The sequence below is a fragment of the Leptosomus discolor genome, chromosome 2, assembly GCF_034619465.1.
Source record: "Leptosomus discolor isolate bLepDis1 chromosome 2, bLepDis1.hap2, whole genome shotgun sequence".
NCBI classification, from domain to species: domain Eukaryota; kingdom Metazoa; phylum Chordata; class Aves; order Leptosomiformes; family Leptosomidae; genus Leptosomus; species Leptosomus discolor.
This window is the reverse complement of record NC_141392.1, coordinates 27,500,751-27,622,646: the sequence shown is the minus strand read 5'-3', so window position 1 is coordinate 27,622,646 and position 121,896 is coordinate 27,500,751. Positions and strand designations below refer to the sequence as shown.

The 121,896-nt window shown below is 38.9% G+C and overlaps 5 protein-coding genes across 8 annotated transcripts in view; 1 reads left to right on the top strand and 4 right to left on the bottom strand.

Annotated features, from left to right (window-relative positions):
* Positions 1-251: 251 nt before the first annotated feature.
* LOC104348216 (protocadherin Fat 4) lies at positions 252-42,672 on the bottom strand. Its single transcript, XM_086460383.1, has 44 exons — positions 42,603-42,672; positions 40,606-40,677; positions 37,826-37,983; positions 36,708-36,752; positions 36,222-36,320; positions 35,792-35,881; positions 34,962-35,072; positions 34,139-34,255; positions 32,993-33,083; positions 32,336-32,448; positions 31,898-32,071; positions 31,308-31,436; positions 30,889-31,044; positions 29,697-29,877; positions 28,576-28,709; positions 26,647-27,591; positions 25,747-25,872; positions 25,354-25,611; positions 24,944-25,042; positions 24,666-24,838; positions 23,413-23,561; positions 22,204-22,511; positions 21,304-21,573; positions 19,959-20,096; positions 19,114-19,330; positions 17,964-18,122; positions 17,328-17,479; positions 16,045-16,213; positions 14,927-15,135; positions 13,292-13,471; positions 12,472-12,691; positions 10,807-10,943; positions 9,996-10,139; positions 7,911-8,155; positions 7,656-7,765; positions 6,813-6,947; positions 6,149-6,285; positions 5,310-5,507; positions 4,876-4,970; positions 3,367-3,522; positions 2,356-2,553; positions 1,435-1,560; positions 829-1,033; positions 252-431 (listed from the first exon to the last, which is right to left on the bottom strand). The coding sequence occupies exons 1-44, from the start codon at positions 42,670-42,672 to the stop codon at positions 252-254; spliced, it is 7,578 nt and encodes a 2,525-aa protein (XP_086316509.1).
* Positions 42,673-47,862: 5,190 nt separating this feature from the next.
* On the bottom strand, positions 47,863-67,970 carry SANBR (SANT and BTB domain regulator of CSR). Of its 3 annotated transcripts, none has more exons than XM_086460807.1 (20): positions 67,821-67,970; positions 65,754-65,940; positions 62,411-62,504; positions 61,105-61,343; positions 60,195-60,253; positions 59,220-59,380; positions 58,260-58,346; positions 58,038-58,148; positions 55,925-56,048; positions 55,583-55,735; positions 55,202-55,347; positions 54,729-54,828; positions 53,593-53,625; positions 51,924-52,023; positions 50,877-50,971; positions 50,740-50,768; positions 50,569-50,642; positions 49,413-49,501; positions 48,993-49,046; positions 47,863-48,076 (listed from the first exon to the last, which is right to left on the bottom strand). In XM_086460807.1, the coding sequence occupies exons 1-20, from the start codon at positions 67,968-67,970 to the stop codon at positions 47,939-47,941; spliced, it is 2,223 nt and encodes a 740-aa protein (XP_086316933.1). In that variant the 3' UTR covers positions 47,863-47,938. The 3 variants fall into 3 exon arrangements, with proteins under 3 accessions (XP_086316933.1, XP_086316934.1, XP_009950991.1); XM_086460808.1 differs by having other exon boundaries at positions 47,989-48,076; positions 48,955-49,046; XM_009952689.2 differs by having other exon boundaries at positions 47,989-48,076; positions 48,955-49,046; positions 50,877-50,968.
* A 6,828-nt stretch (positions 67,971-74,798) lies between these two features.
* Positions 74,799-81,531, bottom strand: PEX13 (peroxisomal biogenesis factor 13). The gene is made up of 4 exons (XM_086460806.1): positions 81,458-81,531; positions 78,639-79,336; positions 78,072-78,197; positions 74,799-77,556 (listed from the first exon to the last, which is right to left on the bottom strand). Exons 1-4 carry the CDS (start codon positions 81,529-81,531, stop codon positions 77,261-77,263), a joined length of 1,194 nt encoding a protein of 397 aa, XP_086316932.1. The 3' UTR covers positions 74,799-77,260.
* A 220-nt stretch (positions 81,532-81,751) lies between these two features.
* Positions 81,752-114,803, top strand: PUS10 (pseudouridine synthase 10). 2 transcript variants are annotated; one of them, XM_086460805.1, is made up of 18 exons: positions 81,752-81,785; positions 83,794-83,930; positions 85,469-85,735; positions 87,349-87,435; positions 93,858-93,892; positions 96,327-96,438; positions 98,146-98,207; positions 100,554-100,599; positions 103,384-103,448; positions 104,536-104,621; positions 107,494-107,619; positions 109,333-109,389; positions 110,311-110,387; positions 110,480-110,535; positions 110,661-110,778; positions 111,919-112,061; positions 112,695-112,794; positions 114,425-114,803. In XM_086460805.1, exons 2-18 carry the CDS (start codon positions 83,805-83,807, stop codon positions 114,461-114,463), a joined length of 1,602 nt encoding a protein of 533 aa, XP_086316931.1. In that variant the 5' UTR covers positions 81,752-81,785; positions 83,794-83,804; the 3' UTR covers positions 114,464-114,803. The 2 variants fall into 2 exon arrangements, with proteins under 2 accessions (XP_086316931.1, XP_009957588.1); XM_009959286.2 differs by lacking the exon at positions 81,752-81,785 and having other exon boundaries at positions 83,793-83,930.
* Positions 114,804-119,338: 4,535 nt separating this feature from the next.
* Positions 119,339-121,896, bottom strand: part of REL (REL proto-oncogene, NF-kB subunit) — a 24,399-nt gene continuing 21,841 nt past the window's right edge. Inside the window, exons 5-9 of the mRNA XM_086460804.1 lie at positions 121,801-121,896; positions 121,278-121,490; positions 120,876-120,944; positions 120,691-120,765; positions 119,339-120,129 (exon numbers count right to left, since the gene is read on the bottom strand). The exon at positions 121,801-121,896 is cut by the window's right edge and continues 9 nt beyond it. Coding sequence (XP_086316930.1) covers positions 119,339-120,129; positions 120,691-120,765; positions 120,876-120,944; positions 121,278-121,490; positions 121,801-121,896 — 1,244 coding nt within the window. The remainder of the gene's footprint in view (positions 120,130-120,690; positions 120,766-120,875; positions 120,945-121,277; positions 121,491-121,800) is intronic.

Below are 121,896 nucleotides of genomic sequence, written 5' to 3'. Positions count from 1 at the left end.
GAATCGGTTTTATTCTCTTGCCGTTTTACACGTGCCATAAGAAGTTAAATGCACTTTTAGGAAAGCAGCCTTGCATTGCAACCGTTCTGCAGCCCTTCCAGCCTACTGCTTGTTTGCTTCCTTGTCTGCCTCTTACAGCACAAACACGAGGAGCAGGAATTAAAATCTGGATAGCGTTCCCATATTCTTGTTGCACATTTATTTCTGTACTGTCCCAATGAATGTCACTGTGGTTTTCCTAAAAGTTTTCTTCACCGTGGTGAAAAAAATACATCGCTGTCATCAGGCTCATCATCTTCAGGCTCTGCATCCAAAATAATTGCCACTTCAGAAAATTTTACTCCTTTTATTTCTTTTTCAGGGGCGTGTGTTGTGGCATCAGGTGCCAAGGGAAGAGCTGACTCTTGATTTGTACCTGTCAGAAGGCAGCCCTGCAAGAAAACATAAGTAATACAGATGAGGCAGGAAACTACAAATGGTAGAGTGTGGACAACCTCTAAGCAGTAGAAGTTCTATAACTTGAAGGTTACAAGGAAAGCCTCATTTTCAAGGCTGACAAGTTTTAGGAGCAGCACATGAGAACCCCTTACTGTACAGATGCTGTAAACGATGGAAGAGAGTCACCGTTCTCTGGGTTACAAAGGCCTCCTCGTCCTAAACAGGGACAAAACACAGCTCCTCCTCAAAGATTTTCATTACTTCATGTAAGACTTTTTTTTTTTTTAGTTCTGTCACAAATTTACTTTTTTTTGGATAATTCTTCGCGTTATTTGATGAATAATAATAAAACATCTTTCACTCCATTCTTTGCAATTTAAAAGCTAATACCTGTTTTGTTGTGAATTCTGCAGTGGGCTGGGCATCTACAGTTCTAGGTCTAGTGGCTTTTTCAGATGCTACATTTTCTTCATGTTGACTGTTGCAATCTAGCGTCTCAAGGTAATCGCATTTTTCATCAGCCTGAAGTACGCCTTTGACAGCATCACCTCCTTTGGTGTGTTTCATGTTGCTAAAAGCTATTGTTTCAGTTTTCCTGAAAGAGAGTTAAGAGAATTTCTAACACCCCGAGATTGCAAATAGTTATGTGACAAATTCTTAGCCCCTCTCAAACTGACAGCAGCATGTACACTGATCTCAAAATTACTGGGGTTTTACCCCAGGGGAATGTGAAGTAACTTCTTGTATCCTGAAGGGTTTTTTCTGCATAAGGCTTAACAGTTTGCTAAAAAGTAGGAATTTGCCTAATTAAAAGGATTAAAAGGTATTCTCTTCCTTCCAGCATAGAGTTTTTAACTTATAATTTAAGCATTCTTAAAAATCGACCTATAGACTAGTGAAAGATACAAGGAAAATCCTATTTTACCAGAATAAACTAGAACCACATCTTTTGATATGCTATTTTGTATAAATTTGTGATAGCAGCATTCTACTTACACATTATTCATGTGTTCTAGTTTCCCCAAACTTTTCAGACTTCCATTTTTGTCAGTTGCACACAGATTATCAATTCCCTCCATAATTTCAGCTCGCTTCTTAATCAAATACTGTTGCTTATACTTTCTGAAAATGAAAAGCACATTAAAATAAAATTGTTAATTCTTTTTGAAGATTTGCTTTACAGTTGTTTTAAAAGCAGAACATGAAGCATTTGTGTCGTAAGTTTAATACACAACATTTATTTTCAGTATTATTCTGGGGATTAGTTTGGAGTATTTCATAGAATCACAGAATCATTTTGGTTGGAAAAGACCTTTAAGATCATCAGGTCCAACCACTATCCTAACACTACCAAGCCCGCCACCAAACCACGTCCCTAAGCGCCACATCTCTACATCTTTTGAACACCTCCAGGGATGGCAACTCCACCACCTCCCAGGGCAGCCTGTTCCAATGCCTGACCACTCTTTCCTATTTTTCTGTAACGGTAACAGGGTAAATACCCGCTGCCTTCCTGGAAATTTATTTGTTTTCCTCTACTACGTGGTCCTGCTGCCACTGAAGTTAGCAGCGAAACCTCCCTTGATTAGAGAAGACGACTTATGTGGATATATTAATACAGTGACTCGTGCTCTCCTTCACAGTTGAAATTTCTGCTATCCACATTACTCTGTTTTTAAAACCATTTGTTTCTGCTGTTGCTATGTGACAAACACAAGAAGAAACCACCTGTCAGTTACACGTAGTATGTCTAGTACATACAGTACACCACCAGGCATTTTGATTTATAGCAAGCCTTAGGCAATACTCCATGCAAATACCAGTGATTTGTCAGGTAAGTAGTTTTCGAGTTGGCATTTAAAGTAAACTTGTTAGTTGTAAGTCTAAATTATATTGTTAAAGTAAAACTATTTGTACCTTTTCCTTTTTATAGTAAGAAGTACATATGCCAGGAAGGCTATGAGGGCGCAGGCTAGGAGAACACTGAGCACGATTGTCGCAATGAGTTCAGGGGTTGCTGAGTCTGCAGGAGCCTCTTCTATGGCAGCAGTAACAGATGTTGAAAATATTTCCTCCAGTTCTGTCTCAATATTACTCTTCTGCTCCCTAAGTTTTCTGAAGATAGAAGAGCAAAATGCTGATGATTTATCAGACCTTCACTTTGGTTTGAAGAGTAGTGAAAGAAAATAACAAAATGCCACTCCCTGGTCCACCCAGACCTTTTCAGATGATTCAGACTTGTCACATCTTTCATTCAGGAAAAACTCAGTTTTCTAGTTACCATCCCTGGTGCTTACGGACTAAAATGCTGCAAAGCTTGGAAAATTGAGCCTGAGAGGTCAGTACCCTCTAAATCCAGATCATGGCAGATGCATATGGTCCTACAGACACCTATAGCGCGTTCCCCAGAGGAAGAGGTTCATCTGTGCGGAGTGCTCCCTGTGACCACAGGCTCCATTAGGAATACTGGCCACAAACCATTACTAGTTTAAGAGGCATTGAGTCTAGAAATCGTGCGTTTAGATAGCAGCTGCCCTTCATAGAATGTTTGTAAGAATGTGTGTTCATAACACTGTCGTGTCATGAAACAAATGTAAAATACACCTAAAGTGCAAGTTTTTAAATCAGCATTCTCAATTTTGAAGTGAAGTCAATATCTATTTTAATTCTATTATTTCTGCTTCAGTTTTCTATAAAACTGACTTTTAAACTAAACAGCCTTATTCGTGTTTTTGACAAGCTCTGAAAATTACCTTTCGATAAATAATGAAAGCTTTCTGAATTCTAAAAGTTCCATTTAAGCCTTGAGGTAAGTCTCAGATAAAATTTTATCTAAACCTGTCCAGTCCAAGGCACTCACAATTTTAAGGGAAACAAAACCTAGCTGCATCGCTCTGACACCCAGAAGACACACTTTGCCATACAGACCTTTTTACATCTTCTGCAGGTACTTCCAGGTTTGCCTCATCAAAAGCAATGATTTTTAAATAGGTTATGTCAGTGCTGCTTCTTGCTTTTCCCTCAAACTCATTGGAATAAGCATCAATGATGTATACATTCCACGCAAGTTTATCTTCCAGGACCCTGCCAGCATATTAAGAAAACATTTTAAAATAACTGGGCAATGACAAATATTTTACTCTGGAAATTAAAGGGTAGAAAAGTAGTATTTAATGCAACGTTTTGCAGATATTTAGTATTTTAACCTAAGCAGGTAAAAAAGTAGGATTATCATCAGCAAAGGAATTAAGCTATTTGCCTAATATCGTGGAGTGATTGAGTAACAGAGGGGAAAAAAATCCAGTCCTTGTCTCTGATTGGTAAGCAAAGATACTTTTCGTTAGTGGATGCTGTATAGCTTTTGTACGTAGCCTGAAAATTCTTAGATAAGTGCCATTAGCATAACTGAGCAATTAATTAGAGAAAGGAAGGGTTAACAAATCCTTACAACTAGATTTCATAACCAATACTGCATAGCATATCATGTATTTTAGTCATGCTTCTCAAACAACATATGGCTTATTTTATGCTTGAGATGCTTTTTTTGTAAATATAGGCAGTGATAACCATAAAGTATTATTAAAGAGTAAAGGTGAGGAGGAGGAAAATTCAGTCCCATAATCCTCACTGTTTTCTCCTCCTTTTTCACAGAGAGATTTTCATGCTGGATTGGACCATTGGCCCAGTTAATCCATCATTCTGATAGCAGTCAGTACCAGCTGCTCCAAAGAAAGCAGCAGAGCAGCTCTATGGTTTCCATTTAATTTTTACCAAGAAGAAACGTGTGCCATAACAGTGTCAACATCACAAACTCATTTTTCCAACTTTCAAAGTGATTTCCCCTCAAAAGCACAGGACTCAATATTTCTAATGTAAAGATATGGTTATGTATAATGAAATAAAAGATCTTGTGTCTTCATTAACATGCAAAAAAAGCCAAAATATGTTTTTTATTTTAATCTGGCCATCCGCACATCACTAGCTAATCTGCTAGCACCGTAGGGCTGAGACCTCCTTGAGAAGCTGTGCTGCTGTTCCACAGGGGAGGTCTTTCACCTGTAGCAAAAGCGGGTTTGGTTTGTGGCTTCTATCCTATCCATCTCCACACTTGTATCTTGGGCCTGCTGTCCATGAAAACCTTTATCCTAGGCTGTTAAAAATCACAGAAACATTGAGGTGGGAAGAGACCTCTCGGAATCATCTAGTCCGATGACCTCTGACATTCGTCAGCTCAGGCCAAAATCTTACCAGGTAATAACTGGTGGATTCCTGTGAATTCCCTCAAATTATTCCGAACTACATGAAGTTGAAGGCCTAGCTTTTCATGGGCACTGACTGTATCACCTCCCCTGTAGGCTGTCAGACCCCTGTCTCAAAGGGACTCAACTTTGTCATTAGATATTACATCAGAATAAAGCTTCACACTTTCAAAAATACCTTTTTACTTCAGCAATGTTTCTTTCAACAACATTGATCTTCTGATTAAGTACCACCACCACAAGGTTGTTACTGGAACTGGAATCAACAGTTACCTAATAAATAAAACACATATAAGGATTTCTAAAGCATTTGTACCTGTCTTAGACTGACTAAAGAAAAAAAAAAAAAAGAAGAAGAAAAAAACCCCTCTGATATAAAATAATTGAAATAATTGTCCTCTAAGAGTCAGTCTTCATGCCATATTTTTGTATGTCAATGGAAATGGCAACCTCATAATTCTGGCCTGAAAATGTGTCGTAAAAACTGGTGTATCTGACAGTCTCACCATATGGTGTTAAGTAATCTTTTTTGTCGTTACCAAACTAACCCTTCTTGTATACAGAGTTTTGACATGGAAGCAAATCAGGGCTATAAATAGCAATCTTCCTTACATTGACTGTTGTCCGGGCTGTGAGTCTTCTTGTGCCTTGGTCTGCAGCTTGGACTTCCAGATAAAATGTTCCAGCCTTTCCTGCTACAGAAACTGTAAAAATCTGCCCTGTATTTTCATCGATGTCAAACTCACTCATTTGATTATTCACTAAGCTGTACAGCAGAAGTCCATTGTCTCCTGAATCTGGATCTGTGGCCTGGGTTTAAAAAAAGGTGATTTGTGAAACTCAGCTTGTGGCTTTTGGGCTGCACATTGCTCGTCAATCACTAAACTCTGCAGTTTCTGTTTGTAAGACTGGAGTGTTCTAGGATAGTGCTGTCGTATTTTTCACTTTGCACTAAACAAAGTGGGGCACAAACTCTCAGATCAAGGGTATAAAAGGAGACATACATTTACCATAATGTCTGGAGGATTCTACAGCTGCAAGCGTAAAAGGAGCAGGCTATAACTGAGGGATAACACCAGACTTAGAAAAGGATGAGAACTGCTCTGCTTTGTAATTAATTTCCCTTTTGGGTCTGATAGATAACGAAGTTATCTCGTTATGGTGCCAAAGAGAGAACAGCATTCTGTGCAATATGTAATCCGTAACAACAGCATGAGTCGGAACAGACTGTATAGCTCTTCTGACAGACCCACTGGTAGGACAGGTATGGACCAGTTCCCTAGACACCCCATCCTTCACCAGTGTTATGTTAAACCTGGATGACGGGCAGAATGTGTCTCAAGCTTTCAAGAACACTTTTAACAGCTCCTTTAACCCAGTTTAACTGTGGAAGAAGTCCAAATCTTTCAAAAGATTTCTGTCCTCATGAAGAGCACAGAAAGATACTCCACCTGAACTAAAATAACTGGGTACTTGTACGGCACAGAGTTCGGTATCCGGGCAGAGTAGGCATTTTTCAAAAATGTGGGCTCTTCATTTACATCCTGCACTGAGATTGTCAGCATTGCCACGTTTTGAGCAAACAGGCCTGTTAAACAAAGACAAATTAACTGCAACAACAAACACCAGCAAAGCACAGCTTCCAAAGGCTGGGTCAGCCTGAGGCTTTGCAGCAGTATCTCTGCTGCATGTGAGGAAGAGGGAGAAGAAAGGGAACACAGCAGCAATGTACCCAGAGGAGCCCTATCTCCCTCCTCCTAGGGCTTCAGTAGGAGCAGGCAGTTCAAGGCAAAAGGTGACAGCACTGCTCCTCTCAGCCCTCTCCAGCTCGCTGTGCTGTACCAGGCAAGGGACAGGCAGGTTCCTCCAGTTCCTGCTAAGGATTCCAATGCCCAGCTATTATATTCTTTTCTGAGACCACGGTAGGGCCCTGTGAGGGTTTGCACCCTTGGAGGAAGGCTGCTGGCTTTTCTCTGCGCAGCCTTGGCCTTCAGCTTTTCACCTGTTGTATCAGACTTTTAAAAGCCTCGTGATTCCTGTATTTGGTTGCAAACACAGAAGATGTGTTCGTTGCCACTGATTTAAGCTGGAATGACCTCCAAAGCAAAAAGTTACCTGAACGCTGGACTTCTGCAGCAAATAAGACATTTTCATTTGCTTCAATTAAAATCACATACTGAGAAACTTCCTCGTAGTTCAAATTAATTGCTGTTCTCAGCTGACCACTTTTCGGATCCAATCTAAAATGACCTGAAAGGAAAAACATGCATCTTTGTTGTTACAGCTACTGTTTCACTTGTACCCCTCCCACCTCCTGTGTCTTAGTTGCTCTCAGGATGTTTCCATGTGTCCTCTGCTCTTAAGAACATGAAACACAATGCTTCCACTGGCTGAGCAGCAAAGGCATCCCAGCTGGGGCCCTATCCCAGACCAAACAGGCCTTAAACGTGTAAAGGAGGAACATACTTGGAAAACAGGATTGCAGCTTCTTGTTGCACAACTCCTTTTTCACCGATTTCAAAATTTTCTCTCAATTTCTAGTTATTTCCTTTTTTGTGCGCGAAAGGGAGTCGCAGCACAGCTGCAAAAGCGAATGGAGGGGAGGTGCCCTGGCATAGGTGCAAGTTCAAGGAAATGATAGACTAAAAATGATTGGCAGGGAGGAAGCTACTAACAACGGCTTTCTATTTTCGCTCCCTCAGCCTGCAAATTATCCTAACTTAAGACTACAGGAACCCATTTTCTAGCAAGTTACTGCCCCCTCTTTAGCCAGATTAACAAAGTCCATGCTGAAGAGCTCTAAAAAATTCTTTGTGTCCTTTCTTCTTTTAAAAAAAGGACAGAATTTTTTATCCTTGCTCTCCATGTCCTCATTTACATACAGGTACATCTACCACACAAAAGACAGGTTATTCTGTTATCTTAGCTATTTTAACTCATAAGGGAAATAGTACCCACCTTTTTCATTTCCAGATACAATTGTATAACCAATTGGTTTTCCTGAAGTTTCAACCACAGTAAAAGCGTAAATTAAATAATCCACTCCTGTGTTTTCCGAAATGGAAATGCTAATATAGAAAATAAATGATAAAACATAGTGTTACATTTCCCAGCAGTTGTTGCATTGGCAAGCTTTGAGATATAAGTGTTTACTGTGTTTTCCACTACCTGAGGAATATGTACCAGTTATATAAGTTAATATGAAAGCCTCACCTGATTTCGTTCTCATTAAACTGAGGAGCAAATGGACGGTTGTCAAACACATTAAGAGTAATCAGAGCAGTGTCATTTAAAGACGGAAAGCCCTTGTCCTTAGCCATCACTGTTAAATGGATCTCTCCAGATCTAGACAGGTTTCCAGTTGTAATTATTTTCCCCTCACTCATATCTTCTATCAGGAAGAATGGGCTGAAGTTTTGATCAGGGAGGATGTAGTACTCAATAAGGCCATTTTGTCCCTGCCATGAAAGGAACACAACTTCATGTAACTGTTGCTTGCAGGACCACATTATTTCAGTGCCCCAAGTCCAATAGTACAGACTCACCGGAATCTCAATATTTCCATGCTTAAATGGATAGAATGCCAAAGGCATTTTAAATAACTAGAAAGAATCACGCTCGGAGCTACTTTGTGCTTAAGCTGTAACACACGAGGAGCAGTGGAGAAAAGAGCCAACAGGCAGAGCCTCCCATTCCCCCCGCCCCCCCCTCCCCCCCCCCCCCCTTAATTCTGATGTTCAAAGATCCAAAAAAATTCCCATGGCAATACTGAAGAACTACATGCACTGGGAGTACATTTTGAAGCATAGGACAAACACTAAAACAAGAGATCTGATGATCTTTAAATGTCTCTAGCAAATTTATTTCAAGAATGGTGAATTTATTTCGAGAATAAAAACTTGGGGTTAGCTATGGTAGGATGGGTGCTGATAAAAACACAAAGCAGAAGAAAATGCACAAGCAGTTGCCCACTTACACAGTAAAAATGTGAAAAAAAAAATTCTCTAATGAAATTAAGTCAATGACACATGTAGAGGGGGGCAGTCTGAGTAGTGAGAGTGATCTAAAGGTGTGATGTCAATAATAATAAGCCAAAGTCACTTGGATCCTTTCCACACCTCGAGGAGAAGCACAGCCTCCCCACTGCTGTGAGGGTAAGCCCTATTCCTGCCTGCCACAGGAGGGTTTGGCACATTTTACTCTATGCACATTACTTTCCTGGGACAAGCCATTTTGACAAACCCTTAGGATTTGCTCTATTGCACTTGGATCTGTATTTCTGAAAAGCATTGTATTCTGTTCTTCTATGGCTCTGCAGCAGCAGGATCAAACCCTACCATGAACATCTGTTGCCACTAAGTAATCTGTAGACTTACAATTATTTCAGGAACAGGGAGGAACAGAGACAAAGACTAACAACTTCAGTGCTGGACTTGGCCCTAGCATCCTGAAAAGGTGGCACAACAGGAAGGATGAGTGGCACTCTACACGGCAGAGGACCAGACCTATTGTCTGAAGGATGAGTTTCATTAGGGTCCCAATGCATATCTCAGAGTCCACCAACTTTTGTAAACAACTTCACTTTTTATAAAAAAAAAAAAAAAATCATTGAGATGGATGATTTTAAAAGGTGCCATTAGATTATTTGCAGCAAAATACCACAGCTGCAGCTATTTTAACCAAAATGATGCAAGACGAAATAGGAAGGCACCTGCTACACCTACTTACTTGTCACTTCTAGATGTTTCATCTTTTAAATGACATAATTAGTAGTGATGTTGTCATGGTGATCTGGTTGATTACTGGACATCTCTGCCAGTGCTTGGATACTACTTGATGGGTGCAGTACAGATATACTGAAAAAAAATTACTTTAAAGAATGGGGACAGAGAGAATTGGCTGGGATACCACAAGGCAGAGATGTTTGGTAAGTAGACATTTCCATGCTCAAGTCAACTATATAATGTTTAGCTTTTAGAGATTCTTCTATTTCAGAAGTTCAAATAACTTCACAGACACTAAATTACTTCAGTCCTTGTATACTTCCAAAAGACCAGTACAACTCCGTATAATAAGGGGAAAAATTAAGGCAAATACAGCTGAAGAAACACGCCCAAAGACAGGGAGTACATCAGTGTCAAGGCAGAAACATCAAAAGTTCTCATTTCCAATTCCCAGTGCTGTTAGTCAATCAGAATTCAGTTTCTGCTACATTTGGTATTTCATGCCTAGAGAACGGAGAAAAATGTATTTGGACTGCAGCTTAAAGCGGTGTCAAAATCAAACACGCGTAGTTACCTGATCTTTGTCGGTAGCGCTCACAGTTATGACAAGAGCACCTACAGGATTAATCATGTTTATGGAAGCGGAATAGGAATTCTGAGCAAATACTGGAGCATTATCATTCACATCAATCACTAGAACAGTGACATGAGTAGTTGCCTATAAAACAAAATGGTTTCATGCATTTTAGGGTATTTAGAGTCTTTAGAGATTTTTTTTTGTTATTTGCATATGCAACAAAGTATAAATTTGACTTTGAAAATGCCGTAGTGAAATACTGTAAGTTTAATTTTGTGAAGTAAACATCAGAGATCACTACAGGATTTTAGTACAAGAGGGGCAGGAATTCAACGTTGCAGTAGGATTCTACTTCTTGAAAGGTGTCTGAATGAGTAAGAACAGGTTGTGTTTAGGAGGCCAGCATGTCCTACTGCTGCTATTCTGTTAAATAAGTGTGTAATATCTTTTCAAGTAAAAGAAATACAGCAGAACTGGAACAATTTGCTGAAAATTACTTTTTCTCCCATGAAAAATTATCAGGGCACTTACAGCACTAACAGCAGCAGGCAAGAATTCCAGTTCCCCAGCACAGGTTAGTGTGCAAACAATTCAGGGTCAAATTCTACCATGCATGATTTTGAAGTATTTCAACTAATTATGTAGTATAATACTACTCAGCATGGACGAAGGTCACAAAAGTCTGACCCTAAACATGATTAGGTGACTAATTTGTTTCACACAATAAATGTCTTTGATCGATCTCCCTCCCACTAGTTCAAAATCCACTCTGAATGAGTCGCTGTTCATTACAATAACGGTCTTTTACCTGATGGAAAGGGGCAGATTTATTGTTGACTGCATTCACTGTGAGGTTGTATTTATTCATGGTTTCATAGTCCGGAGAGGTCTTTATCTTAATGTTGCCATGTATTTCATCTATTTCAAATATATTTCCTCCACCACCTGAGATACATTTATAAAGAAGCATTATCAATTAATACATCTTAGAGCACATAATTAACTATGCTTTTAAATTATATGTTTACTTGTGTCTTGAGCTCCTTAGAACATTTTTTTAAATATCATATAGATAACGTAGAAGAAAAACAGAAAATATTTTGAGTGGGTGAGCATTTGAAATATGGGTCAGAATGGGTTAACAGGTTTGCATATACATCTGCCACACTCAAAAAGCAGTGGTGCTTGAGGCACACAAATGATGAGGAAGAGCACATTGGAGTTCTGGCGTGAATCTCTGGAAGCAAGTTCCTCTAAGCCTGTGCAACTCTTAGAGGAGATTAGAGGTGTTCCCAGGCACTTTTACAGTCCTGACCTGCATGTTCAGTCGCATGTTTGCTGGTTGCAACGGTCATGAAGCACTGTAACAAGACAGTGCTCCTGCCAAGATCTCTAAGAGGAGATGTCACTGAATTTATTCTGTCTCTAATGAAGGTGGACTGAGTGGCACACAGATCTAAAGAGAAATCCGTCTGACTTCCAAAAGACCTGGCAGTGACTTTCATGGTTCTGGCCACCTTTGTCCAAAGCAGCCTCAAAGTCTGAGTGCATATTGGAAATAAAAGACTCCAAAAACATATAAACTGTATACACATTGCTGTTGATGGTCCATACAACAAAAACAACTAGTTCAACTCCTGCAGGCTTTGGTCCAGAGGGGTCTAAAGCTCCACCTCTGTCAGATTTAAAGGCAGTGGCAAAATGGGCGCTCTTCTTAACTGTAATGCCATCAGCTACCACAGTTAAATGTGACAGGAAGCACAAATCAGAGCTCCTAGTCACTGCAGTTCACAAGCTGGTGCATTAATGTAAAATGAAATTGAAGGCACTCTATATTCACAGTCTGGGCAGAGATCTGAGGTAGCAGAGTAGGTGACCTGCTGTCTGTTGTGGCACTTCTGCTGCAGAGGTAAAGGTGTCCAAAAGGGTGAAGAATACAGCTCTCCAGCAGCCCCCAATAGTGAAGCAGGTCCCTGACACACTTGCGATACCATTTACGTCTGCTCCTTGTAAGCTGTGAAATGCTCACAGTCCATAACCTAAGGAGCGGCTTAATTTAGCAGTGTTTAACACTTGGCACAGGCACAACGGGTTCTACAAGGCAGGGATGAATTAGGCCCTAGACCTCACTCAGGAAAGCTACGGGCATCTTTTTCTGTCAAAATTATTCCCGCTGATTACAACTACAGCAGTCGAGTATCTAAAGATTTTTTTAAAAAGCTGATTTTTAGCAGAATTAAAAGAATGATTAAAAGCACAACAATTTGTAGTTTCTGCGAAAGAAGTTCCTAGTCAATCAGTTTGAAATTTGTATAACCATAAATTAGTAAAATACCAAACTAGGTCAAAGCTAACCTTCGTGGCTTATGTGGAAAGGGGTTAGGAGATAACACACATAATGCTATTTATGCTTCTAACAGTACAGACAACACAGTGACAGTTGTTCCACTGCAGTGAGAGAATTTCTTGTTACCTGTAAGGCTATATAGAACAAAGGCATTGTCTCCAGTGTCTCTGTCCGTTGCTGTGATTTTTCCAACTATGAATCCCACAGGCGCATTTTCATTCACACTGAATTCAGTCACTGGATCAAAGAGAGGTGACCAGTCATTAACATCAACGATCTTTATGACAACTGTGCAGTAACCTCGTTTCTTCTCAGGGATTCCATCATCTTCAGCATATATCACAACCTGTAAGTCACACAATTACTGGTAATGAGAAATCATACAAATAGGTACTTACATAGGATTAAAAAAATATTTTGGTGAATTTTAAACTTTGGAGTATTCTTAGAAATGTAAAGTGAATTCTGCATTCCCCTCAAAATTATTACTGAAAGCTTAAGTAGTATTGGATCAAAGTCTTTTTCTGTAGAACGAACAAATTCACCAATATTTTTGGTTGAAGCAAAACAAGATCATGAAAGATGCCCAGCAGTGGCAGCAACAATAAAGAAAATTAACCAAGAATTGTATCTGAAAGATCTCAGTCCAGTACAGATTCAAGCAAACAGACAGCACTTAATACTTGAGCTTTTCTTGTGAACTGTTAGTTATTCATGTGCTGAAGTGTTGACAGTTTGTAGGACAGGTAAACAATAAGCCTTGCTTGAATTTCATTGTAATCTAAAGGCTTTAATAATGCATCACATCTTGAGATGCTCATATTCTAAAACAACGCATAAAGTGTTCAAGCAATGCCAAGCTAAACAAAACCAAAAGTGCCATCTCTTAACCAAGGGAAAGTTGAAGTGTTCTCAGTAACGAGGACTTAAGAAATCTAAAGCAAACCTGATACTCTGTAGGTTCCTCTTCATAATCAAAGGAGGCAGTGGAATAAAGAATTCCAGTTGCTTCATCTATCCGGAATTTTAGTCTGTCTCCACTAAGAATACCATATGTTAGCAAACCATTTCTACCCGTATCATTATCCTGAGCTTTCAGCTGGATGATCTGAGTAGCAGGTAAATTCTGTGGATGAAGAACAGATTGAGGCAGTCAGAGAGTGGTTAGCTGCAATTTCTTAAATTATGTGAAGGGGGGGGGGGGCAATTAACAGTTACTGCATACACTTACAATAGCATAGATATTTTAAAATCAAACTATACAATTCGTTCAGCACAGTAGGAAAATTTCTTGTTTTCCCTAATTTACAGAAAAGAACTATTTCCTCCCCCATGCCTCTACCTACAGCAGCAATCTTTGGGAAGAAAAATCACCATCATTTCAAAAAGGCCAAATGTTAACCTCAAGCATCTGACTTGCTGTTGAGGAATTATTCATGTTGAACAGTCTCTACACCTGTGAAACTCAATGGATGTTGTCAACTTCAAAATCATGTTTCTTTCTGAACACTATTTGGCTAATAATTACTCTTTTCAAAATAAGTAATCTACTTCTTCCTTTTTAAAAATATCGTTTGCATCAAGATTGACAGTAAATATCAGCATTTCACTTGCACAGCCATTTGAGACCTGATCTGAAGTTATTTGATCCAACAGGGCATCCAGCAATTCTTACTGGGTAAATATTTCATGTTGAAATCAATTTTTGAGGTTGGGAAATGTGATTCTAACTCTGCTCCATTAAACTAACTGGGAACATTAAAAATAGGTGTAATAATTAAACCTATATTTAACTCAATCTTAGAAATGGACTAGATTTTAAATCAGTTGTACCTGATAAAGACAATGTGTGTGAATCAACTGGGAATCTCAAAGGCAAGGTACGCGCTACATAAAATGTAAACATGATCAATGTAATTCCTTTTTAAAAAGTAGCTAGCAGATTAAAGCATGAAAAGTGTTGTTTGAAAACTGAAGAATGAGATGTGGAGCTAGATGCTTTTGCATAATTAAATGCTGTGGCTTCTTTTGTCGGCTATCGTAAGGTAACAGCCACAGACTGAAATCTGGCTTGCTTTCTGCTGCCGATTACTTTGTGCCAGGAAGAATCACAACAGATTGTACATGAGCAAGAGGAGAAGTGTTGCTAAATCAGAGACTTTTGCCTGCTACTTCTCTGTATGATGCTCCCTTACAAAAGGCTGAGTGAGAGTCTATGAGGTGCCCAGCACATCCACTAGATTTCAAATGCACAAGAATATTCTCTGTGTACAAATATGCAAAAGGGAGTGGCTGTTTTTCCTTCATGGAGCCCCTTATTTGCAAAAGATTCACTTTTCCTTCAATATGTCCACACTTCTAGACCATTCTCTTCATGTATTGTGATTTTCAGCTTGAAATAAACCTTAAAACATGATATGGCAGAAGAGAATGGCAACCCTGTCTGGTGCCAGAATGTTTACTTGTATGCTTACCAAAAGATCATCATCATAATTATTATTATTGTCATCATTATTATTGTTATTTTTATTATCATCATAATAATTATTATTGTGATTCAGTCTGGAGGCCATTTTCTTACCTCTTCCAATCTTTCTTCTAGTAAAGAGTATGGGAAAACTGGAGGGAAATCATTTTCGTCAATAACTTCCACATTCACAAAAGCTTCATTAAATATGCTGGCATGAGATGAATCTGTTGCCCGCACACTGAAAATTACTGGAAAATCTTCCGGTTTCAAGTTCTTTCTTGTTCTTATGACACCAGTGAATGAATCGATAGTGAAATACCCTATTTAAGAAAAATAGAAATTATTCTGTTTATGATTTTATTAGTTAAACCTGAAGATATGACCCCTTCAATGCAAACTGTACATTGTGTATATCGTATGTTACAGTAGTCTTCAAAGAACAAAAGAAAATTCAACACGGATTTATGAGAATGTCAGATATATCCAGGGCTGTAATTAACAAAACCAAATAATTGAAAAGGTCCACTGGGAACCAAAGGGGAGAAGTTCACTCCACCACTCTCCAGTCAGGAGGTCTTCGCATTCCTCTGAAACAGTCAGTTTGTCCCTGTTTCAGTCAGAAATTATTTTATTTCCTATGAAGTCCTGTTCTTGCTGAAGATGAGGAATTCTGCAAATAACTTTAGGGAGATCACAACTTCAAACAAAACACTTTACAAAAAAGAAATATAAAGCATGCGTGTTTGATGATTCAATAAAACCAGCTCTATGTTTAGTAAAAAAAGATGTGTGACATGTGACAAAGCACTGATCTACTTGATCCCATGTAAACTTACTCTATGCATTCGCATTTGTTAAGAAAATGTTGCTGAGTTAGTTTTTCTACCAGCAGTCTTTATGCTGAATTAAGTATTCTTTCGCCAGTCACTGTAACTTTATGCCTGATCAGGTACCACCTGGTCTTCCTGTAGCAGACATAAAAAAGCATACAGCTGGTGCAGTCAGCTCTGTATCATGTAGCTCTAGGTAATCCGACAGAAATTCAATCATGTGCCCACACCTGATCCATACCAAATTTGTACATCTGGTAAATACACATCCAGTATTAATGTCTGTAGAACTGAGATAAAAGCAGAAGGAGAGAGAAGAAACAATCCAAAAGCTAAGTGCTCTGCAGGGCTAGTTGTTTAACACACCCTCTTCCTTGCCATTTCACATAAAGAGCTTACCCTTTTCATCTCCGGGGACAATACTGTATACCACAGGGACCTTATACGACACGCTGATCTGTACAACAAATGTATTTGGCAGCGTCTTCTCACTCAGAGGGGCAGGCTGATACACCGCTTCAGAGAACACTGGGAATGAGATGTCGATGGGAGCTATCATCACTGACACCTGCAGAGAAAAGGACAGGACCCCAGAGGGTATGTTTTCAGGTTTAGCAGACTTTTCTATTGAGGTATGCAATGGCAGAAGTCCAGAACTTTGTCAGTAAGAAAAAGCCTATGATTGCTGCATGCTGAGTTTGACACATGAGTGCCTTGAAGGCAGCAAAGGTTAGTGAAAAATTGCCAGCAATCTCATCAGCTTAGGTTCACTTGTACACTTTCCTAAATATAGAGAGGGATTCTGTTTCATCAGGTACAGCACATCTCAAGTGACTTGTCTTGCTAAACAGCTCTCAGAGAGGGGTACTGTATTTGCAACAAATTCTTCCACTGGAGAATGTATGACCAGAGCAGGAGCTTGTAAATACAGTATTTTAAAATTATTATAACTTACTTTATATATGAAAAAAAAGGAGACAGGCAGTGAATAAATAACACTTACTGCTTCACAAAAATAAAGGTAATTTATTTCTAAATGATGCCAGACAGCTGCTGTCCCATACTTTGAAGAATGATGGCTCATAAGTCTATATTTTAAGGTTCTGTTGAGTATAATTTTCTACATATCTTTATCCATATACGTTTCCAGTCTTTTTTTTTAATTCTGCTAATCTGTGATATTTAATGGCAAAAGATCATCAGCCAGTTATAAGCACTGTGTAAAAAAAAAAATTCTTTTATCATATTTACATTTCTCAGTCTTCAATTTAGAATTTTTTTTTTTCTTGTATTATAGGAAAATAAACAGGAGCATCTTATTTGCCATCTCCTGCTCATTCTTTCACATACTTCCATTACATGCCCTCTGTCCCACGCTTTGACCTTGCACAGAAGCCTCCGCTCCTCTAAGCTTCCTCCCTCACAGTCTAGAGCTTTTTCTTTCTTTTTGGAAGTGGAGTGATCAAAACAAAGACAGGTGGTGTGCCAGCAATTGCTATAGCGGCATAACTTTGTTAATTATCTTGTATCTTGTTCCTGAAACAGAAGTGGGACTGACATTCTGCTTCCCATTTTGCATCCTCACTAATACTTATTTCCTGGTGTAGTTTCACTTAGTTTAGAATAAAACAAATCAGGAGAATAAACTACACAAGTAGATGCTAAGGTAAAAATTTTAGTACCTTTACAGAAGTTGAAAGAGGTGGCAGACCTGAATCCATAGCAGTGACTGTCAAGGAGTAATACAGGGGAACAGTCTGTTTGGATAAATCTCTTGTTAACGTGAGTACTCCTGTGTTAGTGGAAAGATTAAAGAGGCCTTCTGAGTTTCCACCTGAAGACAGAAAAACAAGTGTTGGAGATGTTCAACACAGCCAGCAGACACAAGTGACTGAATTACATGCTCAGGATTTAAGAGACACAGGTTGAAATCCTAATCTGTATGCTTGATTTGGAGCAAGACACCTGGCTTCTCTTGATTCTGTGTCTGTGTCACAGAATCATTTGGGCTGGAAGGGCCCTTGTGAAGCCTCTAGTCCAACCTCTTGTCTCAAAACAGGGTCATGAATAAAATCAGAGCAGGTTGCTCAAGGCTTTGATCTATCAGTTGCTGAAAACCTGCAAGGACAGCCTCTCTGGGCAACCTGTTCCAGTACTTAGTTAGCCCCACAGAGGATTTTTGTTCCCCTTATATCCAGTCAGAGCCTGCCATTTCAATCTATGGCTATTGTATCTCATTCTTCTGTCATGCAGCTTAGTTTATCAGTGTGCAAGTATCCCAGTAATAAACACCTATAAGATTTTTTTCTCTAACATACCTGAAATACTGTAGAAAATGCCTTCATCATAACCCTTGCTTTCATCTGTTGCATTGATATCTACTACCAGTGTGCCAGCTGTGGAATTGTCTGGAAGGATCTGGTAATACGAGGGCTTGTCAAATACGGGTCCTTCTTCGTTAACATCTTCCACGGTAACTAAGAAGAGAAGGTCCATGTCTGAGTGTAAAAATTAGTTTCACCTCAACAGTTACAAGCTATTCCTTCAGTTAATATAAACAAGCATAGCTCCTCTGAATTGAGATGGAGCTCTTTCAATTTAAACCAGATGGTAACCTTGTTTTCAAAATGCTTGCCTTCAAGGATTAAATTATTTACTGGTCAAGCAATAGTTTCCCACAATGTCTGCACTTCGGGCTAGCATGCCTTCTCTACTATCTGTCATGAATAATATCATCTTATTGTTTTGTTGGGCTCCCTCCTGTATCCATATTCATCTGGCATCTCTAATCTTTGGCTTAGATTGCAAGCCCTGTGAGACAGGATTGCTCAGTTTTATATTTGTACATGACCTGGTACAATGGGGTCATGGCCCACCACTAGTGAAGCTGGCTGTACAGTGACGTAAATAACACAGAAGAGGAAGTAATAAACTAACCAATACTTCCAGTCCTATGGATCAAAAGTAGGGTTGGCCAAGAACTAGGATACCAATTTCACAGAGATATTTTATGTTGTGCTAGGGAAAAAAGATATAATTTTTTTTTAAAAGGAAAAAACCAACAGCAACCAAGTACTGTTATTTTAACAACACTAAAAATCGCCCACATTTTTTATCACCCTAGAAGCAGGCTTTCTGCAAACAATCAGAAAAACAACTGAATTATATTTTTGGAAAACTTTTCAATCAAGAAGTCAATAGGTACTCAAAAAATGCCATAGAATAATTTGTGAATAGATTGAAGTAAGTAATGTCAGTTTGTGTGAAAAATCTTAATTTCTGATGAACTAAACATTTTTTGAGAAAAATTTCATCTGGCTATAGTGAAAACGTCACATCATCATTCTGATAATTTACTTTAGCAGACCGTATTACTACTGAAGGCTATCTTTGTATCTCATAATTACACATGCTGAAATATTCCCTAAGGGAAATTAAGGTAAATTTTCCGTGGTAAACTAGAGCTACCTGTAATGTTTGCTGTGTCCTGAAGATACGGCTCTCCAGGATTGAAAGCCTTCAGGATAAATGTATACTGGGAATGACTTTCATAGTCCAGAGGCTGAAGAGTTGTAATATTTCCAGAAAGTTCACCAACATGAAATGAAGAAGTCTCTCCAATTATGGTGTAATGAATAATGGCATTGTAGCCTGTATCTTCATCCGTGGCTGCTGCACTCAAAATCTAAATGATAAAAACAAACCAACAGAACAAAACCACCAGGTTTAGAGCAGAATGAGGTCAGTGGCAAAACATACAGACAAGATTGGTATTTAATTGTATAGTGTTTATTGACTGAATAGCTCGTATGGCCATCAATTGCATTGCTAGAATAGTGACACAGCATATAGCAGGGCTGGTCACAGATGTTACAGATTCTTAGTAGTACCTCTTTCCCTTGATTCCTGTAAACCATTAATTCACAGCTGCAAGGCTGATATGGAGTCAGAAATGGACACACTGGGAGAAGACAGAAAACCTTAAGAACGGGAGGATGCTGGATATATGCACAACATCTACAGCATCTTTAAAACATGTTGCCTGTAGGTCCTCTGAAAACTAGATCCGTGCAGCATGGCATCACTGCTGGGGACAAGAGGGAAAGGGGAAGCAGCACAAAGAGAGCTTTAGGAAAGGTCAGTGGGATAGGCACTCCACTGTCATATAAAAGGAACATGCTGTGTGATTTTACAGACTCCAACAAGTAAAAAAATACGTTCACCAATGTACAGTCATCATAGATTACTACCATTTACAAGTTTTCATAAGGAAAACAACGGTAGAACAGCCCATTTATTCTTACGCCACATACCACATGTGGAGGCTCATTCTCTTTTACAGTCACTGAGTACGATTTCTGGGGGAGCACTGGTGGGTTATCATTCACATCTTCTACAGTGATGCTTAGAGCTAAGCTTGCAGATTGCGATGGTTTGCCAGAATCACTGGCCTGTGAAGAAATAATTTGTGATTAATTGCACAACTACATTGATACAAACTTATTTTACCAGTTCAATTTTGTTTCAAAAATGGTGAAACTTTGTCCCAGAAGACTTTCTGCTGGACAGGTTATCACCCAACGACATTACTCTAGCCCTGTACTTGATCAGATGTTGCATGTCTTACTGCAGCTGGTATCCTCACCATATCACATGCTCTGCCTCATTTCTTCAAATTATTCAAAAGCTCAAGCCTGGATCCAGATCAAATGTCACATGATCAGATGTGTCACTAATCAAGATAAACCCATGGTACACAGATTCATGTCTGTGATTTGGCATTTCAAAGAATAAGGAAATCCCTTGCATTTTGAGGGTTTGAAGTGTCTACAAAGCAAGCTGTGAAGACTAGCTAGCACGTGGCAAATTCACAGTCAGTTTTACGTTGCATGAACATCCACCACAGAGATATTCTATCTATAGGTACGCATGCACAAATTTCAATTAGTCTTAAAACGTGTTCACTTTTATTATTTCTAAAATTTTCAGAAGACACTGTTCCAATTTTAGTATGTTTCCTTATTGTCCTGAATGCTTTCCACAAGTTTCTTGACCTGTTAAATTACTTGTTAGCAATAAAGATAATCTTAAAAATTTATTTGTACTTGATTCCCAGTGCTGGAACAGTTCTTTGTATGCACAATAATTTAACTGATTGATAGCAGTAAAAAGCAATGAAATCAGTTAGAATAAATAGATACCCACGTGGACATTGGATGAAACTTGATGTTTTCTCTTGTTTTGTAACTTGGAAATCTATATTTCAGGTATTTTAAAAAGGTCTAAGTACATATATTTTGAAAAATGAAAAAAAATAAGGGAAAGGCACAAACAATATGGACTGACAAAGCAGTAAATGCAATACAGCAGTATGGGGGCTGCATGATCTATAATGGACTCGGGAATGCTCTGCAGATTTCACAGTAAGCTCTTATGTGACCATGACCTTTAAGATCTGATGCTCACACATGTCATTTTTTCATTAATACCAATTTACACAGCAGAAAACAAAGCTCTGTGTGCAAAACATAAACAGTCAAAATTCATTAATGAATTCTAATGGTGTTCATTACAATGAAGTGTTTGTCATGTGATGATTCAGTATTTTCTTTTTTAGGTTGAGAATTTTGTGAACTTGCATTAAATTTGTCAACTTACTATTATTTTCAATTCATAGCTGTCCATCACCTCTCTGTCTAATGATTTTTTTGTCATCAGCTTGCCAGTGGAACTGTTAATATGGAACAATCCAGCAAAATCGTCTTGCAGAGAGTAGCTTATAAGCGCATTAACTCCTATATCCAGATCAGTAGCAGAAAATACACCCAAGTCTAGACTGGCTGCGTTCTCAGGAGCTGATAGGTTAGTTTGAATCAATGTCGAGAAAACTGGAGGATTGTCGTTGATGTCATTAACTCTCACAGTTACCTGTATTTAAAAAAAAAAAAAAAAAAACACAAAAAAAATAAACACCACACACCCCAAAACAACAAACAAAGAGAGATACATAGTTGAGCTGCAGAAACAGTATCCAAAGGAGAATTTTTTTTTCATTTTAGTCTACAGAAGCCTATAGGAAAAAACACACACACAAAAAAAAACCCAAAACAAAGGGATATATAACAACTTCAGCATTTTCCAGCATTTGAGTATTTTCACGACTTCAGCATCTCAGTATTTTTATTTTTTTTATTCTCCACTGCTGAAAGTGAGATATATACTCTAATTGGAAGAAATAAGCTGGGGCTTTCTGGCTCATCTGCCTCATGCATTTGACAGAACTATGCACAGAATCAGTTTCAGTATTAATCACTCTCTCTGGTTATGGATTGTTCACAGAGGAACTCCCAGGAAGTGATACAATTTGTGAAGCTGATAATATTTAAAAATGGTATTATCTCCTTAGAAAAAAAAAAAGAAATTAAACAAAAGGCTCTCAAAATCCTCATGCTTGCATAACAGATGACACTTACCTGGATCTTGCTTGATTTTTAATATATTTTAAAAAGCATTTTATATTCCTTTTTAAAAAATATTTTAAAATGCAATATACTGTACCAAAGCAACAGCTGTATTGGGTGGCACCACAGAATCAACAGCTTCTACAATGATACTGTATACGTCATTGTCTTCTCGATCCAGCATGGCCAGAGCCACAATGTCTCCTTGGTCACCAACAGAGAACTTGTCCGTATGAGATTTCAGAGAATACACTATTTGTACAGCTATGCTTCCAGTCAGAGCCTTCACAGAGCCAACAGCAGTCCCTGACGGTTCATTTTCTTGAATGCTGAACTCGTAGCTGGAGCTATCAAAAGCCAGTCCAAAGCTAGTGTCATTTACCAGCAAGTAGAGAGTAACAGAGGCTAACAAGAGAAAACAAATTAAAATAGTGAGGTTGCTGCTAAAATGATCAACATCTGTGCTCTATTTCCCTAAATTTTTGAGGAACTAATAGAAAATGACAGAAACTGGCATGTAGGAAAGAGGAATAAGGAAGAATAAAAACTATAGTAATAAGGACTAATACGTGACACACAAAACATGATGCCTTTTATACTTAACTAATGTTCCAGAATAGCCCCACTTCACTGATCACAGAAGTGCTGCTTCAATATGATAGAAGAGCAAGGATCACCAGTTTGAAGCCAATAGAATATGCAGGTGTTTTCCACTCCTTAAAAATCTTATGCTAAACTGCTTTGTAACAAAAGAGAAGGGATATTTATAAAACCACGAGTGCAAATTCTGTCATGGCTGCTCACCCTATTTTAAGAAAATCCGTTGTTTCTTCTGTTCATGATAAATCAAAGCTGACCCCTAAAAATACGTGAAAAAGCTGCAAAATAGTGTGACTGAATATTTTTTGAAAGAGCAGAAGCTTGCTTGAAGGTTATTTGCCAGTTTCTAATGTGTTTAAATGTTTCTAATTCTAAGAAAATAAAAGAAAACTAAAAGAGGAACATACATTATCAATATTATTTTAATACATCTTTTTAGAGTGGCTTCTGCTACAAAGTCCCGGGTTTTGTACCATAAGCACCACTGCAAGAAATACAAAAAAATTTATTTCTACCCAGGATTACTAAATCAAGCTTTCTGTTAATATGATCACCTGGGAGGAAATCAAAGGGTAAAAAGCAAATATTCATCATTGCTGAAAGTTCACACAGATTCTAGCCGTAATTCACTTCGACTCAACAGTGATGGGATTAATTTGCATGTCAGGGGGCGGGGGGGGTGGGGTGGTGAAAAGACAACACTTACCGTTGGATGTAAGCTGAGGAACTCCATGATCAGTAGCAATAACTACCAGTGTAACAACTGTGTCAGCTGTGATATGATCCAAGTTACTGCTGAGTGTGATTTCTCCAGTGCAGTTATTCATATGGAAATCATCAGAATGGTTCATGAGGCTGATTAAAGAGAAATCAGTAAAACATTAATATTAATGACCTTAGAAGTACCATCTACTTGCTGTTACTTCTGTAACAAGCACTCGACAGACAGTATCTTCCTATTTATAAAGAATGGCTAAGCAACAGGTTTTAATTGCTGTGTCATTAGGCTAAATATATTGGACTTTTTATTTCCAAGTATGTCTTCCATCACAAAAAAAAGACAGCATTCATGCCTTCAGTTCCCATTATACCCTAAGCCTTTGATCTTCCCATGAATAGAAGGCAGATGCTGCGTACTCGGCAATGTAAAAAATTCCAGGTGACATTCATCTGAAGACTGCAGACCTGCTAATTCCTAGTATTCTGCAAACTGCTCACAAGAAAAAGTAATGTGTTTAAGGTAGAATGCTATCCCATAGCTAAAAATACTGGTTTTCAACACACTAGTTTTAAACAGCTACAGTTTACTGACTCATTCATCTGTCCTTCTCAATCTATACTTTTCATGTCAAGGTATCCTGATATTTTCCATGATATATGGCTCATAAAAATCTCTCTTGATTAATGTTTTCATGCATAGTGCATTATGAAAGTTAGTAATTCTTGATCTTCTCCTCCCAGCAAACAGAAGATGTGTGAAGAGATAATCATTCTCAGAGATTCATTTAACTTCCTACTCAAACTCTAACATATTATTCAGAATTTCAGGAATTCAAACAAGTCTTGGCTTTCGGTTCTTGTTGCTAAGTTTATCATTTGATTGCATTCTCTTTCTTACGGCATAATCATGATTTGATAAGCTCTAAAACACAGAGTAATGACTTTTTTTCCTAAGTTTAAAAATCGTTACATTCTACTTGTAAAATCATAGAATGACAAAATGGTTTGGGTTGGAAGGGATGTTAAAGATCAACTAGTTACACCTGGCATGGGCAGGGACACCTTTTCCACTAGACCAGGCTGCTCCAAGCCCCATCCAGCCTGGCCTTGAACACTGCCAGGGAGGGGGCAGCCACAGCTTTTATGAAGGTCTATGACCAATAAAAATACTTTATGAGAAATAAAAAAACCCTTCTGTTTCTTTAACAAAAGATACTTACTAACCTCACGGAAATTTACCTGTATGAAATAACAGCATTGTTCCCAGTGTCAAGGTCAGTAGCAGACACAGATAGTACAGACACTCCTTCCTTTGCTGTTGCTACACGTACATTGGCAGAGTATTGTGCATTCGTAAACTGAGGAGGGTTATCATTCACATCTAATACTTGAATGCTGACATATGTGAAATTCTGGCATGTGACAGGAGAAAACCATGATTCAGAAAATGAACAGACACTTACATTTATGAATAAAAGGGCAGTGCAAATAAAGGAGAATGTGTTCCTCTCTATTACCTGCCTTTGAGGTACTCCGTTATCAGATGCCACCACCAGCAGGTCATACTTCTCTTTAGTTTCTCGGTCTACATAGCCAGTAACCAAAACGGTTCCATCCTACAGAAGGTAATACAGTTCAATGTATGGATCGTTTTGATAACTCTTGTACATCGAGTTCTCAAAAGAGATGAGTGATGAAATCTTGTTTTCCTTTGGACAAATATAGTTCAGTTTCCAAGCAACATCTGACCAGTATGTCTTAGTTTTTGGACATCGACTTGTATTTCCAAACTACAGAGCACCTGCTGGTTTTGATGTGTACTAGAATGGTTACTGCCTACTCTTTTTATGTGATGTATCTTAGTATGTCAAGTAACTTCATAACAAGCAGTATCCAAATATTGTTTTCAGCATATCCAAATCCTTACCTGTAGGATGCTATATGGATTATCCCCATCCTCAGCTGATAAGTAATAAGTAATCCGTGCATTCTCTCCCTCATCCAAATCAGTAGCAGTCACATGTCCAACTCTAGCAGAAGCACCCAACATGTAATCTCCTTCCAGAATCACAAAACCATATGGTTGCATCTGAAACTCGGGGTTATTATCATTGACATCCAGAACAGTGATGTGGAACAAGGCACTTGAATTAAGCCCATTCATTTCGGTATCAACTGCCCATACCTGCCAAAGAAAGAAACAAAAATGGAATTTTAGTCAACTGTATTGCTGTTGTAACCATCTGATGAAGATAAAAGAAGGTTTCAAGGGAATGTAGTAGAAATAAGCCAAAGCTGCAGAGTCTATCCTCAAAGTTACTTGTAAAGTGAATCCGGATGTAGTCTCCCTGTCCAGTTCTGTGTCATTCCTTAATGAAAGTATTCCAGGCATATCCACAGTAAATGAAGTACTATTATGAATAAAATGTCCCTGAGAAAAGCCAGCCTAAAAAGTAAACATAGTTAAGATTAAAATTATTAATATTTAAGTTAAAAAAATAATCTTGTCAATACCTGACATTTCTGTAGGACTTCTCATTACAGAAGTACAAGTGCTGTGCAAGGTTTAATAAATGCAATCTTACACCCTGAGCTATCGGAATAACGGACCGCTTTGGCAAACAGAAGCTGGGTCAGGTGGAAGACTCTGTGGGCTTCCCTATTTGGGTCCTACACATTCCCTCCCTAAAACTCTCTAAGACCAATCCCCATGATGCGAGGAGCAGAAACACACAGTTCAGTGGGGTCTGAACTGGGAGAAGCATTTATTCTTCTTTAAAACTAACATGAGCAAGAATATTATAGCAAATCATAAATCTCTTCCTCCAAAATAGCTCCCCAGTGCTGAACTTAGAGAACAGATTTTTAAAATTTTTTTTTGTTATCTGGTGTGACATACATGCATTCATCTCACATGCATGTGCACAGAAACAACCAACTTCTTCTATCCTGGATTACATATGCATAGGGAAAGAGGATCTCCCTAGCTTCTCTGATCGGGTCAGTAAACTATTTTGTACAATGTCTTCACTTCCTTGGTTAAGGAAGTTTCATTGCTGGCTCCATAGAAAGCAAGATGAAGTTTTTATGACCCAAGATGTACTTACTGCCAACCACTTAAGAAACCTCCTTTTGCCCATCTACTACTACGGCTTTTGCAGATTAATAGAGAAAACCATGTTATTTTTATTTATCAGGATGAGATTAATTTGGTACCTACCTCGTCCTTGTCAGTAACACTGAATGTGTAGATAGGACTACCCTTTTGTAGGTTTTCAAACACAAATATATCATAAGCTGCCCGATTAAATTCTGGTGGGTTATCGTTGACATCTAGTACATGCACAACAACACGCGTTGTAGCCCTGAGACTCGGCTGCCCTCCATCTGATGCCTCCACTTCTACTTCAAATTGCTTTATGGTTTCATAATCCAACTGCTGGCTCAGGCTGACCTGGCCCGTGGTCAAATTGACGAGAAACACCGGTGAGGAGGTCGGAGGTTGCTGGCTAACAATTCTGTATTTCACCAGGGCATTGGCCCCAGCATCCAAATCAGTAGCAGATACTGTCAGAAGTGCCCTTCCAAGCACTTCGTCTTCAGGGACACTCACTTCATATCTACTTGATGAGAAGGCTGGAGGGTTGTCATTCACATCGTCAATGACGATTGTGAAATTAAGAGCTGTAGACAACGCAGGTTGGCCTTGGTCACTGGCAATCACTGTTACGTTATAGAAGCCTTGTTTTTCTCTGTCCAGTTCCTTTTCCAGCAAAATTATTCCTGAGGTGTTAATATCCATTTTTCCTTCTCCACCTTTCAAAGTATAAACCACAATTCCATTAAAGCCCTCATCCACATCTGTAGCTGACACACTGGTAATACTAGTTCCAGCTGGTGTGTTCTCCAGAATGTTGATGGTGGTGCTGGTTATATCAAACACAGGACTGTTATCATTGACATCTGTAACTTTGATAAACACTGTAGCATAGTCAGTAGCATTTCCATCTGACAAGGAAATATTTAGGATGTAATTATTCTGGGATTCATAGTCCAGTTCGGTTTTTGTTGAGATGATTCCATCGACGTCAATGTCAAATGTGGCAGATTCTGTCAGTACTTTAAATGTAACTGGTATATGGGGATTTAAAGACTCATACTCTACCTGTGTAAGATACAGCATATTATTCATAAATTAATTAAAACAAATAAACCACTGTCTAAAAAAAATTACGGATTTAACTATGTCCAAACTCATTTTACTATTTTTATTCATTAAAAGAACTAAAAATCAAACCACAGTATACACAAAAATACACCTGGAGAGGACTGCCTTCTATTGGAACATCACTAATACAGAAATGTGAAGACATTTACATAATAAAAATAATAGATTGCACTTTAACTTTTGGTTCTGCCTTTATACAGAAAAAGGTGAAAAATTAATTAACTCAGGAAGTCAATGAATCAAAACACTAAAATGCGTTATCTTCTCACTGCTTTGGTATCAGACCTCCCATCTGTCTTCAGAACTGCATCTAAGAAGGAGCTATCTCAGTGCATTCTGGTGGCCTGCTTGTCTGAGCATTTTTTGATCAGAGCCCTTTTTGGAAATGCCTTTATGACAGTTCTCTGACGGGAAGTCTCCATTTCCAAACCATGTCACAAGGTTTTAGATTTATCACCCACAGATGAGTGAATACTGCCTATTCAAGCCTTTGGGCCACTGTAGGCTTTGGAGAATGTCCAAAGTCAACAAAGGGCTAAGCATGAAGGTTTACTTTCTTAAGCAGTTCTGGAGTTTATTTTGTTTGGTTTAGGGGTGGGTTTTTTTTTTTTTGGGGGGGGGGGGGGGGGCGGCGGGGGCAGGGCGGGTGTGTGATGTGTGTATGTGTGTGTTGTTTTTGTGATGTTAAATGGTAGCAGATGCTGTTTAAAGATTTCCAATGGAAGGAATAGGCTTCGAGGGCAATAGGCTTTACCTGAGGGATGTAGTCAGCACATAGTGTACATGAAGCTTGATACACAGAACACACAGTATCTAGCTATGCATAACTCAGGGGGATATAGACATTTAGAGCACATACATTACAGGATTTTCTTATAGCTGTCATGTCCTATAGATGCGATAGAATAAAGTTGTTCTTACTCTTGCTACTTCAACAGGACTGACTAGCTCTTCTTCCACAGACACATTATATATTTTCTGAATAAACTGTGGTCTGGAGTCTCCAACTGCAAAGATTTGTACTGGCACTGATGAACTTCTTGGAATCATCCCACCTGCAAGCAACAGAAAAGAGTCTCACAGTAGATGCACAATATACCTTTTGCCTAAAAAAAACCCCAAATATACTTTTCCACTGGTACTGATTTTCTTTTTTTTTAATCCTTACGGCTACTATTAGGGTACTGCTGAGAGGTCCTAACCAAGGTCAGAGTTTCATGTATTGGGTATTACACTTACAATACATGAACCTGAATACATACAACAGTATTAGCACAGACAGACAGAAAAAGGATGGACTGATGAATCTCTTTTGTAACCCTATTCCCCCAATACTCATTTTATCCATGCAGCCATGAAGACACAGAGCTCATTGACCAAATCAGGGGAAAAACACTTCATATGCTCATGCTACCAGGAGTGGGATGCCATTCCTAGGTTACATTTTTCTCTGTCCTTATTCAGGTCATAAATGTTCGCCAAGTTCTCTGTTATTCTTTTAAAGCAAAAAAACCCTCAGTAAGTATGACTAAGGAAATGGCATTTGTGCTAGTCATACCCAAAATGGCTTCGGCATCTCCATTTTAGTTTTTCAATACCCACATGGATGTGCAAACAAGGACCAGTTACTCATCACGTTTTACTTTCATTTTACTCCCTCTTGACAGATGACTGAGATATAAATTCCTAGCTTATGCCTGAATCTCTGTATTCTATGCTGTACAACATCAGTCAATAATTAAGTTAAAGGAAGGTGTGAGATGGATGTTATTTTGCACGTTCTTCCCATAGCTGTAAAGAAAACCTAGATTTGATGTAACACCATCAGCAGGAAGCAGAGTTTTACCAGAAATGCAGCAATTATTTTGGATGAATGAGACTGCTTTCTTCTTATCTTCAACAAACAAGAGTAAATAAAAATATACGGTATTTTAAAAATAAAGTCTAGGAACCCATTTTGATAGCATTCCTTCAAGTGAAAACCAAACCAAAACCCATCACCAAGAATAGCCATGTTGACCTGTACTAAATTATTGTCTTACCATCAATAGCTGTTACCCACAAGACAAAATTCTTAAGCTGGTTGACTCCTAATGGGATTACTGTTTTTAAACTCATTTGTCCTGTGGATGTATCTAATTCAAAGTATCCATCTTCATTACCACCAGCTAAGATAAAGCTTATCTCTCCATTTATACCATCATCCGGATCATCAGCAGCAACCTGATGGAGGGGGAAAAAAATGAAAAATAATTTTACTCTAGTTTCTGATGCTGTTAAAGTAACACAGAATTGCTTATTCTCATGTACTTTGCAGAGAAAATCATTCAGGTAGCAGATAATTAGGAATTCATTATGAGGGTTTTTTTCCTCTCATTTGCAGCAAATACTAGGTCTGGATAATTTCACATATATAAAAAAATCAGATAAATATAGCCACAGTAAAGTTCAATTATACCTTTAACTGACTGACTGTCTGCTTCCTATATAATTCCTGGGTTAAACCTCTGTAAGAATGTTTGCTCTTTGATGCACATACAGTATCATTCCAGCAGCAAGAGTGAAATCCTGCCCCTGTGGAACTCAGGTAAATGACATCAAATCTGTAGCTCAAAAAGCTTGTTTCACAGTAATTCCAAAAATCACTGGAGGTAGATTGTTCAAGACATTACATCTGGAGTCATTAAATTAGTACACCTGGGTATAAGTTTTGATAGTGACTCCCTATATATCTCAGCTCCTGAAGTGATTTTTATCTTGGTTTCCTGTTTTATTTGGTTAACTGTTTTATTATCTTACAAAAATATATTGTATCTAAAAATTATCCACAATGCTTCAGTATTTAGCAGCCTTTCAAAATTTTTTATGATTATTTCAATTTCTGGACTCTAACAACATTCAGTTTTCATTAAACACCTCACAACAACTAAACCCAAGAATCTTATTTTCTGTCTTGTGTTTATGAAACTCAGGATGGTGCACAGCGTCTAAGATCAAGAATAAAAATACTTTATCATTAGTTCCCTGACCTGGGATATGATTAGAGCATCCAGGACACTGCAGTTATGGAATATCAACAGGTATAAGGTTTTAAATGAAAGGTGCATTGTTTCTGAACTCAGAGGAGTTCAGAAAAGATCCCCTATTCAACAGGATCACTACGCAAGCTTAAGCAAGGATTCGTCCATACTTTCAACTCATTAAAATGTCATTTGTACTTAATAATTTTAGTACCTGAAGAATGGACATTCCTGCAGTCATGTTGATGAAAATATCTTGCTTATACGGCGTGCCTCTAAAGCTTGGGCTGTTGTCATTTTCATCTAGCAACAATATGTTGATTGTAGAGTGTGTCTCATTGTAAGGTGACAAATGATCTCTAGCAGTGACCTTTAAAAACGATGCAGTAGAATTATTGCTTTGTTCAAATGCGCGTTCTGTAAGTAGTAAGGAGGATGAACAACAATTACAAGCTGACTAAACTGCATCACTAGTGGTATTTCCTTCCAGATAGCTTTAATGTGAAAGTCTGGATTTGATTCTTCAAATAAGCTGCTGATCCATATCAGAGAGTTAGCTTCTTGTCAGGACAGATCAGGTATCTCCCATTTGCCTTGGGTGGCTTTGCAAAGGAATAGGCTTATTTTTAATACCTGTAGGTGAATAGATGGTATTCTTTCCCTATCCAACAGCGTGGAGTTCCTTACAGTTAGGATCCCAGCTTGACTTAGCTGGAAGGGACTGTCAGCTGGAGTGAGAATGAACATTCCCTGGAAGCCTCCCTGAAAACAGTAAAGATATTTGTTGTTAAATAGGACAATCTCTGAGCTAGCCCCTTAGGATGTTTTCTTCTTATTTTCCAGGTGGGGAACATTTAATTTTCTGGTTTAATTGAGGTAACGGTTCCAAAGAAAACGGAGAGGAGCAAACAACATGGAAGAAATACATCATGAAGACTGACGGTGACTTGCAGCTTTTTGTCCATTTTGCACTTCTGCACTTTCATATTTGGGACCTTAAGGAAACCAGAGGAGTTTCAGAAACAGCCAAAATTTTTTTCTTTGGCTGCAGTACTCTACCCTTTAAGGAAGAGAAATTAAGTTTGTTTTGCTTAAGCATATTTAGGCAGTCAGAAAAAAAAAAGGCTACAGCACTATTCACTATACCTGTATAACACAAATGCATTTCATGTTATTTCGTAAGTGCAGTATTTGTAGCAACCATAATGACATTGTCAATTTACCTCATCTTCGTCAGTAACTGTTACTTGGAGAACTTCCATCCCATTTGGGAAATTTTCTAGAATTGAGACATTGTAACTTGATTGTGACAATACTGGATGATTGTCATTCACATCTTCAATAGTAACCACAACTATTGCATCAGCTGTTTTGAAAACGTTGTCTTGCTGAGTTGCCTAGAAAACAGTTTGTAGCTGTAAATTCCATACCCTGATAACAGTGAGCTGTTCCAGCTTAACACAAAGACGTGACATGACTGCATATATTCAGTGAATGAACTTTTCCTTTATTTTGCATTTTAAATGGCTGGTTGGAACATTGATACCTACTGCCCTTTAACATTATTATGAGAAACGCTACTAACAGCAACATGGATTGACATATTATTTTATGAACTCAACACTCAGTATTCATACACCGAACTCTAAAACAATAACTACCTGAATGCCCACGACAAGATATGGGCATTGTTCTCTGTCGACTGCAGTCTTTACTTCCAACACTCCAGTGTCTGCATTGATTAAAAAGGTGCTGCTGTAGTCCAGGGGTTTCACTGAAATGCAACAAATTGCAATGGGTTAAGGAGAATGAACCAGAACAGTAAGTCTGATCTGTCCTTTTTATGACTGTTATCTTCTCAGCCATAGCAAAAATGAACAGACATCCCAGCTAAAAGGCTTTTTTTCATACACTCTATCCTCAAAACAATTCTTAGGAAATTCAAGGGTATCAAATTAAGCATCTCATGAGCTTTTAGCAACTTTTTCAGGAGGAGGAAAAGCTCCTGATGGAATCGATCTCTCTAGGTGGTCCTGAATGGAAATCCTTTGATCAAATGGAAGCCTCTAAACTGACTTACACTTTGAATCAGGAATTGTTTATTGGAGGGAGGTTAAGAACACCTAAACATTTTTAAAACAGTTGGATCCTGCTATAATGACTGAAATTAAGCCAATTTAGCTTTCAGAGCAGCCCTGTAGTGAAGATGTATGCAGTAAGACATCTGACTCTACATTGCACTTCCTTATCATTCTTTTCAGTAATACAGATGTTATAAATCACTTTGTGAGTGACTAGAAGAAAATAAAGGCTCTTACCTAGTTTGATGCTGTAAAGTATTTTTTCATTTATACCTGTGTCTCCATCTTTAGCCAGTATCTTCTCTGGAAGAATAGCCAGAGGACCCAACTAGAAAACAGATACTAACTTGTTTAACTTGAAAAAAAGATACACATAAACTTAAAATTGTTCATTAAGTCAGTCACAATTTTGATTAAAGAAACAAGAAACGTGTGTTTAAACTGGGATCCAGAAAAAATTCTCTCTGCCATACATGCTTTACAAAGGAAGATGATGGCTTCATGAATACACTGTGCTTGAGAAACTCTAGACTATGAAGCAGTAGTCACTGATGGAATTCATGTTAAGAACATTGAATATTTCAGTTCCATTCCTCTCCTGGAAAACAATACATGAGTCTACACTGCAACCCTAATTTATTTAAAAGAAAAAAAAAAAACAAAACATTTTAGAAGATCTAAAATGATTCCTTTCAGGCAAGTAAAGATGATCTTCTAACAAAAAGGACACCAAAGGTGTAACACCAGAGGTATATGTGGTTTAAAATATGTTAACATAAAGATAATGATAAAGAAATAGAGATAATAAAGAATACGATTAACTATTTAATTACACTGGTAATACTATACCGAGGGGGTTTTTTGGTCAATACATACAGAAGCCTGAGTTAAACAAATACATTCCCACCCAGAAATTTCTACCCTATACAGAAAAAAAAAAATAAATTACAATATCACATAAACTAGTTTACCATTCAGATTCTTGTTTTGCTTACCTGATTATAATGAAGTATGAAGGAATCACACTATTTAAAACTGAAACCAGACAGCTAACTCCAGGACTGATGGGCAGTCAACTACTCTCCCAAGTTTACAGTAAAAGCCCTGTTACAACACCTGTTTTGTTTTGGTTTTCCTTTTCTTTTTTAGTTCCAAACACAGAGAATTTGTTTCTGTAGCAGAAAGTTTTATGCTGCATATAACATGTGGCCTGTTTACTCAATACTTGGGGGTCAACAGTTGACAACCTTATGACTCATCAGCTAGCACAAAACAAAGCAGCCCTCCATCTTAAGCTGCTCAATGAAGAATCCTTGAAAGAAAGGAATCCAGTGGACAGGAATAACCTATTTACATTTGCAGCAGTCAGTGAAAATCTTTTACCTGGTTTTCACTGATTTTCCCATTGTACACTGATTGACTGAAATAGGGGTTCAACGTATCATAATCCTGTACTGTAATTAGTAACGATGCAGTATCACTGTTGTTTCCAATTTTTTCCTGCATCCCAAGAAAAGGAAGAAAATAAGAATCATTGTAATGACAGAGCCATTCATCAGTGGAAAATACAGCAGAATATTATTATATGTGCTTCATAGTGTCTAAATATTTTTAAACCTGAGAACCCTGTCAGATTTTTTCATTTCTAGAAAACCAGTTCTAGGAATAATACTATCAAAAAGTAATTGTTCTTAATAATGAATTTTTATATCAGGAAGGTCTTACACAGTAGCACGTAGAATGTAGTAATAATACATTTGCTGCAGCTGTACTACTTGCTAGGTAAATGTGGCAAAATTACCTTTTTTTTTAGTTCTAAAAGGAATTGAAGGCAAATATATATTCAAATCTCAAAAAAGACATACAGAAAGACTGCAGGTGGTAAGATGCAACAAAAATAGGATAAACCCGCCAGAATAAATAGGCGAATGTGTGTTAGACTAGTGGGAAATAAATACGTACAATACACATACTTAGAGACACACACACAGAAAGAAACTTGGGCTAGTATTTGGGGGGGACTTAAACAATGGCTCAAATATTAAGAATGTGCTACTTCTATGCAGTATAAGCCAAAATGCAGACAAAACTTTTGGCTTGGAAACTCCCCAAGTTGCAAATTTGTAGAAACTGGGATGTTATAATAAAGGAAGTATCATTGTAGAACTATTGTGTTTCTCATTCTTCTTTCAAATTTACATCATACCTTTGCTTGGACTGTTAAATTGAAAAGGTTGACCTTGTTGTAGTCCAATGCTTTATTCACCATGATGTTTCCATCTCCTTCCCTTATATGAAAGTAATCAGAGTTTGGACCCTATTAAATGAATAAATCACATATTTTAAGTGATTAACAATGAAATATATTTTCTTTTCTCTTGACACCTTTATTATTGGACTACTTTTCATAAAGGACCAGGAATGTCTCAAACACCACCACTGGAAAGGAAAATGCAGAGCTCTTCAACACATATTATTGCCTTTCCCATCAGTGTCATTAGATTTTCTATCTGATTTATTTTATCCTATGGTGAATAACTAAAGCAGATCAGATGACTGGCATCAGCTTCCCTTCACCAGCTATAAAAGCAGTAGAGACAGCAAGCTTAGATGTGAAGATCTCCACTGAAGATATCTAAAGTCAGTTGAAACACTCTTACTTCAGGTGGCTTACATATATACCTTACTTATACACAGGACTCATGATCAACAGCAAATCAAATACAGACTTTAAAAAGAGGGAAAACTGTTTCACTTCTGCTTCTAAAAAGGACCACTGAGTTCCTTAGCTGTAGCTGAAGATTGCCACAAAACATTTCACAAACGCTAAGAAACAAAATTCAGGGCTCACTGCACGCTAGGCTGATCCTCTGGTATGAATTCTAATTTGAAATGGTCTTTTTGATGCTAGCTTTTTGCAGACTTGTTATCTTAACCACACAGTGCAAGACAGTGTACTCTGATCAGGTCCCAGGCTGTATTTTGTGTTAAATGTAGACTGGTGTTCACAGTGTCTGACAAACAAAGGGCACTTACCGAAAGACTGTAAGTAATGAGGCTCCACAAAGGTGAAAAATCTTTATCCACAGCTTCCACTTTTATAACTGTGAAATTGATTGCAGATACCTAGAGGAAATAAAGATCAAATGCTCAGTCCCAAGCCCCTTTTGGTATCCTTCCTAGCTTCTGTCAGGAAAGCTGTGCCACCTCCTTAGCATATGCAAATTACTTCGAATTTCCATTTTAGGTTGGATAGATGAATGTTTTGTCTTCACCCCATGCCTCCACCTGTATATGCAGCCCAGTTGTTCTTTTCCACACCCACAGGAAGCTGTAGAAAAGTCCCTTAAGATTGCATATAATGATTTAATATCAGCGTGGTCACATTAGAAGCTCATGTGTTTTGGCCCCAAAAAGTAATTTAAAAATATCAAAAGAAAAAATATTAATATTTGTCCCAACTCACCTCTGATACTGAAGTGCTATAGTGAGTTTGTAGAAATTGCGGTGAATTGTCATTTACATCTTCTAAGGCTAAGATCCGTGCATTCTCCATCTCGTTAACCTTTGTAATGGAAGCAAAAGACACGTTAGAAATTACAGCAGTGAGGTAGCAGCATACTGCTAACATTCGATTTCATCATATAAAATGAGATCTTCAAAGAGACACCCCTTCAGTTCTAAAAACTGTGATGACAGAGTTAGACTACCATTTCTATTAATGGAGTAGAAAGTTGGCGAAAATATTTTAAAATTAACTTTTTAAAGTATACCTTAGGTTTTCTGTGAACAAAAACTCTGTTTCCAACAGGCACATTTGACAAATATATCTTCTACAAGATGTTCCTAGCTTAGTGCACCATATCTTTAAATGAAATAGTATTTCAGAAAACGATATTTTGCATTAAACTTAGACAAAAAATACAGTTGATAAAACATGTATTTTACTTACTGTTCCAATCCTTTGGCAAACAACAGCATAAAAGAGATGGTCACTCTAAAAATTAACGAATAAGCAAAAAAATAATACACTCTATAAACTCTATGACCATATTAGGATATGATTGTAAAAGAATGCTTATGTCAAAATGATACAAAACAAGTTCTGGTACTGGAATCCTCAGGTGTACTGTACCAAAACACACTCTTATAATATATAACGAAGTCATTACAGATTATTAATTGTAATGTTTATTTGGCTGCCTTTCAACTACTGCTGGTATCCACTCACTTGGATCCCACCATCCCTGTACCTGACTGTTCTCCCTGATAGAAGATTGACAGACAATAGGACAATATGTGTAAGAAGCATAAAAAGTGTTTAACCCATTTAGAAACCATCCAAATGAGAAATGCAAATGTAAAAGTTGTAAGTACGTTTTCATCAATTAGAAGTCTTGATTGTAACTGTGGTTTTAAAAATATGTATGGTTCAATTCTGCCGAGTACAGTGCTACTCTGAAATAGTATATGTATAAAAAATAGCCTCCACTCACTCTGCAGAACTACACCATATTTCATATTCAGAGGCAACTTCAGCCAGGAAAAACATTAATATTGCTTTATAGGTTCCAGAGCAAGAATGGCCTAGAGAAGGACCTATCCTTTTGTGCAGCAACCAAGAGAGGCCAACGGATTTATTCATGTGTGAAGTTAAACATTTGTATAAACATTCATATGATTAAGGATTGCCTTCTACCTAATTATATCTGATCAATCTCACTTTGATCAAGTAATTCATGTTACTGAGAGATGAGTTTTAAGAAAGTGACACCTATCATAATTGCATATTTACAACCTTCATTACAAGTGACAATACGTGATTAGGAAAAACCCGTCTGACTGCCAGATGCCAGATAAATTTACCATTATAGGAAACTGAAGACATTTAACAGACATTACTGAGAGGTAGATACTGAAGTCTATCCTGCTCTTTCTGATGAGACTTTTTTGAAATACCAGCCTGTATTGTGAGAGAATGAACAACTAAAACTTATGTCTTAGTGCTACTTGTTTTCACCTGTCAAGAAAACCTTTATATCTAGGTTTTACATGCAGTGAAAAGAATACCTGGATAGAATCAACATCCAGTGGCTTACGAGTCCTCACTGTCGCATTAGATGCAGAATTATATACCAGCTCCACATATGGTAAGTGTTCAGGGAACAGATACTCTCTTAATTGCAAATTTACATTGGGTGGGATATTTGTAATCCATTCTATATCACCTGTAAGAGAAAGTATAACAAATTACATTGCTATATGTAAAAGAAATCCACAGGTTCATTCCATATGTACTGACAAGTAGATTCCTGGCTACCTTTGGTTACAATTTATGTTATCCCACCATTTTCTGGAAATAGCTTTATGCTGTAAAACTTTGTTCACATTTACTGTGACAATGTAATCCAATTGTAATAAAATTCAGGGAATGTAATCAAAATCAGTGACAGGCTAGTCAGAGCTGCACGGGACGAGTTTTAGTATTTTACAAACACAAGAGAATTTCATATCTCTTAGTTGAATCTATCAAGCAGTTAGAAGCCAGTGTGAATCTGGATTCAGGCTTGTGCTTTTCTAAATTTTGATTTTGGTACAGAATGGTAAGTGTACAGCCCCTCCTTTAATCTGTTGCTATATGTACAGAACACCGAAAAATAAAACAATGCAACCTTTGAATCAATTTGAACGTGATTTTTTTACAACCATACATTTAGGAACTATTGTCTTGAACATATTAAAACTTGTTGTCATTATCATGGTTCATATTAGACTCATTATCATTTCAGTAACGAGTGTATTACTTGATTAAACACCAAATCTGTGTTTGAACGTCCATTTGAAATGTATCCTTCTAAACCATCCAGTGTCACGCTACTGGCAGTTTTATTAAACAGATTAAACTTACCTTACTCATATTATCAAGATATTTGTGTTTATGAAATCGTACTTATCTTATGGAACACGTTATCTGGATTGCAAACCCATAATACCCTCTCCCCCCCCAAATCCTTCCTGAACATCCCAAATATTTTCCATAATCTTCAGGAAACGTGCCAGCTGTGTTTGTTTCTTGCTCCACTGTTTTTGTACTCCATTACTACTAATTTAGGCTGTAACAGTCCCATCTGTAATCTCCACATACAGACTTGTGGTCTTGGTCTCTTAAGCGCCTAAAGGAAGGGGACATTGTCTTCTTCCGGCAGCAGGGAGTGTCTGGAATGCTGTCAGCTACCAGCCCAAAGATACCGGACTATAATTGCATGTAAGGAGAAAGTCCAGCCAGAGGGCAGTAAGCACAGAACAACTGGGCTGTGTCTCAGGGGCACAGCGCAGTGTGCTATCACACCGTTGTGTGCAGTGTTGAAACTCTTGAAAGAAAACATTCTAGGAAAACAATATCTTTGCCTGTCGATATATTGTCTAATCCTCCATCCAGAGTTGGATACATTCAGACAAGAAGTATCAAGCCGCTGACTCGGAAATAATATTCCATCCAGCAGAGAGAGACTAACAAAAAGGAAGTGCTAGGAAAAATTGAACTGGTTATCCCTCTTGCTTATTTATTACAGGTATGTCAGCAGGTACACTCATACATATGATGCATACAGAGGGCCAGACTTCTTGCTAGCTGCTTAAAAATTAAACAGAGAGGAATCAAGGTGAAAGGTAATACTTTTCCTTTCAATCTCCATGCAGGAGTCGTACACAGCAGCCATGCTCATACAGCTTTGAAAGAAATGTTTGAACAGTGACTAGAAAAAAGCACTGCTACCTATCATTCCTGTTTTCTGCATCTTCCTGAAAGCCAGAAGCAAAGAAGATTGCCTGTGGACAGTCAGCATGGGCCAGGCTCATGCTTCCATGAGATCTTAAGAGTTATGACATATTCTGAAGGGAACGCTTTGGCTATAACCTAACGCTTTGCCTTGTGAGATTGCTGTAGATCCGTTCGGCAAGTCAAGTCCTGACTGCAGAGCTGCCTCTAATAGACAGTGTGGTCACAGACAACAGCCCTACCCTTTAGCTAACAACAGTGACCTCTCTGGTTAGTGGTGGGAGGAAGGGAGGATGGAGTAATCCTCTGTACTCCATTTGCAATGTAAATACGAAAAAAAAAAAAAAAAAGTACCATCTACTCCTCTTCTACACTGTGCTCTCGTACAGTCACTGTACTTCCTCCAGTGTGGGATTTTATCTCCAAAGCACAGTCATACTTTACCAGCTAGGCTAAGGAAGCATAGAAAATGTGGTGATGTTAACCTTGTCAAGTTGCAAAAATTAAATAATCATCAGAATAATACAGAGTGGGCTACACTAACAAACAAAACTAGAATATAAAGTGCAAACACAGAGTGGCTGTCATTGATCCTGTAATTCCCTGTACTGCAAGACTGCTTTTTCCTCTGCACCCCATCTGCTCTCCCTATTGCCCCAACAAAACAAAACAATCAGCTTTCAATGAGGCTCCGGTCTGAAGCAGAGCAGAACTCCAGAAGCAGAGCAGGGCTGCGATGGCAGTGGTTTCTTCTAGGAGGGAAGGAATAGATCAGCTCTTGTGGGCTGACTGCACAAGGCAAACTGTAAACATGAATTTTTCTGTACTTGTTTCCTTTCCATTTGCCTGCTCTGTTCAGACAGTGAGATCTTTGGATCAGGGAATTTTGGGTTTTATATTTATTTATTCTACTAAGGAGTATGCCATGTAGGCAACTGCTACATCTAGCCACGGAGACTATTGTAAATCAACTAATAATACAGATTAATCACAAAATACACCATGTGAAGCATTAAAGTACTATGCACATTAGGGAGCAAACTAGAACTCTAGGATAGAATCATTATTTTACCTGTATATTCATCCAAAAAGCCTGACAGCGTGAGTGGGTTGGGTGTTGTGTCACAATTTATACTTGTGGTTTCTAAAAAGAAAAGGAAAAGTCACGTACAAATGACACAGGGACAATTTCCAGAAATAGTACAAGGTAAAAAAAGCTTGTACTATATAAAACCAGATGCACACGCTAGTTCAAATTAAGCTGAAAGGCATTTATCATGGTAGCACTTTGACATAATTTTCAGGGTTTAAAACATTACAATACTACACGGAGTAGGTAAACATTGGTGTCTTGGACTCAACTTATCCTTGTCTCAAAAAATTCTACAATGAAGGACTTCATAACTTAAAAAGCAGCTATCAAAAAAGAATGTGGAAGTGTCTAGCTACAGAATTGTCCTTCCTTTGTACCCTGACTGGACTGAAACTTGGGCTTTATTGCCTGACAATAATGAATCACTCCCTGCTAATTTCCTGCTGCAACATTTGTGGAAATCATAACCAAAACTACTTTTGTACCCTGGCCTTGCAAATGTTTTTTACTCCTAAGAAAACTGTAAACGAAAAGCTATTCACCACTGAAATGTTAGCAAGAATCCAAGAGCTTGGCGTAAAGGCATATTGCCAGATATACCTGAAATATATTTTCCTTAAAATTTTATAGATGTTGGCACTTTTGAGGAGTAGTTTTTCTCCTGAGAAGTGGCTTTAAGTGGTTTGTTGTACCTCAGTGACCTCTCTCTACACTTTCTCTGTGTGATAAAAAGTGACAAGACTTTTTTCCTAGATCTGCAAATTATACACACAGCAATCCACAAGATTTTTTCCTCCTTCCCTGACCAGAGCTACTCAGCAAAGCTGCCATAGTGCAACCTATGATCTTATGGATACCTGTGCAACTTTTGTGGTCTTATGCAGGTTTGCACCAACGCTAAGTGTCCCCACTCTTCTCCTTGCCACTCTTACCATATACTCAAAGCGATAGCTGGTAAAAGAAGCAGCGGGTTATTTTTGCCTGGCTAGGCAGATACCTTCATATTTGCACCTCTCTGCAGGATCTCCTTTTAAAGTGAGCAGTGGACAGATTTCTACACAAGTAACAAACTCTACAGAATGCTTCCACAGTCAGCAGCTGCTTGTTATGGGTCTAATTCGATGCCTTCATCTCTGAATATTCAAAAGCCTACTTTGGAAAGCAAGGCTTCAGACTGCTGAAAAAGATCAAAAAACTGGAAGCTTGGAAGTGGTTGGAACGTTATGTCACAGTTGGATAAAAGAAATTCAATAATTAAATAAAAACTCTTGTTGCTTTTTTCACAACGAAAAAAATTCCTTCAGCCATTCCTGGTGATTCTCTGGAGCTATCAGAAACAAAGGAAATACACTTGAGCATTTTCACTGTTGTGAAAATTCTCTAGGAAGACTGAAGGAACAAAATTATATTAAGAGCTCAAGTCTGGGCACACAGATACTGTCTCTACTCCCGGATTCAGCTAACAGACGGCAGAGGTTTCACTTTCTGGAAGCCCTCTCCTCCACACACCAAAGAAAACTTTTAATGGAGTCCTTACCACTACAAGGAACGCCAGATGTAAAAGTGTTAACTACTCCAAGCTAATTTGACAGAATAACAGCAGCAAGGAATTCAACTGATCCCAACTTCAAAACTATACATCCTCAGACTTAGTTTCAGCCTAGGTATTTTAGTTGATGTCCACTGCAGATATAAAATAAACAAACCTGTAAACCTCTAAGAGAACTTGTAAAAACCCACTATACAAACAAGAGAAGTGTTTTTCAACTTGTAATCACTAAGCCCCTGAAAGTCCACAGACCACTTCCACGGGCACCAAGATTGCTTGTTTAGATATTGTTATTTTATCAGTCAACAGAGCAATTTCTTTCAAACTTCTAGGATTGTGATTTATATGAATATAAATATAATTTTGTCCAATTTCAATAAAAGCAGGAACAGACTCACAAGCATTTATAAAAATAAACACTACTTACTTTGTGCATCAAGACAGAGGAACGTAACGCAACTGACCAAAGCAAAAACCAGAGATCTAGAAAGCGCCATGAGCACTGCAGAAAAAATATCCTACCGAAGGTAAAAACAGGTGGTTGTTTCTCATATACAATACTTGTAAAGAATCATGTCATTTGCCATATCATAAGTTAGTTATCTTGACAAATGCTGCAGTAAGAACAAGGCAAAAGACTGGAATAAGCCTTTGAGAGCAATTCACAAACTATATAACATGCTTACCATCATCAGCTTGTGAGATCAAAGTCCCTTTTGGGCAATAAAAATAAACCAACAAGGAAATACAACTTTTTGTGTTACAGGACAAATAACAAAGTCTATTTTTATTTTAATATTCAACATAGAGATGAGAATAAATAAATTAGCAAGATGTCCTGACCGATATGAGAGAAACCTACATATTCCCTGGGAAGGAAAACTAACTGGGGTGTCAAAAGGCAAAGGGACCAGCATTGCCCCTTTTGATCTCACAGTGATTGCAGAGTATCCTCTCATAATCTCTGTTCCACAAGGAATAAGTACAGAATTCCTGTTGTGAAAACAGTAGTTACTATTTGATGCGAAGAAAGCAGGCACCTATGAAGCGTGCGTAGTGTTTTACAGATAGTATACATTGAAAATAGGTTTAGCAGCAGTTAAAACATTTTACTCCAATGAAGTTTCCTCAAAAAAAAAAAAAAACAACCCACCAACCAAACACTAAAAGCTTGCAGAGAACTTTCAAAGATTACAAATGATACAGCTAATCATGCAGCTTGTTTCAATCATTTGGAGGTAAATATACCTTTAATTCAAAGGAGCAACTGATTACACAGTAAGGAAACTGCTGCCAGACCAAGGTCTTTTCATGTTTGTGCTAGCGTGTTTTGTCACCATGGATACTAAAGTAATTGCTATAATTTGAATGAAAATGCAAAATATAATGAAATTGCATATAACAACTAAAAATAAAATTATCATTGTGCTTTCCTAAACTTAAATAATTGAAATGGAAATGTGGGAGCAATTCAAGTGGAAGCAATTAAAAAATATTAAAATAAGTTCAATCATGGGCACTATCTCCTTTGAACAGAGGCCATAACCAGCCATGATTATGCATTCAGTGGCATTATTACTAAAGCAAATCTCAGGCAGTTGTTTTTCCTCCCCTGACCACTTGCTCCCTGCGTCCAAGACGGCCAGGCCTTAGCAAGTTTACGTGACAAAACACAGAAAACAGATCTGTGCACAAAATACCTCCTGGGAAGGAAAAAAAAACAGGAAGAGAAGTTTCCTGATCTTGTTCACTGAACAGCATCACATACCTTTGTGCTATCACAGCCAGGCCAGAGACTACGTAAGCTGGTATGTGCATCAAAAAGTTCTTCTAGCAACCAATCCTCTTGACTGCTGGAAACACTTATGCGCTGGAATCTTAATCCACTGATGAAGATCTATTTTTGGATATTTCAAATCATAGTGAAGGCAAAGCAGCTTCAAAGTTTTCTGGAAGCTCTGTTAGCAAAAGGCATCCCAGAGAGCTGGAAGCTCAGTGATGAGAAGTGGCATGAGACCTTAGAGGATAAGACTCCAGAAAGATCTCCCTCATTATCTGTAGGGAGGCAGCCTAGAAGCTGAAGGAGGTGGGCCGTTAGCGTACACAAACCCAGTGCAAAACCAAATGCAAATTAAAAGGTCACCTACAGGTAGGCGTAGAATGAAATCTGCTGCTCGGATGCAGCGCAATGCTGTAACCTGTGCTCTTTAATATGCTGCAACTGTTTAGCTGAGAGGGTCCTAGCCCAAAGCTGCCATGCAGGATACTTCCTTCCTGCTTGGCTGTTGTTCTTGGGGATCAGCACACCAAGCCCAAAGAGAAGCATCATGACAGTCTCAGCCATTGCCACCTGTGTCCCATAACAGAATCGGGCCCAGAACACCATGAACCAGAATACATCAGCGCAGCATCCAGCTATGTCACTGAGGACAATATTGCTTGCTGAGCACACAGGGCACAACACTGGAAAACAGCAGGACACACACTTCTCCCACACCAGACTGACAAGCGACAGGCATCTACTAATGGGTGTGTGGGAGTGCACAGTCCTCCCCAAACGGAGGATACTGCGCACTTGCAACAGCAGCAACACCTATGAAATCAGCATTCAAAGCCCTTGTGATTCCCACAGCAGAGGAGCTCACGCAGTCCTGTGCAACCTTCTGTCAGTTGCTGTAGCCTTCAGACTGGCTGATGGTTCCATCAGCCTGCACCATCATGATGCTCAAAGACAGGACAAGACAGTAACCTCAGGGACACAGCCATTCTGTGCTGTCACTTGGCCTCAAGCCTGGAAAAGCCTTTGGCTGGCTTTATTTATAGATGTAGCCAATAGGGGATTCAAGAGTAAGTCTATTCCTGTAGTAAGATAAATTTAACATGAGAGCAGTCTGCTTTACTTCCTAATTATTAAAAACTAGAGAAGAAACTCAGAACACAGAGGTATTGTTCGTACAGATTAGATTTCACTGAGAACAGCTGCAAGAGGAACGTCTTCAGTATACGCCTACATATACTGCTCTCTTGGATGTCAATAACAACTGAAGTTTTCACATTTGCCTAGAGTCGAGAGGGAGGTGCCTAAATGGAAGCAGGGAACTTCACGTTATTGCTCGAGCAAGCATTTGGTGCACAGGAGCAGCTTCCCAACACAATACAGTATGTCTGTACACTCAATAGGAACAAGAAACAACGTTTTTAAAAAAATCAATTCCCTTCTGGCAGAGAAGTGTCCTCTCAGTCACATCAAATATGCCCATGCTATTCATAGTTCTATGTTTACAGACTGGGGCAACCATATGTCCACATTTCTCCTAACACGTCGTCTTTTTCTCTTGGAGCCGTTACTGAATTTAAAATTCTGGACCTTTCTCCAAGATTTCTGGACATCAAGCAAACAGGCACAGCTCCACAGTACAGCAAGTTAAACACACATGTGACAGTAGGATGTACACTGTAGCCTTCCCAGTATACCAACTGCACATATACAGGACATCCATATAGCAATTTCTAGAAAGAGAATCATGGAAAATAATCCTATTCATAGATTTAATGGACTGTTTAAATGGCACGATCAGCACTGTGGCAGTAGAAGGTAAAGTTAAACATGTTTTTTAACATCGCTTCGTTTGACATTTTGCATACTTGGGTCATTTGTAGGGCAGCTCACTCATGAACATTCAATCCAGCTTCAAAATCAATGCAAATAAAAATTCTTTTAAGCTCTTGTAGATTTGGAGTAGCTCTGCATTCAACAATATCCTGTTCTTGACAGATAAAAAGCCTTTACCATGATGCTGCAATTTAATCACAAACACACATGCATGACTGAGACCAAACAACATTTACGCACTTAGTTCTTACAAGTATCTATAAAAAACTCACACACTTCTTAAATTAATAACATTTATTTCCATTAAACCAAGGCAAATTTTCAAAATTAATACAAGATAAAAATTCAGCGTGGTTGGTAAGGGGTAAAAAGATAGACTGCACGTGATGTATGTTAGTTTTATAGCTCAAAAATATTTTTGAATAAAACAATACTGGCACGTAGAACTGGCACTTTCCCACAGAACAAAACCAGCAGAATTCTCCCTTCTCTTCTAGTCAGTAGTTCTATGAAAACTAAGCACACATGCATGCAGCCTGCAACTTTCATAGCAAAGTTTACTATGGGAATTTGGAACAACCCTCTATCAGAAGTCACAAAATTGTAGCAAAATGCTTATTCTACTGCATTTTCATACCCAGTGGATTTTATAATACTTCCTCTTTCAACAAACAATCAGTTTTCCAATGTTTACTGTAAGTGCTTAAAACGGCATTACTACCTGCAAGAGGCCTGAGGCACTAATAAAGCCTTATTTATTTGATACAGATTAAAGCACTCCAGCAAAGTTAGCACTCCTGCCCGAAATCAAGGCCACTGAAATCCATGGTTTTGCCTGTTCATTTCATTTGGCTCCAAATTTGCTATAGCATTGGACAAAACACACAATAAAGAACATTCATTTTTAATTGTTTCAATAGAAATCTTCCACCTTGAAAGCAGTATTTTCAAGTATTGCTATCCTAGTCTTCTAACACCTACTGAAAATCCTCAAGAAACAAGACAAACAAAAAAGCCTGAATGGAGAGAAAAGTGCATTTAAGCAACGACCTCCCTCTCCTTACCCCACCCCACCCTCCCAGGATCTTGTTGACTTAATTCCAAACTCACAATTTATTGTACAGACGTGGCCTGGAATAAGCTTTCCCTGAGCGCTCTTTCTACCTGTTTCAAAAAGTCAGAATGTGTTTACTTGAATTCAGCCATTATTATTGCCATTTTCTTTGCTAATATGCAACATGTTTTCTAGGCAAGTTACTTCATTTTGGTAGCCCTGGATTTTACATGTAGACAAACTTCTATTGCTCCAAATACAGAACTTGAAAGTGCATCTGACTTCTAAACAGTATTATTCAGGCAGGTTTCAGAAAGTAACTAGACCCAAAAGATCTACATGCACAAATCTTCATAATGATACATCTCCATTGAAAGATGCAGAATTAATGGCATATCTGCTCAGAAATTTAGTGGCATAGCATCACTAAGAGATAGAACTGCTTTGCATCCTAAGGTGTGGATATTAGAAGGAAAAAAAACACTGTGTTGTGTAAGAGGAGTCAGATAAGGAATGGGAATGAGTATTGATTTCACATACAAGCAAAGCAAGTGTTCCACATGCAAGATGCAATACTGCATCATCATGGCATTTATATAATCTTTGGAGGTCTAGTCTCTACCTGCTACCTACCTTCACACGAACAGGAGTTGTGTGATATACAGAAGGAAGCCTCAGAACTGCATTAAAATTTTGCTTAAACTAGTCTAAGTCACAGGTATTGTCACAGACGTTAAATGCAAATCCCCAGAGGACTGACCTAAAATGTTCCATCAAATACTACACAATATAAATACACTAGGCGACGTGTTAATGCTGCTGACTGTATTCAGAATTCAGTAGTCTTGCTTTTTCCTTTTCAGTATTTCTAGCATACTAAAAGGCATATTTATGTCTTCCCCCATAAATAAAGTTAGTCTGATAATTTAACTTTGTAGATTTATAAAATATTTTCTATGCAACTTAACACAATAGCCTAAAAAAGCAATTAAATTTAAGAAATCGTATATTTACAATTAAAATAAGTACAGACCTTATTGGATTTGCATTCATTTATCGCACAAAATAATTTACAAGGCTTAAAGTAATAAATAAGTCACTGGAAAGCTTTTGGAGACGTGCATTCTCCGTATGTCAGAGTGCAGTACAGTTTCAGGAAGCAGTAACGAATTCTGGCTAAAGTTTTTTCATGAGTCCTTATGTTGGACGGCCTTGACCGAAACGGGATTTTGACCTGGATTAAGAACACAGAAGAAACATTATTACTGCTAGAATTTTAAATTAACGTCCAGTCAGCTCTCTAGTACAGTATTTTTTTGAAATTACGTCCATGTTAAATGTCCTCAGAGAAGGAGAGGGGAAAAAACACCCCCTCACTCTCACAATCTATTACTGAGAGTTGCCTTTCTGCTAGCATACCTGTACCCATAAACTACATACTCATACGAAGGTACACAGCTGAAAGAACTGTGATGTCAAATACTTTATTTTGAAATCACTAATTATACAGAAAGTCATACGCATTTTTTTTTGACAGAAATAAGATCTGTGAGAAATTCCTTTGACAACATACTTGAAGCTTCCAGCCCATCCCTTAAAAGTTGGTCAGCAACTCCACCATAAGCTTCAGCTCAAGAGGCTCACCTGCTGGCCAATTATGACCAGTTCTAGGCTCTACAACTGCACACAGTGCCAGCTTCTCAGTTCATTTTAGTTTATCCATTTAAGGTGTAGAAGACCAATATGCAGTAATGTAGGTTTTTGGTGTGTGGGGTATTTGGTTTTGTTTTTGGAAGGAAGCCAAAGAATAGGCTAAAGAACCTTGGGTAACACTCTTCCAGTTACCATTATTTCACAGAATATTTTATTTGAGCAGCAGCCATCCTTCCAACATAGATGTTATAAAGCAATTCTTCCAGCATGGGAACAAGAGTTTCATTCTCTTTGCTCTAGGTTAATTTGACAAATGAAGCTTTCACATCATATATGGCTAACCTGCTGGAAGGGATGCTGATGCAAAAGTGTATTAAACGAGGCATGGCTTTCTTTAAACAAAACCCACCCATCCCCGAAATCCACATTCTGCTTTTTTCTTTTATTTTAATATCTTACCTGGCATTCTTCTCGGCACTGTTTTGTCGTGCACTGACCTGTGCTGAGGCCTTTATCTGAGCTTCGAGTCTAGAATAAATGCCTCCTGCATACTGGAACCCAGAGAAAAAAATAAATCTAGTTTTGACATTATTCCAATTTAATCAGTGATTCTTCATAAAAATCACTAATATTCAGTAGAACCTATGGCATTCTTTGTTTCATTATCACAACCCAGTACTGAAACCTTTTAAACCCATCCTATTTTCCATGCCCAGTTTTTAAAGGCAGTGAATTTTAAATATAATTTTAAACTATTTTCCACATAAAAATCATGCTTGGAACAAAACGAAGATTGATAAAATTCAATTCTTTAGCTTAAGTATTGAATAGATGGTATTTGCATTTGTTTTACGTATTTTTGTTACCAAGGCTCGCTTCAGTTCTTAAACACTACATTGTGACAGGACAAATCTTACTTCTTTGCTGTCTTTTGACTTGACTCGATCAAGGTCTCCCAGTCTCATTTTTATTAAGTGCCCTGTAATCTCAGACATTCTTCTTTGATCTGTCAGAAATAAGAAGAAACACTTAGAACAGACATTTTCCCATTTTCCTTGCTTCTGAATACAAAGACAGAAGAATTAGATGCACACTTTAGTGGTGTTCTATTTGTAAAAGTAGCTTTCTTTTCAGCTCATGTAAAAATCCTGAGCAACCAAGATCCTAGATCCTGATGCATGATGTAGCTTCAGTAGCATTCTTGGCAGATACCAGAATCAGCCTGAGGCATTACTTTGAGATCAAAACCTATGGGAACGGTTTTGAGGTAGAGGTTTTCCAAACAGCAATAAACGCACCAAAGAGTCTCAGGAGATATTAAAAAAGGTAGAACAAACGAATAGAATTCTGAATATTTTTAGTCAGAAAGACTGGAAAAGAGATAGAAGTGAGCGTTTATCTCTGTTTATCTGCAGACTACAAATGGCACAGGGATGCAGGAAAAATTATTCACATACTTACACAGTTATCAGATGACATAACTATAATCTTGGTAGGTTATGTGCTGACATTTCAAGCAAACAACATAAACCACGGTAACGTATGCTTATAATGCATTTTTTTCTTTTTCTTCTCTAGACTTTGAAGTCCTTTCCAGCATTTTCCAAGACAGTAGGCCAAATGCTACCTATTTATTTTTCAATCTGCGTGCAAGACTACAATGTTTAGTTTTATACGGTGTTTTTTTCTTTCCATTTTCCTACCACAAACATTTTTTTCTCCTGTAGAATAGATGAGACTGCTAATGAATGCAAATCAAACCCTAAAGTAACATTTTCAAAAGGAGCTACTAGCTGTATGAATATTTTTGTACAGTTTGCAAGAGTCGAAGATTGCTGTGTGGTTTGGATACAGCTAATTAATAATGATCAGCCTAGTCAAAACCTGTTCTTTTCCAAATGAGAAGCAACTATAAAAAACCCCTCCTCAGATTGCTGTATCTGAGGTTAAATTCAACCTAAATGTTTCTGTAATTGGCTGTATTTGAAGGAAAGTTGCCATTTCTTATATGAAAGAATAATTTTCTTTGCATAATATTAACTTTATGAAAGCTAAACTCATGCAAGGACAGACCATCTTCTCTTTGAGCATCTTGGTTGAATCTTAGTGACCTGGAGGCATCCCATTTGTTCTGCTGCATACTCACACTGGTTAGAAAAGAAAGATGCACACCATGTTATTAGTAACAGTTTACAAAGAGGGATATACTAGAACATGTTCTCAAGGACTTTGAGAATTACTTACATGAATGGAGATGCATCTCGGGAACTTGACTATCAAAAGAAAGATAACACACATTAAGTATGTTTTAAGATAAAGTCCAAAACTTAAGAGAATTCCTCATTATTCAACACAACCAGGCTTCACAGCTATGATTTTACCTTATCAGATGGCTTCTCCTTTTTATGAACACTAGGTGAAGAAACAATTTTCTTTGGGTGCTTGTAGGATTTCTTTAATTTCTCCTTTCTACCTGCTAATTGAAGAAATAGCTATTCATACCATCACAGATACTTGGAATTTTTCAGCTACACAGCTACGAAAATTTTTTCCCTCCATTCCTTTATAAATAGAGTAAATGAACAGGCTACAGGCATGCTAATACACACAGAGTACTCAAACGGAACCCAAGTACATATTTAAAGAGCAGAGTGATTATACTTAACAGCACAACTTCTCTGTTGTAAAATTAAAAGTGCACACACAAGCTACATCTTTGACCATACTAATTCAATCCACAAGCTTGAGAGCGATACCAAACAAGTTTAAGTTCAAACTACAATATTTATATTTTTTTTTTTTTTTAAAAACAAACTGGTACACTCCAATTCCTTTGAGTAAAGACAAATAGAACAAAGAACTGCCCCTGTTCAAATGACTCATTAGTATGGTGGAACAGAGAAGCTGCTTTTTGGCTTTCCACGTTCTTAAACCCCCTCCTTACCATACAAAAAAACCCACCAAAAAACCCCAAAAATCCTTTTAGATCCTATAGAGATTATCTTCATTGCAGACACAATTCCAGCCACATTCACCAGTCATTCCACTATGTAACCAGAAGAATATTCTGCTAAAAAAACACATGCAAAACCACAGTCGTGTAGCTACTGCCTTTTCTTCCAACATTTATCTAAACAAAACCTCATAAAAGTCATTTGACAGTATTTCCTGCAAAATACGCCCTTGATCAACTGTGAGGACATCTCAGACATGAATAGTTGCATCTTTCCTCATTTGCCAGTGATTTTTGACGGCAGTGAGCAGTTGGGTAATTTGTACCTAAACAGAGAAAAACTAGAAATAAAATTCAAGTAATATTAGTTTTTATTTTTAAAATGCCTGATGTTTAAAATTTGCTTACAGAATAATTCTGCTGCCTTAAATCCCTGTCTCTAAATTCCAGGGAGGATGACTGTAGAGACTTGTACCTGGTTTCCTGCATACTTCTTCTTCATCCCCCACTTCATCCTCAGTGACCTCTGAGCCAGTGGTATAATCCTCCTCTTCAGATAACAATGACTGCTGTTTCTAATCAACAGGAGGAGAGTGACACAGACTTAAGTGAGGTTTAATTCCTATTAAATGATACATTAAATCTGTCTTGAAGGAGCTGACTTCAAACATAGCTCCATATCTTAGTGCCGTAACTGCATGCACAGTTAGGTCCGAAAACATGATTCTCAAATTTTTGCTTATAATGTTTTGATAAATATTTTAATTTATGTTTCTTCCAAGTGGTCAAACATTGTAAGAGGTTGCCCAGAGAGGCTGTAAAATCTCCATCTTCAGAGATACTCAAGATTTGACTGGCTATGACCCTGAGCAAAGTGGTACAGCTTTGAAGTTGAATCTAACCTTGAAGTTGGCCCTGCTTTGAGAGTGGGAGGAAATATGCAAAATGACCACCAGATCCCTTCCAACCTGTATTATTGTATGATTCAGTGTTTAATAGCTAACGTATTGCTGGCTATATTATTTTTCTAATTAATAAGAAAGCTTATGTTATGGTAGCGAATGTCTGAGCTAACCACATAATCACAGGAAACTACAGGTTTACTAACGGTTCTATCAAGGCTTGCTGCATCTTGCAAACTGCCTAAAATTGCTGAGATACTGAGTAATGGAACATCACAAAGCATGTGCATTGCAGTGCACTACAAATAGATACAGATTATGTACACCAGAGCTATCTGCATTAATAATTTATTGCAAGTTGGTCTGGAGTATCTGGTTGGCTGGGTTTGATGGGGTTTTTTTGGTGAACTCACCCTAATACCTAAAAGTTTTGTGTTTTTTCTTTCTCTGTTGTACATCATCCTAAACTATGGGCTCCAATATTGCAACAGATGGGCTCACAGTGAACAGTTCCTAACTGATCAGCACAGAATAATGAAAATATTAAGTAATACGATGTTCACCTTGTTCAAATACACACATGTATCTTTTAAAGTAAGTGATAATGAATGCCTAGTAATCCATGAGAAATGATGAAGCTTATGTGGACTGCAAGTTCAAAAAGTTTAGGAACCATGCTTTTGCAAGAACAGTCTTACTATAGGATACTAGGAACACGGGACTGCAACACAAATCCTCAAGAGCGACACAGGTAAACTGCTGCTCTCTAGCATTTACATACAAAAATAGTAAATGCTGCTGAAAGAACAACTCCCCATTCTCTACATTGGGCAAGGGTCTCAACTCTGATAAAAGCTTTTTGCAATGAAGCAGCAGCATAAAGAAGACAGAAGCATCTCAGACAAGCCATCAAAAGGACAGACACTCAAAAACTCTGATTTATGTTTCTGTCAGCCTAACAAACTATTAAGAACTGATGCATGCCATGCTGGTCTAGTGTTTGTTGTCATTTACAAAAAAACACTTAAAAGGAATTTTAAATTTTTATTCATGCCAAAGCAGTACTTCACACACATTTTACACTTTCTTGTAAGAAGTGTTGCTATACTGCAACCTCCAAATTAAAGCAAGACAATATATTTTCCACCAAATTAATCAGAAAGCAAGACAGAAATCAAAGCTAGCTCTCTGCCAGTGCAGAAAAGCAAATATTTAAAGTTATGAACAAAATATTTTACTAACCAGCTGTAGAGTCCAGTTCTTCAGAGAAAGAAACTGTAGTCACAGAAAGAGATAGAAATGCATGTAAGTTAAAGAACTAATAATAATTAGAATAAAAAAAAAGTGAGTGGAATTCTAAAAATAGGAGTGGTATGTTATAGTACAGCAATCTACACTGGTAACTCCTAAAAGGCCTACTCCCATCTATAACTATAAATTTTGGTGGAATGACTAACCTCAAACAGGTGGTAAACCACTGACTGATGAAATGCAGTGAATTCAGAGCCATGTTTCAACATGCCTAACCTTAGCACTAGAAATATTTGCAGCTGATTTTAATCAAAAAAGCAGTCTAGGACAGGGGGGCAGTTATGCACCAGACTGTTGTGGAGTTTAACTTTAATAGCCCCCCACATTTGTTGCAGGATAGCTTCTGATACTCTATTTGAAATTCTCATGGAATTCAAGCATTGTTGAGTCACCAGAAGTTCCATGATGGGTGCAGAACTTCAAAAAAAAAAATTTATCTTTGCATGAAAGCTCTCTTTAAACCAGAGACAGTATTATAAACAGTCTCTTTAAACTTGCCTTAGAAAGTATCTCCGTTGATCTGAAACACACATAGTAACATACCTGTATCATAGTTCTGGAAAGTAAAATCTTTCACATCTTGGGGAAAAGAACAAAACAAACCAAACAAAAAAAAACCTAATCAAAACAGAACCCCGTTACTGTTCTTCACTTATGGACTTGCAAAAGTCATGTGGACATACCCAGATATATCAGCAGACAAAACAAAGGCAGCAATTATCTAAATATTTACCATGTGATGAGTTTTAAAGCATGACTGGATCCTTAAATGTCACCAATTTAAGAGTGGGGTGGAAAGCACAGACATATGGAGAATTGCATCTGCTATACAGAAATATTTCTAACAGACATGGTAAAAGTTTTGCCTTTTCACCAAGCAGATCTTTTGCAGCTATGCTAGCCTATGCTATTTTGCAATGCTCAGCAGTGTATGTCTTCCTCCAACACTGCATGTTTTTTCTTTTTATTAAAAGTTATCTAATGAATTCTTCAAAGTACCCTCGTAAGAATCCTCATTATCAGAAAAAAGGGAGGAAAACAAAAAACCCAAAAACTTTGGCACTCACAGCATTGATTTCTCCAGTTTTGGGACCCCACGGCGTATTTGGTTCTACAAGCACATCACATTCAATGCCTTTTTCATCACAGAGCCCAATACCAGAATCACTTAAAGAGAAAGATGTGAAACTAAAATAAATTTTTCTATGTCACAACTTTAGAATCAGTGTGTCTCTACTCATCACATATCAACAGAGAAGACAGACCTCCAAGTCAGCCGCACAACGTTTTGGTAACAATCCATTAAAATATAAAGACAGGAGTGAATGGTTATGAAGGATGAATGACTAAATGTCTGCTTGAAATGTGAAAGGAAAAAGTACTGGTTCTTCTCTGTCCAATTTCCAATTAAACAATCAAAAATAAGTTACCTTTAAAAAGTCCTATATCCCATTTTAAAATGGGAGAGAAATCAAATATAACATACGCATGTGTTAAGTGTTGAAGCTGTGATTTCAGTAATGCAATACAATGTTCTTACCTATTCTCATCCTTAGTGAAAGGAACAACAATGACATCTCTATGATGAAGCAGATCATTCAATATTTTAGTAGTTTGAGATGGCAAAGCATCCCCATCTTCATTTCCTGAAGGTAATTCAATCTCATGATCCCTCACTTTGCAGCCCTGCAATACATATACACAAAAGATCAAATACTTGAGTTGATGGGAAGAACTGATTTTAGTTAGTACAATAACAAAAGTTCAACTTTTAAACTCTTGCGTGCCAAGGTCTTAGCCTGCTTCTGGGATATTGCAACAATTTACAATTCTTATTCTGGAAAAGACCTCTTTTCATAACACACTGTTGCCCCGCTGCCATGTGTTATGCTCTTTTAAAAGTAAGCTAATATTGAAGTACCTTTGGGAGTGTTGTAGGATCAAATCGAAGTACTTTTTGATTACAACAGGGATATACTCCTGTCCCAGTTGAGCCCAGAGCACTTGCTACACCTGGATAAAGAACTGGCTGCGAATGGTACTGGCAATGGGAGAAATCTGTACACAGGAAAGACTGCAGTAAAACAAAAAGAGAGGTAGTGAGAAGTGAGATTGATCACTTCTGGAAGTCAAAATTTTGCACTATAAAGAACGTCTACCAAGTTTTATGGACATATATTTTCCAAACTGCTTTAATCCCTGCCTTGCCCCCCAAAAGTCACCCACAAGTCATCTACAGACAAACAAGTAAAAATACACTAACTTGGTTACATCTTGAGCAGGTCAACCAATTGACAGTCCCCCAAAGACGCCAATAAACATCCCGCCAAGATTTCAGTTCCTCATGAAGGCCAATTAAGTACTCATGGACTTCCCAGGTTTTGTCTCTGAAAAAGCAAAAACTTAGGTTGCATACAGAGTCCTCTGTTTTGATCCTGCCACCAGAAAGGTGAGGTGGAGAAGGAACAGAACACCACATGCTCCACTGGTGAAAAGCCTACAAAAGAATTTAGAACAGGAAGGATACAATGTGGGACAATCGTTATTAAATTCTGACCACGACAGAAGAGCCTGTATTCTTTCACAAAGTCCTAAACTTACCAATAACAAAGAATTACAGCTTGATTCATCTCAAGCTCTATATATTGCAAACTTATAAACTAAGATAAATATTAAGCCTTTTGGAAATCAGTAGAACCATAAAACAGCAGAAAACCAATATAGAGTAGAAGAAATCAAAATATACGCATGCAAACAAGTTCATCATATTGCAGTTTTCCGTATTTAAAGTAACATGTTGTGCAACAGAAGCGAAGTACTGCCATCCTATTTATTTTAAAAGCCAACATGTTTCTGTGTATCTGCAACACAACAGCAATTACTCAGTTAAGAATTAAAGTTTGAAAATATAAGACCATACCTCCCTGATGAATATATGTATCTGAGACTTCTAGTCTTAACAATACAGACTTTGTTCCTTTCTAGTGATGACACATGCCTCTTCGGAACTCGAAAAAAGAATATGCAACTTGCACTGGTGCATGTTGTCTTCAGAAAGAGTAGATACCGTTTTCCCACAATTTTAAGCCCTGGCCTGAACCGCTTTTTATTATACATACATCTAACCTAAACTAAGGGAGCAGTACTTCCAACTGGAAGTTAGTTTTAGGCACCACTAGAGGACCAATAAACATAAACCTATTTTTAAATCATTAAAAGTAGGCTTGTATTAGCTCATAAGCCTGAATTCATTAGTGCTCAGCATCACTTCACCTAAGGGACAGTAAATGGATTCTGTGTACAAAAGCAGTTACCAGTACCACAAGGCAAATAACTAGAACCTAAATAATCCTCGGAGTAACTTTAAAACCCCGCACATTTATATGCTAGGAATTGCATAGCAGCTACATACAGTCAGCTTAAGTGAAGTAATACAATTAATGAATTTTACATGGCTAATCACCAGTGATCCTAATAGGTCAGGACAGGGTCACAAGATTCGGTTCTATTTAGGCTGTTAGGCAGAACTTAATCCACACTTTGGAATTACTGGTGGAAGGTAACACTAAATGTGTGTTACCCTGGGAGCTGATACTGAACTGTGTTTTGGTTGGTCTGAATGAAATAGATCTGATGATAAAGGTTTCCCATTACTAATTTCCCACCATCTTCCTAAAGGGGGCATGTGGGGAGGGAAGGAACTGCAGCTAATCACACACTGATCTGCATTAAAAAGAGAATACAGCTGTTCACAAACATGGATCAAACAGAATTGAATTAAACATTCGTACCAAACGAATCAGGCACGCATACAGAATAAGTTCTGGAAGCTCGTCTGACAAATACTTTAGAACAGAAAAACAACCGGCAAAGTTTATTTATAGTAGTCTTTACGCAGGCTGAGTATTTGATTTGCCAGGTTAAAGTCAGTCTAGAAAATACTCGTTAGCATTTCTTTGCTGGCAGAAGCGGATCTATCATTCAATAACAAACCTGGTAGAAACGCAGCCTTCAATTTAATTTGCCACCAACTACACGTATCTCAAAACTCTGCGATGAAAGAATTAGCTGAGTATTTTCTATTTAAGGCAGTAGAACCCAAAATAGCTCTCCCAGTAATCGTGTCTGCAGCTTTTCCATTTCCATTCAGCAGCGGCACTGCCGAATGAACTTCAGAAGTACAACATCATAATTGCCCTATAGGGTTTTTTTGCTAGGTAATATAAGAAGTTGAGATGTTTCATACTGCTCTTCACATACATATGACTTAATTTTGCAATGTGAGTATCTGTTAATCCCTAAACATGTAGTATTTTGCAAGATCATCCAAAATCATATAGGTGAAGAAACATTTTTAATATATATATATGCACTACCTTATATGAATATAGACAATATTCCCATGTTGATCTATGTTGATTTTTCCTGGTACGCAAGGAATTCTTCTTTCAGTTTCTTTAGTTAGCAGCTTTTTACATAAACAGCATCTAGATTATAAAAAAGAAAAAAAGAAAGAAAGAAAGTACTAGAGTAAAAGCAGGACTTCAAAATGCAGGGACTGTCCTTGCAACTGAAGTAGTAATATAAAAAGATGATACCTGTATAATGTTGCTGCATTTCCTCGAGAATCTGGATTTAGATACTCCGGATCAAACAGTCTCTCAATCTTCTTGCAGAAAAGTTTACTATTAATGATAGCAACACAAGTTATCCATCAGAAAAAAACTGAAAACTGTTTTATGTATAGCAAGACTATACATAAATGATAAGCAAAGTCACCATATTTCTCGCAGAATCTAGCTTTTAATGTGATTTTCTTTTCAATTAATCTGTACAGATAACCGGTTCCTGATCTGGTCAACTCTTATTTTTACACAGATGTGAGCAAAGAGACCCCTTAATTTTTTTCTCTTTATTACATTGCTTGCCAATAAAAACTGCCACCTTCTTCCTTGACTAAAAGACTTTACTTCTGTGAAATTACACTTAACTTCAATATGTCTTCATCCCTACTGATTAAAATCCTTTCTTACTTTCACCTTGCTTGTCTGTCAGTCTGCCGTCCAATAATTGCCCCTTACCTTAATAGCGACTAAGCTGGAATCCTTATGTATGAAACAGCATTCCATCACAACTCTTCAGCCTTCCAGCCACCCTAATTTCTATGTCTAAACATCAGAATTCACAGGATGCTGAATCCAAACCATTCTCTATGAATTAGGAGCATGTCATCCCATAAAAGGTTCCTTACCCTAATCCTGACCCCCATGTGAGAATTCACGAATAATTTGTCCATGCCACACTTCTAGTGTGGCCTTTCCTTTTGCTTATTTCCTATAAAAAGCTCTTTCCTTTTGCCCATAATATTAATAAGAAATTCTGAAGTCACTTAATGATATTCTGTATTAAGGATGCATTGTAAGAGAATATAAATTGTTTGTATATATATATCTATATATATATCTCACTTCAAATCCCACAGTGTCTCAGCTGTTCTGAAAAAAATGATCCAAAAGCCTGACAGCACTTCAGTAATGTATTACAGGGTAAAAAGTTACCTTTTAAATTTATCTCTTTTGTCCTTCAGCTCTTCCACTTCATTGTGCGTGAAGAGATCAGCAATGTGCGTAACAAGATTAGCATTGATACAATTCATGTTACACGGCGTGGCTACAATAGCATTCATATTTTTGTGACAATAATGAATACATTTTTCTACCTAGGAAAACCAGAAATATTAAAAATAGCATTAAGGAATTCTAGACAAAGCTATCTCAAAAGACGTACTACTTGCTTCAAGATTTTTATTTTTTAAACTGTGACATTTTGGAAAACTATTTCAGTTCAACTTAAAAACAAAAACCAAGTCTCAGATTTGTCTAAGGGAGACTCTGAATTAACATGACCCTGAATTAGTTTAAGTTCTCCTCCAAAAGGTTTCTACAGACCAAAAAACAACTCCACAAATGTTGCGTCTTCAACAAGCGGTACCTTCCAATTACTTGTAAAAAGAGAACCACAGTACACGTCACACATAGTATTGCCTGGACTGTGACTTAAACAACTACATTGACTGTGCATTTAATTGTGGGTCACCCCACTGACAGAACTTTTGACAAACGTTTTAGCAAACAAGTCAGTATATATTACCTATACAGAACTGGAGAACCAGATCCTAAACTGCAGAAGTGTCAATTGTGTAAACAGGATATAAACCAAATGTATTCACTGATTTAATAACCTTTTTTTGATAAAACCTATCAGAAGCGAGTTACTGATGTAGATCAGTCAACAGAAGGCAAATCCAAGATCCTACTATCACATTTAGAAATAACCTCCTCTGTAAGTTTTCTTGCATTGAGATTCTGCAAATATTAGACTACTATACTGAATAAGAAAGGTGGTAAAAATTTCAAAATGTTCTCATTGCATCATCTGTCTATGTAACAGCCAAAGCATAACAAACAAGCTGTTAGACAATTAGTAATTAACTGTGTCCTTATGGCAGAGAATCTTTCTTTCTTATTACTTACTAATGAATCCATCTTCAAAAACTCAGAAGAAATAAGAATTGATATCACATTTGATGGTTCTAAAAGGCAACAAAACAAAAAGGGTTTTTTTTACATCAATTCTTTTGATAATTTCATAACACATCCCTCCCTCTGCATATTTAGTGTCTGTTTTAAGTATTATTTTACCAATCAACCTGTCATTCCATCTTCCAATACGTAGAGCATCTTCCATCTTAAGAAACAAAGTTTTGGTTTGTCATTTAGGTGGCCAGAGTATAACTATAACAAACTGTAATTTATAAAAACTGGAAAATGTGGCTTCATAGGGATACAGTGCCTAAACAATTACACAACAAGGTCAACTTCCATCTGTAGCCATCATACCCAACTGAGATTTTGCTTCACCTCTGCACTGCAAGTTCTCTTGGTTTATATTTTTTTAAAAATAATAGCAAAGATTCATAAAAAGATTAAAAACTTGCCTCAAATTCATAAAGGCAAAAGTTCTTCTAGCATTGTATCAGATTGCATTGAAGTTTTAGAAAATATTGCAATTGTACTGATGAGGAGCAAAGGGGAAACAAAACAAAACCAAACAATCATCAGTATTTTAAAACTACCACTCTGTTCTTGTTCAGTAGAAGTCTGAAGAATCTTAATTAAAAACACCAGATCCCAAAATATATTAGACCTTTTTCACTGCTTCAACTATCACGATGTTTCCTTAAACCTGTCAGTGTTGACAATCAGAGGCATCTGCTATAATGACTAGAGGATTTCTGTTGCAACACTTTTCTAATAAATGGCAAGCTTCAGTGCAACAGTCAGAAACAAAGAGAGCGAGGCTGAACTGTACCAAAACCATTAATCTTCCATCAGTACAGAACATAATGAACCTACAACAAATGATCTACACACGTTCTTTTACCTAAAGTGGGCATTTCATTAGCTTCAGAATCTTTAGTGTTCCTTTTAACGTATCTTATCAACCAGTCAAAGATGTGAACGTCACAGTGCACTGAAATGTCCACCTCTTCCCAGCGCTGGGCATCCACTGACAGATATTCAGCAAAGTATTTCATTTCTGAAATCAAAAGGTCTCGAGGACACACAAAATCTTCTTTGAGGTTTTTTGCTTCATCACACACATGGATCACCATATTTGGCCTCAAAAGAAAAACAAGCCACATACCAAATCAGGACCGTAAGCCAATTAGAACACCAAAACAAAAAAGAGCTCATCTCCAAATCTGGATCACACATTGCAACACCAATGTCACTAACAGGTCTTTATTAATAGAAAGAAAACAAATTAGTACAAACTATTAATAGAAACTACTGTCAGACAGCATCATCAGGTAAAGAACACAGATGAATATCCTCTGTCACATAATCAGTGCAGTTTAATTGTTCAGTTAAGGGACCAAAGACAGAAAATTTCTAGCTCCAGGCCCCACTTCTGCCACCACTTTATATGGGATACTATCTGAATTACATAGTAAATTTATGTTGTTCTCCCTTTTAAATTTTCTTGAAAAAATAGGCAGATACATATGCTTAAGTTACTGAGGCACCAAGGACAATAACAGCATACAATAGCAATTTTCATCTGTGGAAAATAAAATTGTTTTATTGTATACTAAAATGTCTATTTCTTAAGAAAAGGTCAGAGCTAGTATCAGTAAATGCTGTCTCTACAGAACAATGGTTATCATTAGGTTTCAGCAAACACATTACTCTATGTGTACTTGTATAGTACGGAAAACAGGGACGTGATAGTACAAAACACAGCGACATGCACAGCTATTTGAATGTGTAGTAAAACTTTTCATTTGCACTTTTCATTTACGGCTGGCTTTTCCTACTTTTACATAGGACAAATCTATGCTCACAGAACTTTTTTTTTTTTTTTTAATTAAAATGTTGTTTAGCATCCATCTTGTTTCATTCCTTTTTAAAATCAGATTATGTTTCCTATTCTCACCACAGCAGCAACCAATTACTTGGAGGAACACTATGGACAGATTCATAAATAAGCTACCCCTACTGCACATAAGAAACTCCCAAACCAGCCCCTAGTATTTCTACACCAATGTAAGGTTTCAAAATCTCTTACAGAATTTATTAGGATGTTCCTGGCTGTTTTCTTTTAGATAGTAGAAAAGTACAAGCAATTTAGACATCTTTCTGTCAGTTCTATAACCCCTAGATAAAACACACAAAGATCTTCTTACCCCTGGCTCTCATCAGTGCTTTCTCCACCTTTATGCACAGGCCCTTTCTCAGATTCCGAAGAACAATTTCTTGTGGAGGTTGTGCTGGGCCTTCCTTAAATGTAAGGAAAAAAGCCTGCATTAGAACAAAAATGCCTGACCTTTTCAATCCTCTCAGCATCTTGGAAATGCAATTGAAGTACAGCTCTCATGGTGGAGCAATGTTACACAACTAGCAACAAATCTGCTACCATGAGGGCACCTAGAAAATCCAAATTCCTGCTCTGAATGCCATGCACTGGAAACTCAGACCAACAGCCTTGCTGGGTTGTACTGACACTTGGCTGCAAACCCAGATCGGTTCTGTCTCAATATAGAGCAGCAAGATTCACACAGAGTCTTCAGCATTTCCTTCTGGGAACACAATCTATTCCTTCAGCTCTCCTTGTCTGGTTTGTGGGATGTGGGTCTTAGGACTCTGTCACATCAAAACTTCAGTTTTCAGGGCCCTTTTCTGCCATGACACAACAACTTGAGACTAACTCTGCTTCTTATCCATAATGTGTTAGGTTTGGAAATAAGTTGCTTCCAAACAGAAGCGCAGAAGTCTTTTAAGACGTGTTTTTGCTAAGTTTCTCAAACACGTGGCTTAAAGCAGCAGACGACATAAAACAATGCCCAAAGGAAACAGAATGCAGAAAAATGAAATTTGTCTAGTCCTAGAGCTACATCCAGTAGCTTATTCCAGGAAAAAAGGACAGCTGCACTTTAGTTCACAAATGTATGACAAGCAGTGGAACCTGGACACAAAACCCAGTGAAGTCCAGGAGGTCTAGGCATCAAATCCAGTGAGCTCTGGGTCAAGAGTTAAGACAATACCAGCATTCAGACATTGAATAACTTTTCTGACTAATGAATGGATCGCTGCAATCTGAAATTTCAATAATCTTGCTTATAAGTCAGAAAGATCATTAACTTTTTTTAAATAATGGACGGACACATATCTGTCTTCCACTGATGAAAACCCCTAAGGTCATGATTTTCCATGATTACTCCCTACTCTCAGATTTCTAGGAAAAGAGTCCCAGAAGCATCTTGTCCCTCTCATGTAATGTAAGAGGCTGTACTCTTCTGGAGAAGACTTCATCTTATGGCTAAATCACTATAGCAGACTGACGCCAAAGATGATCTGGAAGCTCTATACAGTTCGGAACACAGTAGTTAGGCCCTTCAGGAGAGCAAAGGTATTACACCAGACCAGAAGAAACAAAACTTTCTCCAAAGATACAGCGTAAGGCCTGGCACAGTTAAGCTTTAGTAAGGCCATAATAGAGGGAACACAGTTAATAAAAGGGGAAGATTTACTAGACAGAACCTAGTAAAACCTTGGAAGGGGCTGGGTCAGCCATAGTCTTCAGGGCAACCATTCCACCACAAGCAGATGACCCATGCTAGTATTAAAACAGCCATGACAGGAGTCCTAGATTTTGAATGCAAGGTAAGGTATTTTAAAGAAAGGCCTTGTGGAAAAAAATTACATGGAAGAGTTCTGTCTGCAAATATTAAGAAGTTTATTTTGAACACAGTGAAGTTATTAATTAAAGAAAAGGAAATAATGCTGACAAGAATGTGCAACACAGCCAAATTAACGGGGATGCCTGAACTTCACCATACATTTCTTCTTATCTCCCCCGCCCAAGCTTACAGATTGTTTGACTTCTGAAAGTTAGTAATAAATACTTTGGATAAAAGGCTATCCTATATGCTTGTTTACCGCCATAATACGCATTCAGAGGGACTTAACAGCAGTTTGCCTCATAATTAGCAAGTTATAAATGAGCTTTTATAACTCAGCCAAACCTGGAATGCAGCTCAAAATGAATCTGGTCTAATTCCTTTTTCTTGCTGTTACTCATGTCTACAAACATATCCAAACAGACCCAAAATTCTTGATCCTAACAATAAGCAGATGTGAATAAATCCACTAGGAAGTAATTCATTAGACAAAAACCATTTACAAATAGGCTTTTCTCAAAACCCCAATTCTGAAATATACAAGTATCTCACAAATATTAAGAAGGTGAGTTCACTCAAGCCTGTGAGAAAAATTATCCTAATTTCATATCAACAATTAATACGTAAGCAGGAAAAATTATTTACCCAAAGCTGCAAAGAAAACAGAAAAAAAAAAATCTCAGGCTAGGATCTCGTTGTAGGAAACATCAGGGTACTTAACTGCATTAATACTCCTTACATGTATTACATTGTTAAAAAGAAAACATGCACTAATTGTCTAAAGAGTTCTATAAGCAGAGTTAGCTTGTTAACTGCCTACTTGGAAGCTACTAATCTTATAAGTAAACACCTGTGGTTGTAAGAAGCATTTATTCCACATCATGCATGTACCAAGTACGTAATTGAAAGCTGATTGGAGGCATTTTCAGTCTAGATGCTCCATATACAGTTTTCAAATAGCATCTCTTGATTAGAGTTATTAAAAACATTTCATTCGTTCTCCAGCAAAGGTCAAACAGCTGGTTTTCTTCTGCAAAGATAACAAAGTGTTATCACAAAAGTGACTAGAAAGCTGCAGCACTGTGAAGGACATCATGCCACACATTTACCAAGCCCTACAAGGCGCTGAAAACATCTCAGTCCACAATGAAAATCAGAGAATAACCATCACACAGTTAGTTACAACTACTTACAGAAGTACTTAAGGAAATGTTAACAGCAATTAATTGTGCTGTGATTGAAATATGACTATTAGGACTAGTCCCCTTCTGCCAAATCATTACTAGGACACATAATTGACTAAGACATGTTTTATGTCATTGCAAGACTGTCTTGCATCAAAAAGTAGCTACACTATGCTCCAAATCCTATGTAGCCATCTTGTCATCAAGCAGCATGGCAAACACAGGGCTTTTAACTGGGAAAGAAGGGTCTGACCTCAAGGGATCACCTTCTCAGCTTTCTGCAGCTTTTCTACACAAAACTTCCCAGTTATTTTAATAATACAGCTTAATGTGATTGCAAATGGCTGTAAGTTTAACTGTAAAATGCTGGATATACAATAGGAGAGAATAACTTCTCTCCCCACCAAAAACGCTAAACAGAGGATTCAGTATAAGGATTTCTGCCTTATGGAAGGACAAACTATTAAAAAATACCCAAACAAACATCGATTCTTAATCTAAACTAACTGAAAGCAACTTCATGTATGCCTTATATTTATACTTAACTTTCTTTTTCAAAGATGAACAACAACTATTCCTGGGTAGACTTACCGCTCAGGACAGAAAAGCATGCACATACTGATTATAGTCAAAGCCAATATATTTCAGAATGACTGAAAACATACCAGTTATAGTAATGGAATCCTGCCCAATAGCAGGCTCCTGAAACTCTGTCTGCGTATCGAGCAAGGAAGATTTGATGTACGTAGCTAAAGTTTCCACAGGACTCCCACCAGCAGCCATCAGGGGATTATACTGGTTGTCAACAGGTGAACTTCCACTGCTTTTTAGTTCATCAAACCTTTTTGCACACTGTCACAAGATTAAATGATAGGACAATGAAGCAGTAGCTTTCAGTACATTTTTAATAACTATAATTTGAGACATATACTGTATTTTGTATGTTTTGCATGTGAACAGTTACTACAATGTTAAACTCATAATGCTTCCTATTTAGTTAGTGGTATCAGGAAAGTACATAAATATAAAGTATGACTGACCATAATTAAATACTCTAACAGAAAGAGAAGAAGTAAGATAGAACCTGTCTCAACCTTTGTTTCCTTAAATCCTGTGATTTTAAGCCCAATCTTCAAAAGGGAAAGTTATGGGGAGAGCTTAAATTCTTACTTTATAACTAGTTCTTTTACCATAAACATTGTCAATTATTAAAAGTAGCTATAGTAATAGCTTCATAATTATTATTCTTTTACTTTATGACTTCCATTCTGATTTGGGCAAAAGTGATTGGTGATTTCCACTGCAGCTCTGTTAACTTTCCATTCCTTGTTTTGATGAACTAGAAAGTCTTTCCATTTTGTAAATTTGTACTGATACAATGACAATAATGGGTTTGGTTCAGCAGAATCCTACACATTTGTAACTTACACATACAAGCAGATCTACTTAATTCTACAGGTGATCCTCCTGTGACACATCTTGTCAGGCTCCATTCAAAGAGCTGGTTTTATTTATCTATTTTGGACTGAGCTAACTGATATTGCTGCATGCCACCTGCCCCTTGGGGAGCGGTGCACACAGTGACAACCTTCTGATGCTAATGTAGTGTCTCAAATTTGTAACGGTGCCAGTCTACTATATACAACAGACACACAAAATCACAGGTATACCATTACTTAATTGCCTTAAACAGGGACTCCACATATTTGAGACACTTTGTTCTTTTAAAACAGAGTAATCCGACATCTGCTAATCAATCATATTATCTTAATTATTATAAGGAGAGAGATCACCGACACTTTCATAATTATTTGCTTAATGTGCACAGTACTGTCTGCAAATTGAAAGATAAACCGTAGAGACCCCACCAAAGCGCTTTGCCAAGCACTTGAAAGGCAGTAACACTCCACAGAAGATTCCACTCCCAGTCATTCACTTTTATGTTCTAAATACAAGGTTACAGTGATGCCTGGTAGCAATGCTATACATGTGAGCTGACACATTTGATTAAGTTTGCAAGAAAATAAAGACCACTGGCTTGTTTTCTTCCAGCTTTACTGAATCACAAAGAGATTCTCCTCTCTTAGCTTACTTCCCCTCAGAAAAGAAAAATTCACAATTATTATTAAAAAAATGAAAGCATTTCACCACGAAATTCAACAATCCAGAAAGATTAAGTATATGGAGGTACTAGGTTCTTCCAACTCCATTCCAACCGAAAAAAGAAAAATCCACATCATGTAGGACCAAGCAAGAGACAACTGCACTCTTAATGACCTGATAAAGATCTGTAACTCATACTTCCTTAGAATTGTAATGACAAGCACAGAAAGTTACCAAGCTTGCTAGTAAGTATACTACAATCTACCTAAGGTTAGCGTGTACTGACATCCTTTCCATGAAAATCTTTGCCACGTAATTTGAAATATGTTAGCATAACTACCTTTTCTTAATCCACTTTTTAATTTTTACTTTCATTAATTTTTGTTCTTATTCTGTATCAGTTCTAATGAATAAAATGTATTTCTCAGTTTTAACGGTCAGGTTTTGTAGATACAAAAATACTTCTTTTTCAATCTAGTGCTCATTTAACATTTTCAGTTCTTTAGGTATAAATTACTTCAGAAAAAAAAAAAATCCCTTAACTTCAATTCCCCTCCCTCCCCCAAAGATGTTTCCTTCTTCACAGAGTACTGCTTGAAGTCTACAAATTCTTTTATTAGTAAATTCACCTCTTTGGATGTATATCCTGGAACTAGCCTTGCCACGCTGTCCCAGTTGATAGGCTGAGGAACACCAATTAGGGAACACAGGATCATATCCAAAACCATTTGATTGTTGTCATATGGGAAGTTATTGTTTTCTGAAAATCCACGACTCATCTTTGGCTATTTAAGCCTAGAAGAGAAAATATTATTAGTAAGTCTCACTGCAGGGTTTGCTAAAGCTTGGTCTACTTAACTGCAGCACTCCATAAACTGATATGGGAAATGTTTACCACAGCATTACAGTCAAATACTAATGCTTTATTTGACAAAATTTACATATTCATATTTGCATCCTCAAACCCCTCTGGAGGGGGTGAGGAGAAGCAGATGTGCAAAACACACAAAAACTAACTCAACAGCAGGAGGCACTACCCACTATTCCTTTGAGTTGTCTGTTTCCAGGAGGGATTCACACCACTGAGCTCTCCAATAAAAAAAAAAAGGCCTCCCGCAATCACGGAATAAACAGCCTAAGCTAGAGGGACATTTCAATTTAAATTTACTTACATTCAAATATACTTGGCTGTTACCCCAAACTTTCTACTGCTCAACTTTAGTCTCCAGCTCTGCCTATTTATTTCGCACACCTGACTTAAACTATATAGGAGGCAACCCAGGGCATCCAGCTAAGAGCCATCGATAATCAGAGGCAGGAAACATGAACACCTGGATGTCTTTCAGCAATCATCCTGACGACCTGACTTTTGAGTTCTCCTAAGACACTCTTAACTCCTGATTAGCTGGAATTATCAGGGCCAAAAACCCTTCAGCTTCACACTGAACACCAGAACAAAGCATATAAGGACAGCAGTGAACACATTAAAAAAAAAAAAAGCAGTTCTCCCAATTCGAAAAATGTGTTGTATTTAGGGTGTTTTTTCAAGGAAATTTTATGTATAGCAGCAGGGAACACAGTAAAAGTTTAAAGTGCTGTTCTAGCATATGCTGGGAGAAAACTGTGGGCATTAATCAAGACTTTCATATTCAAGTAACACATGGCCAAAGAGCTTAGTCAGGACTCATATTTGGAAAGCACTTCAGACCATTTCCGAAGTGCCTTAAACAGATCCCATAAATAACAAGAGTCACATACAGAAGCTTGACTTATAAAGCAAGGATTAGAGAGAATTTCAGTGAAAATACACTTAGATGGTAGTAGATTTAACTGACCACTTGTTACTAAAAGTACACTACACGAAGTTTCTTTTGCATCACCCTCTTTCTAGAAGAACAGATGCTTAAAATATACAAAATAGCACTGACTTTCTTTCTGACTCTGGAAGCTATTCCAGCACTTCTTTTTGTTTGTTTTGTTGGTGAAAACAGAAATCACAATAGCAGGTAACTGTAAGCTTTCATCCTTTCAAAAGAGCAGCTGAATGAAACCACCAGAGAGAAAAAAAAAAAACAAACACAGAACCCACCAAGATAATTCTTAGGTTTCATAAATTCACAGTTCCAAAAAAAAAAAAAAAAAAAAAAGGCACAAACAAAAGACAGAAAAGTCCAGCAGAAAAATTCATACCATTGTAGCAATTCTCTCTAAATGAAATCTATTGCAGGGAGTGCCAAATATCCAGTGTTAAAGGACAAAGGTCCTTCACAGACAATACAAGCCCAAACTTTGCAGCTAAGATAGATGCCGCTGTGAGGTAAAGGTAGATCAGTCCCTGCAGGCATCGAGTCCTTAGCCCTCACCCTGATAACACTATCAAGAGGCGTCACTGTGGTAATTCTATGATGGAGACTTCTCACTGTCAGTGCACAGACAGATGTCAGTATCAGTTATATTTAAGCCAGTGAATATCTACCCTATCTGCTGTTATGAAAAGAAATAACCGTACCAGAACAGGTCACCACCAGTGGCAAACCTGAGTGGTTATAAAATACGTAGCCAACTTCTTGTGCTACCTTGTACACATGTAGCACCTGGTTTAAAAATATGCTTGAACGAGATAAGCAAATGATGGAGTATTAGAACCCTCTGGTCTTGCACCATAAAATACGCTTAATGAAAGTAAAACTACTAGCAATGTCAATATTCCATAAATCACCATTTTAAGGACTAGTGCTACAGTACGATTATACTGGGTAATCAAAGAAAGAAAGAAAGAAAAGTAGTTATTTTGCAACAGTTAGAGTCTATCATTTAAAGGAAAAAATTTTGAGTACTTTGCTGGTAACAAGTTGATGTACACATCAGCACTGTAGACCACAAAGCAACCGACCATAAAGGGATGACAGGTAGTCTAAAATGTAATGACACGTTCAGAGAGGATGAAACCTTTGTCTCTCAAATATTTTTTATTTGCTTATTCTGTACATTAAAACACAGTTTTATATATGCTTATTACTGCAGAGACAAATGAAGGAACACACTGAACTACAAGCATACAGAAGTCTTTTTTTATTTCTATTCCAGAAAGGGCATAGGACTCCTCTTTGTGCCTTTATACATGATATTTAACATTTGACTTTTTGTCCTTTAGGAAATCCTATCAGAAGCATAAAGACACACACAAGATTCTGTCCCGTACAAGAACGGTGCGCTCCATAACAAGAGGAACATAAAGCCTGCAATAAATCATACTGTTAAGAGAAAGAAGGCAACTTCTACAGATTGTCTCCAGTTTGTTACCACAAGCAAAGCTCAAGTTAACCTTTTCCTCCACGATGGAAATCGGAGGGAAAAAAGTTTCAGTATTATTTACTTCTGACCAACTCATTTGATATGCACAATATGGAAAGATATGTGACAACAGAATTTTTATTAATACTTAGAATTCTAAATTAAGTGGTGTAAAGAATTCCCAACACTTTAATTTTCATAAAACTGGTATGACTTAAATAGTCAATTCATTATGCACTGCTTCATTTAAGACCGAATTTATTTTTTTTTATTTAAAGGAAAGTATCAATCTAAAAATGAAGAATTACTGTCCCCTTGCACGTGCATAACCTGCAAGAAGGTAAAGATGGTGGGATGGGCATGAGGTTTCCTGCCGAACCCCTAAATGCAACGAAGTGATGGTGCAGAATGGTGGCGAGAAATAACAGCAACTTTGACTGCAGTTTCCCCACACGCTAATCAAAACAAAAATTAAAATACGGCATTTAAACACAAAAACAAAAGCTGATCCCAGTTTTCAGGGCAAGATCCTACAAGTGTAAGCTGCCTCCTCATGCAATACGGTCCTGGCGGGACCCGCCCTTAGCAGCGGGGGCCTCCGCCCGCCACCCCAGTCCTCTCCGACGCAGAAGACCCCACAGCTGCCGTGCACCCCTCCCCGGTTAGAGGCACGGAGGGGCTGGAGGGCGGGAGGGAGGGCAGGGTAGGGCAGGGGTTACCTGGCGGGCTCCCAGGCGAGGGGTTGGCGAGCGCGGGGCAAAGCGGCGCGGCGGGACGGGCAACGGCTCCTCCTCAAGGCGCAACGGCCGCCGGGGCAGGCGGCGGGACGGCGGCGCCGCTCCCCTGAGGAGACGAGGGGGGCGCCTGGCGGAGCGGAGCCCGGGCGCGGCTGCTCCCGCCGAGGAGCTCCGCAGAGCCACCCCGGGGCTCCTCAGCGCGGCGGGACCCGTCCCCACCTGCCGTGCCCCAAGCGCGGGAGACGGGCGCCCTCACACGCCGGCGCCGCCCGGCCCCACCCTCTCGGGGAGGGGGAGCGCACGGGCGGGGAGCGCCGAGAGAGGGGGCGACAGCCGCCAATCGGCGCCGGGCTGCTGACGGGACCCCGCCCCCTCCCGCCGGGGAAAACCAATAGGATGGCCGGGAGGGGCGGGGGAATGCGGCCGCGCGGGCAGTGGGGGAGCCCCGGCGCGCGCCGTGTTGCGGCGGCGCCCCGGCGGCCCCGCCTTGTCGCAGTGCAGCGGCGGCGGCAGCGCCCCCTCGCGCCCCGCGTCCGGTAGCCTAGCAACGCACCGCCCCGGGCGGGACCGGCTCTCCCCGCCTCCGCGCGACGGAGCCGTGACGCCAGACTGCGCCTCCGCGTCGTCACGAAACAGTGACGCAGCCCGGCCTCCGCCCGCGCTTCAGTCCCGACGGATTGGGGCGGGGTGGGAGGGAAGTGTTACATCACGCGCAGCGTCAACGCCTCGCGCTTAAGACCACAAATGATGTCACGCCAACCTCTCCCTAGCTCAGCACGACGTCACACCGACCCGTCCCCACTGCTGCCCGCACCCACCCCCAGCCCACCCTTTTGGAGCAGCACCCCAGCACACCACAGGAGTAACTCAGATGCCTTTTTTTTTTGGTAAAAATCCACGATTACAGTCCCGCAGGCAAAAACGGCCACGTGAAGGGAAAACCTGGGCAGCCCGAGGATGGAAAGTTGGTACCACCTGTCACAATAACACATCAGATACAGGATGTAGTCTCACGATGTAAGCACAGCAAATGGATTAAGGAAGAACACGTGTTAAAACACTCTAGTAAGACTGCATTGTACCCACAAAAAGACGCTGACCACAGCTAAGAAGCCTCAAGTTTTTCCCCAGTTTTCAGCTGATCTAAATATCTGATACACTTGTAAGTATAAAAGCAGCAACCCAACACCTAACTTCCAGCTATTTCCATGGAACAGCCCACCCACGGGGAGCCGTTCAAGGCTCCACTCAAACCAGACAGTTATTCTGCAAAGGGTCAGATGATCCCAATCCCACATCTGCTACTGCACCAAATCTTCCCAAACATTCTAAAATCGGGACAGGAAGCCATCTGTGCCTAAGGACCAGCCCAGATCGCCTTTTCCTATGTGCAACACATAATAATCCTCCTCGATCCCACTCTTCTTTCTGCCTCTGGCTAAACCCCACTGTATCATGTCACGTAACTTCTGTTCCTCTGTGGTATTTTGGCAGGAATCACAGAGATAGTCATGGCCACACGGATATTAACATTTTTCTTCCAAAAAACCCCCACCCATAACCTCTGAAGTGATACAATGACAGAGAACGCAAAAAAAAAAAAGCACAGAAAAGTTCAGAAAAACAACTGCACTGATCTGTATCTATCTGTATATGAAATCCAAACTCTTCAAGTCAGTATGAAAGCTTCGCTTGGGTTTCAAAGCAGAGAACACTCCTGATTTCATACCGGCTCACAGCAATCCGTTGGGTAAACTAATGTGCAATATTGCTGTATTATTAGGACATTAAGTTAATCACACTACGAATGGAAGTGGTATGTCAGAGAACAAGCAAGACAGTTTTTTAATTAACCTGTGCAGAAGTTCAGTCCCTCCCTTTTTAATGTTTTAAATAAAAAAACCCCAGCAATATCAGTATTTGAGGAAAAAAACACCAAAGTATCTCAAATTTTACACATTTGATAGCCTAGAGCCTATGCTTGCTCAGTTACCAGTAACTCAAAGGTAGCACAACTAGCTTTTGGCATTTAAAACATTTTCATTTCTAAAACCCAAAGATACTCTTTGACAGCATGAATAATCCATGTCATTTGCTTGAGCCTTATAGTTTTGTGACTACTGTGAAATTCAGGCAACTTTAGTATCTCAAAGCACCATTAAAAACTGTAGGTAAGAAAGATCATGAGGTACCTTGCATTGACATCATGCCTGCTACCAGTTAAACCAGTTATATGAGTACACTTGTTTCAAGGAGAGATTATCCAGCTCCTACAGGCTGTGTTCGGTATGCCCACAGAATCCAGGAGGCAGATTTACCACCCTAAACCTGCTTCAAATCTGTCTGCAGAACTGGTCCCAAGACACAAGGTGGGGGTGGGGGGAGTGTATCACCACCAGTGGACACACACAACTATGACCAGCCACTGCAGGCCAAAAATGTTCACCAAACCCAATGCATGGATAAAACGAAATGGAAGGAGATACTTAAAACCATTTGCTTTTGTGTTATCCGTTTTGGAAAAGAAATACTGTGGAAGTTCCGCTACTATTGCGGACAGTTTTTCCTACAATGGTGCGTCAAGAAAAATCACTGTTTTGGTTTCTGAGCTTGTACCTCTTCTGAAAAATTTTCATTGCAAACAGATCAGATTAGTAAGAAACTGCACTTTGTGTTTACCTCACTAGCAAATTTCACCAAGATTGTCAAATAAGTCAAAACAATCTTACTAGCTCAGAGCAGTCTAGTTCCACAGAAGGAAGAGGTTTTGAACATGTGTAAAAGAAGCGGACAATTTTATTAAGTTCTACTGGACAAAGAGTACTTTAAATTGATTATTCAGAAACCTGAACAAAGCTTTGAATGTGTGTGTGTTCACGTACTGCTAGCACCCAGAGAACCAGTCCAAACTGGCATCTGTCATTAGTTCAGGTAGTATTCAAGCATAAAACAGTTGGTATACTAAATAGTATCCATAAGATTAAAGTAATATTAACTAAAGCCTTACATAAACAGAAGTTGTAGGTCTGTTACAGGTATGTAAGTAGGTCCAAATAATAACACAAAGGTAACTTAGTACATACAGATCTGAAGAGTCAATTGCCTAATACACAAGTTTAGCAGCATTTCAACAGCATCTCTTTTCTGATCTCCTTTTCTACACACTCCTGTTGCAGACACACCTGATCCAAAGGAGGGTATGAGGCACTACTCCTAAAAGGAGGGTGGGGAGGCACTGGAGCAGGTTGCCTAGAGAAGCTGTGGCTGCCCCCTCCCTGGCAGTGTTCAAGGCCAGGCTGGATGGGGCTTGGAGCAACCTGGTCTAATGGAAGGTGTCCCTGCCCATGGCAGGGGGGTTGGAACTAGGTGATCTTTGAGATCCCTTCCAACCCAAACCATTCTGTGATTTTAGTCTTCTCACCTTTCTAAAGGGTGACCAGTCAATCAGCTGGTCAATCAGCCTCCCTTTTTAATCAGCTTTCGTTTAGATGCTTTTTCTGTAGCCTGACATGTGGGCAGAAACATAGATGATGCTAGTTCATGCATTAACAAACAAACAAACAAAATATCCAAATCTTAAAGCATAGTATATATTTTACTTCAATGAATTTTAATACCCTTCTGCAAATAGTACAGTTAATCATGAGTTAAATAACTTACTTCATTTCCTCAGAGGCTTCTCTTCTCATTAAAGTAATCACAAGATTGAAAGGACCAAAATTCTTGTCAAGATTTAGCAGATACAGTCATGACAGCAATTGGCAGACTAAGTCAAACTACAATAAAGACAAGTCAGTTATTAATAACCTATCTTCCTACTAAAAAGAATTACTTTCAAAACAGTATGACCTGAAAGTGAAATTAAACTCATCTTTCTAAAACTTAGTAAAATTTAAAGATTCAAACAAACATCATGGTACATCTTCCCAACTTGTTCTGAGGAGGAAAACAGAAGTCTACTTGAATGGATACTCTACAAAAAGTTTGGGGTTTATTTATTCATTTATTTAGAAGACCCTTCCTCTGACTGAAATCTGACACTGACATAAGAGAGGCTAACAGTTCATTAATTAATTTACTGTTTGATTTGATATTTAATTGCCTCCACGAATACACACTGCAAGTAGAACTGTACACTTGATACTGTCCCCTCCTTTTTTTCCCCTCTATATTTTATATTTCATGATTGTTTGCTATTTTTATTTCAACAACATATGTAATTTCCAAATATAGACAATTTTCTTCGATGCTTTGGTACACAGGGAAATGTCTCAGGAACATGTTCTGTTTTAAACCTAGCTTCAAGTTTCTCATTTGCCCTTTAACTACTCTTTCCTTTTCCTCTGCACTTGAAGATCTAACAATCTGGTAAAAATGATTCCTTGGACCACCCCCAATACCTGAGCACAACCACTTAAATTCTTCTTCTAATTATCAACAACAGGCATTCAGAAATTAATATAAAATCCAAGGCTCCAGAACAATATCTGTTTTTTCAGCCACTCTACCTCAATAAAACTGCGCTCGCTTCAGTTTTTCTTGTCAGAGTTCTGTTGTGGTGAATAGAATTCTAAGAACTCAAGGCCAGCAAAGGCAACTGAAGTATAAATAACTGGAAGCTTTGCTAACACATAATGGGTGTTGAGGATCTCTGCAGAAACAGTCAAACTGAAATTACTGGATCAATTAAGCAAAGGCACATGCCCTACTTTTATTAATACTTTTGAGTACCTTTAAAATAAAAGAGAAAAGCTATAATCGTTAAGACAAGCTTTAGTCATTTTATCCATTGCTCTAACCTTCAGAAGCTCAACATGTTATACATATATACTACAAGGAAAAAAGTTTAAATTGTCTTTGCTTCATTAAAACAAAACAAAACAGTATTTCAATACAGCATTCTCAAACACCAATATGGAGAAAATACTAAATACTTCAAACAGTCTTAATGTTTTTATGGCTTCTGATAAACCACAGCTCTCAAATTTTATGAGCAGATGCAAAATTTACCACCTGAAAGGTAGCATAAAGAGCTAACTCCAAGACCTTAGCCGAGATTATTAAGCAAGAAATGTTACTTTTTTCCTTTGCCACTGGAATTACAATTACATTAAACTTCCCCCAACCCAACACTCTCCTACTGCACTAAAAGGCAGGATAGATATTTTGACATCATATAATAAAGAACAGAAATAAGTTGAGATGCAGACGGTAGTTGATAGCTTCTTGATAGGCCGTTCACGGGCTACAAGACAAACTGGCTAGGAGTGATGCAAAGTCAGTTTACCACAGAAGGGAATAACATTTAATAAGTGCGCTGGAAAGTGCCTGACTGCAGGATACCCTTTATTCTAATGTTCTTTTAATAAACAAAAGATAATTGGTCAGAACTACTGCTGAAGCCTCACCTCTCACCCTTTGTAAACTGTTCTTCTCTTCCCTTCCTCACAAGTCCCTTTATTCTAAAAGCTAAGGCCTTCATGGCAGAAGCCCTACTGCTTACGAAAAGCAAGCAGCTTAGAACTTCTAATAATTCAATTGTGTCACCTAAATCTCCTGCAATTCTCCCTCCTTTCAGGGGGAAAAAAATGTGCTATTACTATTTGATGGCCTTCAGCGTCCAGTTTTCAGATGTGCAGAAATCTATCTGCACATCTGTTGAAGAGGCCTCTTGTCAAGCTGACATTCCAATGAAGACTGGATGTTAACCTCCAGATTTCATCGAAGTCTGTCTCCTTAACAAGAATACGCCAGCAGTCCCTATTTTTTTGTTTGCTTTGTTATAAATGCCTCGATTCTCCTCGTCTCAAGATCTCAGAGTTGCTACCAAGTGGTTGGGTAGAATCACTAATGTACAGCCTTAGGAGAGTCAAAAATAAATACTACAAATTTGAGCAATCATTTCTCCATCCCTCCACCAGTCAGTAGCAGCAGGAACTGGTACAGACCCATCAGTGTTCCACTACAATACAGACTTTGAACAAACCCTAAGTTTTATCAATAAAGCACAGTCCAGTTGCTCTGTTGATGAAAGTGCATTAGAGTTCCTGTTTCTCTCCACTAACCACAGTGGAGTCAGACGCACCAGGAACTTTATTACTTCCAGCAAAAACAGAATCAAAAGCAGCTTCCTGCTCCTCTAAAGTCACAGCAGCAGAGGATCGTCTAACAGATGTGCTGTTAAGGGCAGGCCGTTGCTCTGTATTCCTTTCCAGGTCCACTGTTTTCCTACCTCTTCTTTTGCCCAGGATTTTGATGTAATTAGCTGGCACAAGTCCTGTTGTTTGGCCATCATAACTAGCCAAAAGCCAACCACGGATTTTGGGTTGTTGTTCTGAAGAAGAAAATGCAAACGCATCAAGTTACAAAACAATTCAAAATGTATTGCAGTTGAGGCACAAATACAACAGAAGGTAGATGACACAACAGCTCATCAAGCAGAGAAAATAACCCAGTGATAAAAGGCGAATACAAATTACTTTACACGAGAAATGACTAGAATCTGCATCGGTGAGGTAAGCTGAAGAGTATTGTGAAGTGCATGTTGTTCTGACGTCACCGTACAGCAAACGCCTAGGGGCTTTCACAGTTGCACAGCACACGTGAGGAAAAGGTAACCACGAGGGTAACCAAAAAGCACTCCCTGAGTAAGTTTAGGCTGTGTGAACAAAACTACTAAGCTTTATTACAATGCACATATTAACTTATGGGAAAAAAAAAAAAAAAAAAAGTGTGGACTAGGAGTTTTGTCAAATAAGGCAGGGCTGGGTTTTGTTTTCATTTTCAGAATCTAACAATACGACTTACTTCACATGTGATTAGAAAACAAGTATAAAATTAAAAGTTTACCTTTGGGTGCTAATTTTAGTATGTCACCAGCACGGAATGAAATTTCTTCTTCTGAGAGAGCACTGAAATCATATTCTGCTCTTCCAACTACATGATCATCTTCTCCACTCGCCCAGTTACTAGATACTGTTTCCAAAAAGACATCGAAAGTGTATCTGCTTTAAGTTTGGTGGGGATTTTTTAAAGGAAAATGAAAAAACACTTTAACTTTCTTGCTAAAACTTTTCAAATAGAGAACTGACAGGACTAACAAAGAAATCACGATTTGTTGAATCAATCCAACCAATACTTTTCCCCCTGCCCCAACTGCTAAATCTAACAGAGAGGAAACAGAAACAGAATGGAGCCGTGATTTTGAAATCACATAAAGCTTACCATGAAACTGCATCCTAACTCGAGAACAGGCTACTTAAATAGGCTGTTACTTGTCTCACATGCCTAAAATTGAGTATTGTACTCCAATATACATCAACTTCTATTACTGTAGTGTAAGATTAATTGCTATACAGGTGATAACAAAAGGAACAATATATGCTGCACTTCTCTCGTGCTGCGGATCATCTTTACCTGTTTCTTCGTCGCTGTATGTAGAAAGCAGTTTCCAGATCAGATAGGGACCTCCCATTATAACAGCAAAGAACAAGAAAATGGGCCAGGATTTTGCAGAGTTAGACGTCTTGTCTTCAAGGCCAACGCGAGCTACTGTCCCCTCACTTTCAGCCCACAAATCCTCATTCTCAGAGCTCTTCCGCAGACCTAGTAATCGTTGTAGACGTTGGTAGAGATATCTTATAGTTCTCACTAAAGCAAAAGCCGAAAACACCTTTGTGAAGTGTACTTTGAGGCGGGAGAAGTGGTTGGCTACATCCAACACAGCTCTGAAACTGTTGTATACTGCTGAAAAGGTAGCATCCATCATCATGCTGACTGAGGCAAACGCATGCACAATACTTTCAATGGACTGAAATGCACCTCTGCTGCTCTCTTCAGCCTGCTGAACAAACCTGCTGGGAGGAATATCATCTGCACGAAAGCGGTTATAACCCAAACCACCATATCCGTAACTGTAAGGGCTATAGCTTCCATAAAAAGAGGTTCCATATGAACCATAGCCTGGAGAAAAAGAACTAGTATACGCTGGCCTGAATGTGCTCAGACTACTGCTTCCCGTTTGCTGTGATGGTCTTGGCAAAATAGGTGGAGGTATTCGTGCAACTGCGGGTTGTCCAGGCCTGGTCAGCAGGTTGTCACCCAAGTCAGCAGACCTAAACAAATTCAGACAAGAGAGATCAGTAATCAAAACAAGTTTGTATTTTCATTTCTACAGAGTTCTTGGCTAACTATATAAATATGACAGTGCGTTCCAGTAGTGCTAGGATAGGGAACCTGGTAGCCAAACACTCAGTATATTGCACAATGTTTGTGGGAAGTAAAAGTTCCAGTCAGGAAACACAGGTCTTTCAGGGAAAAAAACCATAATGAGATATTCAGTATAAACGTAGAACAGCAGCATATCTAAAATACACACACAGAAAAACTTTCAGTCTATTTATTGTATTGACTAAGAAAGCATGAAATGCTACACTGAGATCCATCAAACCTGATGCTCTAACACTACGTCATTTTTCTGCACGCTGGGTATGTACTAGCAAGAATATTTATGAACTTTTCAGTCTGAAAGCTTTATTTCCAATACTTGTTCTTGGCTCTTCTATGAGCCAACAATACAGCAGGAAGGAAGTTTGAGAGCTCCTTTGAATCCACCCTTAGAGAAAAAGGTGGCGTGACTGAACTCAGAATCCAAGTATACATACAACAGTATATGCAAGGGCTTTGGATCCCCCAGTTTCCCCCTCTACCCAAATTAATTACCTCTATGTAGCATGTCAAGGGATTGAAACTATTACTGTTAACTGTTGCCAGAAAGAGGCATTACAAGTCAATTATGTGTTTTTAATTTAGTAAACTTTTACTCCTTTGTATGCCCACAAGTTTAAGTCATTTTATCTATACCCTTTGTAACAAGACTTTGCAAGTACTAGACTGATACATGAACTGTGTCAAGCAGCTGTCCAACTTCTGCTGTTTCATTAAAAAGCTAATCACATATTATCACCCTAAAAGTCAAACACTGCGGTCATTTCCCATGTTTACTGCTCATCCCATGACTTCCCACTTCTGAAGTCTATTAAATTAAGATGAAAAAAAAAAAAAAAGAAAAGTGAAGTTTGAATTGCTATGTAGTTGCTTCTTTCTGCACTGCTTTCAATACTTGCTTTATTATTTCCGTATAAGGCAGGGAACAACCTCCTCTCAGCAAAACTTGCAGGTCTCCACAGCAAAGAATAATATTTATACCTTTACACAGTTTGTTTTTTCCATCATGGACTTTAATTCTCTTAGCAGTTAAAAACAGAAGCAAAAATAAGTTATCAGAGAAAACAGAGGTACTGTAACCTATTAAGTCACGCCACATTCCCTCCCCAATAGTCAATTTAGAACACCTCACTTTAAAGCTGCTTGAAGCCACTTAAAATGAACTAGATAACCCCACTAAGAAAACAACAAATTTCTTGCTAAGCAAGCTGCAACTTGCAGTGAAAGCAGCAAAGTTTCTGTTGAATGTTTAGTCTTGGGCTAACCTTTTGCCTAGTTTCAGCTCAGTCTAATTGCAATCGCCAGTACCAAGTGAAAAACAAGATTGCTCTTCAACTGCCAAGCTTTCCTTGATTTCTGATAAAACAGAAGGAGTTTACAAACACTTTCTGTACAACATCCTTCTCCATGAGCAGGCTGGATTTTCTGGAAAAGCTCAGATTGCCGGGTGAACACACCAGACACAGACACACACATGCATCTTTTCCAACCCCTGGGGATGACACACAGCTTCTCCACTTCTACGGAGGCGCGCGTGCTTACACACCCATACAGCCCCCAGGAACGGACACCCGCACTCTGTCCGCCCGTGGCAACACGTACAGCCTTACCTTCACCACATTATACACGCAACTTTCTACAGACACAAGTGGGGTTAAGACCAGTACCTTTCAGGACCCTCTCCCTCCTTCTCCCCGCCGAGAAGGGGGATCCACCAGAGACCCCTCCCCGCCCGGCACACAACCCCTCAGCAAACGACCCCAAACCACCCCAGCAGGTAACGCAACCCCCCGGGCCACCCGGACCGACAAACCCCCTCAAGCTCTGCTCAGCCACTAGCTCGAGAAGGCACTGCCCGGCTGGGCCCGACCTTTGAGCTCGCCTCAGGGGAGAAGGCCACGGCAGGAGGCCCGAGGCGGGGGAGACGCGGCCGCCCCGAGGGGGCGAACACCCAACCCCGCCACAGGCAGGGGAGACCCGGGGCTCGGCGCATGCACTCACTCACTCACCGGAAGGCCGGCGCTACGGTACCCGCCAGCCGCCGGTTCTCCCAAGGCTTGGGAGGCGGCGGCTGCGACGCCATCTCCGCCTCGCTGCGGGCCCCGCTCTACCCCCGGCCCGGCCCGCCGCGCTCCTTTGCCCGCCCTCCCGCCCACCCCACCGGCAGACCCAATGCGGGAGCACCGAGCTATTCACCACCCACCGTTCGGGCAGGGCTTCCTACTGCGCCGGCCTATCGATGCGCTCTGCCTCACTTCTGCGCAAGCCTGTGTCGGCTCGGCTGGCCTCCCAGGGAGGGGCGGGCGAGGCCCCGCGTGGAGCCAGGGCCGCCGTGAGGTGATCGCTTCTCCCCGGGGAGCGGGGCGGAGCGGGCGGGTAGCGGTGGCAGGCCGGAGCCCATCTGCGGCGCCTCCGGCCTCCTGGAGGAGGGCGATCCTGTACTGAGCGGTGTCCCCCCCCCCCCGTCCCTGCACTGGTTTAGTCCACGCGAGGCGCCTGGGGGGCTGTAACGGTTCTAACTGTCGGGGCGTGCACTCAGTGTGTGTGAGAGAGTTATGGGGCTCCCTCCCCTCTTCAAGCCCTGAGGTGTCCCGGGCCGGGAGCAGGGGTGCTGAGGAGGGCGCTGAGCTTCCCCTTGCGCGGCTGGGCCGGTCGGGGCTGGCCTGGCCGTGATGGCGAGCTCGGCTGTGGTGGCGGGGGGCGGGCGAGGGCTACGCCCTGGGGAACGCGGGACGTCCCGGGTGTCGGCGCGGGGAGCGGTGCCTGCCGTGCCGGCTGGGCTGCGGGCTGCTGGCGCCCGGGGGAAGCGGGAGATTTCTTCAAGAGCTTCTCAATGGGTTTTTGTGGTGTGGCTTTTTTTTTTTTTTTTTTTTTTTCCCCTGAAATCCCTTCGTTCAGGCGGTGGTAGCGTGAAACAGTATTGTGGCAGTATTTAAGTCTCAGGAAGCTGAGTCGAACGAACAGGTACCCGAAAGTATGTGTTTGTTGTTTTTCTTTTTAAAAGCAGGGTAAAGTTTTCTAGCTAGTCCTTGTTTTTTACAGCTTACGATAAAGAATCCAAATCCAGGAGAAACTAAACTTATAGCTTTTCCCATGCTGTGAAGGTTCTCCATGGCTGAGATACTTCTGTGAAAGTTACTCCTGAGGATAGGACGTTAGAGGTGCAAGAGGTTGTGGCTGGCATGGAGAATGCCAAGATATCCTTCCTCTACGCTGTCTCTTGAAATACAAAAACTAGGGGGATATCAGATGTTGCTTTCAGGAGCTAAGCCCAAAACAAAATCAGGTGGTTTATCTGTCAGTAGGTGTTGTGGAATTCCTTGCCAAAGGATGTAGAGGCAAAAGATTTTCAAAGAGAGACTGGAGAAGGATTGGAGGAAAGATCTGTTAAGGTTTGCCAACAGGCAAACCACATGAGATTGAAAGAATCCCCCAAACCCAAAATAACTGGAGGCAGAGAGCACTTGGCAGAAGTGTATGCCCTGCACACACATGTTTTCCTGTGGCATCTGTTTATTGCCACTTTGGGTGACACAGACGATTTGAACCTTTGGTCTGAACAACTGTGGTTATTCTTATGTGCCTTCTAAAGTTTTCTAGATAACTAGCAAGGGTGAGCACCTCACTAGGAATCTTTCCTTTTCCATATTTTTAAAAAGATGTTGAGAGTTCTATCCCATTATTAAATTTCAGCCAAAGAAATTAAACTGCTCTAAAGTTCTGGGCAGAGAGAATGACAGAAAACTGAATTAGCCATAATCTTTTAAGAAAAAAAGCATTACGAGATTTCTCACAAAAACAAGAGTCCTATGTTTGAGATGGGAAACAAGAAATCGCACAAAATTAAAGGGGCTAATGGATAAAAAAGGCTTCTTTTGCCTTTAGGGCTTTGTATGATAAAAAGAGGTGGCATCTGTTTTTGTGTATGTGTGATTTTTAAGACATTGATTCTTTAGTCACAGCAATTTTAGAAGGAATTTCCATTTTACATTTGGCTTAATATGTCTTAGCTCCACCCTTCTTCTCCATTGAGTAAAGAATAATGTGCCATTTAATACACTTTGTCAAAGATAAAACTGGGCAAAAGCTCAAAGTTTGTCAGAACTCTGGACTTCAGTTTTTTCTAGGAAGTACAGAAGTTTTTCTCCAAGTTAGTGGTCTTTTGAGGTTGGTCTTCCAGTTTTCTGGTGCCTTTGATTTAAGACAAACATGTATCCTAAGCTTTCTGTAGAGAAAAAAAAAAAAAATCCAGCGATTCTAAATATGGTGCAGCTAAGTAGGTCCTTTTATTGTTGAATTGCTGAATTGTGTTTAAGCTATTTTTCTTTTCTTTTTTAAATTTTAGAATTATGCAGCATGTCTTCGCTAACAGAAAAGGACAGACCAATTGTTCAGCTGTTACTGAACACTGGCACTTGCCCACGATGTATTTTGAGGTTCTGCTGCGTGGGATCACAGACACTTTATAGACATCCATACAAGGTTTGTTCTTTGTATTCCTGATTAGAATGTGTGAACGTATGAATGCAGTGTTCTTTGCACTGCCTTAGAGAAGAAGATGGTTGTATCCCTGGGCTATTTGCCTGAGAGAAAAATGCTTTGTGAAATGAGTTATGAAAAATGGCTGGTGCTATACTGTGCAATTTTGAGAAATTACAAGAATCATAGAATGTAAGAGTTGTGGGTTAAATGTTAAGTTTGACTGTGAAAGTTGCTATGTATTTCCTGAAAACACCAGAAAGCAGGGCGTGTTAGCTTCTACGCAGCATGGCTCTATCACCTTTGAAGTGGAGCAGCTCTGACTGTTCCCTCTGCTCTTTTTCCTTTAATGTCATAAGTAGTAAAGGGCCAGTGGGCAGTGCAGCTGATGCAAAGGAGGAACCATCTATACTCCAAACTTTTTCGCCTCATACTTCCTTCTTCTTTCAGTTGAATTGGTAGATGGATGTAACTGAAGAATTGCAGAGCACAGGTTAAATCTTCCTTTTTCAATCAGTCAAACACAGTGTTATTAGGCATCCTTTTTAACTGACCTTAGTGCTGAAATTCAGTGTTCTTCAATTTTTTCCTAGCTGCGCACAATCATTCTTGCCTTTGTTCTTGTATTTGATACTCCTCAACTTGGTTTTGGCTATTTGCTCCTCCTCCATATTGGTTCTTTGAGACCTCTCTCATTTTATAGGCGAAATAAACATCTCCATTTACCTGGTCTAATCCCTTGTCTTTATGCTTGCATCTTCTGGTGTCTTCTCTTGATTGTTTCACCTTTGTTCAAGTTTAGACTCTCCAGAATTCATTTTTAACATCTTTCTTCCTTATGCTTTTCCATTTTTTAACAATCATTTCACAAGTGTTCATTCTGTATGCCATTTTTCTTCTTCTTTTGCATCTCTAACTTATTTTCCTCTGAGTTGCAACAACACATTAACTGCTGTCTTTGTTACTGAAGACCTTTCAATAAATATTTTTTCTGAAGTATGTCTTTTCTCTCTCATCCTTCCTGAGATTCAGAGACATGCAGGTAATTCTCTCTCCTCACCAGCCCATCCTTTAATTTTTGTAGGCTTCACTCTTTATTCTTGCTCTGTGTGTTTAATTTCAGCCTCACCTGTATCTGCTCTCATTTCCTTGTACTATACTAGCCATCTCTCTTCCTAGTCATCTGGGCTAATGGAGTTGGAGGAATTAAATTCTAACATAACCTAAATGACAAAAACGCAATAAACATCTATTTTCATTGAATAGCGATGGAGCCAAAGATAAATGCATTTCTGCAAGTCAGGTCTGTAAAAAGGACGATAAAGAAGTCTGTTCAGCAAAATTCAATTTCTCTGGATAACATTTTGAGAGAAATACATCTTGGAACTTTTTAATTGTGTAGATGTCTTTTGGTATAAATTCCAAGTTATTAATTACAAACACTAAGGCTAAACTGGGATGGCTATGTTTGTAAGTGCTTGTTACAGCATTGGAAAAAGAGGAAAAAACCAACAACAGTGTGTTTCCTCCGTTTGTGTTAGGATTTGATGAAGGATTTAAAAGAATTTCTGAAAAATAATCAAGAAAAAGAAGATACAGTTTGTTTTGACGTAGCTGATCCACCTTGCAAGAGAATCAGACTTGAACACGCAGTAGAAGGGCCTGATGATCTGAACCACAATGGAGCCCTCCAGCAGATTCCTTTGGTTAACAATGAAAATACTGCAGTGGAAGACTCAGCTGTGAAGGTTTGCAATGTCTGTTTGGGAATTCTTCAGGAGTTCAGCGAGGCTGACTTTGTTAAAAAGGTAAATACCTGTTCTTAGTCTTTTTGTGTGCTTTTTCTGAAGCTTGTGTACGTTGGGGCCTACAGTACAGAGCTGGTGATGAAAAACACCATGCAGTTAAATTGAGAGAAAGATACTGGCAAACCAATGAGAACATTGAATATTTTTGAATATTTGAAATGTAGATGGCGCCATTCAGCTATGTACTGCTCACGGACAGGTGTGCCTTCCTCCTGTGCCGCTGGGAAATAAAACCTGTCCCTGTGACCAGATTTTACCCAGGCCTTGTCATAATGTAACCTTTTGAAAAAATAGCAGCGCAGGTGCAATGGAATGACTGCTAAGAGCACATTATCCTAAGAAAAGGACTAACAGATACGTGGTTATCTGAATTTAGGAGATAACCTGAGGTTCAGCTGCTTAGATTATAAGGAAAGCCCCACTGTAGATGGTGGCCTCTCTTTGCTTTTCTTATGTGAAGGCAAAATGAGGAGGCATCAACTGCTGTGCTCTTCAACTTAGCTACATGTTCCTAGTATAGCATGAGTCTGTCTTTACAAGGTACTACTATTTAGAAAGCCATGGAGGAAGAAAATGTTTTGGTGACACAACAGATTGTAGATAATGGGGAAAATATGAGTGTAATGAGTGTTACAGTCGTCATCTCCAAGCAATAAAATTGCTTATGTGGCAAATTGAAATATCGGCTAGAAAAACCGCACTTGCATTTGAGAAATTTGTGTTTTAATTGAAAAGATTTTGGTTTAATAGCATGACTGTATCTAAAAATGGGACTAAACAGAAAGTGTAGTATATAGTTTCTGTTGTTGCAGTGCGTGTTTCTTTTTTGTTTCCAGTGGCAAAGGATCTATATTGTTACAGAATCCACTTCTAAGACTTGTTTCAGAGTTACTTTCTTGAGTTGCAATGGAAAATTGACGGCATTTGTTAAGGCGCCAGAAAACCAGATTATTTGATAAGGAGATTTCCTTATCTGAGATGTTGATTTCACCTTGAAAGCTCAGAATTCTCCTTTAACATTCACTAAAATGACTGATGTTTTGGACAACTCTTCCATGTGTGTTTAAGCTTCCAGTAGAGACATCTAGCCGTCAGCTCTCACTAGCCTGCTTTAAAATGTTTGATGTGTGTTTGGGTTCTTACTGAATTTCCAGTGACAAACACGACTTTTTACAATGAAGAGTGATTATGAATTAATACTGTGGATACCTGTTTGTTCCTGTTGTATCCCAGGATCTTAAACAATTTTATTTTCTTAAAGTTGTATCACTGCCATGAAGAAAGACATTCTGAGTCAGCTGTTCTAGCCCTTGGTCACTGTGGTGTAATTCATTGCACTAAGATTTCTCTATACAATTGGTCTTAGCCTTAAAATAGTGAGTTTGGTTGTTTCATAGCAATAAGGATACAGTTTATTAGTAACTTTTTTTTTTTTAACAATATAAGCTTATATTTCAATGAGTTGTTAGGGATTCCTCTGGTCTGTATGTTCAGCATCTATTTGAATGTGTATTAACATGGATTTACAGTGATTACACTAAAATAAAGGATATGCTGAGATTATCAACTCACTTCCATTGCTGTGGCTTGATACTAAAATCCTTCTCCTACAGATGTGCCAAAAGGTTAAGTCTGCTGACTACCAGTTCACTAGTTTTGTATTTTCTGTGTCGCTGCCCCCACAGCTATCTGTTAGGGAGGTAAGTGTTTACAGATATTTCTTCATAACTTAAATGCATGTTAAAGAAAGTAACTGTGGAATGTACAAGCTGGAGGTGGTTTGAGTTTTATTTGCTATTGTTTAAAAAAAAACAAAACCACATACTGGAAGTGAAGTCTGCTCTCCCCTTCCTTGTTGGTGAGTATTATTTTAATTAATAAAGTGTCTGAGTTGCTTCAGTTTTCAGTTAGCCCGGGAGTTACTTTACATCTGAAAATCTAAAAGGAGTTTCTTTAAACCCTCGGTGTATTGTTCCCTTTGGTACAGATGCCAGCTTTGCTTTGTGGATCTTCTCGGAAAAGGAACTGCACAGCTGGTGCCTTTCCTGAAATAAATGATAATTGGTAGTGCAGAATACAAATGAAGGAGTTTGAAGACAAACTCTTTAACTGTTGAGCATTTTAAATGATGTGAAAATATGCATTTTAATACTCACCTGTCTTGGGCATTGTTGAAAGTCTAGATTTGTAAAACTACAATTTATAGCACTGTAAAACTACTGATTTTGATGGCAATTTTAATCAAACTGATTGCTTACATTTCAGTCATTTAATTACAGAAGATAATGATAATACGGAGGAGTTTATAACCCTGGCACTTTATTTTTATCTTTTTTTAGGTGAGGGAGAGTACTAAGCATAGTGTAACTTGATCAATAAAGCAACAATTTTTGCTTAGTTGTGAGTTGTTTTATGATGTTCCCCTGCTTTCTGGTATAAAGTGATGCAAAAATACTATTCTAAAGGGCAACATGTAAATCTTTACGATAGACGCCTGCTGTGGGAAGATGCAGTAGAAGCTTCAGTGAACATGGCAGAAAGAAGTGTAGGTGGTCTTGGATTTATTTATAAACCTGTGTTGAGGTCTATTCTCGTCCCACACAGTTTGATTGTTAAATAATCTACTACACTTTTAGTGTTGATTTGTACTGTTAGTTCTAGCATCTCAGGCAAATGCTAGTGTAACAGCTGCGTTGTGCTAGCGTATATTCTACTCCTAAGTCTTCTTGAACGTAAGATTCTCTACTTCCCATCTGAAGTTAAGCATAGTTGGTGTGTTTGCTTCAGCTGCCACTGTGTTTGGTAAAATAACACCAGAACAAATCGCTCTGTGCTTTCTGCCTAGAAGGAACTGCCCTTATTCCCATTTGATTTTATGGTCATCCAAAGAACGAGATAAGTCAAAAAAGCATTTTCAAGCTAGGTGAGTGTATGGATGCATGTGTGTGTGCCCATGATGCTGTGTAAAACTCCAACTGCAGGCCAGACTTACTCCAACTTTATGCCCGGTGTGAGCTTAGGTGTTTAAAAAAAAAAAAAAAAAGAGGACTCTTTCTATTTTTAGGGTACTATTGATCAGGTCTTTTCTGTTTCCAGTCTACCTTTGCTAGTCATTACGGAGACCTCCCTTACTCTATTCATTATAGCCTCAGTGAGCAAAAAACAAAGTGGTGTACATAATCTTTTTGGCTAGAGTCCCAGCTGCATTTCCCATGTTACCAAGTTCTTAATACCTTTCCATTATGCGTCTTTAGCTTGACAGCTATAGTTTATCTAGCTTAAAAATAACTTCTTCCACCTACCCCTGTAGCATAGCTGTATAATGATGGAGGCGAGGAAATAAAAATTTGATGCTACTGTTTTTCCTCATCCACCTCGTGGGTCTTTGCTAGAATGCCTCGGTAGAGGGTGTTATTGCATTGCAGTTCTAGCTCAGTAATGTTCTCACACTAATTTGAATAAGCAGAGCAAGTGTTTCTGTCTGCTTTTGAGGCAGCCTTGGCTGTAATTGGAAGCAAAAAATAATCATTTGCTTCAGAGACTCCCTCTTGCTGATTGAAAAGTTGATGATATATCGAGACTGTGTGGACTGGGAAAACTGACTTGGCAAGTGCAGTTGGTAGAAACCCCTATTCATTACTTTACAAGAACTTTGTCTTCTAAGTGCAATAAATTACTAGTTTGGTAAAAGGGATGAGATGTCATTCTTAGCATGTCCATCTGCTTCATTCAAGGTATCTTGTCCTTATATTCAAGCAAACAAAGAATACTACAGTGCTTGGTACAACCAAGGTGTCGGTCCAGAAATGACTAGTTGGAGTCAGATGAGTGAATAGGATGTCATTCCAAAACGAGATCTGTTCTCTTTGGAAATAGTTTTGGTTCATTGGGAAGTTCATGCTGCCCCTTCTATTCCATCCCTTCAGTCTTGCCAAATGGTAAACAAAATGTTTGTGTAGCTGTGCTCTGACTGAAGGGGTGAAAAAGGGTGATGGTGGAGAAAGAATCTCTTTAAAATCATGGGGGTTTTATTAACCATCTATCCATTTACCACTTCAAAAAAAAAAAGATAAAAACAGTTCCTGTTTTACAGATACAGAAAAGTAGCAAGTAATCTGTCAAAGTAAGGGTCTCAAAATGCTTTATGTCAAAAAGAGGTCTTTAAATTCTTTTCATTCTTTGAACTGCACTGTACAAGAACATATGTCATTTTATTATAAAAGGACACACCAAAGACAGCCTCCCTCCCATGGACCCATATGATACACAGATTTTCTCTGCCTTCTTTTTAACAAAAAATCAGAAACTGCCTTATAATATTACCTTCAACTAATTTACTTATGACAGTTGTCATCCTGCCAAGCCTAAAATGTACAATAGGAGCTGAAGAAGAGTGGGACATAAAATTTACATTTGCATAGTATTTGTATCTGTAATGCGAAGAAGCTAACACTGCTTTCCACAAGTAGGATATTTGATTAAAATAAATCATAAATACAGGAGTCCCAAGTTTATGTCAGGCAACTATATTAGATATGAAGTGAGTCGTGCCCTTCAAAAGGGTGACTGTTAGCTACGTTTGTAGTCTCAGTTGTGATCCATCATCCTGGTACTTGCTACAAGGACATTGATGCAAATAGCATCTGTAGTCATTACTCCCTGTAGGACTGTGTATACCTCATCATGGAATTCCCCACCTTGAAGCTCTTTTCTAATACAGTGAAAAAATGCTGTGGTTGGGATTGCACATGGTATTTCAACTGTTGCCACTGTGATCCCTCAGATAGCATTAGAATAATATCCTGCAGCTTGTAATCAATATAGTGCCTGAGCTAGTGTATTTCAGAAATATATTTGCTGTTAAGCATTGCCCTGCAGGCTTGAGCTCTGTAATGAGCATTTTTCATTTTCAAACCACAAATATAAAGTAATTATGAAGTAGAGGGCTCTGATCCCCTGCTTCGCATTCAGGTGGGAGAGAGTAGAGCAGGGGAATGAAGGCAGAGGAGTAGAGGGGTTTGGCTCGCTTGGTTGTTGAATGTGATTTGAAATTTGGGATCTTTTGGCTTCTGTGCTCACAGTACCTTAATTTATTGTTTCCTCCTAATTGAAGGGGAAAAGTAATTTCTTTAATTCTCTTTCAATGTTGAAGTCAAGAAAGAGGAGATGAAATTTGACCTGCGGTCTCATTTTAGCATAGCTACTTAGATGCAGAAGTTTTCTCTATTTTGTAATTGTACCCCCGTAAAACAGGGGAACGGAGTGCAATTATCCACCCAACTGAGTACCAAACCTGCATGGGCTTTAAATCAAGGCATATGGGATTTTTTTAAATTGGCATTTGTCAAATGCAGATTTCTAGACCCAGTTCTATGGTTGTCATGTTCTTTAGTCCAGAATTATGTTCAAGGAATTTCAATTGGAAACTATTTTTATTTATGATTTTTATCTGGGTTATTATGCAAACAAGATTACAATATACTTCATGGTGTTTTGTGAAGCAGTCTTACTCATACTGTCTACGTATGCAGCATAATGAATCACAGTGAATTTGAGTAAACAATAGTCCATCCATACAACTATATATATTTTGTTCAGTAGCGTGTAGTTTCATGTGTCGTGTACCTAACAGTTTGTGTCCTCTCTTGCCATCCCTCTTTCCCTTTAATATTTCTTGCACTGTTTTGGGGGTTCCTTCATTCTTTTAGATGTAGCAACGGAAGGATAATAGACATTTTTTGATTGAGTTCCTCTATCAGCATACAAAAGATCTCTATGATGTGGCTCCTTCTGATATCAATGAAAAAGTGATGTCATCCTGGCTCTGCTCCTTTAAGTTCAATACATGTTTTCAAACCTCTTAATTAGAATTATTTCCTTGACAATAGACAGTAATTCTTTTGGCAGAGTCTGGGGTCTTTCACCATATATGAGGAATGAAAGACAGGGAAGGGGTTTAAAATTCTGTAGAATTTAAATCGGTGGTGTTCACTGCTTTTGAGATACCAACTCTTTTGGACATTGCCTATGTATATATGGTTGTATGACAAGGGTATGGAGTCACCTTTCTCTGACACTTTACTAGTAGTCTACAGTCTGCAGATTGAAAACTACTAATTTTGAGGTTTTTCATTGTAGTTCTTTCAAGCCAAACAACTTGATTTTTGGAATTAATCTTCAGTGAGGATGATGAGAATAGGTGTCTGGACTCTGTGTTGACAGTACAGGTTCTATTGTTTAAGTGGCATCCTGCCAGTCCTAATGTATTTTGGTGGTGGTGGTAGAGGAAGAACTGAGAATGTTGTTGCTTTGTGTAGGAGGTTTTGAGGGGAGTTTTTCTCTTCTTAATTGCTTTTGCACTGATAAGCTTTCTGTGGAAATTCTACGGGTCTTCTGAATACCTGTGTCCAACATCACTTTTTTTTTCTCCACTTAATTTGAGGGCAAAGTTAAAGTTCTGGTTAACTGTAATGCACTTCAGTTTAATAAGGTCTGTTTTCATTGTGATGCAGAGAATGGCAGTCATTCTTGGCCCGCACAGAGGCAAAATTTAAAGCCTAAAGTGCTGACCAATTACTACACTGAAGTAATAGATTGTTTTGTAGAATCAGTATGTCAGTGCAAAGAGAAGTGAGTGAGACTGCAAAGAGATGAACCTCTAAAATGTTTGGCAGAGTTTGAGAAAGATATACTTTTGGAAGCTTTTGGCATAAGCAATGTTGTTTGGAAGTCTTCAGTTTCTTGATCGTTTTTTATTTTGTTTGAGTCTATTAGTGTTGCACTGATTTGATGGCCGTGGCTCCTTTGTGCTTACTTTTGTGTTTTTCTATTGTTCTTTCATATCAGTGGTAATTTTAATTCTGCTTTTGACCTTTGTTATAGTGATTGTTAATTCTTACACTGCTGAGTTCAATTTGTGGGCTGGGACACCTAAGTGATGCTTCATGGTTCTCTTTCCTGGGCAGTGTCACATCTAAGGGGCCTGCTGCATTATGTTTCTTTATAAGTCTGCTAGAGGAGAGGAGTAGAGTTTGAGGAAGTATTTGCAATGCATGGATTGAGGACAAAAAAGCATTAGAGCAGGTTGTCCAGAGAGGTGGTGCAGTCTGCATTACTGGAGGTTTTCAAGAACTCATTGGATGGAGCCCTGAGCAACTTCGTCTGATTTCATAGCCAATCCTACTATAAGCAGAAGGTTCGATAGAAACCTTCTGAGGTCCCTGAGTTATCCTGTGATCACACATGTAAAGCAAATATTACTTCTTGAAACCTCTGCTCAAAAAAGCACATCAAGAGCTGTAGAAGGTGGCATTCACAGACCATCTGCCCAAAGTAACAGAGGGGCAATTGGGAAACAAAGGAGAATTCAAGGTTGAATCTGCCCATGATTCTGAGGTCACATCTTCGGTCATTCCTACGTATGCTGCGTGACAAATAATTGTTAATGAACTCTAGTGTTTGTACTAAAAGCTCCCTCTGATTTCTGGAATGAGTCCTTCTGTATGTCAGCTTTCTTATATTCAGCCTATGTCTCCTAAACTAAGTGGTGTGCTTTAAATAAGGGGGTGATCCTCAGAGGGAGGGTTTGTGATTCCCATGAGACCAAGTATGTCTTTTATTTCGTATTGTTTTGTAAGGGATGATAACTGAATTTGATTATTTTTTATTTATTTATGTGCCGACTCAGTTTTCGTATACCATCCGTTTAGAAACTTTTTTTTTTTCGTTTCTCTGTATGGTAGATAACTGCTAGTTGCACTTAGGCTGTCAGAGTCTTTTTCTAGTTATAGCGTTAATAGCAAGTTTCAAAGTGTGTTTAATGCAGCCTGATCTTTTTTTTTTTTTTCCAAAGCCAGATAGGATTTGAAGTGAATTGCAAAGCAATGGCTTACAAATAAAAACAAACACCAGTTCTGTCTTTCCACTTCTAAAGCAAAAGCTAAATCGAAATCCTAATACTTCTTTTTTGTCCTGAGTTTTTAAAACATTTTTCCTTCTACCAACATTCTCTGAAATTGTTGGGAGGTTTGAGCCTTAATTTCACTGGCTTTTTTTTTTTTTTTTTTTTTCTTCTTCTTTTTTCCCCTCTGTCTTCTTCCTGGGCATGACTGGTGACCTATAGCGTGCTGCTTGGCTGCTGGTAAAACAGGAAATGGGGTGAGTAATCTCTTTTGGCAACCTTCATACTGCTTCTGTTAGAGAGTTCTTCAGATTTAGAGAAAGGAAAGGTACTTTTACTATAACTTTATTCCAGCATAGTAGAAATGAGAAACCACTTAATGCAGTGGACCTGCTGAGACATGTATGTTAAAAGAAAAATTTAACCAAGCAATCAATGCTATATTTTTGAGGTCAAGACAGTTGCTTTCATATAAAGGTACTTCTGCTAACCGTTGTGGAATATGTAGACTCACCTCCTATGTCCTTGGCCAAGGTTTTAACTTGCTTTGTACCTTCAAAACTAAGCATAAGGAAATTCAGAATTGGGATGTGCTTTCATTGTTTGATTTTGGTTTTGTTTTTTTAATTGTCCATAGCTTTTACTGTCTGACAAGAGCTCTTTTATATAGATGCCATTTGTTTCGATAAATGTTGAGCAGGCAAGAGGTTGATTTTATAGTCTTGTCGAGTGGTCCAGTTGACTTGATGCTTACGAAGCATAAGATGGCAGCTTTTTTGTGTGTTGTGTTGGGTTTTTTTAACCTGGTTTGACCTTAATTGGGGTGTCTTATCTCTTTTGCCTAATACTGTGGTTATAGCTAGCATGTGATGTTTCAACTTGGAGCGCAAACTGTCTGTCCAACTGTACAGCTTTGAGTTAACTTAATGGTCCTGAGAGATGCCATGATGCCATCTGTGAGCCAGAATCTTCTAGTATATGGAAGACATAATGAATTACAGACCTCTTCATTTTGCCACCATATGAGGTTTAGCTTACATTAATAGTGACAGAAAAGTCAGATAATGGTGAAAAGTCAGTAGTGTAGCAAGAAAGGTGTTAGTACAGTGGGTGGAAGTTAGTTTGGACTTTTAAAATATTTTTTTTTTTAATACTTGAATGTTCTGAAATCAATTTAAATGCTTGATTCTTTGTCTACTCCAGGACACTTCCACTTCTGACCAAATAAGAATGTATTAGAGCCATTTTGAACAGATGAACTGCCTTTGTGGGCAAGAGGAAAGAAATCCAATTGTCTCAAAGTTAGTTGAGGATACTGAACTACTCTTCGGTGGAAGTTATCTTGGCTGGAAGTACCATTTCAAGATATTCATAGAAGGCTAGACTAAAAGATGATGAATAACTTCCTACTTTGAGACTAATTTAAAAACAAATGTTTCATTAAATTGCTTGAGAGAGGATGAGGCCCTGTAGGGCAAATATTGCCCAGTAGCCTACCAGTGCTTTACTCTCTAAGTTCCCAAACAAGTGGTTTGAAATCATATGTGTGCATCCTTACAGGCACTTGCCCGTTTTAACTTCTCTCTCCATAGGCAAAGACACAGGAGTCAAGGCTCAGACTTGTGCCTATAGAGATAGTTGAGCCTGTCCTAGCAAGGTCAACTGAGATTGTCATCTGGGCTTTTCCTTTTAGGAATTTTTGCCTACTGGAGTTCATGCCCACCTGTAACAAAGGACTAGATTGCTTTTAACAATAAAAATAAGTCTAACAAGATTTTTATTTTTTTTTTAAACAAAGGATTTTTGTGCCTCTCTCTTTCTCAGCTCTTTTCCAGTTAGACTCTGGAAAGACTTTTGCAACTTTTTATCTACTATGAGGCTATGGTATGAGTTTCCTCAGTGCATGTTCTTTTACACAAGAAAAAAAAGAATCTATATTTAAATGTTAGTGAAAAAAACCACTGGCAAATAGAAACAGCAAAACAAGCTATTACTTAGGGTGGAAGCTGGATAGGAGGCTCCTTAGCAAGCAGCACAGGTGCTGCCCTGCAGGATCCAGATACTCAGTTTACTTAAGCTGAACTAGATGTTGATTTACTATCAGAAGGAACTTGCATCCATCTGCATGTACCTTCTGTCTTGTGTTAATGTGTTTATGTGACCACCAGGAGAGCTTATCATCTCACTTATCTGGCTGAAAACCAACTTTTTTTCATGGATTAGGGTTTGCTTTAAATGGGATCAGTGGACTGGTATTACTTAAGGTGCTGAGTAGTGTCAGCATGCAAGTGCTGGCAGGAATGCACAGCCAGAGGCAGGGAGGAGGCAACATAGTCCTACCTGTGCTTGAGCTGACTGTAGCTCAGGTAGCTACACCTTTAGCTACTCCCTGCCAAACTCTTATGTGTTTATTGGGAAGCATCATACTTGGAATCCTGGTCTGGCCTTAATGTTTTCTCAATGCTTTGTTTGTTAGTTCAGTACAAAGATTCAGTGCTGTTATAGGAGGTCTTGGAACAGCGTTTCATTCTTTCATGCCATGGTCTGTACGCTTAGTACTTTTGTCCTTTTTTTATTTGTGCATTGCTTGTTTACCTGGCACTAGTTACTTAAGTTTGTCTTGAAATATTATGTGTCAAGTATCTATCTTTGACAGACCTCTGTGCAAGTTATTATTTCTTTGCGATTCAGAAATCTGGGCCTTTCCTTGGCAAAGGATGACATTGTTCAGCTGAAAGAAGCTTATAAGTGGATTATTCATCCCCGATTGTCAGAAGAGTTGGGTGTTCCTGTTGATGGAAAGGTATCGTATAAATAAGAAAATATTTTTTTTCTCTCTGTCTTTTTTTTTTTCTCCATATGTATTTCTGTGTGTGTATATACATATTTATACACTTTTATCTATGAGGCAAAAAAAATAAAAATACATACTTTTTTTTTCCTCATTAACAGATAAACAAGTTGCACTGCTCTTATATTCACAGTAGGGGGAAGTAGGGAGGAGGTTCTTTTAATGAGGCATCTCCAAGTCTCAATCCTTGAGGGGTCCAATCTTCATTTTTGTACGTATAGATCATTGCATATTCTGAAACCATCGTAGTCTTTTATTATATCTCTTGCTCTGGGCTGCCGTCCTCCTTTTATCAATGAGACTACTTCAGTTTTCTCATCTTCCAGGATCTCTGTTTTCCGGAGGCGAAAGAATGCTAACACATTCCTTCTTCGCTCTCCTATTACTTCGAACACTGTTACTTCTGCGCAAGATAAATTGTTCAGGTTGTTAGCATGTTAAATTCTATGGATAAAATATATTTCTGAAACGTACTGAAAGAGGAAAGACTGGTCTTTGTTCACTTTAGTGAATGCTAGAGATAGGTATGTTGGAACCTGCAATACCTGTAAGTAGGCAATAGAAATGTTTTTTGAAACCCTGTTTTCAACTTTCAGATTCTTGACATTCTTAAAATGTTTCTGAAATGCATTGACTGAACATGACATTTAGATGTTACCAGACAAATTCAGAAACAGTGTCATCTTGAATGTAAAATTTCTGCAAACATGGCTAAAATTCCTGCTGAGGACAAGGCAGTCTGCAGTTTTTACTTGTCATCAGCCATAGGACTGACCCCGGGACTAGACTCGCTTAGTCTTTATGTTGATTTTTCAGCTTCCATAATAATTACAGAATCTCTTTTCCCAAGAGTGCTGACTGAAAGCATCCCTTTTGTCTTAGTGAAGAAAGAAACACTCAGTTACCCTGAAGATGACTGAAGAAGAAAGTTAGCAAAAGCTCTACACCACTCAGGCACTGAGCCACTCCAGACATCATTGTACCATAAAAGTTACTTGTCTAGTGCTCTTTATCTACAAGGCACTTGAATATTAGCCAATCTTTTCAATAGCTCTCTTGAGGTATTCTAGTATCTGAATAACAGAAGTAATGAGTGTTGTTTGCCCAAGGCCAAGGAGGGAATTGGGGGTAGAATTGAGATTACACTAGAGTTTCTGGTCTAGCTGTCAATCCACTAGAACATGTTGCGTTTCTTTGCCCCAAGGCCATCCAGTCATTGCAAACGAAGCCCCTGACAAAATTTTACAGTGGTGACTACTACAGGGTTTTTATCTTTGTTCCACACTATGTGCTGCTCTCCCAGAACGTTTGTGAAGTTTAGTGACCGTAATAGGCTTTGAGCATACACTGTCTCTGACTCGGTTCCCCCTGTGCAAAATGAGGCCAGTATCTATGATGTGTAGGTCACTCGTGTTTTTGAAGTGCTCTCAGATAATCTTTGGTTACTTCAGAAATGCAAATGCTATTATGGCACATGTTTTAATGTCTTTAGAGGATGTTGTAGAATAAATGGTTTACTTTCTCTTTTGTCTATCTCTTTACTGTTTTCTTAATACTTCAGTAAGGATGCTTGAGAATATCCTCCTGGTTTGTTTAAAAAACTATTACCACCTTCTTTTTTTTGTTGTTTTGTTTTTCTTTTTCTTTTTTTAAATTTAGAGTTTGTTTGAAGTTAGCGTGGTCTTTGCTCACCCAGAAACAGACAAGGAGTGCCATTTCCTGTAAGTTTTTATATAAATAACAAAAGATCTTTATCTAAATATTGTGCAACTTTGTTGGTTTGGGTTTGCTACTGATGAGAATATGCACTGTTTATAAACTAGAATGGGGCCTGCATCTGAACTTCCTCATATTCAGATAGAGTTGTAGAGCTTAAGTTACACCATGTCTGGTTAATTCAGTGCTTTAAGGCCAATAAATCACCCAGAATTTTGATTTGAACTGGAAAGAGAACATTCAGGTAAGTTGTTCAATTTCAAAGTCATCCTCTTCGATATAGCCGTGTCATTTAAAAAAGTGAATTCAAACCCTGTAGTTGCAGGTGGGGGAAGCTTTTGAGGTCATGCCTAGGTTTTCTTGCTCTTATAGGAGACGTGGATGGGAGGGAAGGCTTTGAAGTGAGTTAATCCAAGTTAGCTAGTTGATTAAAACAAACAGAAGTTCCCTGGCCACTACACATAGTTTTTGGCCTGACCCAGTAGGGCATCTGCTACACACAAAGCAGCAAAATATTTCTGTGAATTTAGCTGTAATTTAATCTGATTTCTCAAAATCTAGCTGTAGTATATTCTGGATAATTAGGTTCACTCTTCCTGTTTGCTGATGCTTCCTGGAAAACTTAAGTTTTGTTACTTGTGCTCCTACTGTAAGTTAAATCTTAGCATAGAAAGAGGCTCAGCATAGACTGCTTTGTGGTATAGTGAATTCATCTCTTGCGACCAGAGATTTCCTTTGCAGCTTTTATGTTTCCCTGATTTTACCCCTTCGAGCAATTTGTGATCATAACTACAATTCTAAATAATGGTACCTGCAATCCTGTAAAAACTCAAGTGTTTCTGGATCCTGCACCCTTTTGTTCTTATTTATTTAATTTTACTTGATCAGTTCTTATTTCTGTAGTGCTCTTCCTTCCTCTGAAACCTTTCAGCTCTTATTTTCAGCTCATCCTGCCATTCTTTTTGTGACATTTCAAAAATATTGATGTCAAGCATGTTATGGTGCCAATGTTAGTGTTCCAAGCAGAATAGTTGTAGAGGTGAAAGCTGTAAAGAAGTTCCATTCCACATTCCAGCTACTTAGGTATATTCCATGTGACCTGACAATATCCCTTTGTTTGCCTTCTCTTTGTAGCATACTTAAACAGCAATTAAGGCTTTAGCCATTTTTCTGAAGTAACAGCATATTACCTAATTTAATTGCATAGTAGTTTCTCAGGCATCGAGGCATTCTGCATATGTGAATGGCTGGCTCTGGGCATATTCTGAGGCAATGGTTTTGTTTTGATGTAAATATGGTTAATTTGGCAATTGTCACAGCTTTAGTCATGACAGTCATGGTTTTTATGAAAGCAAAGTAGGACCTTTTCTCAACCTGGAGAAGTCTTCCAGGTATGCTTTTGGGTGGGATTTCCAAGTATGGCATCTGCAAGTTCTCATCTCTCAAGCTGTTCTTACACAATTATGTGTAGGTCGGTGTGCTAAAATGACCCTTGGTTTGACATGGAAGATTGAATTGCCTCTTGTTAGTTTATATTTGGAGATTGATATTTATAGGTAAGGTGATACTGAAATTGTGGAAGAGGGAATTAGCGATCCTTCGTGTCACAAACTGGCAAGGCAAGTTGCTTCTATAGAAACAGCAAGAGGTCAGACCTGCTTCCTTATAGTTTAAAGTAGTCACAGAGGCGCTGAAAAGCACCAGCAAGAAATGGTAAATTGTGTTGTAGGCTAGAAATCATCTCTAACTGCATACATAGAAATCCACTAATAGGAACAGCACCTTCCTCTACAGTACTCAGAAAAAGTATTTCAGTGGCTTTCCCTTTCATGAAACAACCAATAGTTTCCTTTTGAAGAGGCAAAGCACAAATGGTATTGAACACCTGGGTTTACTTTTTCTGTAGTAAATTGAATTTTCCTATCCAGAAGCAGCTATTTGAATCTCTGGTTTGTCATGTGTGTTGTCTAAGAACAGCAAGTATAGATTTCAGGATGTTAGCAAATCTTGCACAGAACTGAAACATTAATTATGACCTTTATTGAGAAGGATTGGAAAGGAATGAAAGCCAAACTTCTTCTGTGCTTTTGCATCCCATCTCAAAGGTGAGACACATCTGTGTTGGTCAGAGCAAAAGAAGCTTACGCAGCTTTCTCCATGATTTCTCTGTAGATCAAGGAATGCACACCTTCCACCGTTGTGGTTTAGGATAAAGTTAATAAAGTGCTAAGCTGTGAAAGTGAGATGCTGGGCATATTGGTACAAAGACCGTGTACATGCCATGCTGATAAGTCTGTCTATTTATTTGTTTTTCTGTAAGACTAGCAGCTAATTTTCATTTCTGTATTTAGAGCCACAGCCTGTCCAGACTGTTTCAAACCAGCAAAGAACAAACAGGTAGGATCTCATCATTGCCTTATTTCTTTTCTGACATTCAGAATTCCACAGCGGTAGCTACAATGGAGAACTTATCTGGGTATTTGGTCAGTGTTTAATGTCTGCTTTGTCTTCATCAAAAATATCTCTAGTTTTCAGTGGTCTGAAAATAAAGTTGTCTCCTTTATTCACTTAACGTTTCTCTGCTTAGAAAAACTAAGAGCTTAGTGCTTTTCTTTAGGTCATTCATTTTGCAGACTATCTGAAGGCCATAATTTTAGGAATGTTCTCTGTAAATACTTCCCTTAAGAGCTAGGAATTTGATTGTCATGCATTAAAAGTAGCATAAAAGTTGATCCTCAAGCTCTCTGTGGGTGAAACAGTTCAGATAAGTCGCATTGTGAAGATGAGACTGCAGCCAAAAGAGAAATGATCACACTGCAGTTTTCATGTCCTCTGATCTGAATGAAAGACACAATACATGCGGGATGGTTTTATACTGTCTACCTCTGGAGGAGGGGAGGAAAGAAAAGGGACCTTGCCACTTGTTGCAGACCCTGAGCACGCACGCAATCGTTGACAGAAAAGGGGACATGTAAGAATAAAAAAACCACAGTTGGAGAGAAACTGATATAAGTAGGACAGTTGGTGTGATCAGAGGGAGAAATGTAACTTCTGTCAGAAGCCTGTGTAAGGCCTTTCATTCTTTGTGGTGAAGAGTCTACCGACATTTGGCAGAGGCAGTCTGACCCTGGAATTCTGCCTACTCTACTCCACCTGACCAATAAACACAAGTCTTTTTTTAGAAGGATTGTATTGTTATAACTCACTGCTTGCTGCATTGCTTTCCTTTAAAAGGGGGGAAAGCCCACATAAAGAGCTAAACCAGCAGGGCCTGGCTGTTAAACCACACAGGCAACAAGATGTAGGGGAATCTAAAGGAAAGAATACCGACTCTGAAGAGCCATCAGAGCTTCATCCTTATGAAGAAGCTGTGCTTGAAGCTAGCTTCAAGGGCTCTGTTAATCAGAGAAGTAGCATAAAAACTGAGTACTGAGTGAAAATTTCTGTCATCTGCTGTAGATAGTTATATAAATCCACCACTAGTTTCTAGTTCATCTCTTCTACAAGGAAGGGAAGTGCTGTTGTCTCTAATTTATGCTTAGAAGGAGAAAGAGCAGCTTTCCTGAAGGCATCCAGAAACTCTGTGTTAGAGCAAAGACTTGAATTTTCCCAAACAGTGACCCAGTATTTTTCAGGTTTTTTTCCAAATCCATAATCCAGTTGGCAAAAAAGACATCATTAAATTGGAAATTCAGCAGATGGCCATTAAGACAGTCAGAGGGCTGGAGCACATGCCCTAAGAGGAGAGGCTGAGGAATCTGGACTTCTTCAGCTTGGAGAAGGCTTTTGGGAGGACCCAACTGCTCCCCCTAGTACCAACAGAGAGATTATTAAGAACAGGGAGCCAGGCTGTTCATCACAATGCATGGTGGAAGGATGGGAGACAGCAGAAATAAGTTGAAGTGAGAGATTTGGAGTAGATAAATGAAAAAACTTTTTACCATGAGGACAGCTAGACAGTGGAGCAGGCTCTGCAGAGAAGGTGTGCAATCCTTGGAAGATTTCAAAACCTGACTGCATAAAACCCTGGACAATATGGTTTGGTCTCATAGCTGACCATGCTTTGATTAGGAGGTTCATTTAGGGACCATCTGCTGTCCCCTGCCTTCCTAAAGTAGGATTCCACCTCACCTTTTAAAAACACTTGTTTCTTCTGTTCTAGGAATCTAAATTCTGTGGGTTTTGCCTTAGGCTCACTTGAGTTATCAACAGCAGCACCTGCCTGCGCATAGAGGATGGTAGTCGTGGCTTCTGCTGCTATTGTACTATTTTTAGTGTCAGTTTACCCTTGTGAGTTGCTGCAGCTTGTGAGTCCGAAGTTGCTTGTCTTCCACAGTTTGGGAACTGCCAAGCCCTACCATTCAGAGCCCTTACTTCTGAGTACGAATGAACTTTTGAACTTTATAAACAGATACCCACTCAACAGTCTGATTTTTCAGAAGAGCTAGCTGCCTACTGTCACTGAGATAATAGCTGGGGCTTAGGTATACTTAACTCTTGAAAATGGGGAAGCTGGTTTCAGTTTCTGTTCATGGATTTAGGATTCTGGTTTTAATCTGTTTTGCAGATTTGGACCTAAGCTCCCAAGCACTACTGTTTTTGTTCTTGCTTTTGCACACTTTTTTATATCATCTGAAATAAGATAGTTTCCAGACATACACTTAGCATTTCTTTTGGCTAAGCAAAGGGCAGGTTTAGCAATTGAATATTATAAGGAGTTGAAGTAGGTTTATTTGGAAGTGTGACAGTAACTTTAGACCTGCTCAAAGTCAGTGGCACTTGTTATTTTTTTCTGTGTAAAAACAGAGTAAGGAAACATACACTGCTGTTTATACCTGTCTTCTAGAAACAAAGGGGCAAATCTTAGTTCTATGACTAAATAACTGTTATGTTCCAATCTGTCAGCTTTATGAGTTGCATTGCTTTTATGTCGTGAGTAAAGTTAGTTGGATAGATTTTGGCAAAATCACCTGTTGCTCTTTGTTGCCGTATTAAAGTTGGGGTTAAGATCACAGTGAGTTCTTGCTGATACAGTGTTGCTTTTAGGTATAAGAAAATACAAGTAAAAAACAATACTGTGAGACGCGTATGGTGTGTATGTTTTAGGGGTTTTTCTTCGTTAGGCATATCTGTTCTTGGCTAATCTTAGTTCTTGACTCATTTTTTTATTTCACTGTGCAGTCTGTTTTCACTAGAATGGCAGTTATAAAAGCCCTAGAGAAGATAACAGAAGAGGATTTTCTCAAGTAAGTATCTACTGAAACTAGTTCTTAGTAGTGTGCTTTTGTGTGGAACTAGGATGGGGAGGAAAATATTAGGTGGGTAAGTAGTGGTAAGATGTCTAAAATAACTTACAATTGTTTAATTTCTGCTAGTTTACTGGTTAAAATGTGTTGTGTTTTTTATTCTTCTGGTACTAGAATATCATTCCAGATCTCTTAATTAAGGAGTAATCTTAAAATGCTTGAGTTAAGCCACAGAGAATGGAATACTGGACGTGACACAAATGGTGGTCTTTTTCCCATTAGTAAAACTGTTTAATTGGTTGATTATCTCAGGAGCAGCACAGAGGAGAAACTGTGGGTCAGAGAGCTGCAGTTCTGCTCTGTGCTTTTGGCACTATGTCACTGCAGATCTCTGGGCTGGCTTGGGATTTAGAAGGGTTAGAAGTGAAAACAGTTTGCTGTGCTGCTGCCAGTCGTTTGCATTCAAAAATCTTTATGTACATCCCCAAAACCACAGAAGAGATTTAGAAATCATGGAACTTCCTTCTGTATTTTGAACCTGTGAGTTTGTAAGGCAAACTTCTCTTTACAAGAAAGACGTTTTCCCATATTTCCAAAATGTTAGGAGTTGAGTTTTAAGAAAACATCAAGTGCTGTAATATGGTAAAAATCACAAGCAGTGGGAATACATCAATAGACACTTTCTCTGTAGTTCACTGTGCTTAATCACACTAAGTCTTCTCGGCTCTTTTCTTTGATTTCCAGCAAAGATTTAGTAATCGATCCTGAAGACAGTTTTCATGCAGTATTTGGTGCCATTATTGCTATAGCTATAGTACAGTACATCTTATTAGCACACTTCGGAGTGTTATACTTCAATAATATTTGATGACGGATTGACAAAAGTATTTGCAATGCAGTGTTCTTTATTTGCTTAATGTTTATCCATTTCTTGGTGTTCCAGTTCCAGCTTTTAATGTGAATACTGAGTTCATACCTTAGCTGTGTTTTGTGTAACTGAAGTCATCATCTTTCATGCCATTATTGCTACAGTGATGCTCCATCATGTTCTGGTATTACTAGTATTTTTTAATCTTTTTTTATACAGGCATTTTCCATGTCCCCCAAGTTCACCAAAGAACCTCTGTGTTGCTCTGGAAATTCAGTGCAATAATGGTGCTGTTTTTGTGGCTGGTAAAGTGATGCATTTATTTGCTGCTGTGTTGTCTTAAACATAACTTTATAATTCTGCCATGAGACCCAGAAGGCTCTTGCTATTTGTTGATTCCTGTAATTAAGTATAAGGAACAAAGGAAAAAATCGAACTCTATTCAAGAGTGGCCTTGTTTGGAAGGGGAAGTTATACTTGCCTTTGCTGAAGATGATTTTGTCAAAAGTTAGAAATTACAGATCAACATGCCAAAAATCAAAACTATGTGCCTGCTCTTTTATTGTGAATTTAAACTTGGAGATAGTGTGTGGTGGAATATGGTTGAAGAGGAGAGGGAGCTGCAGTGAGCTGTACCAGGGCCAAGGTAGGGTTCCCATGGTAGGAGCTGCAGGAGGGGAGCATGTCACTTCAGCTGCTTCCAGTGTGCACACACCTCCCTTCTGGATATTTAGGAAGATCCTGCTTTTCCTTGCCCTTGTTTTTCTTTTGCTTTGAGAGGTAGAAGAGTTCTCTCTCCTAGAGACAGCACAGGGTGATTTGAAGATTTAAAACAACTTACTTTGTGCCTCTGCTCAGTAAGGGGGCTTATCCAGAACCAGCTTATGAAACGAAGAATTTTGCCCTGTTGTCAAAGCTGGCTCTCCTTTATCCCTGCAGATCTTGCAGTTGTAATATGTCCTCTCGTAGTAAGCACTTGGTTTGGGAAAGGCACTTCCCTGCTCAATAAGCTCCCAGCAGTGCTGTTCAATTGCTTGGATTTTGATTTGGATTTGGTGGTTTTCACCATCTGCATTTATCTGCATATTATTCAATCTAAAACTGCCAGTCTTGATGGGGTTAATAAAGGTTAAATTTTGGAAAGCTTAGTTCTTTCCAGTTCCCCCCTCCAAACCGAGATAGCATCTGAAATAATGGGGTGAGGCAGGTAATGCAACAACACTTAGTGTCCCTGATTTGAGATGATTCAACTTTTTTTGTCACCTGCCTGCAAGAGTATCTAATCTTCCCCCAGTCCTGTGTATAAGCAACCACTTATTTAAATATAAGCAAACAGATTATTTAAAAAAAAAAAAACCCAAAACCCAACAAAACAACAAACACTGCTATTTAAATCCAGCATACTATGTTTAAAAGGATGGTACAAATCCTGAATAAAGGAAAACATAAAATCAAAAGAAAAAATGCAAAAGTGAATGTTCTCATGGCAGGCTAGTCGATGTTCTATACATACGTGTTTCTTAATTTTAATTACTGATTAGACAGTTAGATTGTACTTTTTCATGAATCCAAGATATCCGGTGTCTTTTAGCCTTTTCCAAACACACTGTTTTATTTTAGGTTGCTTGGTTGGATGGTTTTAGCAGAATTCATCTGCATGGAGAGAGACAGAAGGTTAGCTTTCTGCACGTGATTTAATGCTGGGTTTGTGATTTATAGTCTGTAACTTGCTCCAACAAAAAAAAACCCAGGCAGGATGTTGTCTTTAATTTTTGAAGAATTAAATCCAGAATAGAATTTCTTAACTACAGTACAGTTATTTTGCTATTATTAAATGAGACAGGAACTTAATTTGTAAGCACAGTTTCAGAGTTGATATTGCCCTCTTGACCTTATCTTTGGTGTTTGGTGATCACTTCCCCTCCCTAACTTTTTTTTAAGGGTTCAGGAGAAGCTGTCAAACCGAGAAACACCTTCTGTTTTTTTAACCCACTCTTGTTCAGATCAAAAGCTAAAATTATTAGAATGGGGAGTTGAGAGGAAAAAAAAATATTGTTTTCCTTTTTCCATTTTATGGAAAGAGAATTTAGCAGTGTGAAGCTGACTTCTAAATGATTAGTCATAGTACTTTCATGATTTGCCCCAGTGAAACGGTATTAGTCAGTGTCCCCATTTATTTGTGTGGGTTTTTCTGCAGATCAAAATGCAAGAAGGAACCATTGTTAGAAATAGGAAAATATGATACTGAAAACCAAAAAAATTGAGATGACAGAGGCACAGTATAATAGGCATAGCTCCTTTGAACTCCTTTTTTATTTTCTATATGCAAGGTTTCAGATTAAAACTTGTTTGTGCAGGGGGGATACTCATTTATGAATGAGTTCCTTGTTTTGTGCATATTTTCACTTCTTAATAAGAAAGCTCGTCTTGGACATCCATGCCAGACTTGTTTTTTCACTATAGCAGCCCTTGTGTCACAGGAGACAGCAATGTTAGTGTGACATAACAGGAGACTAGGACTGGAATCAGTCAGAGGATGGCAATCTCTTTACTTGGCAACTCGTCAAGGTTCTTGAAATTAATTTTGTTTATTGTTGAGTTATTTTGCTCGCATGGTTTTGCTTGTCATGAGCCAAAGCATTTTAGTTTGGGTTTCTTTTTTTAAACGTTCAGCCAATGGCAGAACTTGTATTGAAGACTGGACTACTTGATACAGGAGGCTGTGGGAACTTCGTTACTTGGGACACATACCCATTGGTGGACAGGCATGTGTAGCACCAGTTTTGGCATAGGGGTGGCTGGTTCAAGACCATGCTCTGATGGCAAAAAAAAAAAAAAAAAAATCATTCAGAATAAAGTTGATTCAGACCAGGCACTTGAACCTCTGGGTGTTGTTCCCAGCTGTGTCAGGCGATACACAGTTTTGTTTCTGTGGCTATACCTGAAGGTATGACTGCAACAGTAGGCTCTCCAAGCCTGCCTTTGAGCTGTCTGTCTTGGATACTGAAACTCCCGTAGGTGCAGCAGCATGTGTTTCATACTGTTGCTGTAATGCTCTTGCCTGTAGATTTATTTTCACAAGGCTCCAATGAACGGTAAATGTGGTGTACCCTGCAATACTGGAGCTTTTGTCCATTGCTTTATAATGATTACAGGTAACTTAGTTGTTTTTTACAGGAAGGTACAACAAATATTCAAGGAATTTACCTCAGACTCCCTGGATTATTGATGGGGAGCGGAAGCTGGAATCTTCAGTGGAAGAACTGATTTCAGAGCATCTAATGTCAGCATTCAAAGCAGATAGTAAGTATCTAGGAGATCTTTTACCATATATATTTTTCATCATTACTAGAATACTTTTTCTTAGTAGCTACTCACTTAATACAAGAGTGTAATGGAAAAACTGTTTCTTTATCCCTCTCTTATCCTTCCAAGTCAAAGCTTGTAAACTTTTTTTAGCTATGATCTGTGAGTGATTAGATTACTGCTTTGTTTTATGCAGTGTCTTTTATCATACTAAAATATCTCTTCAGTTGATCCAATGATGCAAATATTACAGTTTTATGTGGTGGTATTTTTGCCTAGCCATACTTAACGGTTGGTAATTCATAAAGTAACTTGTAACGAGAAGGTTTTTGCCATCAGTGTTCCATAATACCTGCCTAACCTTCGACCCCTTCATGATTAATTCATTTTCTTCACTGCATAAAGTTCCACGAGCTAAATGCTTCTCCAGGGATTATCCACATGAAATAATCACTGCCCATCATATGTCGTCTACTAGATGTGGAATTAGAGACATAGAAGGCCCAAGGAAAAATTGCATTAAAAATTAGTTTGGCAAAACCAGCTACTCACCCCTCCTCCCGGTGGATATGTTAGCGTGAACACCAGGAAAATCCTCAAACCGTGTCTTTAGGCCAGGTATTGTGTAACACCTCATTTCAGCTTGTGGAATTACCACAGGTGGCTAACAGAAGTGCGTGTGCAGTAATGTTGAGATGTAAACAAATAGACCATTGCCAGTAGGTCAAGGGAGGTGATCCTTGCCTTTTACTGAGCACTGGGGAGACACATCTGGAGTGCTGGGTCCAGTTATGGGCTCCCCAGTACAAGAAAGACGTGGGCATACTGAAGCAAGTGCAGCAAAGCATTGTGAAGAGGGTTAAGTGTCTGGAGCATTCCCAACTAGAAAATTCTGGTAGTGTGACCAAAATTAACCCTCATGACCATGGAAGAATTTTCTCACAGTTATGTAGTTGCCATAATATAACCAGAGAAATGAGAGGCAATAAAAACCAAGGAAATCTTTATGCACTCTTTATGTTCCCTATGGAGGAGAAATTTTGAAACTGTGAGTTTTTCAGACCCTTTGGAATACAGCTGCAACCTCTGGTGCAGGTTTGGTCCCCCATTACTGCTTCAAGCGAAGCTTAAAGGTGGGAGGGGTATGGTGAAGGAAACTAAATACCGAATGGTACATTTTTGTAGCTTGAAAGATTGAAAAAACCCAAATACACAGAGGTTACTTTTCAGTTTGGACTTGAATTTTCTTCCTCTTTTGTCCAGATGTGTGTGACTAGTGTAAATTTCTCTGATATCCTTGGAAATCATTGGGTGTATTTAGGATAAAAAGATGTGTTTTGAAGAAAGATGGCTCCGTTTGATTTTGTTCATAAATTTGAATTATCTTGATAAGAAATGAACAAAATTAATAAGTAAGTGGAATTCCTTTAGGATGGTACTGCTTTTTTCCCGACATTTTCAGGGTTGTAGCGGTCTCATTCAGGCCAAGGAACTAGGAGTGCTCTTCAAGAAACTTGTGAATCTGATGCAGTAAACAGTAACTGTCCCAGATTTGTTCAAATACAGTGCAGGCTTCATTTTCTGAAGATAGCTCTTTTGAAGTGGATTTGCAAACAAGTTTAGAAAGAAAATAATTCACCTTTTAAAAGCTGTAGAGAGTATTAAAAATGTAAAATAAAATCACACCTGCCTTGTTCAAATCTGTTACAGGCTTTAATTTTTCTTCCTCTGGAAGAGAAGATGTGGATGTAAGAACACTAGGCAATGGTAAGGCTTGGAACACCCCTGGTGAAACACAGAAACAAACAGAATGGTTAACCGAAGCTACCCTAATAGATGTGCTGATGCCAAGTGCATAAGTGTGTGACTAGGCATGCTTTCAGCTTTTATCTTGGAAACATTGTAGTGATATTTATGTATTTGTTCCCAAAGACTGAGCAGTTTCGTAAAACCAACTGGAAGAGGAGCCCCTTTTCAGTGTCCATGGCTGCACAGAGGCACGGAAATGCATAGCTTGTTGGGAGTATTTTATTTTATTCAGTTCTTATTTTTAAGCCATTCATGGCAGACTGATTCCTACCTTGTTTTCTGTTGGGTCCTTCTACTTTGCCTCTGTCACTGGGGAACGAGGAAGCCTTCTTTTCTTCTTGAACTTTATAAAGGTCAGTTGCTTTCCAATGTGCTGAAGCTACTGTAGCCAAAGGAGGAGGGGAAAGTAAAAATTAACAGTGATGTGTTTCAGTTGCTGTCTGATTTGTAGTGTAGTTCTTGGCATTGCTTATACTGGGGATCATCCCTGGCCCTGAGCACAAAAAGTGCAGCTATTGCAACAGATGTTTAGCTGAGGGAGCGGGATTTAACATCATCTTGCACCTGGGCATTGCTGTAGGTGACAGAAAATAAGCTAATTAACTTTTTTTCTTATTTTATTTTTTAATTAGCACAGACTTGTACGAGATGTCTTCTGGGAAGCTATAATTTGCACTTATTGCTGATACTGGGGTTTAGTAGCCAAAAAAAGTCCCTTGTTTCTTTCCTTCCATGTGATGCTACATCCCTAAACCCGCAAGTCCTATCCCTGTTTGTATAACAGCAGACAATCTTCACACCTTCCAACCTTACTGCATAAATTCAAACGTTAATTTAGAACAACATGTTTTTATGTTTTATGACTGTGCATGTTGCCAGGAAGGCCCTTTGCAATTGAGCTTGTGAATCCTCGTAGAATACGTTTTACTGCTGAGGAAATGAAGGGACTTCAGCAGGTAAATCATTTGCACCTCATGGAACTCATAAAGCATGTGTTTCTTCTCTAACTGAGCAGTTTTGCTAACTGAATCTTTTTTAAATATCACAGACAATTAATAATTCTTCAGACAAAATAAAGGTTCGAGATTTACAGCTTGTCACCAGGTCAGTATTTATTGTTGCTGGCAAGGGATTTCAAAGTGATGCTTTGGGAGTTTTGCAAGCATACTTGCTCACAGCGTTATATAATTATGCTTATGTTATGTGAGTAATTAATTTCTTTTGTTTAGAGAGGCAATTGGTCGTATGAAGGAAGGTGAAGAGGAAAAGACAAAGACCTATAGTGCCTTAATATGGACGGACAAAGCAATACAGAAAGAAGATATTGCATTTCTAGATGATATCAAGGTATCTGTAGCTCTTTTTGCTAATCTATCTAGTACCTTTCCTGGTGCCCTAGGGCAGAGTTTATATACATACGCCCATGGACATATCTCTTTCTCTGTGTTTGGGGGTTTTTTCATCAGGGTTTCTCTCACAGTAGGGACTTTCATAACTCCCTTCACACTTCTCGCCCTTCCTCACTTCACCATGTCGTCCTAGCCATATAGCTTGCTGGCTGTTAGCCAGAACAACAAATTATTGTATAATGTTGACCTTCTAGTGGACCAAATAATAAAAAGTGATGAATGGGAGAGGAGGCTATCTGACATCTACACCTGTTTCTTTACCTTAGATAGTGTTTTGCATAAGTGAAAGGAACAGAGAAGGTCTTTTGTTCTGCGAACTCTAAAGCCATTTTCCACAGCTGCAGTAATTAGGAGTTTGAAATGTCTATGGAAAATAATGCAAAGAGGCCTTAGAAAGTGCTAATGAGAACTTTCTGCAAATGTTGGTCAGGGAGATACTGCTAGGGGAGAAGTGTGTTCAGTTTTTGTTGTGTTGCACCATTTCCTGTGGGCCTTGGCCATGAAATCATTCTCAAAGCGCGGGCTTGAGCCATTACAGTTCAGGGAGACAACTGTTGTGGTTTTTTTAGCATGTTCACTCCCTGAAAAGCTGCTGCATCTCATTTGGGAAAAGGGGGTCGGGAATGAACTTTTAAAAAGACTGTTACGAGATGTAATCTCATTTCGGGGTTTTTTTCATCACTTGTATTTCTAGGGGGTTGGCTGTAGTTTAGACAAAGCATTTTGTGGGTGGGATTTTTTTTTTTTTTTTTTTTTTAATTGCCCTGAGGCTCTCAGTGAGCTTTTAAATCCTGGAGTCGTTCCAGCAAAGGACTATAGAGATTTCAAGGTTATTCCTCTGTATTTGTGATTCCATTAGTTTGTGTTCATATGAGGCCTTCTCATTTAGCCTTTGAGATGGCTGTCCTTTTTTCCTTTGATAAACATGGAAAAAATTAGTCTTGCCTCAAGAAGATTACTCAACTACCATAATACAATATAAAAAAGATGTGATTGGTTAACAATACGTAAGATTCTTACAATCTGTGCAGTATGTTGCACATTTCCTTCCTCATTATTTTGTTACCTCGTGTCACAGGAATTGAAACTTGACCAGAAGACACCTCTCCGGGTTCTTCACAGAAGGCCTCTAGCTGTAAGATGTCGGATCATTCATACCATGAAATCTGAGTACATAGACGAGCATCATTTTCGCCTGCATCTGAAGACTCAAGCAGGAACGTATCCTTAGATGCTGTTACACAATGCGTTTACGAAACAGCTTGCTGATTAGGGTAATTCGGGTAATGAGAAGTTTCCTGCTTTTATCGCTGGGTTGTTTCTAAATCCCTGCTCTTCAGCAGTCAGATGTTGCTGCATAAAGTTTGCTTTTGTGTCAGAATTTCACATTCAGGCTTTCATTCAAAAATACCACCTCTGTGTGTGTGTATTTTTGTGATGGCCACTCTGATAGTTTTAAAGTATGTAATAGCTATAAAAATGTACTGGTTAAGCTTTTTCTAATTTAACTGGAACCTTTTTGCCTTAAAAAATAAGCTTTTCTGTAATATTTAATGCACTGCAATGCAGACTGTAGATTACTGCTACTTACAAGTTACCAGTCTTGTCATAAAGTCACCACTGACTTTGGAATAAAACAGAACGTACAGGTCGATAGTGCAGTTTTTGGCATCAGAATCAGAAAGCAAGGATTAGGAACTCTTTTAAAGGTGGGTTTGGGCTTAACAGGACATTCGCTGCGAATTGGCTTAGGAGTAGAAAGACACTATTTTTGCTTTGAGCGTTTTTCACCAGGCTCTTTATCTTTTGATTTCTTTGTGATAAAATACACCTTTCCTTAGCTAGTATGTCTAGCTACATTAAAGAATTTGTGCATGGAGACTTTGGAAGAACAAAGCCCAACATTGGCTCCCTGCTGAACAGAACTGCCGACATTCTGGAGCTGGATGTAGAAGTAAGTTGTTTGCTATTTATCTTTCCTGGAAATTAGTAATGTAGTTGCAGTTGTGAGATGGTTTCAGTGGAATCAACGTTCCTTACCCCAGTTAGTAGAAAAATTGATGTTAATGCAAAAATAGTGGTTTGTACCATGCTGCCACATATGACGGGCTTCCTCTGCTGGATTCATGTTGGGGAGAGAAGGGAGGCCATACTAGGAACTGATGACACTTATTATTAGCCCCACTGGAACAGAGCCTAGCAATGTTACATGTACCACGTAATTTCTTTTCAAAACTGTGTCAGATGAGAAATAAGAGAGATTTGACTTCCTTTTTCGATGCTGGTTCAAACACAGCAAGAAATTATATCTGCTCACTTGCTGGAGTCAGATGAAAAACCAAAATTTGTTTTGGTTAAAAGAACGTATGTAGAGATATGGATTTAATATTTAACCTAGTGGTTTGGCAAGGTTGTTTAAAACATGGGGGTTTTTTTAAGTAGCTGTTGTTCAGTGTGCTTGTTCTCATGCATTTCAGGAAAACTGTCCACGTGTTACATTTTGCAGAACAGCCTTGCAGTTTTTTTGCGTATCTTTTGTAGGACAACCAAGAGAGAGAGCTTGCAGAGGGCACTTCAGTTACTTCTGAAAACAGGAACATCTGTCTTGGGGCTAGGGCTGATCTCATCGCTCTCATACAGATAGGTGTCACTACAGTTATTTGGCATAACTATGAAAGATGTCCAGGGACTTGAAAATAATTAGTGATCTTGCTAATAATGCATTTTAGCTCAGCCTAAGAGCGTAATCCTTTGATGAAGCTGTAGATTAGGCAAGGAGTAGGTGTGATTAATGTAGGCAGTCTTGAAGCCAAGGTGTTTAATGTGCTGCGTGGTGATCCCTGTGTTGTGATTGCAAATGGTGATATGACAGCAGCGTAGGCCGTGCTGCTTTTGGAAGAGGGTAAGCAACAAGTTTGTGCCCAAAGGGAATTGGAGATACAGCTTTAGGGAGGAAAGACAGAATCCAAGTTGTAGTAATTACGACATTTGCTTCTAATGAAGTGTCAAGCATATTCTGTCCCTTTTGACTAAGAGTCAGGATGACTGTTAATGATGTTGCCTAGGTAATTCTTGCACATAACGCTTGACAGCATATCCTTTTAGGCTAGTTTTCCTTGCTCAGAAGGCAGATGTAGGGACAGGTGATGGTTTTCTACGTGATTCTTGCCTGCAGCGCCCCATACCTGACTATGTCTGTGGCATCAATCCACAGGTTATTTGTTTTCACATCATTATGGCCCATCTGTAGGATGGGCAGAAGATGGAGATGCTTCATGTTTCTAATTAACAGTTCTGGAGTGTCTGTAAATGCAGCCTGACATCAAATGACACTGGAAAGTAGCAGGGATTCTGCTTTGTGAAGGAAGCCCAGCTCCCAGGGAGCTCTCTCCAGATGCACATGGAGCCACTAGAATGAGGTGGCTGTTTCATGCCACTGTCTCCTGCTTGTTTTGTCCCCTGTCTCTTATTTTAGTGTCCTTTATTTACTGTTTCTTTACACTATTAGCCTATAGCTAACAAGCTCGGAGTTCTGACACCAAGTCTGCTGATTTTGCCTTTTTTTCCTCTGCTTGCTCTTCTAGTCTGTTGACGTTGACTGGCCTCCAACCCTGGATAATTAACTTTTCAAGTTCGGACGAGAAAGAAGCAGTGACTCGTCAGCAGCTGGTTACTGCACACTGTATGGTATTACAGCATGGCTGCAAAGTATTTCTATTGAACATTTGGATCATGTTGATCTGTCAAAGGATGCTAATACTTTGAATCAACTTTGAACACTCTGGACCAGGTAGTGTTCATTCAATCTCTAGCCTTATTTTAATTTCTTCTGTGGATAAAAATATTTTGGTAAGCTAGTGTATTGATAATAAGTCTTTTTAAAAAAACAATTAAGATAAATCGTGTAATGTGCAAGCGGCGTTCTAAGCAAGTACATCAAATATGCATTCTGCGGTAGTTTAAAATGTTTTAATTAAAAATAACGGTCCCTCAAGCCAGAGGTTTTTTTTTTTTTTTAAACTCTCTTCATATTGGATGCTACAGCTTGTCTTGTCTGGATGCAGGTAGTTAGTTACCTGAAACCCAGTCTTAACTTTTTCTCAGCGCTGTTCATGCAGGAAATGCCAAAAGTCAGGGAAACTCTAAGAACAGCAGGACAGTGCTTGGAGCGAGGTGGCACTCCGCTCTCTGCTGACTGCTTTTTGGTCAGCGTCAGTTCTAGAGATGGGCAAATTTGTCTCCCAGACAAAGTACTTTTCAAAGGGAGAAAGTTTTCAGAGGAAAACTTTGCATTTAAAACCGCATTTTTCTCATTTAAAAACATCAGCAACACTTCTTAGAAGCAACAGTTGAGGTACTTGAGGGCTCAACAGCTCTCTGGCCTGGTTACAGTCCTCTTCAGGCATAGGATTTCCCCAGTGAGTCACCATATATAAAAAGATTGGGAAGTCCTGTCAGCGGTGCACAATGGAAATCTAAAGAAAAATAGGAATACCAAGAACCTCAAAGTACAGGCAAATATAAAATGTACCAAAGAATGCTGGTGTTGAGACAGCAAGACAGAAATAAAAAGCTTTGGATTAGTAGCATAATAAGTTTTTTTCTAGTATCTAGGCTTGGATGGATGCCTGAAAAGTTGAACATTGCCTAGAATAGGGAAGACCTGAGGGGTTTTTTTCTTTGCTGCTTTTAAATGTTTCGTACAAAGCACCACCCACATCTTTAGGAAAAGCCACTTTTATGCCTGTATCATGTTAATCCATTAGGAAGATGTTTCTGCTTACCTGAAGTGCAGAGGAGAGTTGAAACTATCAACAAGAAATTAAGGTTTGGAATTTAAGGGCTCTTGATTAATTAACACTTCAGAAATAGAGAGAGAGGGTAGTATTTGCCAAGACAAACCACTGTTTGGGGACAGGGAGGACCGCTGAGATGTCTTACCTTCAGTTCAGTGGTTGCCAGGACCTCACAATAGAACAGCTGCATGATAACTTTAGCTGAAGGCTCAAAAAGGCATTAATAGATAAATTTTCAAGGAGCTCCTAAAAAACTGATCTTGAAAAATTAGTCTAAATATCATACACTCTGCCTGTGATGGGCTGTCAAAACTTGTCTCTTATAATTTGTTTTCCTAGCCCACTGTAACCTAAGTATGGCAGTAGTTCAGAAGCTCCTGTTTTTCTAACACAAAAAACAATAGGAACATGATTCAGACAGCAATATTTTTTTGTTTTTAATCTTAAAGCTGTTATGAGCAACAGATTCCAGGAGTAGTTGTCTCAGATAATAATCTGTACCCAGAAAGGAAGTGTCATGAATGATGGAAAACTTCAGAAACTGAATTCACAAAACAAACAAAAGAGAATTTCAGTCTCATATCTACGTGATTTCTTGAAACGCAAAGTGAGCCAAAATATGATTTATAAATTCCATAAACTACAGGGGAAAAAAAAATGTAAACAAGACTGCACTATGGACAAGGCAGACATGCTCCAAGGGGGAAACAGAGCTAGCCAGGCAGCAGCAGAAAGGGCTCCTGCCGTAGTGCAAGGACGCTCAAGGCACTCCCAGCCGCAGCTCTTTCTGCACGATGCTGTACGTTATCGTGGTGGCAGCGCAGATCATGTTAAGAATTAAAGTGCAGATAAACAAGGCTATAAAGATTACACTAAATGTGCCGAGTCTAATCTCTTCTCCACACAGCGTAGAGAGGTCCACCAAAAATTCCCAAATTGCTTTTTATGATAAATGCGAATATCCAAATGAGGGGAAAAAGCAGTTGATGATGCAAGTATCTCTACAGCGCTTTAGTTATTGTTCCGTGATCATGTAAAAAATATGGAAGTGAGAGATGTAATCTGTTTTTTTAAACTTTGTTTAAAGTCTGCAGTTTCTAATACAAGGTAAATACTTTGAACTGTCATAATCTGTTAATGAATATTGCAGCAATAATAGTAGTGTTGTACTTTGGCCTTCATCTTATTTTTACAAGTGAATACCTACTTGTGAGTACTCAGATAGGATGTTTTGTGAGAGTAAGATTTAATCTTGTTCATTAGGCATGTGTGAAAGAGGTAGATATTTTCTAGCACGTCATGTGAAAAATACTAAAAAATGAGGTCCAGTGTTCCTTAGCACCATCCTTCTTTGCACTTAAAATAAAACTGTTGTATTTCTCTGAACAACTGGTCACCTATAATGCCCCCCCCTCCTTTTTTTTTTTTTTTTTTTTTCACATTAGCTTAGCTGAACCTGGAGAAGGCTGTACCAGTGGCCCAGCTCTAGCTGAGCAGGAAAGCATCTGCCCTCTCTGCCCCCCTGACTAAAAAGTCAATTGCTCTGCCCCAAAAAATTGCTGAGTGCAGGCGGATGAACCCTTGCTGCGCACATCGCTTCAGGTTTTGTACTGGCCAAAAGTAAATGCGAGCAGAAAATACTCCAAAAAGCCCCAGGATAAGTAACCCACAACCTACCTTCTCCCATTTCTCTGGCTTTCCTGCAGTGAGGGATGTCACGAATCTGAGAAGGTTGGAGAAGCCGAGTACTTAGTATAACCAGTTTTTTAATTACCAAACCAACTCGTTTACAAAGGAAAACAGAACTTTGAAAATATTTAATTATACAGTAAAAACAAATTGTACTATAAAGAGCTTTCTATGAAGTGAGTAAAATGTTTACATTTAATATACTTAAAACTGAGAACTTCAAAAAAAAAAGAACTGAATAAACAACACATTTCAAGCTTTCTTTGTATTTCTTTGGTCTTTCTATTACTTAAGATTGCAGAAGTGAGGAAAAACTGCTTTAAAACCTGGAGAGTCAACTCGTTGCATTGTGTACCTGGAGTCAGGGGAAGCAGTTTTCCAAACTTCATATATTCCACACATTGTCAAAGGAGTATATTCTGTCAAACCTGTGTAATTGGTGTAATGCATTACAGCAGCAGCACCTTACTGCTTTGAGTGCAATGAATTACTGCAGTAAAGGAGTCACTGCTTTCCTACAAACCATGGAGGGTTTTGGAGTTCCTTTCTGCCTTGCGTACAACTAGACGTCTCAAGTGGCTTTTGTGATTTGGGGGTTGTGGTTTTTGGTGTTGATGTATCTTTATGTAAGCTTTTCTTATTGCTGCTTTCCACGGTGCAGTTTTCTGTTGCCAAACAGTAACAATTAGATTCTTAAGCCTTATCTGCCATACAAAACAGCTGTATAACTTAAGAAATACTCATATATTTCTTGCTGTGTTGCTTCTTAAAAAATAATAAAATAGCAAAGCCCTATAATGCGGAGTAGAGTGTCTTACCTAGCCAGTTACATCCACGCGAGTTGTCACTGAACATCTCGCAATTCAGGCTAAGAGTGAAGACTGGGAATCGAGTGGAAGGGAGGAAGTTCTGGTTTCTGATACAGAGTATAGAGGAGTGTTTTTTAATTAGTACTGACTGAAACGGCCTTAAGTTGTTAACAGAGTGCATCTAGGTGAGGCTGCCCCAAGACTGCCCCAAAGCTTTCTTGTCAGGGAGTGGTGGGGAGGCAGGATCTGAGCCTTCTTTTAAGCAGTCACTTGCATAGCAGGAAACTGCCAGGATACCTGAGGAAAGAATAGGTAGATGCTGCGGCTCAACATGTGTCTGCAGTTCAAAGTAACATCCACATCACAGCTACACACACACAAAAAATAAACTTCCAGAGAAATAACAGCGTGCTCCATTCCTAAAGCAACAGGGGTTTGTCATTTAAAATAGTGCACTTTGGATGAAGTGCAGAGAAGTCCTTACTTTCCGTTCATTCTTTTGTGCAGTGATTCATTTACAACAGAGTTGGACTATTTAAAAAGTCAAACCTTCCGGTCTTTTAAAATATATCTAACAATGACATAGTCATTAAAAAAATTTTAGAGTAAATTTGCCTTCAAAGCAAATGGAGTGTGGTGAAAATGTGGAAAAAAAAAAAAAAAATCAAGGCATGATCTTGTTTTAGGAGAATAATATTTTATGTGAAAGAGGGTAAACCTTTCAAGTAAGGTGAGTAAAACTTAATTCAGACTCACCTGACGATGTTAGAGTGCCTGTGTGCAGGTTTTCATTTAATTTCTGTCCTATCAAAATTTGAATTCAATTTTCATAGCAAAAATGGTTATTTTTCAAACAATTTCAGCCCTGTGAAATACTTGAAACTGTAACCCTTCTGAAGATGCCAGCTTTTCCAGTTCCCAAAGGTAAGGAAGATTTATATGTGAACAATTCCCTTTTCCAACAGCGTAAAAATATGTACACAAGGTACTTCTAAGGGACAGAACCCCAAAGCCTACTCCCACCTCTCTTCTTATGGGCACCAGTCTTTGGGCTGTAATAGATAACCTGAAGTTGTGTCATGAAACTTGCATAGTAATGTTCTGCAAGAAAAAGCAGGGACTCCAGAAGGGCAAGTTACTCCTCTTCACACACCTAGCCATCTGAAAAGCGTTATGTACCCGCGTCCAGCCCGACACTGCTGGCTCAATGGTTATAGCTTTGTAATATGTTATCGAATTGGAAAGACTGATAGAGCTCATCAGTGTGGACACCATCAGTGTCATAGTACTGGTTCTCTGCAAGGCTATTCTGATGGTTTACGATCGGGTTGGTGGATATTCTTGATTCGCTTAAAACCTCTTGGTCTATGAAACTGTAAACTGCTGGATCAGCTAAGTTAGACTGCGAATTAAAAGGCGTGCTGCCCGGGGCTGCTACAGACGGGCAAGCTGGAGGCACCTGCTGGAGCTGCTGCCTGTGATTGCTGGCATTTAACACTGGGTTATACTTTTCGAAGTTTATACTAGTGCAGTTCATGTCATCGGTCTCCATGTGCACAATGCTGGCGGTGGAGACGGTGGCGGGATGAGCCTGGTGCACGATGCTGTTACTAGAAACGCTCTGCATGTCTGCAGTTGACACTGCCACTGCTCCCATCCCATTTGTGCTGCCGAAATTCCGGTAGAAACCCGAATCCTTCTCATCAAGCCAGTTCAGAGGGTTGTTGTGGAAAGCTGGGAGAGAGCTGCTGCCCTGAGCAGCAGGCTGAGGCCCATCTGCCGCAAAGCTGTTCTGGGGGTGCGCGTTGAGCAGGCTGCTGGCTGAAGAGGTGGTGCTGTACAGCTGCGGCCAGCACGAGGACAGCGTGTCTTGCTTCCCTGGGCCCACCTGCGCAGGCGGATGGGGAATCTGGTTGCAGCCAGGGTAGATCTGACTAGTGTTGGCCAGGGTTCCTAGCCCCGGCATCATCAGCGTGGATGAAAACATGTTTGGTTCTATGGCAAGGAAGAACATGACTGCATTTTAGTGCCATTTTTTATATTGCTTTCAAATTACAAATGGTAAAAAGCAAAGCAAAAACGGTGCAAGTAAAATTATACGTGTTTCTTTCATACTTGCTTAACTGCAACGCTAAAGGTGACAGCTACATTTAAGTAAAGAACTGATGGTTTTAGTTTGTATAGTCAAAAGTACCAGTATCTTATGGGAAGAAACCCACAAGAGAATATTGCAATTGCAAGCAAAGAGGAAGGAAGGCCAGTAGCTGCGTGTACATCTGAAGGGCTGAGTATCTGGACACAAAGGAAAATCAGTAGTTATCTAAATTGAGGCTGAAAGCCAGCAATGCTTCCAGGTGAAGAAGGTGTAGCCCTCTCCTGCACAAAGGGGAAGCCACAGCATGGCCAAGGCTTTGAGAAGAATATGGAGGGAAAGTAAGAGGCAGGTACTACTGCTGCCTTGGGAACTTCAGCAGCCTCCCTGAAAAAGCTCCAGCCCTTCCCCACAGCAGTTGGACACTGTTTCAAGCCACTGTTGGATTGCAAGCAAAACCCTACCTTTCTTAATCAGCTTCCCCTCAGGAGTGACAACGGGGAACGGAGCTACTTTGGGCCTCTCTGCCACATTTGATCCTGCAATGGAAGAAAGTGTAAGTCTACACTGAACATCTGCTTTCATATAAAATAACTCCATCTGAATGCAAGTTCACTCAAACAGGAAAAAAGACAAATATTTTCCTTACCACAGTCCTGTATGAGCTTTTGCCAAGCCAACGTTGATCTTTGCCTTTTTGCTTTGTTGCCATATGGATCTACAGAGAAAGGAGTGGAAGGGAAGCATTACGTTTCTCTGCTGTCATTAGTAAAGGAACTTTCTACAACTAAAACTACTCTAATTGTAGTAAGATAAATTTAAAGTATTTCAGACATGATGGCACTAACAAACCAAGGCACTGTTATCAACCATGATTCTTGGTATTTTCATTGAAAGAGGGAACAAACTGCCTATTGTTACTTGTAAAAACCAAAAATCTACTTGTAGAAGTAGTGTTGTAGAATTTTTACTAATTAAGCTACTGTTTATTGTCAACACGACTTCCACACTGATAGCGGCTTTTCAGAAACTCAACTAATTGGAACCATACCCTTTTCATCTGGCAGGTATCTGAAATCCATAGGTTCGCTGACTTCCTGGTCTGAAGGTCTTCGCAGCTGCATCTTCACCGTGACAGGCTCGGTGATGTCTTTGAGAAACGGTGGCGTTCTAAACACAATCGCAACTTGACGGTGAACGTCAGCTTGTGAGAAGGAACCTTTGGCCTCCCAGTTGTCCAAGACAAATCTGACTTCTATATCATCTAGTCCATTAGAAACAGAAGATGCTTGTTAAGCTGAAGAACTAAAAACTTGCAGCAGAAAAAAAGGGAGAAGAGAAACAAAGAAAGAAGTCTGACTCAGAATTCAGATGCAAAGTAAATGGCTTGACTTCAGAGGCACTGAGTGTCTTTCAGAGGTGCTGAGAGCCCTCGAACCTGAGAGCTATTCTGCCCAGCTATAAAACCAAGACACTTACACAGGAGTGTGGTGGAGGGCTTCAGTTCCCCAGCTAGGAAGTGGCAGTGTCAGCCATTTGGGACAAAGAGAAAGAAAAAGCCTAGTCAAGATTACCTTTCTGAACTTTGTCACACAGTAGAAATATTTCGTCTCCTCCTTTTACACTTCCACAGTTCTTGTTCACACGACAAATTCTTAACTCTGCTGTGT

Bases quoted from the DNA above. Each gene is read 5' to 3' on its own strand.
- LOC104348216 (XM_086460383.1), bottom strand. From the start codon at position 42,672: ATGGCGCTTTCTAGATCTCTGGTTTTTGCTTTGGTCAGTTGCGTTACG. The intron at 25,043-25,353 runs GTAAGGATTTGG...TACCTTCTGTAG, and splicing joins ATCCATATAGCATCCTACAG to GATGGAACCGTTTTGGTTAC. The intron at 2,554-3,366 runs GTCTGTATGGCA...TTCTATCTTCAG, and splicing joins CCTGCAGAAGATGTAAAAAG to AAAACTTAGGGAGCAGAAGA.
- SANBR (XM_086460807.1), bottom strand. From the start codon at position 67,970: ATGAGTCGTGGATTTTCAGAAAACAATAACTTCCCATATGACAACAAT. The intron at 52,024-53,592 runs GTTAGTAAAATA...CCTGTTGATTAG, and splicing joins AGAACTGGACTCTACAGCTG to AAACAGCAGTCATTGTTATC. The intron at 49,047-49,412 runs GTAAGATTTGTC...TCTGGGTTCCAG, and splicing joins AGTCAAAAGACAGCAAAGAA to TATGCAGGAGGCATTTATTC.
- PEX13 (XM_086460806.1), bottom strand. From the start codon at position 81,531: ATGGCGTCGCAGCCGCCGCCTCCCAAGCCTTGGGAGAACCGGCGGCTG. The intron at 79,337-81,457 runs GTGAGTGAGTGA...GAATTTGTTTAG, and splicing joins ACCGTAGCGCCGGCCTTCCG to GTCTGCTGACTTGGGTGACA. The intron at 77,557-78,071 runs GTAAACTTTTAA...TTTCTTCTTCAG, and splicing joins ACTAAAATTAGCACCCAAAG to AACAACAACCCAAAATCCGT.
- PUS10 (XM_086460805.1), top strand. From the start codon at position 83,805: ATGTCTTCGCTAACAGAAAAGGACAGACCAATTGTTCAGCTGTTACTG. The intron at 85,736-87,348 runs GTAAATACCTGT...CTTCTCCTACAG, and splicing joins AGGCTGACTTTGTTAAAAAG to ATGTGCCAAAAGGTTAAGTC. The intron at 112,062-112,694 runs GTATCCTTAGAT...TAGTATGTCTAG, and splicing joins CTGAAGACTCAAGCAGGAAC to CTACATTAAAGAATTTGTGC.